Raw genomic sequence first — 138704 nt, forward strand, 5'->3', positions numbered from 1 at the left:
ACACACCAACCATATGTGACAAATAGTGACGAATACCTCCCTGATAGCACTTCCATACTGCTAGTATATATTTTGAAGTGGAAGATGCTTAAATTAATTTCAACAAATCTGATATATTAAAAATTGGCAGTATGTTTCTTTTTATGTATCTGAGGCGCAAGAAAGAGAAGGAGAGGGGACAGCTTCATCGTTCTTTGCTCCCGGCGCACCGGGTGCACTTTGAACATCTGCCCGGGTCCCCCGAGTACCATGTACCGTGACACAAACTTTCGATCGTGTTGTCGACGGGACAGTTTGGGAATAAATTTTCGTTTTTCTATTTTTTCGAATTATCGTGGACACCCTCACATCGAAATCATCCAAAATAGCTCACTTTACAATAGTCCCCTTTATCCCTGTTGGCGGCTCCAACCTTTTGCCTCCGACTATTGATTCTCGTTCCTGGCTAACCTCAAGTTAGGTCATGAAAACCGTTTTGGCTGTTTCGAACTGCTTTTTCGTGCACACCATCTTTCGCAAATCGATCTGTCCTCCCAGTGATCATCAGAAGCAAACGATGGGAAATATTGCAAAATCAAGCCACTGGAGTACAGCCTATTCCAAAAATGGCGAAGAATTCTCATATTTTCGTCCGGGGGCTTTCCTAGCCTCCGAGCCGAGAGCCTCTGTAGATGTCTACGAAAAGATAAGCCGAAACTAGGTATCTATAATCGTGGCACGGACTATTCTAAGCGCCTTACAATGATTATTGTTCGCACAACTTGTTTCTATTTCAAAATTTTATTATTATTTTTTAACAAAAAAATGTTTGTGCCCCCTGCAGCTACAGCGGCATAACGGAAAACCATGTGGCAGGCCTCATGATCACTTCTTCAATAACGGGTATCGGTTTCATGATCATTCTGACCCATGGCTATCGATCACCACGGAATATTTGAGGTATGCGAGGCATATCGGTTTTCCTGGCGCCAGGGGTACGATTACCTATTTTTGCCAAACCAGCCTCAGAAATTTTCCAGAAACCTTATGTTTGCTCTGACAGTCAGGCAGCGTGCCGTCTCGTCGATGTTTGCCACAGCCCACCTTTTATCGAGTGATGGATGGACGGCAAGGTGGGGCTTCCTTTTTTCGTTTGGTTTTGGGAAGATATAACATAACGGGGCCTTAGAGTATAATATAATGCATGCTCACCCATCGCCCAAGCACAAACATACATGTGCATATGTTCACTTTGTGAGATGAGACGAGGAGAAGAAGAAAAAAAGAAGGAATGAGAGAAACTCAAAACGAGGCGTCGAGGCAGCCGGCTCAGGCGCGTTCTGTGTAACGATTATTTCCTCGTCCTCGTCCTCGTCCTCTTGTCTGGGGGACGCTCCTCGTCCTCTTCTACTCTTTTGTCGAAGAATGCTAGCGGGAATGTTCCGGAGGGCATATGGGAATCTAAAATGCATGTGGTGATCCGTGGAACAGGACAAGCCTAATCCACAACATTTTCCAAATGAAGCCTGTAAAAATACAACAAGTATAGCTATTTGCCCAACGAAGGCGATTCAACGAGAAAGGAAAGTAAAACAAGCCACTCGCAAATAGGGTTACTCACAATAATACTGGATTTGGACTGTTGATGGACCGTGTTGGATACATTGACATCGATACAATATTCATATGGTGCATCGGATTTCTTCTATTCTAAGTGCCGCTTTTAAACTGAGTCACCAAGTCGGGGCAGATTTACTGATTTAAAAGAAAGGATAAAGCGAATTTTTTTGGTATTTTATTTGTTTCGAGATGATTAAACAAAGTAGAGATTTCAGAAATGCTAGAGTGAAGATAACCATGCCGGCAAGGCTACCATCCAACAGGTCACCGTGAATTCGAAAAAAAAAAGGCAACGAAGGACATGGGGCTGCAAACAGAAGAAGGAAAGAATCTGAAAGGAAGAAAAAAAACAAAGTGGGTATATTAAACGTTACTACTCTTAATTGTAAAAGAAAAAAACTTTTGAGAAGAAACAAGGTATTAAAGGCAGTAATGACCCGTTAACTTTTATCCTGCCTGCATCATCCCGATGATGGATTCGGCCCTTTTGTCCCCGAAATCCCCTTTTCTTGCAAACTTCTCCCAGTCAAGTGTCGCCACAGGCTAGTTGTAAAAACAGTATAAGAAAGAGATCTAAACGGCAACAAAAGGAACAGAGGGGAGATGCGGAACTAAGGAAACAAAACTAGCGGTCGAAAAAAAGAGGCACCCTTTGGAGAGCCAAACAGAACGCAATGCAGTGCAGAAATACGCTGGAGGCCAGAAAGTTGTGAATCCCGATGCATGTTTAGTAGCCAAGCGATGAGAACATCACTATAGAGCAAATGCGAGAAAAGGACAAAACATCAAGCATTAAAGAGGAGTTTGCTGGCTATGTGGGACCGATGAGCGAAGATGGCAACATGTATGTATAACGAACTTTTGGGTTCGAAAGCAAGTACGGTGAAGAGATTTTTAAACAAATACGAGACGGCCAGTGCGAAATGCGATAAGATGCTCCAATGCGACGGTCAGAAGGGAAAACGAGATGGGAAATCATCCGGCATTAAAGGTATAAAAGATTTGCACGACAGGAAGTGCCAGCCTCGATTCGAAAGAAGAAAGAACAGATAAGACAGAGCATGAAAACATAAAGATGAACAAAATCAGACATTACAAGGGTACAGCCATAAGCCAATCGGTATCCTGAAGTGAAAAGAAGAACAAAAAGCAGAACAGAACCTGCAGAAAAAATCAATGCGAACTGAGCTGACAAGCAAATGGATATCACATCTTTTGTAAATGTCAAATAGAAAGGACGCAAAATGACGAAGGATGAAGGAACAAATCTATAATGGTATGATGGAGAAACGAAATAAAGGGAGAATAATAAAGAGTAAAAAAAAGTAAAAGAACGCCGTCGCTAAAGAACAAGATTCAAAAGCAGCCAATCATGCATAAATAGTAAGAAAGACCACCAAACCCTATTCTCTGAGGCAAATGTAATGAGATGTGAATTGAACGTGGGGGGTTGTAGATGAAACCTCGTTCAGGACCGCAAGGGGTCTCTTTTAGGCATGTGGCCTTCGGAGAATTTCTTCGCAATTTGCGTCGAAACGGGTACTCCACAACTTCATACCCGTCATGAGCTTCTCCGTGCGCTCGAGCTCTCGCTCCTTGCCAAACATGGCATCAACGAACTCCTTTCCGGATTGCTTCCCCATGGTTACTCCAGGAGAGCCCTTTCGGATTGCGCTAGCCTCGCTTCCCTGAACAGGTTGGGCAGCTCTCCACATATACTCCTCGCAATGCTTGAGAAGGCGCTTCATGCGGTCCCACAGCCGGTCGCCGGACTCAAGAAATTCATTGACAAGGACGAGGTTCTCTCTTCTCTTGATGCGATTGTTTTCAACGACTTCCCTAGCGCGCTTGCTCTTGCCGCTCAACTGAATGAGAAGCAACCAAAGCTCGCCGGCTTGCTCAGTGACCTGTGAGTTTGTTCCATGTCGAAAGACAGTCCAGTCGTAAATCCACTTGCCCAAAGAATTAGCGTCGAAGACGGATCCGAGAAGCATTATTGGTCGTTCTTGTTGATCCCAGTTCTTTGTTGAGTATCCTTGAGGGATTCCGTGGGCGGCAGCAGCGTCTCTGGATGGGGGCGTATGATTTCGGATATCTTCGGCACTTGGTGGAGGGGAGTGCGGATGGTCACTTCCAGGCCCAGGAGTACGAGTCTTGGAGTTACGAGACCTCGTGCGTTCACGTGGAGGGGGGTGCATGGAAGGGGATGATGGAACGGTCTGTTGGTACGAAGCATACAAGCGATCATGATTAGTATCCAGCTCTTCATAGTCGTAATACGCTTCGTCAGTAAAATGTTGCTCCACGTTGAGCTTAAACTCTACGTTGGGAGAGTCAGGCTCAAACGCTGGCCGTGGAGAAGGTTTAGAAGATACATGTTTGATATTAGAAGGGGAAGAACGAGAAGGTTTTTGGTTTTCATCGACAAAAGAAATATTAGGATAGAGATATGGAGAAGATGAAGATGATATATCATCTTCATCATCACCACCATAGGCAGAATCGATACGAGAAGAAGATCGCTGCAGGCTCTGTGCCTGGCTTTTAAAAGGAGAAGAACGAACTCGAGGAGATGCACGAGGGCGGGAACTGACATATTCGTAATCCGATGGAAGTGGTGAAGCGTAACCTGTAGGAGCTGTTGGAATAGGACCTTGCGGGCTCATCGTGTAATAGTAGTCTCCTCCAGGAGATGGAGCTGCCGGCCCAAAGGAGGATGGACGTGGAGATGGCGTGCTATAATTGTATGGCGAGAAACTTCCAGCAGGCGTAGCAGACCCTCTGCTTGGCTGGGGGGTGGCTGGGAAGGAGGGGACGCCTTCTCGTCCAGGCAACTGATCACTTCGACGTCTGTGCTGGCTAGATCTTGACCTTCCGCTACTTGCATAAGGGGACTGAGGTTGAGGGGTAGGCGCGGGAGTGTGAGAGTAGTCAGGGCCCCAGAAACCGTGCATGCCAGCTCCAGCACCTAAAGGTGGTGAGTTTAGAGGAGTTGTAGTATAATTATAAGGATAGCCGTGAGACGGCATACCGTATGTAGAACTGCCAAACATGGCTGGAGTAGATGGAGGGGCTTGGGGATGTGGAGTCGCGGAAGCCGACTTGGGATGAGGGGTCTTCGAGGCAGGCGGAGGCCTCAGAGGAAATTGTGATTCCGGAGAAGTTGTCTTAGGCCGGACGGTAGATGGTCTACGACCAGGGATTTGGGAGAAGGCCTGAATTTTGACTGATTTCTACCGTATCACAACCTATAAAATGTTTTCCTTGAGGGCAGAACCCGTCTGCGCTGACGCCGTTGCGTGCGCGAGACCTTGTCAATTGACGGAATGGTGGAGGATGTTATCTTAACCCTTTGATCATATAGATTCACTTTTAAGGGGAAGACCCGGTGGGGAGGGGTATGTGGGATGCTCAACGCTGCCGTCAGATATATATATATATATATATATGTCTATGATATCTGTTATAAATTCTCGGGATTCAATCCTCGCAAACCTATCCGAGAAAGTTCTGGCTACCGTGAGAAGGTCGTGGCAAGATATTACTAAGTATGAGTCCGATGTGTATTAGTATTCGGAGTTATCGTGAGTTATGGCAGTGCCAGGTCGGAATTGTGCTCGTAGACGGTAGCCAACAGCGTCGAGCGGTTATGCCAGAGTTTTTTTTCTGAGGCACAAAAAGTACTGGAAGAGAGGAAAATTTTGGGATTGGGGAGGACCACTGGCCCAAACGGATATATAGTCCTGCAACCAGTCCACACATGCCTGGGCCAAAGATTATTCCCATTTGGTGGTGTGGGAAAAAAATTACAAAATTTCGTCCTTTGCTTCTTCCTTATTCTTGGTAGGCCGCTAAGGTGAGAAGGAAAAAGGAAAAAAAAGAAGAAACTCGTCCTTCCCTCCGGGATATTGGAATAACTTTTCAGGGCCGTGCCCGGTGAAAAAGCAACATTTGGAGCTAGCGATTCGCAGGAAGATGAGTCGTACACACACACATTTTTACTGTTGATGCCTTGTGAGATTGGAGACAAACGGTGGGTGGGAGGGAAAAAGCCCCTGTTGGAGTTTGGGCAAATTGCCTATGGAGCATTCGAAATCGTTTTCTCTAAATATCGAACACCGCAGGATGGGTGTGTGTCCTGTGTATGTATATCCATACACGGTGCCTTTTGGACGGCTGTTATCGAGGAGGCGCGAGTGCTCTATGTTCAGTCTGTATGAAGTTACATGGACAAAAGTTTTCCGAGTCGACTCCTGGGGGGCTATGAATGAGCCGTCCCGATCCCTTGCCTTCAAAGTCTTTCAAGCTAACGGGAACATGCAAGCAAAGAAGAAGTATGTATGAATGTACTTACATATGTTTCCGCCGCGTTGCCGATATCAATCTGGCCAGGTCTCTCTTCCCGTCTTGTTGAGGCCGAATGGCCAGAATTTCAATATCACAATGGCAGGGTTGCATGTGGACGGGGGATGATGATTTGAGACCATGTTGAGACAAGTGGAAACGTTGCCCCGGACTGCCCCGGGGTGCCCCAATCCAGAGCTGTGGCTGAGCTATCGTCTCGTCTACCTCAGCTCATCAATCAATCAATTAAATTTAATCGAAGACGCTACTATCAAAACACCCATCTCGAAACCGTATAATATGTCCCGGCTTTGGCTTGCATGTTTCTTGCTACCCTCACCCTCTTACGTATGCATAAATTCCAGTCGAGTGATCACGACGAATCCCATCTGCACATCGTCCATGGCATAAACGTCGGCATTCCTAGCGGGCTAGGTCAACTACACCTAGTTGCCATATTGCTTCTCTTCTTTCATTGCATCCCCCAGCCCATAAAGGGTGGCATCCGCAGTGCACCTAACCCAAGATCGATCTCTCCTTCTGATAGGGTTATCGGGACGATTGGGCAGTTCCGCGACCTTTCGGTGAACCTTCGAGGGATTGTACCTCAGGCAAGCTTGATCACGCCAGCTAAAGTCTACTCGAAGTCATAGTCAACAAGGTTTGCGTTTGGCCTGTCACGCAAGTTCTGCGAGATATGGATCGTGTGTGCGGTGTGAATTGCTACTGCATACAATCACTGATATACATGGACACAAGGTGAGGTTTGTGTCCATTTTCACAGGATAGGGCAGTGCAACTATGCTTGGCGGTCACAGAGGAAAGAAGTTATGGGCGAAGGTATTTTTGGAACTGGGCAGAAAAGTAAGATAGTTCCCGGTACTAATCGGTTCGGGCGTACTCTTCGGGTAGCTCCCCCGATAAGTCGGGTCCGCCGGTAATTTATCCGTTCCCGCCCAGCCATTAAAAAACATAACAATGCTTTGCAGCAAAATATTTTCCCAAAAAAATTCTAACGAATATTTCCATGACCATTCTTCATTTCGTTTCAAAAAAAAAAAAGAGGTGGTCTCGTGAATACATGACACTCGCGGCTATACGTTATCGAAATTTATTGATATATTATTCATCCTTAGGGGTCCCCAAATGAATGCCCATACCACCTTCTCTCAACCATTCAGTNAAAAAAAAAAAAAAAATTAAAATTTTCGCATTCATTTCACCGATCATGATTAAAGCAGGGTCCGCATATGATAGACAATATCACTCACACCTTCAAGTAGGAGACGTGGCTCTTCCTTTGTTTTTTTTTCCCTATAAAGTCACATACAAATCCTAGAATGTTTCCACGCTGGGCATGATTTAGGCGACGGCAAAAGCACCATGCTCATTCCAGAAACATTCTCGTATTTTACCTCTAGAGCTTCGCCAATTTTTTGCTGGATGGTATACGGCGCCGGAGCGGACCGAAATCTCGGACTGTGTCCTTCCAAAACACTGACTTCAGCATCAGACTAAGGTCAAAAAGTCTGATAATTAAGTATCTGATAATACTATATATAAGTCTGTATCCATAAACGCGAAACCATAAGGCTGTTCCATTCCATCGAGATGTCTTGGCTTTGATGTAATATTCATAGTCATCGAGCTTTTACGCCATATCAGATTAGCTTGATCTCGCTGCGGGCACCCTGTGAAGTCCTTCCAGTAACGTGCAACCGCCCAGCTTTAACCCAAAGTTTTCTCCAAGCACCAACTCCCCCTAAGGGCCCAATAGCATTGCCTTTGATAATAGGATCCTAGGAAAATGTCGAAATGAGGAATCCAAAATATGTAAGTGTTTTTGTAAGGACGATAGACTTTTCGACCGTCTCGGATTTCTGTCGTGGAGTACCGGAACTCTCCGACAACAATGCATTACTAGCCAATAGTGTACCAGACTCAAAAGATTCGACCGATGGATTAAGGAATAACACAACTTGGGTGTGAAATGAATCAATTTATTTTAGCTGATACTGGTGGATACGCTGACCTAACCGTTCATTCTTCCAACTAAGCGAAACCTAAGATTACAACGTGAATACCTTGATTCCCGCGCGAGGTTCTAGTCTGGTGCACTAGCTGGTATCTACTGCAAAGCCTCTTTGAAGCTTTTGAATAAGGCTCTACAAGTGCTAAGCTTGACGATACTGAAAATAAAATATATCCGAGCATATCGTGAACCTCCTCGATTGACGCAACACGATAACTGCAAAATATTGTGGTTTAGTTTTCGACATTCCACAATCTATGCACTGTTCGCCTCCATTGGCCCATATTGGCATGAGGTTTATGCAAGAGACCCCTCAGGATGAAAAATTGGTGCCCCACTTCCCGCCATAACCAAATCGCTCAGTTTTCGGTTTTGGCAAGAAAATTTTTTTTTTCCCTTTCACTCTCCTACCAAAGCGGCGGAATTGTACATCGCGTTCCATTTCTATACAAAATGTTTGACATGAAGATTCCAAGTGGGAAGCTATACGCGTTCGCTCATACCTTAGTCCTGTGTGTGTAGAGCTTCAGGATTACAAGGAAGCTGGTCCTTTTCAAGAAACTGCTCGTGTTTCCTCTGTACTACCTGAGAGCTCACTTCCTAATCTTTCAGCTCGTCAGTACTAGCTAGGAGCTGCATGCGTTGGCTACGTATATACAATATTGAAGCCTCAAAACCGGTATACCTTGTACACCGTACGACATTCGCAAATGTACCGAATCACGATCGTTTATGATTTGGCGTGATATCAGGTATCGGGCTAATCTTATATGTGGGAATGAACCTTAGATATAGGGCCCTGGGAAGTGGACTAGGATCCGGCGAAATCTGCGACTGGTTCCGTTGTCTGCGTTGGCATCCGATAACAAGTCTCCTCAGATTTAGTGGCCTGTAATGCGTAGGTACTTACACCGGTGGCTCAAGAGACTGATCAGAATGGGTACCGTTCAACCGGACCAAAGACCTGTCAAATCGAGGGTGTGCGTTACTCCGAATTTCCAACTATTAAGTCAGAGTTCTATTTGTCACAATTTTACCATTTGGATTTGGAAAATCTGTCGGGATATTTCGATGAAATGTAGGAGTTCGAAATTCTGAAATTTTGAAAACGAAAAGTTGAAATTGTCTCGGTGGGAATACCACCTAGAACTACCCTATCCTAGCCGTTTTCTGACAACCTAATTGACGATTCGCTCTGCCAGTGGATTTCATGCAGGATGACATTCTTTATGCATAAACAGCCAAACAGACACAAGAACCAGATGCGGTTTTGTTTTTTCTTGGTATATGATTCGCTTGAAATTTAGCGTCTATATGCAAAGTCCTTCGAACACTTCAGACGTGTGAATTGTCGACGAACCAAGGAGGAAGAAGTGGGCCGGCCTTTTTGACGAAATTTTCCTTCGCTAGCTCTTTGCAGAACCTTCCAAGTTAATGTGGCAATATTTATACTTGTTGCTATGGCCTCAGGTGATAGCGATACATCTATCATTGGCCAGATTTGGCTATTTTTATATTGAGAAAATCTTGAGCACAGTTTTTCCCTCCCAACTAGTAAGTAAAAGGATTTCGTCTGATCTCTCACTGGGCCATGCTCTGCTGCTCAGCTGTTAATTGACTTAATAAATCTTCTAGTCCGAAATTAATGAAATGATTGGAGTACTAAAGTTTCGGGCTTCCCTATTTTACCTTGTAGGATTACCTCGGAAAACTATTATATCATCGGAGCTTCGCATACGTCCTTTTACGGCTTAATATTTCCCGATCCTCACAGCTGAGATGATTCAATGATTCAATGCTGACCTGTCGTCGAATTTTTATACTAAATTCAGACCCGGTAACCCGGGTTGGGGCACTGGGAGCTAGGCGGGCCCGGAGACGACTGGAAACGAGCTTTGCCTCAGGCGTTAACCCAATAGAGGAAAGGCAACCGTAACTGCGCCACATCATCCTCGGTCTTCTGGAAAACTTCCCTATCGATAAATTCTGGAAAACACTCAGGAAAAAAAAACTGACGATGGTCAAGGCATCCTGGTTGTATGAGGGATTTTTATTGGCCATTGGGTAATAGATATCGCAACCACAAGTCGCCTTTGCTGCTTGTTCTCTATCGCTTCCACACCACCTACATCGCCATGCTTTGCAAAATTTTGACGGGATCTGATGTTTTTTTTTTCATTGACGCAGGAAATAAGGGGGTAATCCTGGGGAGAAAATTTTTTTCTTGGGTGGTGGATACTTGTTTGTTGGGAAGTTCGGTATCTGGATTTTTGTTGTCTTCAAAAATATCCCTGGCCTGGATGCTCAATTCGTCAAATAGTTGCAATTCCGCTGATCGCGGACTTTCACGGTTTGCGGGAGCCGCCATGCCTACTTCCCTACGTTGTGGTGAGGCATTGAGCTACATGTCGGTGGTTATATCAATGACGGTCAAACTTTAACGCAAAGACTCGTGACTGTTGATAACACCCTGTGGGAAGTGGTGCATACCCGGACGCCGCGTCGATGCGATGCCCTGCAACATCCTAACACACTGGCATTCCCAGAAGATCGTCCAGAGGAAAAGTGGAGCAGGACTGGTGGGCCGGAAGGGCTGAAACGCGAGATAAAATCCAACCAAAAAGAGGAGTCAGGGATGTCTCGCTGCAGGGACATGAGAGAAAAGGTCGGTTCTCGAGGCCAAAAACGTGGGCGTCCCTTGGGATGTTGCATATCTCTACGCCCACCACCGGAGGGGCGAACTGCATAGAAACCACAAAACGACATTCCTTTCTTGGGTTCCTTCCATCGCGGATCGACGCTGAGTTTTTTTCTTTTCGGTTTCCTTGCACCTGTCCTTTTTCCCTCTCAACGACATTCCTCTGGATAATGAGATGAGATGAGGCGGGGGAAACAGATACCCCTTCGCAGGCCTTCGCATGCCTTCGCATGCCTTTCCCAGAGGTCCTTTGCCGACACCAACGTATCAAGAAGTTCCAGAGGATGTTGGGGGAAACGTCACATGGAGACGATATTGTACCCCTCCTTCCCGAATGTTGATACCAACTAATAAATATTTTCATCTCCTTGGAGGTAACGCGTTCTTGTGTCTACCTCGACATCCATGCTTGATCATGCAGAACGCGCCAAGGGTATACTTTAATTTTGGCTGGCGAGAAAGATCAGACGAAATTCCTAACAGGATAGTCTTTGTTTCACACTTACAATTCCTGTCCACAGGCTATGACTAACACGTATCGAAGTAAAGGCGGATTTCGAGGCATTTCAATTTGGGACAGCGTCCCCTCGAACGATGTTACGCATTCATTGGGTTCAGTTGTATTCATCCTGCGACGCTGTTGGTTTTCTATTGACAGCCCGAACCCAGATGTAAAATACTGTCGGAAAGCTTTCGCCACTATTCTTGCGACAATTTTTAGCCTTTGCAAATTGCAAGGCGCAGGTAGAATGTATATAAGACGACGTCATCGTGCAACGGATAATCATGTATGATATTGCTCATTGATCTATTTGAGTCGCTATATACGTTATCAAACCTAGCCTTGTGATCAAGAATTCGAAGGCTGAGGTTTCGAGCGCCGGACCTATCGGCTCGGGCCAAGAAGGCTCCTAAAATCCAACGCAACACAACGCAGGCAGCAGCGCACCTATCTGCACATATTACTCATGATGAATCATGTGATACTCCAATCTCGTTTTCATTGTGGCTACAATACCAATATACAGCACCAATCTGCCCCTTATTCCAGCTACTGAGTCCGGTGCTACATTTTGATTTTCTACAACTCGGGTTGACTGGCTAAGTTATGTAAGGCCGAGTGTTCGAAGATTCGAGATCACTATTCTCGCCACCTTCAAAAAAAGAAACGCCATCCTTGATATCGAGGGGCCCCGGAGGCCGGTTTTGGGTTGTGCAAGTATCAGGTTATTTGAAATAACGTTTATTTTAAATATTTGTCTCGAGATCACTGAATATGCTTATAATCCTTGGGTTCGGGCCCATGCGGAATCACAACCTCCGTGGAACCGAGACATAGCTATATGCATGTTGGAATATATCCTATTTCGCCTGATGTCGACGCGTAAGAGTAATGTAAAGTTTTGGCGGTATCTTAAAAATCCCAGGAATTTGCCCCCCCAAACCCCCTTCCTAGCCCGGTGGTCCTAGGTGCGAGGTTCCTTGGGACTAGATATGCTATTTCTACTATATTAGGGATTTAAGCATCCTATAAGCAAAGTGTACCGTGAAAATAAATAGCTTTTTAAGCTTTCCTAGGGGCCAAACTTACATTTATGAGTCACGTACTTTGATATAGCCTTGTCCAAGGCATAATAATCTACATATTTGTGTCTGGTACGAAATTAATCTTTCTATCCTAGGGTCCCGTGTCTACAGATTTGATATTCACATGTCAAAATTAAAAGCGCGATAACTTGAGGATGAATATACATTATTCAAAAAAAACAAAGCATTTTCAGATAAGAGGCTAGGAAAACCATAGAGTACTACTTCTGGATCCTTGCATCTCGTTAAGTTAGGGTTCTCTCTTGAATCCTGTCCAATAAAAGCTTTGAGGCAGTGGATCTGCACTTGGTCAAATATATGCGTCGTCAGATGTATGTTACACAACCCCCAATCATATTTATAAGTATATCTTACTGGCTACGTTGGAAGGATCATGAGGCTTTCTAGGTACCCAGTTAAAAGAAAACGTCACCAGTAGAGATAGTAAACACAAAACAAGGCTTCTCATTGATATTCTTCATTGGTATCTCTATAGATACCTGGTTTTTGACTATATACAAGTTTGGGGTAAACGAGATAACCAATAGGCAGCGGTTCGGAGCCATAAATTTAAATGGCTATATTGATTTTGCTGGAAAAAAGAAGAAAAAAGCCCTTTAAGAGTAGACAGCTGGTCCTGGGAAGTTGTAGCTGTTCAGGATGGGGTAATAAATGTTCAACTTGATGCCAGGTTCCTGACCGGAGTAGACACCGGGGATGGAGACCTTGGCCGGGCTGCCCCCAGAGCCACCGGTGATCTTGAGTTGAGCGCAAGAGATGTAGAACTGAGCACCAGGGTAGTTGGAGGCGCTATGGAGAGCGATATGCTCGATACGGAGAAGGTACTGTATAGTAATCAAATTAGTACTACTGGTAAACAGGATTGTACGTATTTCAGGGGAGTCATTAATGACTTACAAGGCCACTTGGGATTCTAGTCGGGAGCTTGAAGGTGAGGGAGTTAAGCATCTCCCAGTTAGGTCCATTGCTTCCCTGTAGGATTAGACCGAGTTAGTGTCCGGTTAATATATTGTACGATCTTATGGTTTGCTTGTAGTTTATCCTTACGAATGTGATTTGTCTTTGGTGGATCTTGAACCAGTTGGCTCCAGAGCCATCCCAGCTGTTCAAATTGGTGATACTAGATGGGGCCTGGCCGAGGTAGACAATATATGGACCTTTAAGTTGGGTTAGCTTTAGTTAAGATTCCGATGGCTTGATTTAGGATATTGCTCTTACCAGGGTGGAAAACTTGTTGGTCAAGTGCGAATCCAACTGTAGAACCAGCAGCGACTTCGTACGTTCCAGTGTTACTTCCGAGTCTCGCACCCGCATTGCAGGTGAAATCAGTTGATTGCACATTCTCAACTGGAGAGTTCTATTTTAGAAATCTCGTGTTAGCTTCCCGTGGCATTATAATTCCATAAAACCGGTTAACCGTGTATACATGTATCGTACCATGTTGGAGTTTTGGCGGACATATTGGTATTGCCCCGTGGTAGTTCCTCCGACAATAAGAGAAGGGAAACGATCTAGATGGCGCGCGAAAGGTTATATATCATGTTAGTTATTTTGGTCTAGTGCCATATTGTAGACTTGGTTTACTGATCCCGAGGAGGAGAACCCGATATCGAACGTACAATGAGCAAGAACCGAAGGAATGCTGGCACTAATTGCCAGAATTGCCGTAAAGACCTTCATCCTGAAAAGGATAATATGGATATTTTACGACAAATAGAAGCCAAAAAAAAAGAATTTGAAGGTGGTGTATAGGAAATCCAGTCCTATGGTTTTTGCTTATAGGCCAGTGCTATCCACAATACAAGACAGTTGGTAGCAATAATGAGATTTATTTTCAAGAGTGGGCGTACTGAATTTATAGATTTCATGGCAACGGGCCTAGATTCTAAACTTGAGGCAAGTATCTGCGTGTTCCGAAGTATACTAGAGTGCCACGCTTTCTCGTCAAGGAGCTTTCGGCTACAGCTCCGCCATATAATATAAGCATGGATCATAAACTCGGATCTTGGAGCTTATGGTGCGATTTTCATCTAGAGTATCAATAGCTAATTCGCAAGGCAGAATTAATTGTACTGTAACACCAAATATTTTAAACTACAGCCCAGCGTTTTCTTATGGTTAGGCTACCCCATGCTCCCCACACATCCTTACGGATATCGGCTAAAATCTCCCGAAGACAAGGTCCTTGCAAGCTTCGACGGTGCTTATTAACTTCGTTGTCAGTGAGGGCAAGGTACATAACCATATTCCCCTACACAGTATAGCTATCCGTGGGTCTTAAGCCAGTTAGTCAGGGATATTTTTATTTCTGCCAGAATTCAGCATCGTATATCCATCGCCTGTCAATTCTGCTTTTGCATGCATCGATCTAGATGGGACGATTTAACGGTAATTCTAGATAAATATATAATGGAATCAGGTGAGTGTGCTGGTTTATCTTACAGGCTTTTGGAAAACCAAGATTCCAAGAAAGAAAAACACCATTTATCTGAGAATAGCGCTTTGTCAGCCTGGTCTGTGGACATGTCGCAATCCAAACACTCGTGACGTTAGCCCTCCTCCCAAGAACTCTTGTAAGTTTCGAGTTAAGATCGGGAAAAAAAATTCGTTCGGAACACTAGAACGTCGTCCCGCAATCCCGATCTCATTCTGACACATCCCAGACCTAAAGCACGAGATCGCCTAAACCTAGATTTTTTCGTCGACAACCCAATGTTTTCCGGAATTAGCCTGAATAGCTGAAGACCAGGAAATGTATATTCGGTATCCAATTGTGGGGTACTTGTTTCCAACGTTCGCAACGCGAAGCCGGACATGCATAAAAACTGGATTTTCTTAGATTTTATATATTGTCCTAGCTGTACATACAGGTTTGAGTCTTGAGGTACAGATGAACATGACTCGTCGACAGTAAACGCCCAGGTTCCATGGTTAGCTGGTTACGTATGTGCATGGAGCGCACTCGCACATCAAGTTTGGGGATTTTTGCACGCTCGTGGTGGGTCCATCGATATAGCTATCATATGTCTTCAAATTTATACTTTAGTTATATAATTATGTCACGATCGTGATTCGATCGGGGGAAGGCCCTACGACCGAACTCGTTCCGAGAATTCGCTGGGCTTATGGCTAGAAACTCAATGGGGCCTATAGGGCTCCTCGCATTAATACATTGTTATTTTAAATTTCAAAACGATCTCCCTTAATTAATTATTAGAATATTCCTACGACCTTAAGCACATGCTATTGTAGTTGCCGAGAATGTTTTTATTCTGATTTACTCACCCTCACCTGATCTCAAGGTGAATATCTTGATACAGCGAAAGAAATGCAATAAGTATAACAGGAGCGCAGTGTGCATAAAAACAAATAGCAAGCCGAGTTTGTAACGAATGCTGGGGGTGTGACGCAATCAGAAACTGAGAACATGTAACAATTTGTAATTGACATCAATTGATCGCATCTGTATGTTAGATGGAAAGCAGTGCTATTTCAAAAAAATAAAAATAAAGAAAATTTTTAAGAGAGTTTCGGAAACAAAAAGGAAGAAAGAGTAGGGGTGAACAAGCCCCTCTGGGGAGGGTAGATGCTCTCTATACCTCGAAGAGGAGTTAAAAAAAATTTAAAAATCAATGTCGAGAAAGGGAAAAGGAAAACGAAAGATTTAATACACATAATCAACATCACAATCGCGATATCTATCACGATACCCGTACCTCCTTTCCGCACGAACGTTCACCCAGTCACCGCGGACGAAGTCGTCATCCTCTTCCTCTTCGAAAGAGGGTGACCTATTCCACATATCTCTTCCTCCCGTGGCAGATCCTCCCCAGCGACGACCCATCCGCCTATTTCTATTTTCTGGCCCGACGAAAATTGTGTTCGTGGAATTTCCCACATCAGCGCGAAGCCCCAGTTCTGCCTGGAGCCTCTTGAGCCTGAACCACGACTCTCGGGGTCCTAGGATGAAGAATTTTATTGACTCTGCATGTTTATGCAGGTCTTTGAGACATCTTGCTGCACTGTCTTGCGCGCGGTCTCGGTAATGTGGGCTCAGAGAAAAGCGGCGAGCCCCAGACCCATAGGATGATAGGTTGAATGTAACTTCATATGTGTAGTCGTCCTGGCTTGGGTCTTGCCCCATATACCCGTTATCTTAATTTTATGCCAATAGAATGTTAGTCGGCTACAAAATAGCGTGAAACACATCAAACTATTGCATGTATATGAACAAGGGGGTTATTTACTACCTAAACGACCGTAGTCATCGTTTGCAATCCTTCTTACGGCTAAAGACTTGATATCATAAAGCGGGAACTTCGCCTCCGCTACAATGTCTAGGTGTCTGTTATTCCCGTATCTTGCTCGCGAGGAATTATGATTGTATTGCTCTAAGCGAATACCAAGGGATGGGGTATTGACCCCAAGATCCCCGGTATCGTATACGGCACTGAATTTCGCAGTCGAGGGTGTAATTGATGCTATGTCGATTTTCGCAATATTAATATTATCCGCTGTAACTCGGTCATAGGAAAGTCGTTTTAGCCAAGTAAGACCATTTCGGCTTTGGTAGTGTTGGTTGCTGGTAAAACGGTGGTATTCGTTGTAAGGAAAGAAGAGATGTTTGAAGATCTCAGAGTAGACGGAAACATGCGCTTCGTCTGCAAGGATCTCGTTTCGAATGGGGTAACTTTGGTCAGCTGGTATGTAGCGATGGCCGTGTCGCGTTTGCGAATGGTGCATTTTGAAGGTTAATTTGTCTTCCGCGGTAGTATCTAAGTGGTTAGCTTTTGGGGGAGAAAGAAGAGGAGGCTGGCCTGGTTGGTCAGTTCGCAAGGAATTTTTTTTTTAAAAAAAGTATCCTCTATAGCTAGTAGATGGTATAGGGTGATGTAGTGAAGAAAGTGCTAGGCTGACTGGATAGAAGTTCCGAGCCAGTCCCACCTTCTATTTATAAGCAGAATTACTGTCATTGATCCGGGGGGTTTATGCCAGCAAATTGTCATGTCTTGGTAGTACTGACGTATCTCTGATATCCGATCGATCGGCGCGCATGCGCATGCGTATGTTTTTCATTGGGCTTCTCGAAGCCGTTTTGTGATACGTGAAAATAGTCATTTTGATATCAGAGTTGTTTGTTCCAGACACGAGCGTCGAATCACGAGTGACAATGGCTGATTATTTTAGTCTCACACTGGTGGATTTCATGCCTCGCTTATCGACTATCGAATGCAATGTCTGTAGACGTGGTTGTGTAATGTTGAAGTTCGGGATTATGAGTTTTCTGTACAACTTTGGGCTATCATGCATCGAAGTATGACCTCGAGCCCTAGCGGATACAGAATACTCAGCGGTCAAAGGTGCAAGGGAATGATGTTTGTATTGGGACTCTGGGCGAGGCGTTTCCATTAATAGTCAATGATCTTGGTAGGTTAGCCAATGGCTAGTCGTGCCTTTAATTCTAAGGTTCGAAGGATTTACATGCGTATAGATTAGGTTTGGGATGTTGTGAAACATGACACCACAGCGGTCAAATGCCCAATTAATTTCGACATATGGATTGTAACTCATATGCTGATTGGAAACCTGTGTTTTGATTGGTAGGTTTGTCCTGAGGCCATTAGGATGTGTATAGAGCTAGAGTTCTTAGAGGAATATAGGCACTAGAATACAATGCACATTTCCCTATGCCTAGACGGCTACCACTCCGGTAGATCAACTCCTTTTACGTAGGCGTGATCAATTGATCAATTGATTATGCACTAGTACTAGTACTATAGTGTAACTCTCTGCAATTTAGGTAACCGGTAGTCATGTAAGTACCTACATGGCTACCTAGGCAGACGGGCATGCTCCAAATTTTGACGCTTATTCATCGATATTGCGTGCAACAGTAATGCTTTGATACATGAGATCTACCTACCTAATGGTAGTCTGGTCATAGACAGAGCACTCGGAACATCGGTTCCTGCTTAAGTTGGTATTTAGGACTAGGCTGTACACTTCATAAAAATTATAAGAGTCATGTTTGTTAAATAATATTACCCGTGGGATATCAGTTGGCCATGAGACTGTAAATAATCGGCAAATTAATCCATAAATTTCGCAAAATTGCATATATGCATACCTAAAAGAAGGCTCGGACGACGAAAGGTCTGGTCACAAGGCTGCGGTCTGGTGTTGTGGACGTTGTTTTTTTTGCGTTGCGGTTGCAAACTAACCTCGGCTCCAATCTTAAATCCGAAACCTTGGCACTGATAAACCCGGTCGCATATTTTTGTATTGTTTCTCTTGCTTCTCTCGCGTTTGTGATAATATAGCACTTATCCCTGCGACATAACTCGGACAGCAGCGATGCAGTTCGTATAGTCTCCGGCTCCGTTTGTACACATGAGCACCAATTCTCATCTTTCAATTATAGTCACCTTCTAAGGCATTGTGGTAATGCGGAAAATACATTTGACTACAATCTAAGTAGTAGTTTTCATAAAGCGAGCGACAATGCTATCAGCTACAAAACTTGCCCATCTGAAGCTCACCCATCTTCACACAGCATCAAACGCACTTTTCCTTTCGTCTCCTCCTGTTTCCGCCCATATTTCGTCTACATTATCTATCAATGCCTCTAAGTCGAATATCCAACTGTCGGATTCTACATGGAGGAAAACATGCGGTGCATGTGGGTATGCACAAGTCCCTGGGTCGACTTGTTCGGTACGGGTGAGGGGGATTGGAGCGGACGCCCAAGTTGGGTGGACCAAAAACCTGAAGGGAGAGACGAGGAGCGACAAAAAGAACGGTGATACCGAGGTGCTAAGTGGTACTAGTGGTGATGTAGAGAAGAATCTGTCACGAATAGCTAGGAAGCGGGGGAAGAGGACTCGAGGCGCAAAGAGCGGTCGGGGGAAGAAAGTGTCCAAGGAACTACCTGCCTCGCACGTGCCAATTAAATCTATCACTGCTGTATCCATTGGGACGGCGACACAGACGGCGACGTCGGAGACAGCTGGATCACGCAAGAAACCCAGGACCGCATTTCCTGCGAATAAAGAGCCTCGGATGGTTTATTCCTGCAAAATCTGTTCTCGCAAAGCTATTCATTCGCTCCCGAAAAAGCCAGTTGCAGTTAGCCACGATAAGACTACATCAGAAACATCTGCGCATGGACCAACCTTACAAACAAGCATGCTACCGAAACCTCTGGCTGGTTCTGAACTCAAATCCATACCTGTGGCCGCGGGAGACTTGCATCGATCGATGATGACACCAATTCCAACAACAACATTATCGGCGTCAACAAATGCTGCGGCCAAGAAACGAGCAAAGTCGCGAAAAAATACTTTATCCAGTATGCTGGCACAAGAGGCTGCGAATAGGTCTGCAGCAACGGGAAATGGTGCCGGAGGCTTTGGATTTGATTTGATGGATTTTATGAAAACGAGCTGAGATTGCGCTACAAAAGCGTTCTCGCAATTACGCGAGATCTTTTGACAAAATCGTCTTGAGAGAGTACCCAGTCAACTTTTGATCCTGACCAGACCCTGGTGACAGCAAACGGGTCGACAGCTCATCTAGAACACGGTCTTTGTGTACTCCATGCTTGGAGGCTGGAGAGATGTAATGCATATGACTTACACCTGTATTTCCAGAAGCAATATTGAAACCCTCCAGACTGGGAAGACATGCGGGCGACGGTCATGCACCGAGACCTACGAATTGTCTGCGAGGACGGGTCGGGTTTGCGGGTGGGTTCTTCCCTTATCATCTGCTTGTGTAACGAGAAATCCCCCTGCATTGCGGGCGGCTGATTTTTGTGCAAAGCTTTGGAATGGAAATAAAGAAAAAAAAACGACTGGACAGATGGATGCAGCCTGGGGGGAATGATATAATATATCTCAATATCTGGCGATATTAATTTTACATTGAAACGACATAGCAACCCTCTTGCTCTGTTCGATATTTGTGAGAGGGATTTCCTGGTCCTCGTATTCCTTCTCTGGAGTCGATACGAGCCTGGTTCCTCCTGTCTTGGTGTGCTATATTTTGCATTTTCGTGTTGCAGCGGGAGAGGTCGCAAAGTAAGGGACAAGCTCTTCGAGCTCATGAGGGTGAGGTCTCCTATTGGACCCGCTCCGATTCGCTACCATGATAGCTGTACCTAACGATCAGTCCCCTGTTAGACCAGGGGAAATGTACTTGCTCTATTTTCTATTTTCAATAGTCATTAAGTAAAGACCACGAATAACGAACCAAACTGGCCGACCATCGGGAATAAAACGAAATTCATAGAGGTACGCTTCGCCGGAATTGAAGCTCCAAGGTACATTCTGCTAACCTGATAAGGTAGTGTCATGAAGGGTTTGAGGTCTGTTTGGGCTTGGGGCGTGTATGTGCGCCGGAAACTAGGAAGTTTCGTACATACCCCGCATCTTAGCCATCGCGGACCTTTTCCCTTCGCGTTTTCGTCCCCACTTCGAAGATTATGGGGGCGCTTTTCTTGATTCCGGGGTAACATCGATGATTTCAAAGCTCCGAAGCTTGTACTCGGTTGTGCCGCTTTATCTGTGAAGTGATTATAATGATAATCAATAGAACTGTTGAGACTTTGCTTTGCAAGCTTTGGCCGGTCTTGCTGCAGAAGACTATTCGTAACGATTTCCTGTTTGAGACGTGTTTTCCCAACCGCTGCAAGCAAGTACTAAGTACCCGAGGTTGAAAAGGCGGCAAGATCAAGCTAGAAATTTCATTCAGATTCTAGGGCCAAAATACTATAAGAGACACCCACTGGTCTAGATCTAATTAGACCTTGTCCAGGGACTTTGCAAATTTGCAAACACACTGTCTGGGTCGAAGTGTCGTCACGAGAACTAGGATTTCTTCATACAAAAAAACTTCTCCATTGCCCCGCATTTTTCGCAGCGTAAATTACGCCACGCTAGTGAGTCCACTCTTGATAGGTGACTGGTACTCGCATATTTCCGTGTAGTCGTATATGCTCGAGCTAGTGCATTGGTCTAGCTCCATTATCTTTGCTGGTTCTGGTTCTGGTACTCGTTATCTTGGTAGCGGAGGGAGGCCAATGCAATGCAACTGAGATCCCAATCGATACGATGAAACCCCACATTTTGCCCTTGGCGCGAAGGCATCTTCCTCTTGCCCGGTCAGCAGCCTCTGACGGAAGGGGTAACGATATGCCGGGATAATGGCGGCAAGAGAAGGATAACCTTTCTGGTGTATCGAAAGTTACTTTCGTGCATGTTCTGGTTAATTGCTTTGCATGGCTGGGTACTTTGAGGAAGGCGACAACGGACGGCAACCGTCTGCTCTCGAGCTCAAGCCAACTTGTAGAAGACTATATATTCGCACAGGTATCCTTCCTGAGTTTCGGATCTTCATTCTTTCAAGCTTCAACCTTCGTCTCCAGTTAATTAGCAGATAGTCTTCTCTCCCACTCGCATCATTCCCATATTCGCGTTGGTTTTCATCAAATCACCACACATCAAGAATTCATCATGGTCTCGGTAACTCTGGAAGTGCCCGGAATCGGCAAATACGAGCAGCCAACTGGCTTGTAAGTTCATAGTCTTTGGTCCCCTCCACAGTTTCTTCCACTCTCGGTATTCCTTTCATGGCTTCATGCTGGTGGCGATGGGTGGTGGCAGTAGTGTTAGCGGTAGTGTCGCGACGGAGACTTTTTGTGGGGCTCTCCCTTAGCCGATGTGCCCCGCCTTCGCCTTTCGGCTGCCTTGCCACCGATGACCACATTCTTCCAGCCGAAGATGCATGATGTCGAACCGCGGGAGTGAATTTTGCCTATAGACGGTTATATTGACTTTGGTACCTTCCTAGGTTCATCAACAACGAATTCATCAAGGGAAAGAAGGGTCAGGAGTTCGAGGTCATCAACCCCACGACCGAAAAGGTTATCTGCAAGGTCCACGAGGCCACAGAGGAGGATGTCGATATCGTATGTTTCCATCCCGCTTCCAACTAGTTCCTGCATCGATCGTGAATACATGCTGATATGGATGGATGGACGTGACAGGCTGTTGCTGCTGCCCGAAAGGCCTTCAAGAATGGCAGCGAATACCGCACCATGTCTACCGCTGCCCGTGGCAAACTCCTCCTCGATCTTGCTACTCTCTTCGAGAAGAACATTGACTTGCTCGCCTCCGTTGAGTCTCTCGACAACGGCAAGAGCATAACAATGGCCAAGGGTGACATCGGTGCCTGCATTGGTTGTCTAAGATACTATGGCGGCTGGGCCGACAAGATTCACGGAAAGGTCATCACAACAGCCGAGGGCACCTTCTCCTACACCAAGCGTGAACCAATTGGTGTTTGCGGCCAGATCATCCCATGGAACTTCCCACTTCTCATGTGGGCCTGGAAGATCGCCCCAGCAATCGCCTGCGGTTGCACTGTCGTCCTCAAGACCGCTGAGCAGACTCCTCTTGGTGCTCTCGTTGCTGCCGGACTCTGCAAGGAAGCTGGTTTCCCACCTGGTGTAGTCAACATTATTTCCGGTTTCGGAAAGACTGCCGGTGCTGCCATCGCCTCGCACATGGATATCGACAAGGTCGCCTTCACCGGCTCCACCTTCATCGGCCGCACAATCATGAAGGCTGCTGCCTCCTCCAACTTGAAGAAGGTCACTCTCGAACTTGGTGGAAAGTCGCCAAATATTGTCTTCGATGATGCTGACATTGATGATGCTATCTCTTGGGTCAACTTCGGTATCTTCTACAATCACGGCCAGTGCTGCTGCGCCGGTTCCCGTATCTACGTCCAAGAAGGCATCTACGACAAGTTCGTCCAGCGCTTCAAGGAGCGTGCATCCCAGAACGTTGTTGGCGACCCATTCGACCCTAAGACCTTCCAGGGTCCACAAGTCAGCCAGCTTCAATACGACAGAATCATGGACTACATCAAGATCGGTAAGGAAGAAGGTGCCACCGTTGAAATCGGTGGTGAGAGACATGGTGATGTTGGTTACTTCATCAAGCCGACTATCTTCTCGAATGTCAAGCATGACATGAAGATCATGCAAGAGGAAATTTTCGGACCTGTTTGCGCTATCGCCAAATTCAAGGACGCCGATGAGGTTGTCGAGGTTGCCAACGACACAATGTACGGTTTGGCTGCTGCCGTCCACACCAAGAACTTGAACACTGCTATCAAGGTCTCTGACGCATTGAAGGCCGGTACCGTAAGTCGATATTTCACGCTATTTACAAGTTTTTATGGAATGATTGCTAATTACTGCGAAATAGGTCTGGGTCAACTCCTACAACTTGCTCCACTGGTCTTTGCCATTCGGTGGTTTCCGCCAATCTGGTATTGGCCGTGAGTTGGGCAAGGCTGCTCTTGATAACTACACTCAAGTCAAGACCGTCTCCATCAACATGAAGGGCGCCATGTTCTAAACTGTCTAGAACCAGTTTTTTTTTATTTCACGAGCCCTTTCCTTTGTATAATTTATGACCCTCCTGATTACCCCCTCCGCTATTACTACCTCTTACCACTGAATTTGGATTATACGTTAATTTGGGAAGTTGGGTTCTGGGAAAAAAGCCTTCTTTCTTTCTGCTGGAGAACTTCTTTTTTTTTTGGGACTTCCTTAATTTCTGATCTTTGCAGGCGTGTATTGTACTTAAGCCCCACCTTTCATTTAAGTAACCGTCCTGTTTGGCTAGTTGGTGGTTTTGTTGTTTGTATAAGATTCTCGACTAGCCTTTGTCTAACCCGCGGATTTGAATGGTTTCAACCGCGCACAAGATGATCAAATGAAATGGAAGAATTGTTCTGTTTTTCCCACAAATGATATTGAAGAATTGTTTACACGGTGATATATATACAGATGAATTGACACTATGCGACGCCATGATGAGGAATTCGGCTGTGTGCCGCTGTGGAACCTCGATGTTCCGTTTTGATGTCATGATAGTATGATCAGTTATTACAAATTTGACACTAGAGAGCACATCTCGCGGTCAGATCCTTTGCACTAATATAAAGGAACCGATGTCGCACGCTCTATCCGATCCGCCAATTCACCAGCTTAGCATACCTTCCCTCGGACCCCCCTATTTTCTATAGTATAAGTAATTCAATTGCAATCGCATTAGTATCCATTGAGGATAAATCAAATTTAAAATTTACCAGAATGAACGGCACTTCTACCCCTCCAAATATACCCCGCGAAATCTTATCCCTTAAGGACCTTGAGGCAAAATGTTTGGAAACAATGGCGCCGATGGTGAGGGACTACCTCTATGACGGTGCAGAGGAAGGGCATACTATTCGTGAGAACCTTGAAGTCTGGGACCGATGGCTGGTGATCCCACGTATGATGCGCGGTACGTGAATCAGGCATCTTTGGATCGAATCCATCCTGCAGAATTGTGACAGTTGCAACACCTTTTCAACACGAGAAAATGCAACAGTTCTACATATCTGAATAGTATTATTTTATATAAGATGACAGAAAGTTGGAGGTACTAACTCAAGGATTATGGAATTTCTAGACACGTCGAATGTAAACCTTACTCCTCGAACCCACCAATTCAACCAATCATGGTCACTTCCACTGGGTATTGCTCCATCAGCGATGCAGCAACTCGCACACCCTTTTGGCGAGAAGGCTACGGCCGCAGCCGCGCGAAGTATGAATATCCCGTTTGGGTTATCCACCTTTTCAAATTACACGATCGAGGAAGTGAAAGATGCTGGTGGGGATAGTGTGGTAGGGTTGCAAATGTATTTATTGGAAGGCAGGAGGGATTTGAATATCGAGTTGGTGAAACGGGCAGAAGGTATGTCCCTGCGAATAGCTGCTATATGGGCCCATATTCGTAGCAAAACAACTAACAATGGGAATTTCACGAGAATAAGCTGCCGGCTATAAAGCCATAGTTCTAACGGTCGATAGTCCAGTCCCCGGAAACCGCCCAGGACTGATAAAATCCAACTTTGTGATGCCGAAGCATATGAGATTCAGGAATTTCTCCGAGGACTTTGGTGGTCCGCTAGATCAAGCCCAGGATACGCAATTTAATGATGATTCTGTAACGGCAAAAATCGCAAACAGTTCAAATCCAGATAGCGCTGCCGCGTGTAGACAAGAGCAAACTACAACATCTCGGGGCAACCAATTAATCGTTGACCCGTCGATAAACTGGGAGAGAGATATGACGTGGTTACGAGAACACACGTCGTTAGAGATATGGGTGAAAGGGGTACTGCATCCATTGGATGCGGAAGAAGCGATCGCCCATGGTGCGAATGGCATAATGGTGTCTAATCATGGTGGTCGACAACTTGATACCTGTGTCTCGGCGCTCGATGTTTTGCCTGCAATTGTCAAACAAGTGAATGGTAGAGTTCCTGTACATCTTGACGGTGGGATAAGAAGAGGTGGGGATATATTCAAGGCTTTGGCTTTAGGTGCAGATTTTGTGTGGATTGGGAGGCCGGTATGGTGGGGGTTGGAGGTGGCAGGAGAGGAAGGGGTTAGGTGGGTCATCCAAACTTTGAAGAGGGAGTTTGAAGTTGTGATGAAGTTGATGGGCTGTAGGCATGTTGGGGAGATAAAGAGGGAGATGGTGGTGACTAAGAATGGGCTATTGAGTATGGGGGGTACTGGAGTCTTTTAAACCCCCAAAACGATAGGGTGATTAGTACTATTGACTATGTAGGTAGGTACTCATAGATGCGGTCCAATACGAGACTACTCATAGATTATATTCGTTTATCTAGATTTATGTACTATCTCCGGGATTTCTGATGGGCATCATAGTAACATTACATATTAGAGGCACCAAAGCTATTATGCTGTTGTCCTCGACTTGGTCCATTCCTCGTACTCTTCAGCTGTCATTCCAACATCTTCACTCTCATCCCCTGTGTATGTTCCGTGATTCGCCAGATGCGGCTCACGGAAGATAGAATGCTTTTCTTGACCTTCCTGCAGCGTTAGGAGTGGTGGGTGCTGTGCATTCTCGATATCAAACGGCAGAGACGCTTCGTCGAGAGCAGCAGCGACAACCTCATCAGGCACCTTCCACAAGCTATCAGTATAGGCATTAGGCAGACCGTGTAACCAAACACCATCGTAACTGCCAGCATCCTCGGCCGAGACTGGGACGTGACTACGGTCGAAGTAAGCTACTCCACCAAAAAGCTGGGTTTCGGCCCAGAATCCGATGGCTTTGAGATCGTAAATGCCTTTCCATGGTTTAGAGGCATAGTATTGGGTATGTGCAATTACAGGATATGGTGGCGGCGGGAGGAGGTCAGTGGTATTAGACTTTGGTGGTGGGTGGTGGATAGAGTAAAGGTCTATAGCCAAGTGGTGGACAGCAGTGAGGATGATTTCTAATAGGCGGTGCTTTTTGTAAGATGAATCTGCTGGTGCGGACGTATACTCTTCGAGGATCTGACGAATCAGTCGAATTAGTACCAGCAAGGCTTACGGAATTGATAGGGGTTTGCTCTGTACCTTCGAATTAACTGGCAATTCCTTCCAATCATACTTATCCACCTCCTTTGAGTACTTCATGAGAGTAGAACTCGAGATTTCTGGAGGTGGAGCAAGAGAAGTTTCCCAACTTCTCTCGTCGAGACTTCCCTCTCCGTCAATTAAGATCGGAAGGGTCTTTTGGGCCTCAACGGACTTGAGAATTTTCTTGATGACCGCTGTAATGCTCTCGACATCTTCAGCGGGGAGCGAGCCAAGCGGCTTCCTATCTTTGCTCCTATAATAGTGGTATTCTGATCCCTGAGGGATAGAGCTTTCAACAGTTTCAGTAGACATTGCGGAGAGATTCTGTATATGTCAATTGGGTGCGTGTTGGAGAATTGTGGTATTTTAGAAATCCAGAATTTATGGCTGGGAACTTAGGATAGAATTGATGAATTCACGGGAGGGGTTGAGGTTCGGAGAGAAGGACGTGGATAGGACGTGAATCGAGTAGCCCCGCAGTAGAAGGTGCTAACTAGCTATGCTATCAAAGGGCCGGGTCCCCAGCTCGTGTCTGACTTAGCTCGCTGCTAGCTTTGCTTCGGCCTCTGTCCTGACGTGGCTAGCATCAGCCATGCATATGGCGTCAAACAGCACAGCATGCATCTTACCGTGAAGAGTTTAGCGGCAAGGGAAATTACCACACGGCACCGCAAAAGCTTCGAGGTCTATCTCCGTGGTACCATCTCGACGACTGAGTGGAGTTTTGGCTGGGAAGTTGGTTGCGACTACGAACTATAATTCGACCATGACATGTGGCCATTGAAGATACTCGATATGCCATGTCTACCAAAGCTAATATTATAATGGCATGCTGCGCGACATATGATCTTCGGTTTCTGCAGCTAGAGGTCGAGCTATCCTGGGAGAACTACGAGTCCTTCGCTTTCAGCTTCTACAGGGTGTGCACATACATACAATACTTATTATCAATTTGGAAAGTCGGACTAACCGCCTTTTGGTATATCGTATTTATGATAGTCCTACTTTCGCCAATCAACGGTAGCCGTCGGCGCATGTACAGAAATACATGCAGTTCGAACTGGTAAGACAGGATTCAAGGCTTTCAACGTTACAAGCCAAGATAGCTTGATCTCTTCACTAATGTATAATGTCTGCTGATATCATGATAAAAACCCTGAGTCCATTTTGATGTGCAGAAAACAACCCTTTTTAAGAAATCGGCATACATGCATATCCTTTCTCGGATAGGATGGCTAACTTAACATGCATGTGGGTTTTTCAGATTTTGCGGGGAAATCTCTCTGATTGGAAAGAGGGGCTGCTTTGACAGAAATCATACGATGACGCAGAACCACTAGCGCTATCATATTGCTTGTACGGTTTTGCTAGCCTCAAATCAATAATTAATCTAGGCGATGATTTTTCGAAATTTCTAGCTAGGTCGGGTGTCCTAGTTAATAGTATACATTAGGGCGGTCTTGAGTTTCGAAAGTTTCTCCTCACTTCCCTGGTTAAATTCGTCCCCGCCGAGGTTATCAAGTTAATCCTGTCCTTACCCTAGGCCTCCCGGTCGACACGGGGCCCGGTTATGATACTTTCTATGACGAGCGCTGGGCTCGGCGGACTATCACTTCGGGGGCAAAGCCACAATTGCGTTTTTCCGTCCTGAAGGGCTAGTTGAAGTACAATTGTACAAGCTATGAACTCATAGCCCATGACTTAGCATATTAGGTATTGGGTATATTGTTTCGCAACACCCCCCCGAAGCCTATTACTGTCTAAGGGCGAATAAGATTTCCCGTTATCGGTTTCATTGGTATATGTTAGTGTATCTATATTACTTACATTTTTAAGGTATGTTATAGTTTATAAAGCCAACCCTATTTCATTAATGTTAATGGGGACCGCATTATGTTTTAATAGTGTGTATCTATAGTTCCTAAGCTAGAGTCTGGAGACTAGTAAGTCTGATGCGCGAAAGGTGATGATGTACATGGAGACCCTGGTAGAAGAGGAATAGAATAGAGGATGCGTGGTTGAATTTGCCTTCAAATCGTTTATATTTGAAAATCTAATTTACACTTATACTCGTACTGAGCTCGAGAGTACGGTGCTATATGAGATAGTTAGTGATATAATATTTAGAACGGTTAATACGTATATTACAGAACCACCCGACCTCGATCTATTGGGGCTCAAGGAATTAATTAATTGAATATAGGACTTAATCTGAATATATATAATGGAGTTAAACCCCAAAATGGGTCCCCATAGACACATTTTCTGCTTAGGCTACCAAAAATATACCTCGTTTACGCTTATTTAACTGGCCTCCTTGATTAATGAGTTATTATGCTGAGAGTCGAACTCACATAAGCCTATTTGGAGGAAATCAATATATATATATATCAAATGGTTAGGATCCGGTCCACGGATTGATAACTAAGATAGATATCGGCTGTTTAAGCTAGCGAACTTGCCAGAAATAGTAAACCAAACATGTACCCATCTGGGTACCTTGCATGACCTCCAAGAAGCCCTAGTTCCTCAGCTGTAAATTATTTTTCTGCTCTTAGGGTGTAGTGACAAGGTCAGGCGGAGCCGCCATCTGAGCACCCTGTGGTATTTTTTGCGTTGTGCGACACCAGCACGTTTCTGGGCCGTTGGCGGCGGAAGGCTTGCGTAAAGCTCATCCCATCCCATCCTGCTGTGACATTCGCGGGCCATCCGATACCCAAGATTGCATTTAAGGCATCACGAAGGCCAATGACGTCTGGCTTCATCATGACAAGCGCCTCCTGATAGAAAGTGAGTATCAATCCAAGCTTTTCTAGGTATCCAGTTACTTATTTGTCAAGTATTAGGGATATTGGAGTTAACGCCCGTCCGCAAGCTTGCTCAGATGATGCTACAGTCTTCCGCTTATTCCCTCCAAACCGCCCACCGCCTTCCCTCACGAGACCGCAGCCCTGGCACCTCTACCACGTCCACAATCCCTCTTTAACCTCCGCCGATACGTTCGTAAAGGACTTGTCCTTGTTCGTTCAATATTCCCTCCAGGGAACAGTCGAACACTACTACCTCGCTTCCTTCGTCCAACAGGAACGCTTCAACACCTTCTTCCATACCTCCACGAAACTCCACTCCAAAGATTACATAGACAAATTTACCATTATATATCTACACGACAGACCAAGCGACGAGTAAAACGGCATAAACGTACATTAAATAAACGGCACCGGACTGGTTTATTGGGAATTAGAAGAATGGCGCAGGGACTGAGTTCTTGGGTGGACCCGACGGCGTACCTGGGAAGCTATAGAAACCCATCACAGAACCAAGATAATGCACAGCAGCAGCCACCGAGAGAGCCCGGTGCTCGGCGGGCAAAAATTGTTGGCGCATTTCGGGCTGCGAACGAAGCTCGGCAAAATTATATTGCAAGTTACTATAGAGGCCGAGAAGACATAGACCAGCCGATTACAAGCTCCTCGGGGCGAACAGCGAGCGGTTCGCAGTCGGGAGAATGGACAGATAGAGATCTCCGGCCTAGTGGGACGGAGGAAATGATTCTATTCCCAAGCTATGCGAGGAAAACTATGCAGGAAGAAAAGAGGAGAAGGAGGTCTACATCAAGAAATCGGCATGAACGTCAATTTTCCGATGAACCGACACAGTTTCATGATCGGCCTAACCCACCGGAAAGTACAACAGTCGCCGAGATTGATGTTAGAGGTTGGATATTTGAGCCACCGTCAAATGTCCTTACTAGAAAGAATCGATTTCTAATGGGAGTTGCGAGACAGTTGTGTGGTTTACCTGCACAGGGCAGAGGTGTGACAGAGGAGGACAGAAAAGCAGACATGGAAGCCGCTTCAAGACTCCAATCGGGGCATCTCGACACTGATGGTCTGAGCGATGACGAAATGGGCCCTTCCACACTCCCATCGGGAATGACGTCTACAAGATCTCTCTCCCCAGCACGCTCACCAAGACCAAGCTCGGCAAACCTCTCGGAACTAGGTAAATCGGAATCCGAACCCGCGTCAGGACTAGTCAAGAAGCTGTCATGGCGCGCGGCGGCGTATGCTTCGAGTTACATGCAACCCAAGAATCCTACAGGGAGTGCCCCGACAGGTCTTACATCAAAAGAGCTTGATACAGCGCATGAGTTCTTGAAGCATCGGATGTTCCATGTTATGGCGAGAGCTTCCCCCAATGTGCCTGTCACAATATTCTTTTACAATGACAATAAATCGGAATCCCATACGATTACCACGGACGCATACGGCCAGTTTGCTTTACGTGCAGAATTAGGATTCATCCCAACAGAGCTTCGAGTATTAGCATCAGAGAGGCTCAGTGTGACTGAACAGGTTCAGGTTCTCGAGTCACATGGAATCAGCTTGATATCCGATATTGACGATACAATAAAGAATTCCGCAGTCACTGCAGGGGTGCGGGAAATGGCACGGAACGTCTTCGTCAGGGACTATCACTCACTCACAATACCAGGAATCACAGAATTGTACAATACACTGGCGTTTCTGGATGTCCCTATACATTACGTCTCGAACAGCCCGTGGCAATTATACCCACTGGTTAGAGAGTACTTCAAGGCTGCGAACCTTCCGAGTGGTTCCTTTCATTTGAAGCAGTATCAGTCCGTGTTTCAGGGCATATTTGAACCAGTCCAAGATCGTAAAAAAGGTAGTCTCGAGCGTATATTGCGAGACTTTCCTAATAGAAGGTTCATCATGGTGGGAGATTCCGGAGAAGCTGATTTGGAGGTTTATGTTGCTGTGGCGCTTGCAAACCCTGGGCGGATTAGGGCAATTTTTATACGAGATGTCACAACTAAGGAGGATATCGGTTTCTTTGAGAGCAATAATCTTAGCACGACAACTTTACGGCCTCAACATACTGGAGGGTCTCCTAGCCGGCCAGCTGTACCACCCCGGCGTACTGTGACACCTTCCGAGCATAAACCACCGCCGAATAGGAAGCCGCAACAGGATGAGAACTTACTTGACTTCTCAAGTTCGGATGACGACGAGGGACCAACTATTTTGAAGCCAATGGAAGGGCATACGTTGTACCCGACCTCGTCTACTGCGTCATTTGCGACGGCGCCTACGGCACCATCTACGACCACGACAGTCATCCCTAAGAAGGCGCCACCGCCATTACCAAAGAAACCAACGGACCTTAAAGGCAAGAAACTGCCTGCGACAAACCACTATGGCAGGTCGCCCCCTCGTTCAATGCCAATCGACATCTATCGGTCCTCCAGCGACGACCTCATCGACCTTTCGGATCCTACGGAAAATATGACTTTAGAACAGAAGCCGAAGTCAGGTTCTCCTCACTCCCCACCGCATAAGTCGCCCAGTCCGCCAAAGATCTGGAAGGCAGAGTCCTCGGCGATATTTGACACACCAAGAAATCCAAAAATCATACGAGATGGGTTTTCAAATGTTCGTCCGGGCGCTGGGGGCGCCTCTTTCTCTTCTCCCAACCTACCAACTCGTCCAAGGAGCACATCTGGTGCTATGGATCCTCCTAGGTTTACTCTACGCGCGCCTACGGACTCTGATAAATCCACTACGACAATAAGCCGAACGAACTCCATTGCTAGTTCTTCGAATAATCAACATACAATCCAGCCCATTGGTAACAGCGGTAATGTATTGTATGCCAACCCGAGCGGAGCGACGAGCACAGAAACGTGGGACCCGGCTAGCGGCATCGACAAAAAAGAGTGGTTATGGCGGCAAAGATGGGATAAAGCAACTAAAGCTCTGGATGAACAAGGACAGGGAGTTCTGCTGGTAAGCTGGAGGAAGGGAGGGGATATATTGGAAACAGCAGTAAATGTTGTGGAAAACGCAAAAAAGGAGATGGATCATAGGTATCGTTGAGCTTTCAATTGTGTCGGGTTTTCTGCATTCTTTTTACGATCATTTTCTTATTTTTTTCCATTGCATTGATTTCTTTCGGGATTCTAGAGGGTGGCTGTTTAATACTTGTGATAGTGCATCTGGTTTGGCGTTTTCGTGTTTCTTTTGAATTGGATTCATATTTTGGCTTCTCACTGCTTTTTAAATTAGCGGGTATTTTACCCTTCTTGGCTGTGTTAAAGTTTTTTTGTTTTATTCGAGATGTCAGAATACAATGCTGGCAAGGCCAGATGAAGATGTATATCCGATATTATTGCCTAGGATATAGACGAGTTTTGAGCCCTTAAAGGCGTTTCCCTGCGGCTCTCCGAGCTCCAAATTATACATAGTTCACGGCCAGCAAAGTACGCCCTTCAAACATATTGATGGACCGGCTTGGCATACGAAGAGGCGTTGGAATTCCCTGACAAACCGTAAGGCTCCGCCTGCCGAAATCCGGTTACATGATGTTTGAGCCTTGACGGGAAGTGAAAACGCTCCGTGAAAACTATCCTTGGTAGAAAATGATAATCTCCGTTATAGGAATTAATTAGGCGGGTCGTTATGCAACAAGAGGATCGCCTTATCCCGTAAATCGAATGTCCCTACCAGATTCAATCAATTTGGGCTCGTTTCCAAAAAAAAAAAGGCCATTTTACAAGTTCCTATAAGTAAGCAAGCATCTACGGATGGGTTCCATTTGTAATTTTAGCTCCTTCATTGCGACTCACAAACTCTTGTATTAAAATAGCGACGATAGATTGGGTTCGAGGCTCATCACCAAGATTCCCCCAAGATCCCCGCCCGGCTGGTCGACGCTAAGTTGGCATGCATGCTGTGCCATGCCACCTCTCTGAGCTAAAAACCCAGAACGGGACCATCTTATGCACATAGGGAACAAGATCCCTGCAAGCGATGTATTCGCTGACACCACACGGCAACTTCCCCTTCCAGGGCGCGACATGTGTTTTTCTCTCTAGTTTTCGTCCCCTTCTGTGGGGATTCCGCGACCATTTTTCGAGACTGTTGGGACCTGTACGTGTTTCACGGAAGAATGATTCTTTGTTATCCCTTTTTTGTCTTTTAGTCAAGGGAATCGTTGAAGTGAGGTTGTGATATATACATAGTAGTTCGTATGTGATATCATGTCCGAAGATCGTGCATGGGCCTTCAAACCTTAGCAGTTCGGTAGTCGCAGCCATCATGTCCATCATGTCAGCCATGGCACACTTGCAGGTCTTATGGAGCAGTGATTTTCTTTAGTCACTGGCGCTAACCAAGATCGTAGGGATGTTAGTATCAGAAACAAGAGGGTTTAGTTGGAAAGGCCCAATGCATTGTTATATCACCAATGGAAAAGAAGAAAAACCAGGCGACTGGGAAAGAGATTTAAAAGCGCGACAGATGAATGCTCACCGTGACAGGAAGATTTTTCTTTTCTTTAAAACAGCTCGCAATAACTTACAAAAAACTGGAAATTCGTACCTATCCGTCACTGCTTACTGTGGTATACCCACCTCTCGACCAGGGCTTCTTGCACATAACGGCCTGGATATCTATATTCGACCTGCGAAATTCGGAATTTGAAATTAATCGGGACGGTTTAAAATTGATTAGGGCTGACCAACCGTCGATGCGCTTTTGGTAAGAAAGTTTTACTTCCCCGGCATGATGAGTATTTTCCTGGCCTCCACGTACATACATACATTGTCTTCGACAGCTGTATCCTGCATCAAAGCGCCCACACTTTTCAGTTTAATTTTTGCATGTCCCGTGTCTGTAATTAATTGATTAATTGAGCAAAAGAACACTCGAATCTGACATCGAACAGCGAACAGCTGAAAGAGAACTAGTCCAAAAATTACCACAAAACCAACACAGTCTTCGCTCACTCGAGTGGCGCGAATTGGCACAGCCCAGTTCCCGGCGACTTTCCTCAACCTTAAAAAAAGAACGTTTTCGTCCTTCACAGAAGGTTTACTCGGAACTCCTGCCGACCCCTGCATTCGGCCTGTGACATATCGTACTTCAGGTGTTCAGTCTGGCTTTTATCTTCAGCCGTTCTTAAGAGCATTGTAGTATAGCCGTTCTATCTCGAGATTTATATAAACCTCCCACAGAGACCCCCCCCTTTCTCCCAAGATGTCATACCAGCCCGAACCAAAGACTATCTATCCGGACCATCAGGCCCAAGCCCCATACGGACAACCTATCCATTCTCCTCCTCCAAATTACCAGCAGCAGCAGCAGCAGCATTATCCTCAGCCGGACCAGCAGCAGCAATTTCAACAGTCTCCTCCACCCCAACAATTCCAACAGTCCCCTCCTCCTCCACAGCAGTATCCTGCATATCAAGAGCACCAGCATTCTCCCGCTCCACAGCCAATCACTACTCCCGTACAACCTACACCGCAGCCACAAATGGAGCATAAGGGTATCACCAACCATGCCGGCCAGCCAGGTCCTTGGGAGCATGGGATGTGCGGTTGTTTCGGTGATTGTGGAAAATGTAAGTTATACATACTATTATTCCAGAACCTCGTACCATGACCGAATACTGATCGTGTGATGATGGATAAACTAAAGGCTGTGTGACTTTCTGGTGTCCATGTATCACCTACAGCAAGATCCAGCACAGACTCCGACATAATGACATGTCGAACTATAGCAACTGCAATGGTTCCTGCTGGGGCTTCTGCGCTTTGTCTTTCTGCGGTTTCCAGTGGGTCATGAGTATGATTCAGAGAGGCGAGATTAGACAGAGGTACAACCTCCAGGGATCCGGATGTGGTGATTGCTGCAGGCATTTCTGGTGCGAGGTTAGTATTCTCATCCAGCTTTGGCTCATTTTCTTCATTTTCTTCTTTAGGCTGTTTGCTAATTGTTTTTTTATTCGCAGTGCTGCACACTTATCCAAGAAGATCGTGAGACCGAAACTAGGAAGGCTCTGCTAGTTCCAGCCAACCAGGCTGGTTACCAGCAGTCAGCTGGGATGGCATACCCCCAACATTAAAAATATACCATATCGTCGTTACACAAAGTCGTCTTGGAACCCCGATAACACTATCGGGTTGGATGAACTAGTGGTTACGTAAAACAAACAAACCACACGGTCGTCTGCTTTCATTTTTATTCATTTTTTATTATGTCATCCTGTTTTAATACTAGGATTTATATTTTAATTGGCAGAGCGACAAGATCCCCTAATATGGTATGGTAATGAGAATAGGAAGGAGGAGCGGGAGAGGCACAATTTGTTCTTACGAAAGTTTTTCGTGCGGGCGTTTCCTACGATTGGTTTTCTTGGGATGTATCTTCAAGTTATAGTGATGAAGGCTATCAATAATTATTATTACTTTAGTCAAAAGTGCAATGCATGAGCATTTCATACGAGTTCGAAGATGCATGTGTAAGCCCTACTTCGTAGGGTCACAATGGCTCCTATTGTAATTGATTTTCGTAACTTCGTAGCGGGTGTAACCATATGCAAGCTCAACAGGATCTAGGAGCCCCAAGAGCCACAAGGCTGAACTCTTGGCCTCTTCGAAAGGAATATATGGATGTAACATAACAGGAAAGAGCGAGGTACATACAACCCATATCAATTGATTTATGGCCCCTAAACAAGCTTGGAATCCGCAAAGTCAATCATATCCCCCAGACCATGTAACTCAATCCTATCCAATAACGCCGTTTGCGTAGTGTACCCATAAAGATTAACAATGAAACTCGAAAGCACGTCCCGAGGCATGGTGCCGAACCCCTTTGGTGGCCAGCTAGGCCACACGCCTACCGGATCTCCCATTTAATTAATTAAACCCAGTATAATCTGGGATATACCCTCTATATCCAGGTTATTCCACCCTAGTTATGCAATATATCCATTTTTCGCAATGTGCACCCACAACCCCTACCTCGCGGCCATCTTTTTGAGAGATCTGGGTATTATACAGAATGTGGTCGTCTGGTGCCCCCTGAATGATAGTAGCCGGCATATTGACTTTCTCTGGGAAACAGTAACACTCTCTGCAACCTCGCGCTCAGGTAGTCTGGGGATCGCTCCCTATAGCCTAGCGTTCACGCTTCGAGGCAGAACCGCCACATCTTCGTTGGGTATAAAAAACATCACGCCTGTGAATTCTGCAGGGCCAGGGAGAACGAGGTTTTTCTTGAGGAAGTTGGTCATATCTTCCGGGCCCAGTCTAAGCGGAAATGAGAATGCAAGGAGGATCAAGCGAGCTGGGATTCGGGGATGCGGTTCTGAAGATGAGGCAAGTTCGGAATGATCTAGATCTGTGGCCATGACCCATTTTAAAGATGTACAGATGAGCAATTCAATCGTGACTATAGAGATGGTGCATTCTTGTGGTCGACAAGTGAAGCCTGGAGATGAGGCATGGTTTCCCAGGTACCAAATATTCAACATATCCACAGATGGTGATAATATAGACTATATATCTTGTACTGTAACGGTAATAATACAGCCATAATATAAATCTGCATTGTATTTACACCAAGAACGCCCAGACAGCTGTCTGGCGATCCGCAAACTCGAAAGTCAGGAAAACCCATGACATTTGATTAACATTCCGCCTCTGGGTCCAAGCCTTTCAAACCATATACTACCACTTCTCAACATAAGGCCTGATATCCAACTCCCAAGTCCATGTCGTCTTAGGCTGTTGGTGCACCGCCCAGTAAGTATCTGCAATAGCAGCAGGGTCAATCTTACTCCCCTCAGGTGCATCCTTCAACCACTCTTTCGTTTTGGGGGTATCTATAACGCCATCGATGATAAAGTGCGACACATGTACACCTTCCGGCCCAAATTCCTTGGCGAGTGACTGGGTTAAAGAACGCAGTGCGTATTTACCGGGTGAGAAGGATTGAAGATATGGCGAACCTTTTACGGCGGCTGTAGCGCCTGTGAAGAAGAGGGATGGAGGGTGGGGAAGAGTAGATTTGGCCGCGGAAATGAGGTGCGGGAGAGCAGCTTGGGCAAAGATAAATGCACCCAGGCTAGAGATTGTTATATTAGCTATGTACTTCCCTAGAATTTTAGGGCCTAAGCATCCAATTAAGGGACACATACACACTAGTCTCATATCCAAGCTTAAACCCCTCAACCGACTGTTCCAAAAACGGTTTTCGAATGAAAACCCCGCCGACGTTGTAGACCGCCGCCGCAACAGGTTTATCCGGGAACTGCTTAGTTACTTGTTCGAATACTTTCTTGATACTAGCTTCATCTCGGACATCGGCTGGAAAACCGATAGCAGTGCCACCGGACTCGTTGATTTCCTGCACCGTAGTTTCGTAGGAATTTGGAGTACGGGCAAGAAGAACAACATTGTACAACGAAGCGAATTTTTTGGCAATGGCGGCACCCTATGCGAATATTGTAATTAGTATTTTAGCTGGTAATCAGTAAGGTTGAGAGTAGTTGTGTGGAGGCATACTGTGCCTGGCCCGACGCCGGCAACTAACGCAATAGCTTGCTTCGCAGCCATCGCTTCCGAGTACTGGTACTAATTTATTTATCTTCCAAAATACTGAAGCTAGAAAGCAATTGACCGAGTTTATGAAGGTAGGGAGGGTTAGAAGTCGATGCTAGGCGCGCGGGGCACTGTTGCATTTTATGTCGAGCTCAAGTTAAATTGATTAATAATCCGATATTCTTAAGAATTACGAACGGAATATTGGGGCCCTATGGCGTTTCGTATACAGTCCGCGGCCCAGCCGTCTATGCTTTAAGCTAGTATAACGGGAATGGGTTCTGGATTAAAATAGCTACCAGGGTTTGACAAATCTCCCGTTTGCGATTGACTAAAGCGAGAATGAGCTGGCTTTCGGCCGGTAGACACACAAATGAAGATACCTAGGTTGCATTCCGTAAGTGTAAGAACTGCATCTGCCTACAACAGTCTGGAGTGTCATTGACGAACGAGGGCTGGTGCTTTATAGGGAAGTTTTGTGCAGGTGGTTTGTTCAAATTAAACGTTGTCCTATTAAATTCGCCTTGGATTCCCGCGCTAACCATCTATATACATGTTCTAACACAACACAAAAGGTACCGTGCTGATGCAAAAAAGGCTAAAGAACTGTTTCTCGAGCTGGGTAGGCTCTGGTACCTGATATATAGCTCTATCGAATCGTATGCTATCTCGTAAATTTTAGGAGATAACGGTCATCTTCCTGGGACAGCTCCTGGGATCCCATCCGTAGTTGTGAGTTAGCAAGTGTGTTGTATTTTGGGAGCCAAAATGTGTTGTCGTGTCGTGTCGGCCACCTGGATTGCTGGGGCTACGGGGAGATCATCCTATCTCAGCAGTCGCGTCACCTTCTATTTCCTCTTCAACGTCATTTCCAGTTATTGAAACACTTCCAGAGCACATCCCAGAACCACTTTCATCAACTTCAAGCTTTCCGTCCAACTTGATCACGGCCAAGTCACTCTATCTATCCTTTCTGGAGCTGTAGTTGGTAGTAGGGCTCTATGAAGCGAACTTTAATCCAAAACGTCAATCTATTGATTGTAAAACCCTCTCATCCAGGTCATCGGCATTGATAAAGCTACTTCTCTCGTACTCGGGAAGCGGCAATGGCCACCAACCAGGATCCGGTTAGTTTTTCTTTTTCTTTTTCATCGTTATAACTTCTCGAAAACTCTCTTGTTCTTTGCTGAATCGAGGAATTTCATTATCGTAGTCGTTATCATCCAGAAGAGACCTATACCAGCCAAGTGAGGTAGAGAGAAAATGGTATGGTATCTGGGAAAAAGAAGGTTATTTCAAGGCCCGTTGGCGTCGTCCACAGCATCCACTATCATCTCGGCCTTCTGAGGAAAGTTGGTCGAACCTTAGCAATGCTCGAAAGCAGAGTGTTGAAATCATCGAGAGGTCTACGGCAAGCCGAGGTCGTCAGAACTTGCGACCACTCATAATTCCGGCTAGTATCACCGGTACCCTTTCGGCGACTACTTCAGAGGCAAGTCAGTTCGACGAGAGAGGTTTGGAATTTTCTGAGATATCGGCAATGGCGTTCGGAGACGGCAGTGTCCAGAACCAATCCGATACGAACCCGTCCACATCACCAAGTCTCGCCAATGTTGAAGAGGCTTCTCAGAGTGCTTCCTTCGATGACCGTTCCAAGAAGTGCTTTACGATGTTCACTCCACCTCCAAGCATCACCGGTGATCTTCACTGCGGTCATGCCCTCGCAATCTCCCTAGAAGATGCACTTGTAAGGTACCATCGTATGCAGGGCTTCAAAACCCTCTTCCTACCCGGATCAGACCATGCCGGTGTTTCCGTCCAATGCATCATTGAAAAGAAACTCTTCCGTGAGAAGGGAAAAGATCGCCACCAGATCGGCCGGCCGAGGTTCACCAAGCACTTGAACGAGTGGAAGGACGAATATCGTGGCAGAATCTCTTCAACAGTTCGACGTCTCGGGGCATCTGTGGATTGGACACGAGAGGCGTTTACGATGGATGGGACCCGAAAAAAGGCAGCCGCGGAGGCTTTCATTCAGCTGTACGAACAGGGCGTAATCTATCGGGGAAGTCACATCGTGCACTGGTGCCCTACCCTTAGAACGGCTGTTTCCGAGCACGAAATTGGCACGCTGGAGGTTAATGGCCCGACCAGAATCAAGATCCCCGGATATGCCGAGGAAATCGAATTTGGGGTCTTGTATTACTACAAGTACGTCATTGTCAAGGACGATAATACTCCCCGCTGGATCGAGCTAGCAACGACGAGGCCAGAGCTGCTGTTGGCGGATTCGGGCATCGCTGTACACCCTAGCGATGAAAGGTATGTCCGTTTGATTGGGATGAGCGCCCGACATCCGTATTCTGGTAGGTTGCTGCCGATTGTCGGAGATTTCACAGTCAATCCGAAGTTTGGAACTGGCGCCATAAGTGTTGCACCTGGACATAGTGAAAAGGCCTGCGAGATCGGCAGGAGAAGCAAGTTACAATCCGTAGTTGTTTTCAGAGAAGATGGGACAGTAAACGAGGCCGGGGATCTTTGGAAGGGCCAGCAGAGGTTCGAGCTGCGGCAGACTATCATTGAAAACCTGGAGGACCGGGGTCTCCTGCTCAAGAGAGAGCCATGCAAGGAGATATTACAGATTTGCAACCGATCAGGGGACGTGGTTGAGCTGATGTCGAAATCCCAATGGTGGGTGCGAATGGACGATCTGGCAGAAGAAGCAGCTGAGGCTGTCAGAGAGGGGAGGATCAAGATACGGCCAGAGTCGGTCGAAAAGGAGTATCTGAACTGGCTAGAGGAGCCAAAAGATTGGTGCATATCAAGAAATCTATGGTGGGGCCAACAGATCCCGGCATGGTTCTTAAGTCTTAAGGAGGAAGAACGTAATGCCTTAAAGCCTGACGAGTCAAATCCAAACCGTTGGATGGTAGCTCGTAGTGAAGAGGAGGCTCGAAAAAAAGGTGAATTGGCGTTCCCGGATATGCCGTTTCGACTAACAAGAGACGAGGCGGTGCTTGATGCCTGCTTTGGTGCTGCCATCTGGCCGCTTTCAACCCTTGGATGGCCTGAGGGGGGGGATTTCCGCGAGTTTTACCCAACGACAATGTTGGACACAGGATCGGATACCCTGCCATCGTGGGTAACAAGAATGGTTGCAGTGAGCCTCAAGTTGACAGGCGAAGCTCCATTCGGAGAAGTCCTTTTCCACCCCTTGGTCAAGGACCAGGAGGGCAGGAAGATGTCAAAGTCCCTCGGCAACGTCATCGACCCAGTTGATTTCATAACTGGGTGCACGCTGGAAGCTCTGAACCAAAAGCAGCTGAATCTAAGCCTGGCACCAAGCAGCGAAGAGCTTGACAAGACGAAACAATTCCAGGCCACTTGCTTCCCAGACGGGATCCCAGAGTGTGGGGCCGACGCACTGAGATTTGCATTAGTAGACTCAACTTCGGAGTGTAAGTGATAGATCCATGAGATGGATAAGAAAGGTATACTGACAAGATGAGTATATAGCCCAAACCATTTTTCTTGACGCCAGAAGCGTCATTAAATGCCGTGAGTTCTGTGACGGGTTGTATGAGACGGTCCAGGGAGCACTGAGGATGCTCCCAGGCGACTATAAGCCGATGAAGTCGGCTTACGGGCAGCGGATGGCTCAAGGGATTGGGGACCGATACATTCTGCACAGGTTGAACACTGCCAGTCGGGATGTTGAAGGAGCGATGGAAGAGAAAAGATTCTGGGAAGCAACACGGGGTATTAAGAACCTATGGTGTCATCATATCCCGACGTATTTGGTATGTTGAGAGGGCGCCCGGGGGAACGCGTCGTGTTTAAACAGCGTATATACAAAGGAAAGACCGCTGACCAATACCTCCTAAATCCCCATAGAAATGCTACCACAGCTATGAAGAGGATGACATTGACCCAGATAGACTTTCAGCCGCTGAAACATTGTACGCGGTGATCGATGGCGCTCTGCGACTAACCCATCCGTTTATGCCGTTTATCACCGAAGAGCTATGGCAGAAACTTCCTAAATATCCCCATGATGACACTCCATCAATCATGTTGGCGGAATTCCCAAAACGATCGCCTGAGTACGAATATCCATATGCAGAAGAGGAGTTCAATTTGATCATGAATTGCGCCAAGGAGATCCGGTCACTATGCCAGGAAAATGGCTATCCTGAGATGATCAAAGGTAAAAGTCATTCTCCGCTACCTAGGGATATTATTTGCAAAAAAAGGTCCGCTCAGAACTAATTTTGATTGATCGTAGTGTACATCAAGTCAGGATGTTTTATCTCTCAGCAAACTTTAGAGAAGCATATGGCCGAGCTTCAGCAGCAGTCAGGCGTGACCGACATTAAATTTCTTCGATCAGGAGACGAGGCTCCTTCTGGCAGTATTGCAAGCCCGTTGTCGAAGGATATTTCGATCCATCTCAGCGTCGGAAACCAACCAGATAGTAGGGGTGATATATCAGAACTCCAGTTGAAATTGAAAACTGCCCAGCGGACAGTCTTAAGACAGGAGAACAAGCTCAGAGAGTCGGCTCTACGAGACTCAATAGATGAGCGGGATAGGAAGGTCGAAGAATCTCGACTTGAGGTCTATAAAGCCAGGGTCAAAAATTACGAAAGGGTTATTAGTGATCTTTCGAACCGTCAGGCTTGAATGCAGGGAGGTTTCAAAAGAAAAAGAGGACAAGAAAAGAAGGGGGCGAGTTGTTGGGGGAGGGGACATTCTCGGATAGCCGGTGAAGGTATTTTGAGAATCAGTGGTGATAACAGGAACCGTGGTGATCTTTTTTCTTTCTTTCTCCCATTGCGTTGAAACTGTTGGGGGGATTTTCCTAAGTTATTAAGCTTTCTTTCTTTCTTTCTCATTTTGCAGTTGACCTTCCGAATCAGCATTTTACGGTTTTATAGGCGCTGAGGGGTAGTGATAACATGACCATAGCATGAATAAAAGTCTTGAATAGCCCGGCGATTACTAGGGTACCGGCATTTATACTAGCTGGGCAGGATAATATTATAAGACAGTAGTTATGTGAGGGGTATCTGGCTGAGGAAGAGTAAAAAACAGCGCGAAAAGAAAGAGTGTTAAGACGTAATATGAAATATCATGGCATCATCGTCTTGACTTTCCCGCCGCTTTAGCAGCCCTTTCTGCAGCCTCGTCGTCTACAACCTTCTGCAGGAGCCCATGAAGATCTGGGTTCTTCCTCGCGAGGAGCAGGACGTCAGCCGTGGAGACGGTGCTTCGATTTGCATGCCTACCGAACCAAAATTCCTGTTAGCAAAAATGATGCATCGATCTAGAAAAGGGTTGGGAACCCCTGGATGATGAATAGGATATGCAATACTTTGCAAAGTTCTCCAGATCTTTAGCGATGTTATCTACCCGCCACGTGTAAGCAAAGTTAGTATTTCATGCCGTCTACCTGTTAATACAAGGATGAAGGTTCATAATTGACCGACCGGCGGTATCTAAATCTATAATGGGTATGTATACGTACCAAGCTGAACCCAGGCAAGTTCCGTCAAGGACCCTATGAACTGTGGGGTCGCGTTGACGCTTAAGTCCAGACATGCTTCATCGACTAGTTTCCCAACGTGGTACCTGCGGCCAAAAGGACGTTATACGCCTTTTAGTAGGAGGTATCTTTTATTTCCTCAACATGTCCCTGCGCATACAGAATGCTAGGACGGTATGTTTTTTTATAGCGTACCATAGTGCAGACTTGAGCCGCTATTGCCCTTGCAAGATATCATAATTAGTAATTATAGCATATATAGGTTTATAGATTATAGGGACGAACCTCCTGTTCCGTATCGCTGGCAGACATGGCTACGGTTCTGACGATTGTGATATTCTAGAATCGGGGGACGTGGTCCTGAACGTGGAGCGCTAAAGCTAACGTGTGGACGCGTTGGCGGCTTTCATGTTGTTGGACAACGTCCCTTCAACACAACTGCGCAACACACCTGTAAGTGCAACAGTGCGCGCAAATTCTAGAAAACCTTTTAAATTTTTTCTTCCTGTGATTCACGTCGGTTCCGGTCCAGGCCAAACTCGAATCAGCAATCATTTCTAAACCTAAGAGGCGGCACGAAAATGCCCCCGAAAGGAAATGAATCGGATACGATCTTCATTCTGGTCTAGCATATGGTTGCGACTCCATCAAATCCGATATCGCAGATATCTGTTTGTCCAAGAAGCACATGCGGAAACTATTGATATCAAATGTGATAGGTATCGAATCAATTCAAGCTTCGATTCTCGCTCATGATTCATGGTAAGGTTCGCTTTAATCTTCCCCACAAATTGAAGGGATCAGGCAGCAGGATTGATAAAGATAGCTTAGGCGAAATGAACTCTGTTTCCCCATATCGTTGAGAAATGGGACGTCATATGCATAGGAAGCTACTCGATTCCTTCGCAATTTGCGATGCGGGTGTATCGATATCCTTCTACTGGATTGCTTCTTCTGACGGGATGGAAGGATGCCGGTCGGTTCGGTCTCACATGCCCTTGTGGTGTTGATATCTCAGAATGATGGCCGAACTGAATAGTGGAGCCCCTGGTTGATCCTGGGTCTTCTTCCAAGACCCCTGTCAGTGCGGGGAACGACCCACCCTCGATTACAGGCCGGAGACATTTCCTGAAATGGAATGGGTGGACTACAGTCATGTCGACAACAGCACTTAGCTCCATCGAAGTTCCTGAACGATACAAAAATGTTCTCAACCACACCCGCCAAATAAAAACAAAAATTACAGATTAAGAATGAAAAAGAAAAGTGTTTCTTATTACTTTGGGTACGTTCACAACCCAGCTCCCATGTTAACTACGATCTCCTAATCTGATCTACGGCATGACTAGGGTGCTGATGGAGGGTTCCATGTCGAAGATGGGTGGCATGCCATTTACGACCACTATAATTCTCTCGTATAGAAGAAAATGGCATAGCTTCCCGCCTTGGCCTGCACCTGCTAGATAATCCCACCTACGTATCAAGGAATTAAGATGAAAGGTGCGGCGCAGATTTGGACAATGCAGCGTGAAACTTGGTCACGTTGCGATATAATAAATCTGCGCTCCATGCGGGTTCGACAGGCCCATGTGGAGATACCCCGGAGCCTACAAGTGCTAGAGCACCCATCGGGACCGGGCCACAATAGAGAAGGGTTGGGGTTAAAAAAAATAAAAGAAAATCTTAGAATTGGGAATTATGAGGCTATAGGTAGGTAGGGGTCTGATTCATGACCTTTAGCCAGCTGCATCCTATCGCTTGACACTTTGTCAACTGGACTTCAAAAGCGAATAGGTATCCACAATCGAGGAAGGGGAAGGTCTTCTCTTTTACTTTTCTTTGGCTTCAGACTCCTACTCAGTCTCTCGTTGTCTTTCCATCCTCCGTCTCTTTGCTTGAGACTCAACTTCAAGAGAATGAAGATCTCGACTCTATGGGCGGCAGCCTTTTTGCTGTCAAACTCTGCCGTTTCAGCCATTGGTATTAACGACTATCCTGGTTGCGCATTGCAATGTATCGCTAAGAACATTGTTGAGACTGGCTGTGGCCTTATGGACTTCAAATGCAGTTGCAAGAACAAGCAGTTCTTGGTTGCGAGTGGGAAATGTATTTTTAAAAGCTGCAGCATTGGAGAGGCTCTCAAAGCTTCTGGGGTTTCCGTTGGTAAGTTGAACATCCTCTCAATACATATCGTATTCCTGCTTCGACTTCGTTCTAATCTGAGTGAACTCAAGGTATCTGCGCCGCTGCTGGCTTGGGCATCACTATCCCCAATCTGCCACAGCCTCCTTCTCAGACTACAGTTGGCCCAACTACCATTGATAGCACTATCGACTGTGATACCACTACCACAGAACCTCCTGTAACTACCGGACCTGGTGAGACATATCCTGGGGGCGACACAACTACCGCGGAGCCAACATCTGACTGTGAGGAGACCGATGGACCACCTACTACTACAGAGCCCCCGGCAAACACGTCAGAGCCTCCCCCACAGACAACAGACTGTGAGGAGGAAACTTCCACGGAGGCGCCTCCTACGACAGAAGGTCCCACTACTGTCGAACCTACTACAGCGCCTACTACTACGGAAGACTGCACGGAAGAACCCTCGGAGACAGAGAACCCACCAGAGCCTACAACTACTGAGGATTGTGATAGTGAAACTTCAGAGCCTCCTGCACCTACATCGACGGAGCCTCCAACTACCACTGAAGATTGCACTGAAGAACCGACCACTGAACCGACCACTGCACCCCCAGAGCCAACCACCACTGAGGATTGTACTGATGAGCCCACTACTGAGCCCACTACAGCACCCCCAGAGCCAACTACTACTACTGATGAACCTACCACCACTGAGGACTGTACTGAGGAGCCCACGACTGAACCCACCACAGCGCCTCCAGAGCCAACCACCACGGAGGACTGCACTGAGGAACCAACTACAGAGCCAACCACAGCACCCCCAGAGCCAACCACTACAGAAGAGCCCACTACCACTGATGATTGCACTGAGGAGCCTACCAATGAACCAACTACTGCTCCTCCAGAACCCACAACAACTGATGATTGCACTGATGAGCCAACAGTAGAACCCACCACCGCTCCTCTAGAGCCGACTACCACAGATGATTGTACTGAGGAGCCCCAGCCAACTACTACTCCCCCAATCACTACTGATGACTGCACTGAAGAGCCTGAGCCGACTACTGCTCCTTCAGCTACTACCGACGACTGCACCGAAGAGCCTGAGCCAACTACTGCTCCTCCCGAGCCAACCACGGATGATTGCACCGAAGAGCCCTCGACTCAACCTCCAGTCCCTACGACCACAGATGACTGTACGGATGAGCCGGAGCCAACTACCCAGCCACCTGCTCCCACCACGGATGATTGCACAGATGAGCCAGAGCCTACCCAACCGCCAGCTACTACTGAGGACTGTGAGGAGCCAGAGCCAACTGAGCAGCCAACTCCTACTGAAACCGACTGCGAGGAGCCGGAGCCAACCCCTACCGAGACTGGCTGCGAAGAAGAGCCGACCCCAGGCCCTACTGAAGAGCCAACTCCCACTTCTCCACCCGAACAGACTACTGACTGCGAAGAGGAACCCCCAGCAGAAACCGATGACTGCGAGGAAACCACTTTCGTGACCTCGGTTGCCCCTTCCCCAACCGTCCCCGCTCCTCCACCAGTACAAACCGGTGCCGCATCCAGCTGGAGACATGCCAGTGCTTCTCTCTACTCTCTCATCGTATTCGTCCTTGGAATGCTGCTTTTGTAAAGTTGCTTTTTTCTTTCTTAGCGGAACATTGTATCATATCAGCATTTTTATTTAAATCATATAAGTCACGAAAATATCATTTCGGTACATCAAATCGGGCGCCAACTAAAGTCAGCAGAGCTGTCTTAAAGGACCGGGGACGCAGGGGTTAAGGAAGGGTTTATGAGTGCGTGCTCGGGATATCAACCTGTTGGAGCGGGATCGAAACATCTACTTTCTTCATATCTTTAATCTTCATTTGTCATAAAAAACCCTCCCTCTTGTATAATTTACATAGCTTTAGCTTTCACAATCACAAGCCCCATGTAGTTTTAATTTACCCAACAGCTAGGAATTGCATCTATTTACGAGGGACTTTTTACCGTCAGACTTTACCTTGTCCTTTTTAAATTCCTTACGTATACTCTGACTTGAGGCCTTATTTTGATTTTTCACGGATTCGAAGATAACGTAAATACCCACAGCCATGGTAAGCTTAGTACAGGTGCTCCTAAAGGACCACGTCATTGACGGCCATAGTCCGGTTTCGCAAATTTTGGATCAGGGTGACTAAAATCTAAAAAATCCCAAATACTCGCATCGTATAACCACGTCCCTTGTCAATTGTTCCCAGCCCTTCCCATGCGCTCCTTCTGAATCGAATAATGAAACATGGTCTCGGTGCATAGACAAGGAGTCTTGGTAACAGGAGCCTAACATAACAAAAGTTACCCAGTTATCCCCGATTCCAGCATGTGGGATTGCCCTTGTAATTTCTGTTCCTGAGCTTCGACTGAGCTATGATATCGACTCAGACTAGCTATCGGGAAGCTAGCCCGATAGGCAATGAATGAAATGCAATGCTACATGTCAATCTGGGTTCGTCTCAACTATAGCTATAACATAGCCCGGCCGGTTGCCCGTAAAACGCGCCACGAGGTCAGAGAATTGATCAACAGATCAGAACCCCGGGACAGGGTTATAGCAATCTGCAGACTCCTTAGTATCATGTGCAAAATAATATATGTTCAATCAAGTAAATTGAACCTGAATAAATTAATTAAATTTCTTACGTTGGCCAGAGCCAGTCTCGTAACCAAACTGTGCCAGAGCTCGTTGCTTTGGTGACAAATGGCAACGCAAAAAACCCAACATCAGACAACACAAAATGCGGGAATGGGTGTGGTTGAAAATCGCCTGAAGCACCCTGGTCTTGCTGCATGTCCCCACCTGCTCAAATCGGCAGTACCTCCGTTATCAATCCTGGGGAAGCTTGGACCCCGGAAAAGAAGCATATGATTGAGAGGTTCTTCGTACACATAGTTCTTACAATTGTACAGCTGTGCTCATTTCGCTGTGCACTTTGCAGCTGTGTACATATTTGGGCAAGACCATAGTACTAGTGGATTCGAGGCTAAGTACTAGTATACTATCTTGCATCTGGTATAGAGAGGGTGTGGTCCACTTTGACTGGGATTATCATGAACGATGTCACCAACAGTAATAAGTTCAACCTGATTGCTCGTACGCAAGTAGGAATAGGAAGTAACAGATACATCTGCCTCGGCTTCATGAGATTCTAAACCAGGATCAATAACCACACCTAACTTTACAGCCTCATATCATAGTAGCTCCCGAACCCGCTTTTCCCTCACTAATAATTTTTCTTGCTTTTGAAGTGTGGGTCTTCTGAGACCGCCATTAATGTTCCTGCATTAATAGAACAGTGTTGGAAGAATTTGTAGTCATTGGCTCGCTCGGATATGTTTCGATTTCTTGTCCCCCCCCAGGCGCAGACGTCCTGCCGAAGAGCTTAACTCACAGCCAAGTTTCTTGGGGAAAGTGCGGGGAAAGGTAGAGCGTTTAAAGGAATATCCATTACATTGACCGTTCATTTAATTGAGATTATTCTTTCACAAGCAAAATTTTGAACAAAGCCTTTGCACTGGTTAGTCTGTTGTAACGTTCCAGAAATAGGTGTAAATTTCCAGCCTCAATTATACATGTTTCAGCCATTTTATTTATGAGTACAAGCCGACACCTACATCTTACTTGCGCACTGATCGGACGCCTACCGAAAGGCCTTCCCAGATCGCTAAGGCCCACCACTCTACCAAGCTTTTTTGACTGCTAGGCTTGTTTAAAGAGGAAACTGTATATGTCGATTACGCTTTCTTATTTGCGTATGCTATCCTAGGATTCTGCAACGCCACGGGTAGCGGTGCCATCTCTCCGTGACGGCTCAAAATGGGTCAATAATCCTTTTTTTTTTTCCAAATCAGCCCACTTTTGCTGGAGGAAACGGGACGCTAAAGGATACGAGGACTGATTAACCTCCTGCAAATGTCGACCTAGCCCATGTGCAATAGGAACGAAATCGGGCTGCAGACGATGAGGGGTTGAGGCTATCTTTCCCGGTTTCTCTGTATCCGTAGCCGTGAATACGTAGTACTTCGGTCAAGTTATTAATTTATTCAATATTATATTGACTCTCGTTATGATAATCGGAGAACTGCGAGAGACCATGAATCTCGCCTCCCCGTCGTCGACTTTCTGGCTCTGCTGATCATTGCTAGGATTGTCTCTTAATTAATTCCCGCGGAGCATGTTCCACGCAAGTCACCTGTTTCCCAATTACATTCCTCGAGACACCAGTGTTCCGATTAGAATTGATTATCGTTGATAGGAGCTCGATAACGTTCAGCATAGCACTTTTTGGGTAGGCTACATTGCCACTCCTATCAAGACAATTGACTGATATACAAACCCCTCACAGGGAGTGATGTCTTAGATCGGGTTCAGAGGAGATTTCGAAAGCTAGGCCAAAAACGACATCGTCAAAGATTAATTTCTAAAATTTTGGGCTGTGTAAGCTTTCTTAGACCATCTCGCTTGTAGATGAAGTCATGCCACATGCCTTCTTGAAATACATTGGAATGTCTTAAAACACCTGCATGTGAATAGCAGTTACCTAAATAGTAAATAACGTGGGTCTGGGCACCCGCGGGGAAGTGGTTGGGGTGACCCTTGTAATTCTAGCTATAGATCGATTCGGTAGCCACCATGCACTGAGGCGCGGGGAACACCACTTGGAAATCGCTCAACCCCAGTACTGTTCTTTTTTCTTTTTTCTTTTTTTTTCTCGATAGGAACCAGAACTCCGCATTTTGATAGACATATCAAAACATGATCTGCTATATTGGTATTAAGGGTGTTCGAAATCGAGGAACGACGCTTATGGTGGACCAGCTAGTGGATCCCGCTTCTGATGCTCGCTGTGCCTCCTCGTATTCTTCCAAGATTAATAGATTAATCGGTGTACCACCTTCGCAAACCCAACCCAAAAAATACAACATTTACATGTGGATATGCACGAACCTTCTGTCAGACTTCACATGCTACATACACCCTAATAATCCTATATCTAATGTAACATCGAGAATTCAATCGCTCAAACATCCGGGCCGCTATGGGAAGATTGATGATTCGCCCTCTCGACCCTTCAACCGCCGAGACTCGGAAGGCCTCTCGGACTTTCAAATCGAATTAAGGATCTAAGTTTCCATGATTCCATTCGAGCTGATCCTGGTATACACCGGGAAGCTAGGCATGTCAACCTGCAAGGTCCATTCATGATCATACTCGAACTTTCTTTTTGACTCGTGCCATAGGCCTTGCCTTCCCATTGCTCAATTGCGCCGGCCCCCATTACCCCAGATCCCCATCTAATTTCTCGCCTAGGCACTCTAATATAGCATGGGGGGTTGTTTTCAGAATTGGTGAACGGCATCGTAACGAGGAATTGTTTCCGGTTGTACTTCCTCATCAGAAAGGTAAGTGTATGAATCTATGGGGCCTATGTCACAAGCCATGTCGATTGACAAGCCCTCCCCAGACTTTACCTTGATACCACAAGTTGATTCAATCTTGATATCGATAACTAACCACCTTTTCCCCAGCATCTCCAAGATGTATAAGAACCCTCAATCGTCACGCCATTCTCCACAATTCTTTCTTGCATCCTCATCAAGCAACAGCAGCTTCGAATAGCAATTTAAACTCCAAGCCTGACAGCCTAGACAGACTCTCGCTCAACATCTTTTCCAATTTTCTATAAATCTTTAAAAGATCAAACAGTCTAACAGACTTTCCATTTTTCAACTCTAACCTACATTCAAAATGAAGTTCTCAACTGTCATCCTTGCCGTCGCTACTTTCGCCACTGCGGCCTTTGCCCAGATCGACCAGTTCCCATCTTGCGGTGTAAGCGTTCAGGAACCACTCCTCAAATTAATTTACAAGAATGAAAAATTTCTAACAAAGTCCTTAGCAAACCTGCTTGATTAGCAACATCGGATCTGCTGGCTGCACTGGTATTGATATCCCATGTATTTGCAACTCCAAGCCATTCTTCGAGAAGGTCGTCCCTTGCATCGAGTCTAGCTGCACTTCCCAAGCCGACAAGGACAGTACGTTATTCAGACTCCCATGATTTTTCGATCAATAAAGAAAACTAGAGTTTTTCTAACTAATATTTGCTACAGAGTCCACCGCTGCTGCCCTCGGTTTGTGCAAAGCATCCAACCCCAACGTCGGTGACTGGCTTCCAAAGCCTCCAACCACCACTCAGCCACCAGCCACCACCGCTCCACCGGCTACCACTGCTCCACCAGCTACTACCGGCAAGCCATCTCCATGCAAGCCAAAGTTGAGATTCGCTCGCTACTTGTAAATTTCAACATCAACCAAGCCTTTCCCTCCCAACCATATTTGATATCTATGGGGGGAGAGAAATAAATACTTCATGCATAGTCCGAAATAAATTGCGCGCGCGCGGAGGAATTAAGTCCCATCCCCAAATCTACATCCTCTGACAGAATCGAAGCTCAAAACGCGAATATCTGACGAGAGTCTTACCATTTTTTTCGCGAAAACTAAAAAATACATACATATAATTTTTTCTTATCCAATAATGTACCTATACCAAAACACACTTGAAGTGGAGTTTTCCTTGTATAACTGCATTTTGTTTCCCCCATCTTTCTTTTTATCATATTTGTCAGGTTACATTTTGGAGGAAAGAGGGAAAAAGACAAATTCCTAGGAGCATCAGCATGCATCAAATGTATAATAGTTATTACCCCAATGCAATTTGCAGTTGATCATACCATACTCAATGATACGAATCTGGTTATTCACCAAACGGATCTCAATGAGCTCATAGAGAAGTTACTTTTCGTATGTCTAGAATATTGATTCCAAGGTTAGTCGCAGCAGCATTAATTCTGGTTTACGAGATAGGGTCTAGTATAGAGAGCCAGCAGAGTATTTATAGAGACTTCATCCTCGCATCAACTGAATTATAAGTACACCTAATCATGCGCGGTCTCAAGAGCAAATAGATACAATGCACTCTAAGTCTCTAATTACAATATCGGATAGTGGTCTAGAAAACAATTTCGTGTATATGTACTTTGTCAATATCAACATACTACTAAACCGGATTTATGAGAAACAATGGCATTTACGTATCTGACGTCCCGGATTTACAGAAGCACAACGATAGAATTTTCCAGACAAATTATAGTTACAACATCAAGCTATCAAAACTTAAGGAGTTTGATCAAAAACAAACCTCGCCGATTTCAACGAAAGGACACCAGTAAAAACTCCATAATTATAATTGAATCCCATTTTTATCGATTACCCTCTTAATCCTAAGGTAGCCGCAGCCTGCTCAGCATATGACTAGCTCCTTATAGCTTCGGAACGTCCTCCATCGGGAAGAACACCCCTATTCGCCATCTATAACACCCCAAAAGTCTCTATGTTCGCTATCGTGGTGCGGATAGAAATGCATGCCTATACTAAGAAGCTGCATTTTCTGACTGCAAACCAGTATTCCCCTCCGCATTGCTTGTCGGCGCCGGCTTAGTCCCATACTTTGCTATCAGTTCCTTCAAAACATTCATCCCTAGGGGTTTGAAGACGTAATCCGACATGCCTACTTTGAATGCTTTTTCTTTATCCTCTTCTAGAGTCGAGGCGGTAACCGCAATGATAGGTATGTACTGGAAATCCTTAAGTCCAGGTTCTGCTGCACTGCGGATGTTCTTCGTTGTGTCGTATCCATCCTAATGCATTTCGGTTGATTAATAATGGCCTTCACGTATAAAAGAGAGAAGGGGAGCGCTCATACCATCAGCGGCATCTGTAGATCCATCAAGATAAAGTCCGGTTCTGCCAATTTCGTGCTCAGAAGACGCAGTGCATCGATTCCATTCGGTGCAATTATGGCTTCGCAGCCCAATTTCTCTAACCGAAGCTTGGTGATATTTTGCAATGCCCAGTTGTCCTCAACGACCATAACTTTGAGCCCTTTAGTATTACTTGGGGTCTTCGTAGATGACACAGATTCCCTTGAATCTTCCCTACGTGGCTCTTTTCGAGTCGGAGCAGGGGAGTATTGGGGCCGCTTCTTATTACTCGGCGGCTTTTTCTTCTCATCTTCCAGTTCAGTAGGCGGGGAAGGGGCTGTACGAGTGACTTCCGGAAGTGAGGAAGGGTTCAGACCAGTTTCTGGAACAATTCCCGGAGTAGGTGTTGGGGCGGGCCCATCCTTTTTAGATTCCGCTGCGGGCTCTTCTTCTCCGTCTGACTCTGGTAGTCGCAAAGATAACGGATCCGACACACGGCGGCGTTCGACAAAGTCCTTTTGTAGGATGGCGCTAGTGACATGCAATAGGTCTTCCACTTTTTCCTGTGTTCCAGGCAGCTTGGCGTTCGAATCTCTTATGAAAGGGAACGTGATCTTGAATACTGAACCAATACCCAGGGTACTGAAGAAGTCGAGGCTTCCACCAAGTTGTTTGACAATCTGTGATGAGAATCAATACATGCAGTTTAACAATGACTCGGGTGAGTTTAAAATCCACCTACCTTCTGGGTTACATAAAGACCGAGACCTACAATACCAGATCGTCAGACTGATTTTTCACGGATCAAAGGGGAAAGGGAGGTGTTATACCATCAGTGGGTTTCCGTCCGGTTTCATCATCTTCAGCAAACGGTTTAAATATCGACTTCCCGGCCTCTTCCGAGATACCAATACCAGTATCTTTTATTTCAAAGCAGATCCTGCAGATAGAACCCTGTGTTGAAACTACATATACCCTGAGGCTAACATAGCCTTCCGAGGTATACTTAAATGCCTGTATCCCATAATTGTCAGATATTCATCAACCAACAAGAGCTACTTCCGTGACGTACATTTGACAGAATATTAGTCAAAACTCTTCTGGCGTTCGATTCATCTCCAATCATTGCACATTCCATTCGTTCGTCTAGCGGTCGTTCTTCATCGCCTTCGGCACCCTCATATTTATATCTCGTAATACTCTTCAAACCTTCGAAGTCTGTCGTGAATTGAACATCACGCTTGGAGAATGTAAGGAATGCAAGGTTGCTAACATGGTGGATAAGATTGAAGAGATTGAATGCCTTCGCTCTGACAACGCTTTGTCGCATTTCAAAGGACGAGAAGTCAACAATATCGTCGCTAAAATTGTTAGTTCCCACTACGCTGTAACATGACACTCGAATACGTATATCTTACATAGATATAACTAAAAAGTGTTAGTGAATAGCTAGAATAGGTACGGGCGGTAATTTCTTACGAAGGAAGTTCACAGATCGTAGAAGACCCATCAAATGGGTAGTTTGCTCCTGGTTTAATCGTGTCTCATCTAGAAGTTGGAGTAAACCAACAATACCTGCAATCGGCCTAGTTCCTGTGTCAGCGCTGAGTTTCCTAACAAAACTAGAGATGTTGATATCTTACGTTCTCAGCTCTGAGACGACTCCGCTTGTGAAAATGCCTCTTAGTCTTTCGTCTTGTTGCTGTGCAGCATCGATTTCCCGTTGTTTTGTTATATCCCGGAACATAGTCAGATAACCAACGAGTTCACGGTCTAGGTCCTTCACCCATGGGGTATTAACCGCATACAATGGTAGGCCAGAAACCTCCATAAGTTTAGGAATATCTTTCACATAAACTCCGAAGCTATCCTTAGTGGCAATTGTTTTTCGTCGGAGGTTATGGTGAAAGTATTCAGTAAATGGCGAGCTGGTGCTGAACTTGGTGTCGTAGACATTCAATCGAGACACCCAATCGCTTGTCGTCCGACCGATACTACGAGGCTCTATCAGATTATCATCTTATATTTGTAACAAACAGTGGGGAAATTATTACCCAATATCAGGCATTGAACTCTCCAGACCAAAGAATTTTCTCGTCGACGAATTTGTTATGGTAATATCACCTCGAGTGTTCATAGCAATGAAGTGAGAATCTAGGTGTTCGAGAGCAGAATCGCGAACCCTTTCGGCCTGAGATGCAAACTCCGTGGCCATGCTTATATTGCCCGGAACTATCATCTCTCTAGTCTTTTCCCGCTTTTGATTCGCCGCGGCGTTCCTATATTGGATAAGTAGATTGCGATTATATAGAGGAAGACTTGAAAGTAGGGGATAACATACCCAGCCACACTGATGCTATCGTGGGTCAGGATAGACATTACGGTATACACTTCCTTACCACTATCTGTAAATGATAGGAACAAAGTCGCGGGAACAAGTGTTGTATTCTGTTTATCAGGCTCCTCCTGCCGCCGATTGGCAGTCTTCCCGAAGCTTTCCCTCCGGTTGTTCGCTTGATACAGCGGTGTCTGGCCATTTGGAAACCGAATCATAACTTCGAACGACTCGGTATTCCCATCGGATTCGACATCCTTGGAAGATTTGGCCTTGCCTTTGAGAGCATCTGCTGCTCTCCGACCCAAGCCACCTAGATTTAGATCCGAACTATGTGAGAACTTTGATTTCGGGCTTGGGACACTCGCATTACTCGAACCTTCTCCAGATTCTAGCCTTTTGGATGGAGGGTCTATTGGAGAACTGATTTTGGTGCCAGAAGATTCAAGGAATAGGGCTCTTCGCTTCTCAATGACCATTCCTAGAGTTACCCATCTTTGCTCCTGGAATTCTACACCAAGCTCCCCAATATGAATCCCATTTAGGCTCCCATACACTTTTACCAAGTGCGAAAATAATGTTACCGCAATCTTATTGGCATTTCCGATTGTCGAATTAGGCGCAATGACAAGAATTGGAACCGGAGAAAAGTCGAAGCCTAAGGAAGACAGGACCGGGTCAAATTCACGGCCTTGGTCATCGGATCGAGAGCGTCCCATCCAGGCATGCGAGCATTGCGGACATCTTATTTGATATCGGGCGCGATCCTCCTCGCTAGATGTTCGGCGAGTAGATTCCGAGACAGACGGCTGGTGGCCCTTCTTATCTTTCTATGGAGAGTATTAAATATTAGTACGTTACTCGACGTTCCGACGAATCGGTTAAACTAGTAGCTAGTGTCTTTGATTAACTAGGGATGCATATGCACCATATGCATATGTCACGAACCGTCGGAAACCTCAAGCGCAACGGCATGGTCACTCTTGCACCAACACAAACTGATATATCAGCTTATCTGGACGGACCAGTATTCGGGATGAGGGTAAGCTAGAGAGTCTTCTAATATCGGGCTGCCGAGCTAGGACGTTTGTCGAACTTGAAGTTAAGGACAGGATATTGATGTATTGCCGTTGAACGCTACCGTCCCTCGCTTGTCACACTCGAGACGAGCCGAAGTCTATTGTCTTGAACAACGTTCACAAAGTCCGACTGCAAAGAAGGTTTTAAAACTTGCTCAGCCTAGTTTTCTACCGACAGATTCGCGAATTGGTGATTGGGCCGCAGGAATCGAGGGGAAACAAGCTTTCCCCTCCTTATTCCCGTCCGTAATTTCTGAAACGAGCGAATGAGGGCACGGGTAAGGCAGCCGGGTAGTGGACGGCTTCCGCTTAAGATCTGGACCTAGATCTGGGACCGGACGCTTCAGCTGAGCTGTCGTGTAATCAAAAGAATGAAAGGCAAGGTGTTTTAGAGATCTAGTCCAACAAGGAGAACATTTCCGGCATGACTTCCACGGCGGTCAGACTCGTCAGTAATACATTAATAATAGGACTATGTAAGTACCTATGTAACAACCGGCCCGAGAACTGAATTAGCAGTTCACGGCGCATATTCCCAGAGTGATCTGCTGCCAAACCTGCCCAATCGATGGTCGGGTGCAGGTTGCATCATGGCCCTTTCGCAGCCTCGAACGGTTGGGTCTAGTTCAGTAGTTTTTATGGCGTTCATGATTCAGGCCAGGCTATAAATTGTGATATCAACTTCAAATGCAAATTAATTAATGGGTCAAGATACAAGGATGGGATTGTGGCCGATAGCGGGCATCGCTCTCGATGGTATATGGTGTCGTGCAATCATTTCAGGCCAGCACATATGCACAGCACATATGCACATTTATTATACGTAGGCCAGCGTCGACTAGCTCCGGGGGAAAGGTAGAAAGTGTCATGATCGGGTGCATGACGTATGTATGTACTTAAGTACACCCTGGAATCCAAGGTTCCAGACATATGGCGGGGAAGGGATTGGACTCATTGGACTCGCTAGCTTCGCTAAACGGCCGCCTAATTATGAACCCATCAATTGAATTGGATCGGCCGTGAAACGAACGAATCGAAGCTGGGTATATAAGACTTAAGGACTATCCGTAGACATCGACACTTCCAGTTCCGAGAACGACAACTAATTAATATATTGAATTCAATCCCTACCAATTGCGCAAAATGGCCGATTCGATGAAGGCCCTACGATATCACGGCGCGAAAGACCTCCGCGTCGAGTCTGTCCCAATCCCAGAACTCCTACCTGGCCAGGTCAAAGTTAAGCCTGAATGGTGCGGTATCTGTGGTAAGTAGACCACACAACACAACTCGGGGTATTAGGTAGATTGGTTTAAATTTAGATCGAGGCTCACGTATATATTGCATTGATATTCACAGGAACCGACTTGCATGAATATATTACTGGTCCAATTCTTACACCTGCTGTCGGCAAGCCTCATAGGCTGACCGGCTGTACTGTACCATTGATTATGGGTCATGAGTTCGCCGGAGAAATTGTTGAACTCGGGCCAGGCGTTGAACCGGGAAGGCTCAAGGTCGGGATGAAGGTTTGCATTGAGCCTGCTCTCTTCGACGACACTTGTCCCCCGTGCCTTGACAGACGCCGTAACTGCTGTGATAGGGGAGGCTTTTTTGGGCTTTCAGGTAGTATAATAGCTTAAGTTCAATCACCAACTCTTAAGTTCACTCTTATTGTTTGTCCTAAGGTGTCACTTGCACACGGTCTAACATTGCTAATATACACTGTAACGTATATAGGTTGGGGAGGTGGATTCTCGGAGTACGCTTGTTTGCAGGAAAAGCTCGTTCATCCGCTACCAGATAACGTCCCCACCGACATTGGAGGTCGGTTTATCACATGCAGCCATTTTACTGCTTTCTATTTTATTTAGGAGAGACACTGAACGTTTGAAAAACAGCTCTTGTCGAACCACTTGCTGTGGCATGGCACGCCCTCAAAGCAGCCGGTCACACACCAGATCGATCAGCTTTAATTGTTGGAGCTGGTCCTATTGGGCTTGCTGTCTTGTTCTGCTTGCTTGCTAGGGGTTGCCGCCAGATCTTGATATCTGAAGTCTCTCCCCAACGTATCAAACATGCTCTCGAGATTGCCAGTTCTCACCCAGAAGTAGATATCAGAGTGCTCGATCCTACGAAAGAAGATGTTGTTGTGAGAGCAAAGGAACTCTGTTCTCAGGGTAATCAGGGCCCAAATGTCGTCTACGACTGTGCCGGCGTCCAGAAATCTATCGACGCAGCTATTGGGGCTGTTAGAAAAGGAGGCGTAGGTAAGACTTTACAGTACTCCCCAATACCTAAATAGGTGAAGCTGCCAACACCAGTTTTACCTACCGAATGTCCACGAGCTCATGGTCCTATAGTTTGTAACGTCGCCGTTTGGGAAAAGCCCCCTAGTATCGACATGAACGCTTTGGTTTTCGGCGAAAAGAAGCTCATTGGCGTAGCTCTCTATGATGAAGGTGATTTCCAGGAAGTGATCGAAGCAATATCTACAGGTATGTGAAGCTGTGCACGTTTGATCCACACCCCTGCCTGCAGGTTACCTATCAAGGTTGCCTGCAGTATCAGTGATCCCTAGTACCTCAAAATCAAGTATATACCTTTTTCTGAGAACCTGCGGGTAACCGTCTACGAAAATTTAGGCAAGATAAGGAATCCGGAGAAATTGATAACGGCGAAGGTAGCCCTCGACGACGCAGTCACTAATGGTTTCGAAGCGTTGCTGAAGTCTCGTGAACATGTGAAAATTCTTGTCCGCCCTTAACACCGTCATGTAATTCCCCCTTTCTGAAAGGGGGTTCTGGAAGACGAGGTCATGAGCCACAAGGTTTTGGTGGCACCCGGGTTTGGGACATGAGTAGTACGAAAAAATATTCAATTAGGAACATATAAGTTTTCTCAAAATGTTAAAGTGCCGAGTTGAATTTTGTAGCCTCTCGCCATGTCTAGCGGGAATGCAATAGGATTGAAAAGCCTATGGCCTCAAGGACACTGACCATGGTTGCGAAGGACGTGACCCTAGAAATTGGTCACAATTGTCATGGCCGCTTTCCTCAAGAAGTTCATCCCTCAACGGACCAAAGTAATTCGTTCTCGGCCCAAAAGTTACCACAGAACACCCGTATATGGTTGATGTTACCATGTGCCTATTGCGTACTAACTTATCTTCCAAATTCGGGCTCAGGTGGTAACAAAGACAATGACAAAACCAGAGATATCCAAACTAGTCCCACATGCACAAATCAATCCCGACAAAGATCGAAACTTATTGCGGAAACTGGAATTTCGCAGATCCGAGAGCCTCGAGGCCGTCCTCCGAAGTACTTCAAAATCAAATACCTAGCTCCACCCCTTTGGAATCCCGAGCCCCAGCGATCAGTAAAAATTCTTAACTAGTCCTAGGCTCTATGTATCGTACGCCAATGGCTTCCGAAGGAGCGAAACCCTAGATCGGAAATAGCTCGATTGATCACCCACAATTGTACAAGAGATGTGCTGTGTAGGAAACAATGATCGATTTCCCAACGGTCTATCTCGAATCGCGTTAACACCGTTGACACTCCAAGTGACTAAGGGCCTTTCTCCAACCATTTGTAAATTTGGGTTTAGACAATTGTACAAATGATGAAACACTACTACTGAGACTAATATTCCTACGATAAGTAGTACTAGGCTCCATTGACGATCCCGGTCAAGCGGAAGCTTGCACCATTCGATGCTCGTCTCCATTACTTCTGTTCCTCAAGAGCCCCGATTGCTCGCATATCTCTCTTAAGCTGCCTGCGAAATTGGTGATACGTAGCGGGCACTAGCAGGCGTCTTGTAGCCACATACTAGAGGTCACACGGTCTATAGGAGTTACACAACAGAGATTCCTGCCCTTAGTCTGTCTCAATCAACCAGGCCTGCAGTGCAGGGATGCTACTCAGCAATGCAAATGCTGCACTTCATCGAACGCCCGCTCGCAAGCCTGTATCACGGAGGACAAAATGATTGTAAATTCAGAAAAGAAAAAGAAATCTCGCCGTATTAATATATTAAAGACTTTAATTTTACTGGCGTTAATATCAATGACAAATTGGGTTGTAAGAAGAAACGCTTCGAGCACGACTAAGAGCAGAGGTATGATCATGATATAAAGCATTGAAGTCAACAGCCAATCCCTAGGCTTCAACATCACCTCAAATGATATCTCAAATAGAACCGCAAATCGATATCACACAAGAACTCAAAATCTGTGCCCTGCGACATGCCATATACGATTGCATCATGTTGTCACCACAGCTAGCTTTCCAGAAGATAGCCTAAGTTCAGACGGAAGTTACAATTCGCACAAGAAGACACCATTGCCACTCGCTAACTTTTGTCATGGCAATGTCTTGTTCGATTCGGGCGAAATTACTGTCCGTCATCCAGGTTTGCAGCCCAAGATATATGCGAACATGCAAGCCCTGCAGGCAAGACATGGCCACCCTCGATCCCATAAACCTTCCCCCCAATCAAAAATCCAAAACCTTGACTTGCCGAAAAAGCCTTTCTTATCGAGATTTCGGCCCCTCGCTTTGTTGTCTCTCCGTTACCGCTGCAGGTCAGGGCATCCAGGCCGGCTCCCAAGTCGTATCACACAAAACCTCCATTGGATCGACTGTTTCAAGCTTTTGGATTAAAAAAAAAACGGTCGCAATCTGCCCACCAGTTCCAAATACCTCGTGGACACTTGCCGTACTCAAATTCCGCATCTGGTACCGGCTGCTGTTAGGAATTAACGTTAACGTCTTTTTACAATCCTCCTCGTGAGATGTAAGTACCAGACGGTGATCGATCTTGCAGCTGAAAAGGCTTGAACAGCATCGGCGTATACTCTGCTCGTAGTTCCGCCGTCGGATGCAGGAATTGAAATGCAAATGCAACCTGGCATGCAATAGCAATATAATTTTCGAATGTTCTTCGTACGATCGTTTGCATTGTGTCGAAATAGTTGCGTTGGGAACGCGTGTTCTTCCCTAAGCGCTACCACGGCTCGGTGGACCGGAATCAAAAAGGCAGTTTAGTACTAGTGCCGCATGAGCGGAGGTACTATAATCCACTTTGCTCGCTTCTTTCTGCATGTTACTACGGATTCATGGTCGAGACGAATCCAATTCGCCCTTCAGCTGCATATCCCAAGAGGATTCCAACATCATAGCGTTGGGGAAACAGCACCCGCACTTAGAAAGGCTGGGGTAAATTGTGTTATTTTCGTGACTTTTACATGTAAATGATTCAAACTAAAAAGCTTAGTGCTCGTCAACCTTGAACAAAGTATTCTCCCCCCCGCATTCTTGTGTTTTCGTTAAAGTTTTTTTTGGGCGTGTGGATTGTGGAGAATACAAGAAAGGTATTTTGTGGGGAATCGGAATCTCCTTTATGACGGGGTTATGCGCCGATATCACGGGGTTTGGCCAATGTATTTCGGCCCCTTTGCAGCAATATGCATGTATGTTTGCATGTACAGACTAAGTAGTTATCGATATGTGGAGAAGATTTTGTAGAAGAGACTGTTTCAAAAGCTTATGGCCTTTGGGGTACATGATCTTATCAAGATATATATATCCCCCAAGGTGGCCTTCGCCTTTATCCAATCGGTTTCGACACGCTCTTTCACGATACCCACTCTGTCCCATATTGTCATTTCTTGGTACCTGTGGGGATATATATTCCACTTAATCTCGCGTAAAAGGGAGGCTGGTTTGCAAGACCCCTTATACCATACATACGGAATAGCTATAGTTTAACAAAGAAACCCGTATACACCTTCGTGGGATCGAATACCTTACTATCACTATAGTACTAAGGAAAATTTCCGGTAAACGGACATCACTATTATCACCTAATCACGAAATCCTCCTTCAATTCATCAAATACTCTCACAATGGAGAAGGCAAATCTAGACCCAACTTACTCGACAGAGTCTCAAATCATGCCACAGACCCGGAATCAGGGCTACAGTAGTCCACCATCCTCTCAACATAACGATTCCGGCAAGGATCAACTAGACCGCGTCCGCACAACAGCAACTATGCAGATTTCCCCAGAGCTGTTCGAGAAGCTCTATCTCTCTCCTCAGAACAAAGTTCATGGAGATTTGCGTAAAACTTTTGGCAACCCAACCCCGATGTAAGTGGGCTGTATGAAATAATGAATCCGAAGTGTTTCCGGGATCGCGAGACTAATGAACAAAACGTATAGTGCGGTTCTGTAGGTTTCGAGAAAAATCTGAAGATAATCCCAGTGTAGTACTAATAGACGTTATACAGCGGCTTCCTGGTATGCTTAACCCCATTGAGCATGGATCTAATGGGATGGCGAGGTGCTGGTGGTGTCGGTGCCGCTCAAGTGTAAGTGACACATGCCGAACTTATATTCCGAATCGACAACCATAACGAAGAGTTTTAAAAAATGGCACTAACGCAGCTGTATCATTGCGAGCCAATAGGGCCAGCTACTACTTCCTAGGAGGCATGCTTTCACTTGTCGGCGGCATCCTCGAGTTCTTTTTGGGCAACACATTTCCGTTTGTGGTATTTACATCTTTCAGTATGTTGACCAAATAAGTCCTTGAAGACCGAATTGGGACCGGACCGGACCTCGATGTTGGAGATTTCTCGGTACCTCGTACGAGGCATTGGGAGCTGGATTGTAGGGCTAATATTTTATTCTTCAATTTAGGTGGATTCTGGTTTAGTCTGGGAGGAACACTTACGCCATCCTTCAACGCTATGGGAGCGTATTCCTCATCCGGCACCAGTGCCGTCGAAGGCGGCACGACTATGGGGTTCAATGCTAGCTTCGGTAAGATCATTCCCTACCAGACCTTGAATAGTCCCTCGCTCCGGAGTTTGGTTCGGAAATAGGAGGATACTCTTAACAAATTGAATGAATTTGAACTAACGAAACCCGCCGTGTGGCATCCATTAAGGTTTCTATCTCCTTGCATGGGGCTTCATCACATCCATCTATCTTATCTGTTCGCTCCGAACCAACGTGGTCTTCGTAACGCTATTTACGTTTTTGGATGCGACATTTGGCCTTCTTGTCGCAGTATACTTTAACGTTGCAAATGGAAATGCTAAACTAGCCGGTGATTTACAGATTGTAAGTTACTCTTCTCCACACTAATACGATACGTTACCTCTCTATCGCCATTTGATCCCATGGACCGCATACTATTATATGTCGCGTGGCTACTGAGGCTTCTATCTCGGGTTTATGACCGAGCCTCACTACGTGGCTGGTTAATTTTTTAAATTCAACGCTAACCTCTTGATGCATGATACCTAGGCCGCTGGCGCATGTGCTCTGTTGACCTGCGTCCCAGGTTGGTATATTCTACTTGCCCAGATGCTTGAGTCCGTCGATTTCCCGTTTCAAGTAAGACCGCCACCCCGGATCCGAACACATGCATGTCTTACTAACCTTGTTTAACTTTATCCAGCTGCCCGTGGGTGACTTGAGTCAGTTTATTGTCTCGGGTTCTGAGAGTCGGTCGCGAAAGGCTGGCACTAGTGCTAGTGTTGACGACCGAGTTTAACTCTGAGGGAACATGACAATTCAAACGTTGCAAACCTAATGACCTTCGTAATTGTCTCTTTTTTTTTCAACTTCTCCACGCTGGCAAGGATATCAGGTCAAGGTTAAAAAAAATTTTCTTCTGGTTGTTTTGAAAAGCGGTTGTACCGTTCCGCGGAATTGAAAAGTTTTTCCCCATCCCGTCAAAGCATTGATATCCGAGCGTCGAATAAGTCGTGCGCGCGTCCGTTGGTGTCTGCATAATCACAATTTGCCGACAGAGATTATTGTATGTTAGATATTTTGTAATAGTTTCTCGGATGGGCCTCATTCCTTTAATTCACAACTATCTGAGCTCCTTCTAAACTTATACATCAGCACTAGTTTGTGACGGCCGAAACCACGGATGCCGGATCGATAAAAGCCACAAACATTAGTGGTAATAGTTAGCTCGTATAGCTAATTCTAGATATATTAGGCAGAAAATTTTGGAAACAGTAAGTACCAATCCTACCTGTGCGGGGAAGCGTCGATCCGTTTGTGGGGTTATTGAACCATGGGCGCGGCATTGAGGCTTGTGGAGAAGGCTCCGCACAGACCATTCCTTAACCTCCAGAAAAGGGATCAGATATCGTAAGATCTTCGCTGGCGCTTCCATGCAAGGTCAAAGCTCAGGAATAGCATGAAGAAAAATCCGAGATCACAAATTCTTTAATTGACCAGGGGCTGACGGTTCACGAAGCATTTCGTAATCATAATACATATTAATACAGCTTATGTTTGATAATACAGAACCGATATGAATACAGCCCTTTTTCCTGACTAATATTGTGCTAATCAAAGATAAACATATTATTCTGACCCCGTAAATGAGCCGAAGAAATCCCCGGCCCCAGAAGGGGCTTTCACGAAATCTAGACACCATAACGGGCTGGTTGGTCAACACACATTGTGCAACAAGTGGTAACGTTAAGGCAGATCCGGTTTGTGGTACATGCGCTACATGCCAACTGCCACATGTATCTGCATACATGGTATGAGGGATAGTATCCACCTATATTTCACGCTTCTATAGGTGGTGCACATATCAGGGTCTCCAGGTAGAACTGGTAACGCCACTTTACGAGATCCGTCGATGGGGCTCTTACGCCAGCCTTGGTGGTCCGTGATGGTGAGGATCAAAAGGCCCCAAAAGGCCCCAAAGTACAACGTCGACTCCTACGGTGCACCCGGCCATAACATGCAATTTTGGGTTCAACTCCAGGCTTTGGAAAGATGACTGCCTAGAAGTTAAAGGCTTATTGAGAGATCCTCAAAGTCCTAATAAAAGATCCGAGCGCGTGCATGTAACTATATCAGGGCTTCTAGCCCAGAGTTAAGTTTTTTTTTCGAAGGTATCACAGTTGAAGCAAGAGCGACAACCATAATATCGCAATATCACGACGTGCCGCGGATATCCTTGATATCTAGGTGGATGCCCAGGAAAACACAAAGTCGAGCAGCCGAAGTAGGTTGAGGTACCGGTACATGTTCATGATGTATACCAAAGCCCTGGCCCCTCCTTCCAAAACTTTCTAACCCCAAGAAACAAATCGAATCAAAAAGCGGGGAAACAGCTAGCCACGTGTGTATGATCCGCCAAAATTTCCTTGTCATTCAATGGTGACTCCAAACTCTTGTCCACCAGGCTTCGGGGTCGGCCAAAAAAAGACCACAGGCTGGGCTTAGCATAACCACACCGTCGGTGCATCAGGGCCATGTCTGCATGATTTGGGAACTCTTGCTTTTCGGTAAAGGTGCCCTTGAATGCAGCTGACTCGGCACCGTCCGGCTTCATAAGCCGCAAACGTCCTGCGGTCATCATGGTGCTGACCTAGCAATTATATATCGCAACTAGCCGATGAGAGCTCGCCAGTCCAAACTTGATATAAATTAACATCTTGTAAATGCAATCTTTTCCGACGTCAACAAAAACCCAGCTGAGGCAAATATGTCAGCGAAGGCAAGCTTCTGCGCACATACGAATGTATATGCCGCCATTGCATTGAGTTTCTGGTCTTACTCCAACGGTAGTGGCCGACGATTGGTTGAGAGCTTAATATGGCTATCGATGTCTACCGGGGTTACCGATGAAATAATGAGTCCTCGAACCCGTTTTCGCAAGCAATCCTTCAGAAAGTCAAAACCGCGCCCCTCCCAATGGTTCAACGGCATATGTGTCAAAGCTCCTAATCTCGTGACTCCCACAAGTCAGCGCATTATCATGTAAAAGTTGTTGAGGTGTTACGTACGATAACTCTCTAGCTAGTTCTCTGTCAGATTTTTACAGCAAAGCCAACACCTATGTATAGAACCATTAAGATTTGTAAGCGTAATATGATTTTCGTGCAGAAGTTGAAGGTTGATCCTAGTTCGCTATGTGCGATGCTGCAGGTTTGGGCAACCCAATATGTATCGACAAACCGAAAACGAAATCAGATGTTTTGGGGATATGGAAACTGTGGAAGTGTCTCGTGAAGCAATTTTTCCGCTGGAGGGGTATTTTCTCGGGGAGAAATGACGACTACGTCGCGGCCGCGGGTGAGAGTTTCTTCGGGTCTTGTCGTCATGAGGTAACTGGCAGTCTCGCCTCCAGAAACACTGCAGGCCCTTTTGCCGGTAATACCCTTGCAGAACATGATAGGAATATTTGATAATGAAGTCAGGTCAGATTTCCAATCGCCTGCGATCGGTATGCACGAATTCCTGCGGCTGCGGAAATCTGCAATTCGTGACAATTGCCTGGAAATCAATTCAGACGGCCACCTTGCAGAAGGCTGCATGGGTCAGGCCTAGGATACAAACTCCAATCATTAGGGCAAGGTCCTATTATCATTACTCCCCACTGCCCTCCAGCGCAAAAGGTCCTTTCGCTTGCGCAGCTGGTGGGACGAAACGATTCTTTTGCCGGCAAAGCGAGGGTTGCATTGCAATATAATTGAAACGCCCAAGTTCAAAGAGTGACTATGACCCACCAGGATTTTTCCAGATCGCACCACGGGAATTTATATCGTACGAGGATGCGTAGACGTCTAGACACAAGGCGTCTAGACTACATACAGGAATAGAAGAGGAGATATATCCCAGCCACCTCGTATATCTTTCCCCTGATGACAATCATATCAAGGGAATATACGCAACAAGGCAATCACTTGCCGAATTTTGGGTAACAAGCGGCTGGCCTTGAGTTCGTAGACCCGTTCCGTCGAAATGCATACATTACACAAAGCATGTGACCTGACGAAGGCGGTGCATCATCAGTTGAACATTTTGTTGAGAAAACAATGCAGCTAAGTATATTTCCCCGCTATCCAAAGAGCATCTGTAACAGCACCCTGCTTCACAAAAAGATCATGCAGCCAACGCTAGGATTTCTGAGTTTCCGGGATTCTTGTGATACCGAATGCAAGTTTCGCTAGATTTTCTCATTGAGGGGAGCGAGACGAATTTGAGCCACAGTGGACCGCAAAAGACCGAAAGCAAAAAAGACGACACTACAAGCTTGCCCACGATTTCCCCTAGATAGGGAAAGACTTTAGCCGAGGATAAATACTTCAATATCGTGCCAAACAGGAAATGAGCAAAATCAAAAATTCTAGGAAAATATGCTCAATTGTGGGGGCGACTTTCGAAAAAGAGCCAGCTTCCAAAGGAGCTGTTTACCACGTGGGACAACAAATGTTGCTAGGTTTGGGGACAATTAATATGTTGGACACCAGGATCGAGGAACATTAGATACAAGGATCACTGTGGATCAAAAAGAGCAATTTGATGATACATAGATTCTTCAAACCCGAAAGATAGCAGCTCCTTGGCGATTGAACGACCTCGAAGAAAATGGGTTTGGTGAGAGTCTCTGGCGACATCGATAATCCTGTTACAACGGAAAACGCGGCTGATAATGTTGAGGGCTGTTTTTTTAATATCGAAATCAGGTGAAGACGGGTGACGTTGTCTTTGTCGAGCCGAGCCGCATGTCTGGTCCACTCGAATGTTTGTTCTAACGTCTGCCCACTAAATATATCGACTTGTGGTCATCTGATGCTTCATCCCGATTAGTACTGCGTGTTCCTTTAATATATCGTGCTTCAGAATCCCAGAAGTGTTCCGGTCAGCCCGTCCGAGAGGCACGCACAGCTGGTCAATAGATAGCCTGCTGCTATTGTGGACGGAAAACGCCTTGTATTACAAACGAACAGATGTGAGATCGATCGATTTTAGAGATCATATGAGCAGATGGACTAGTTTAAGGCATCTCGCGAAATCGATCTCGCGACTCTTGATACGGCATACACGAAGGGTAAGAAGTACTAGTAGTTGATGTTTGTTTCACCATTTGTTTCTTCCAGGACACTGAGCATGACCGAAGGTAGTGCAATCTACCCCGAAGGGTAAATTTGAAAGGGGAGTTATAAGGATATATTGAGTGGCGTCACTCAGACTATCCGCATTACGGATCCTCATAACCAAACTATCTGTTGTGGACACCGGCCCTAGCCTTTTGAATGCGTATGTATCTTCGATCGGCTGAAACCTGACCCGTCTGCATGTCTGTTATAGACCCACAGACGTTTCGACCAAGGCGAGAATCACTGAAGGGGAGATTTTCCGATATTGCAGAGCTCCGGCAGAAGTATCGAAATTGTTCCTTTGCAACGTGATGCCTGTGATATGATTCTGGTCTCGCTGAAAGGCTGAAAGCCGTTGATACCCCCACGCTCTTTTTTCTCCCTATGTTTTCTTTTTATGCTAGGTTCATTGATTGACCACTTCTGCTCAACCTGGCTTGCTAAATGCAGCTCAGAGCTGAGGTGTGACCCGGTTACAGCTCTGTCCAGGCGGATATAATATATCTTGAAATTATATAGGTTTGGGGAATTTTGTTGGCGGGGAGGGATTTCGTCTTGCTTATGCAGTTTTTTGGTGCAAGTGACTCCGGAAGAAACATCAAAGGCCCATGTCAGGGGTTCCGTCTCCAACCTTGGTCGCATGACTTGCTTCGCGCTAATCTGTGCTAGCTACACAATACGCCTGTGCGGTGGAATATTCCTTGGATATTCCGTGGTTCTCGGCAGCAGAATATCACAAAAACTGTCTGTTAACTGGTTTTTAATTCTATCTTAAGGAATAAGATGAACGAAATTAGTTTGGAGGGTCGTATTGGCCTCGTAAGACGAGAACGGGAGACAGCCAGGTCCGTGCACGGGAACGAAACGGTTTGACGTCCAGCGGACGATTCAATGCCCATTGTCTTAAAGGGATCTTTCCGGTGCATGCATGTAAGGGTAATCAATATTCAACAATGATCGTAATCTGGGAGAGAAATTTTTGAGGGGGCAAAAATCTTAAAAAAAAAAAAAAATAATAATAATTTTTCTTGATGGAAAAAAAAAAAAAAAAAAAAAAAAAAAAAAAGACTCGCGTTCTGGACTTGCCTAAGTGCTTCATTATTAGGCTTCTTTGCTGGTTTCCCGGATAGAATACGTCTACGGGAAAATTTATGTGATGTCGGCTGCATGCATGCAACTGCACCCATCGACTCGAGGCATACATATGCACGCCCGCACGGGCATTCGGGTCCATGGCATTTGGGCTCTTGAATCGCCATCCCGGGAACAGCTCAATCGCTGTAGGTTCCCCGTATCACAATATCAGCAATCGCCAGCGACCTGCAGGCAGGGGTTTTGCAGCACTTCCACGTGTTTTTCTCCAAGCGGAGGTTGCTTCACCCGCAAATCGGCTAGGAGGCCAAATGGATCCGGATGGTTATAAGTATACTAGGGTAGGTCTAGACTAAATTGAACAAATTAACGATGAGCGACATCAGATCCAGGTACCAGAAGTGAGTGTTTTACCAGGCTTAATCGGGGAGCTGTACAGTGGTGGTTCTGCTGTTTCAGGTCTGTTGTGTGCTCGCATCATGGTCAGGAACCCGAACGGTCGTACGGAAGAATAGCGAAATCCAAGCAGAAAAAGGAATTTTGGATTTAGATTCCTGCTGGGACAGCGGGGAAATATTTTCGTAGGAAATCCTTTAGACAATCTACACAGGCGTCACAGTTTTTAACAATAGACTTGATACGAATTTCACTGTTGACGATAGAATCCGAATGGTGGGGAGGTGGACATTAAAACTGTAAGGGTAGGATAAAGTAGGAACGGGTATATTGAACCAATCAACTGTCTCTATGCGACCCAACCAGCCCATCCTCGTCTATAAATCCAACTCCGCAAAATTTGATATGGAAATGACAAAGCACAGTGTAAATGCAAGAAAAGGAACAAACTAAATCGGAAAATGACGATGCACGGATGCCCTGACGAGATGGTTAGCTACTTGACGACGATCCTCGCGAGTGATTAGTGTCGACAAGCTACCCCATGAATAGACCCATGTCCAGCTAGCTGGGAGGGGGAAAAGGCCAAAAAGAAGGAGAAGCAGGAGAAGTATGAATGCACAGGAAAGTAAGGTTCTAAAAAGCAAACGAGACAAAATGGCTCCAGACAGGCTGCGAGTAAAAACACCATCTCCCAATTGAAACTCCGGTCATAAGACTAATTTCATTAAACATTCCAATTATTCCTGCGCCGAATATGTTTCGAAGCAGGGTAGAGGATAATATCGAGGTTCATGTGAGGAACGCCCCAAAAGAAAATAAGGAAATGAAAAACTGCAACCAGTCGGTGTTGGGTCCAACAGAACAAGCCCGAGCTCGAAGGTGAGATCATATAAGGGATTAACGGAAATTGGGTAGCCGCTTTATCGGAGAGAGGAGAAAAAAAAAAAAAAAAAAAAGGATGATTGAGCTTCAAATGTGATCCGAATATGCTTTTCGGGTGTTGATTCAGAAGCGATATCAGTGCGTAGTATGGCGGCGAGCTCGTGTGTGATGGTCTTGTCTGCCTAGGGCCCCGCAAACTCCGAGAAAGACCGCTGTCTTTGCTCAGATGGTTATGTGTTTAGTGGGGCTGTTCCCTTCCGGCTCGAGGCAAATTCATAGGTAACCAGAATGGAAGTGGCTGCAGGGATCTCTGCGCGGCCGTACCGCGGCCTCGTCGCTGAAATCTTCGTCGTCTCGATCGTGCATCCTGTTGTGCGAAGACAATTTCGGGCCGGTAGAACAAGTAGGATCAGCTTCAATACTGCTGGCAAAATCCATTCCCGCCAAATGGTGTCTATGGGAATTTAAGGATAGAGAATCACGCCCGGCTGCCTATTTGGGTAGAGCTTGTATGTTAGCTGGGACTAAGATAATACAATGGTACCGAATACAAGTTAATCCGTAGAGAAGCATGGGTGAACGGAAAACCTACGACGCATTCTGCACAAGCCGTATTATTGACCCAGACCCAATTGCCACAATTATGCGAGTAAAAATTCTTGCATCGATACTTGTAGTAACCCGACGCCATCGTAGCTTCGTGGAGATGTATATCGTTTTGTATAGAATATGTAAGGAGATGCGAAAAAGAAAAGGAGGAGGAGGAGAAAGAAGAAGATAGATGAATATAAAGGTGCAGTCGGCGACGGGGATGAGACAAGAATATATATGTATATATATATGTATATATCTAGGTCGATGGTCGCTAGCTCTTGGTTCCCTGCATTCACGGCAATCGTCTGGAGCTGGTATTGTTTTATAGAGAGCGTAGAAAAGATGAAGTCCGTTTCCTGATGATTGTATTGAGCCAAAGCTTCTATGACAATCTGTGTGGAAGTGCGTTCATATATATATACCTAGGTATATAGTCCTCCCAGAGTACTCCGTGGGGGTAGTTTATATTTGCCTTTGAATTTGGTGAAGAGAAGCCTTTGAATGCAGATTTTGATATCATGCAAGTTGAAGAATGACGGGGTCTTCGGATCCTTTATAGATGCTGAACGAGCTAACAGCAGCGAACAGGCTATGTGAGAGGAAAGTTCCGACTAGTGGTAGAGCACGGTACAGGTACGTACGGCAGAGCACGGCGCAAGTGGAGATATAATTACGCTGAATCCCTTGACAGGACCGTTTTCGAATTGGATCAAGCTAAATAAGACTCGAAAGCCAGACGAAATGCGAAGTGGGGCGAGCCACCTGCACGTTATTATAATAATATATGTATTACATGACGTTTATGAGGCACTTGAACAGGTGAGATTCGAACTAGGCGCATTTGTCAAGGGCGGATTATGAACAGATGACTTCGTCCTACCTTTATTAAGACGGGCTCTGTTCGTCTCATGTCCCTTCCGCTTTACAAGTATCCTTGCTGACTGAGCTACTCTACCCTCATCATTTGTGGCCATGGTCGCATTGCATTAATATTTTGGGGGTTACTCACAGCTATTCCCTCTCTGCACGGGCAAGCTCCAAACATGCACCCCGAACGCCATATTATTAGAGCGTACCTAACTCACATGTACGTATGTATGTAAGTGGGCGGGTCCCGTTCAGGGCCTCACCCTCGCATCACCCAGAAGAACCTTCCTCGACTTCCAGAAGCCCAGATTATATGCCGTGCAGGTATTGCTTTTTCCGTTCTATCCCTCATCATTTGGCGCTTGTAGCGCAGCCATGGCTAGCCAGTGGCTGCTGTCTTTGTTGACCTTTTCTTGCTGAGCCCACACAAGCCAGAATCTGTCAAAGCGCGCAGGAACCAAAAAAGCCCCACCGACTATCTCGACACATAGGTTCCGTACTGGTACCTAAGTCCGTTTCAAGTATGGACATGGTTGTGTGTTTCGTCGTTAGGTTTTTTCCTTCTCTGTTGGCCATGGCCCTGGCAGACTCTTCTCATTTTAACCGAAGGAAATTGGGCTCGACATATGGGACATGGGCAAGCTAGCTCCTGTGCCTGACAAGCGATATCCACATAGGCTCCTTCTCGACTCGAAGCAATTGCCCAAAGTTTGAAGCTAAACGATAAAAGATTATATTTATATTCCTATATTATATATACCTGCTGAACAGAACCGGTTCTGCAGCTAGCAATTAACCCGGTGATTTGCAATTGCGGTACAGTCTTGCAGTTTTTCCAGGCCAGGCCAGGCCAGTAACCCCCATCCGTTTAATTCTTCGATGAGATGGCAAAACTGCGTGGGATGTACCCGTCCGGTTGCTGCATGTGACCCGCAGAGCCCAAGCCGTCTATGGGGAAAAATTTTTCCACCGTCACATTCTCGAAACAAGAGAAGCTACTAGTAGAGATGCATGCAGGGAGTGAGAAGCTTTGTTTTCTTCGTCCCGGACATGGTTCCCTATTTGGAGATGGCTCTGATTGTTAGTCGACAGTGCTCCGCAATTGCGATGCCCTATCGAACTCATTCTGCTCTTTCGATTCGCGAAACTTGGTTACATTGCTGAGCCAATTCAGTTTCCATTGCCAACCAATTGCACTCATCATGCGCATAGAAGTAGGAGTTCCCCGCAATTACGACAGAATTTGGCTGACGTACTGTCTGTAAGTGAGTATTTATGTATGTACATACGTACATGCACATGTACATGGGCATACATCGACAATCGCCTTGATTTTGTAAAAGAAGGATCGATGTCCGAATTGCCTGTCCCTTTGGCAGCCTTCCCGGTTGGTTGGAGACGCTCCATGCTTTGTCGCTAGATTTTAACGGTCAGAAGCTCTTGGTGCCCATACTTCGGATTAACCCCCCAGCTTCCCTCCCATGTGGACCCGGAACAACGACACCGATCTTACTGGGGTGCAGCAGTCAATCAACCTGCTTGCATGGCTTGGGAGATCGGGAGCACGATTACTAACCACAGACCTCCCATGATGCTGCTGATGATAGGATGAGACGTGTCCACCACCTTTTGAATTTAGGATATCAAATGTGGCTCGATAACCTCGATGCACGTATAGCCGGGGGGTTATTCCAAGCCGCAATACGAAGAAAAAAAAAGTCTTAAAAAACATTTCCTTGTCAGAATTTAGTTCTGGGGATGTAGGCCCTAACTATCGGACACACTGTTTTGGGTCGTTTCCAAATGAGCCGTCCCAACAGCATAGAAAGTGGTCCCATGTGGGTCTCGATCAACGACAAGGAATATTCGGCATTTTCACCGCTGGTAATTGTGACCTGTCCATTATATTATCTGTACCTTGCATGCTTCGTGTTTGCTAAATTCTCGTTTTATCCAGTAACTGATAGCAAATACACGGGAAATGAGGTTCCATATTGGGACGAAACGAGCCATCGAATGGACCGCAATTCCATCGACCTCGACGAACCCCCAAAGATGACAAGACCATCGGAGCCACCGCGTGAGATGAGAGTGTCGTTACCCGAGGAATTCCGGGTCTAAACACCCTAAGTTTAGAATTTGGACATCTAACGGCTTCCGTTCCAGAAAATTCGACATCCGCTATGTTTGAAAAAGAGAGTTTACGCTTGATTCTTATCCTTCCTTGGAATCGATCGACTTTGGACTTCGATACGACCACATCCCTAAACCAATTTTACGTCGAAGAGCCGTACCCACGGGATGAAAGTGGCGTGCACCGTGGATCTTGAACTGATGCCATGTGGCTTATAACCATCCATGCTAGCATGTTGCGGTTTGGACCCTTCGCTCGGACATCGGGGACAGTATTAACCACAGTAATTGCTTAGTTGCAACAATAGGAAATAGCGAGCTCTGTCTTATCGGAATTACCTTTTGAAAAGCTATATAACTATGTTGTAGATGAGCCAGAAACTGCTCTTGCTCCACAAGATTGCTGCCTACATCTGCAGCCATAGCAAAACCTATAATTTAAATGCATAGATAATGTCGCACTGACTGTCTGAAGTTAACCCCGTTCCCGATGGCCTGGTGTTTACTCCGCAAATTAGTTTATATTAGAGTTAGTTATGCGTATATGTACGCACGCCCCTGGGCCCCGACCTGGTTAAACCACGATAGAATCTTGTTTTCGAAATTTCGTTTCGCGAGGAATTACTGCTTACCTAGGTAAGTAGTTAGCTGCAGATTTCGCATGTGGTGCATTGCATGGTCCTCCATGTCCACCCCCCTCGGAGTAATAATACGAAAATGTTATTTTAAATTAGGTTGTCGAGGCTAGATATTAACTGTAGCTGTGAGGCTCTAAGTCCCGTCCTAAAATTACTATGGCCTTCGAAAAGTTCCCCAGTTGGAACTGGAGAAAACTTTCCGGCCGGTTCAAAAGTATATACATTCGGCTCGTTACGCTGGCTACCCGCGACATGTTTAAACCCAAATTTCTGCTTTGGCACGAACCTGGAATTCGAATACGTAAGTGAATACTTACCCGAGTCGCACAAAGATGTCATTGGAAGGGGTTTCCCGAAATCAAATTCCGGTCGAAAGGCTTCCAAAGATTCCGTTCGGCTTGACACTTTCTAAAAATATTTCCCTCCTGAACCCCATATCCCCAATATCCTCATCCACAGAACGTTAACCGTGGGCTGCAAGACTGCACATACTGTCTGGGCATGATAGTGCTGGGATTTAATTTCGTCAGGGGTTTTTGGACCGTGCTCAGTGTAAGATGGGGAGCGCACCTGAAGCTTAACCAACAATAACCTTCTCGATCTAGATAGGAAACGCAACCTCGAAGTATCCGAGTCACGATGAAGGATTCGATTCGCGTGTGCGTGTCGTGGTGATTACCCGGTCTGGGACCTTAACTGCATATGCGAAAATCCCAATCAAGATAGGCGATTGTGTGACCAGCCCTAGCTTTCCCGACGACCCGCACTAGCTAGCTAGCTAGCTTGCGTGTTTAGGTTCCCTACCAATCACTCAGAAGCACTTGCTGTATTGGGCTCGTGCGCTGGGGAGCTTTCAGATCTCCTGCAGTTGATTCGATACAATGCATCTACTGCAGCGCGATGACATGTTCAACAGAGGGGCACTCGTGTACAGTCTCCATATATATCGTAGCCATTGGCCCTTACATTTGTGCAAAAAAAATTTTTCCTCTCTGTCAATTTAATAACCCGATCGGCCCGATAATTATCACCAAGTAAAAGTATAAGTGAAGCGGAAACTTACATTTAACGGCCTATAATTAAGAGTTACACCGAGCGCGAACTCTGCATACACCTGCCTATAAAACGAAGCCCGCCCAGCTGATTGGCAACATCGACGAATCTAGACCGCTCTGCGGCAATTGCAAGGAAGGAAACAAACCCCAAAAATATGAGAGGCTGGTTCAAATCAAGGAAAAATGGTGAAAACCCTCCCGGACTTGGAATTATTTCCTATGCCAGTAGTAGTTCCTCTGGTTCAGACGACGAAGATATAGTGTCCCAAAATAACGTGGAGAACGTGTACAACATGACACCCGAACAAAGCAATGCCGATAATGGCTTTCTCAAAACTCCGCTACTCAATAAAAGTCCGAAATCTCCGGAAATATCTGAACAGACACCGCTACTATCGCAAAGCAATTCTTCAATAGAGGCTCCAAATTTACATCACAGTTACAATGATCCAAGATCACCTTTGTTTCCTGACACCGGAGTTTTCGCTCGGGTACCAGCGGCACCTTCCAGCCCTCTTTTCAGCGCGGCCAGACCTCAGAATTCGGCATACTATAAGGATGCCGAAATATCAGTTGCTGGGGAATCGATAGTTCTTCTTAGGAATGCGGTGCCTGTAATAATAGCTTATGTTCTACAGGCTTCAATTCAAGCAATTTCAGTCCTTGTGGTCGGTAGGCTATCGCCAGCTGCGCTATCAGTATCCGCGTTTTGTTATATGTTCGCCACCTGTACCGCATTGATGGTAGCTCTTGGTGGCACAACTGCGCTTGATACTTTAGCTTCTTCCTCATTTACAGGGTCCAAGAATAAGACCGACCTTGGGATACTACTCCAAAGAGCAATTGTAGTACTGGGTGCTTTATATGTACCGTTAGCAACTCTCTGGTGGTTCACGGGGCCCTTCTTTGAATTGCTTGGGCAGGAGGATTATATTGTACGAGATGGGCCGATGTTTTTGAGATGGTTGATACCAGGAGGGTTGGGATATGTTTATTTTGAGTGTTTAAAGAAGTATTTGCAGGCACAAGGTGGGTAGTACTGAATGCTTTGAAGTACAATCGACACATGGATGAAGCCAGCGTAATTAACTAACTAACTTTTATACAGGCATAATGAAGGCTGGTACTTACGTCGTAATGATCACCACCCCTCTCAACATTTTCCTTCAATATCTTTTCATCTACACTTTCGACTTCGGCGTTAATGGCGCTGCTATGGCAACATCAATAACCTACTGGCTAAGCTTTTTTCTCCTTTGTCTGTACTCCAAGTACGTTGAAGGCTACGAAAGTTGGGGGGGTTGGACAACTGCATGCCTCAAAAATACAACCACTTTCCTCCGCCTTGCGATTCTAGGCACTGTAATGGTGGGAACTGAATACTGGGCTTTTGAGATTGTGGCTATAATAGCCGGACGGTTAGGACAAATCCCATTAGCAGCACAAGCCATTGTTATGACTACGGATGGAGTTCTCAGTACTATTCCATTTGGTATCGGAATCGCTACTTCTGTGAGAGTCGGTAATCTTTTGGGAGCGGGGGATGCAAGAGGGGCAAGTCGGGCAGCAAATGTGGCCGCCGGATTGGCCTTGGGAGTGGGGGTCATTGTACTGATCGTATTGCTCGCTGTCAAAGATTTCTACGCCAAACTTTTCAACGACGATGAAGAGGTCGTTAAGTTGACAGCTGAGGTTATGCCGTGGGTTGCCTTGTTTCAGATTGCAGATGGCTTAAATGGGAGCTGCGGTGGGAGTTTGAGGGGAATGGGACGGCAACATGTGGGAGCAAGTGTGAATATCGTCACCTACTACTTTGGTAAGTTATAATTTTTTTTTTTAGGAAAGATTGGCAAATTCGTGCGTTTTATTGACGGATTTCACATTTTAAATGTAGTTGCTTTGCCAGTAGGTATCTGGCTTGCGTATGATGGTTGGGGCCTTGTAGGTCTTTGGATCGGACAGGTAAGCTCAAGATACCCCAGAGCCCCTAAATATATACCTTGAAGGTATAATGTAAAGGTGGACCATGCATATACTCATAAAGATATATTTTAGTGTTTGGCGCTATACGGCATTGGAATTTGCGAGTGGGCATTGGTTTATTTCTCGGACTGGGACGTTCAAGTTACCAATGCCTTAGATCGCCTCGATGATGCAGATAGGACGGAGATCGGGGAGGCGCGGCAGTAAAACTATAACGAATTGTTGCTACCTATGTATGTATAGAATTTCGTTAACTTCTAATTTGGTAGGGTTGAAAAGTTCCTTATTGAAGATTTAGTTGATACTCTTCCTTCTGTTCTATCTGCGTACGGGGCCGCCGTTAATTTTACAAAGTTAATCATACCTGGTATGATAGTAAATCAATCTCAAAGCTTTGGCAAGGGCCGGTTGATTTGTACTCCAGCGACCCATGTCGATACTACGCAGGGTAGAAATACCTTTGTGGCTCTGCAGTGCATGTTCCAAGACTGGCAGTTGTCGATTTACGGGAGCTTACCGCTAGGAGCTTTTTTGAGTAACGGTAGTTTTTCACGAATAACAGCATAAAGCAATAAAATGTTATGTAGTGCGTATACATATCTTATAGTCTCGTGGCTAGAATGTCACCGAGACTGCCTATTTTGTAATTCCGTGGCCCTTTGCGAAGCAATCGAACGAATTAATCGAAGAAATACCCTCGAAAGGGAGTCCTACTGTTGGATTTTGGGGAAGTAAATGTGTTGGAATTTACTGCCTGGTAGTCCCGACAGATGTATCTAAGGATAGGACACTATCGTTTGTAGGCAGTTGCGATGGTGTTATTTAATCCTAAGCTACTGACATGCAATTCTATTATTTGTATGCAATCGCTCCCCGGACTACTCTGTACTCGTGCTGGTAGAGCCTAAACCCGATTCTGCTAACTCTTTCGCCATCGAGTTAAAGCTCGGATCAATGCGATACCAAGTAACTAGGGCCCCTTCAATCGAAAGTTTCCTCCTCTCACTGAGGATCTGGCTGAAACCTTCATTGTCCTTGGGTACATTTTCGCCACAGAATTGGTCCCTAATTTGCTGTTGCATTTTCGGAAGCGGACGGGGCTTGCAGAGACACTCCACGAGGTACTGGTAGTCGGTAGCGATAATCAGCCGAACAGCGATAGATTCATTAGATGTAACGCCACTCGCGGAGGCTATGAACGATGATAGATGACGACTTCGCGTTCTCAGTGACTCTCGCAGAATTTCTTTGCGCCTTGGGAGAATCACAGTACGCATATATCGCATTGCCTCGACTACTGCAGCTATCTCAGCGATTTGAGAGCCGGGTGCTTGTCTTTCGACGAGTATGGAACGGTTGTGGGGTGATCCCGGGCCGAAGTATACACCAATAGCAGCTTTGGCGTCAGGTGTTCCACCTCCTCTGCAGATACCCTTGGTATATACCAAAATTGAGCGGCAAGGATTCACCGGATGTACAACGTGGTTGCTGTGACTCGGATGGATGTTGGTGAGACCAGAGTTTTCGTGACCACCTATCCAGACCAGTCCACATTCCGTACAGGGGTAAAGCTCAAGTTCAGTTGGTGGGGTCGGCTTTGGGGGATTGTTCTGGTCTCGGACGACATTTGACGCAGCATCATACCCGATGATTTGTTCATCCCATTGGGGGATGAAACGTGCATCGCCACCCTTGAGAATGTAGGTTAATCCTTCTAAGTATCGTTGACGGGCTTCTTCGCCTAGCTCATCCGAGTCATCTTGCCGCTCCTGGCCTTCATCACCCAGGTCTGCAGTCTGGTGCTGTTGGGAGGGGCTAGACATCTTTTGGTTGAACAGAAGGAGAATCCGGAGGCGGGATTAAAGCCTTCGGATGTGAATGAATTGATTCCGCAGATGGTCTTGCTTGTGATGTCTCCATTACGTATTCTCTTGTAGAAAAAAGAATAATAAATTCAGAATATGGTAACCATATCGTGATCGCCATCTGTGCTGGGGGTCATCTAAAGTATGGCTCTTCTAGCCCCGGAGGACTGTTGAGTATCATACATCGATAGACCTGATCGTGATCGTTACATGAATAATACATGTGTATGCTAACAGTCGCGGTATTCCGCAGCATCAGAGTAAAGCTGAGCGTAGTCTTGAGGGCAGCATAGATGGTAGCGGTTTAGCTATAGGCCGAACGTAGCTACCTAGTAGCTATCTAGGTATCTATGAAGCCGGACCTCAGTCGTCGGTCTGTTGCTATAGTGTTGAGAATTAATTTTGTTAGCAATTGTGTTGAGGTTGAGGTTGAAAATGCGAGTCGTGTCGATCGGGAGACTGACCTCTAGACTCGAGATTATGTTGCACAGATCGGTGCCAGGTCCGGTTATACAGGTATTTTGTGTTATCCCTTACTTCATACGCATATCTCCGTATATTGAGCAGGCATATGCATATTCCACAATTAAAACTTGTGAATTCATGTGAATTCCGATTTTCCGTCGTCGCCCCGCTCGCGATCGGGTCACAAAGGTCAATTGATACCCTTCCGCTCTGATAACACCTGGTAGATACTAACATCGCATCTAGGCCTAGTTGTCCAAGTCCCCAATATGTTGATACCTAGCTACCTTTACCTAGTAGCTATCGAATCTACCCAAGTATCGGATATCGCACTGTACGTGTGGCAATGCGCCTAAAATTGCGGCATAGTGCAAGCTGTTTGCAACGGTTCCAGGCGCAAAGCTAGTTAACTCTCAGCTCTAAGCTAAGTCGTCTACGAAACGGTGACCAAGCTAGTCCATGAAATTTTGAAGGAAGAAAGGTTGGTGCTGCTTTCAGCAGTCAGCTGTAGATCAAGTTGGCATGACTGTTTTATTCGTCCGCCCGCTCGGTAATTAGCTCATGGCCGTCGGTGGGCCCTCAGAGGAACTGCTGGAGTGGGATTAGTGAACCATTCAAAAGAGCTTAGCTACCCGCTGCATGCTTGGCTCTCGCGTGAGTTCACGGCATCGAGGAGCTGACATGCAGGTTCGAAGAATTAGGTCCAATGGGAACAACGTCCCACCATTAAATCACCATGTTCGAACTACTACAATGGAGGTAGCTAAGTTAGATGCATCATAGCTGTTAAAGTTTGACTGTCCATGGAAAATTGCTATTCACAGTGCCTTGCTTCTCTTCCTCATTTTAAACCCGCAGCTGTGCCGCCTCTTTTATTTTATTTTATAAATTTGCTTATCGTCATCCTACCACCCCCTTTCTCGACCGACCTTGATTCTCGTATATCTACCCATCCTCGGAATCACCTGGATCCAATCTCTAACCAGTTGGTGTATCCTCCCCACTCCATTTCGAAACCGGCAACAAGATCGACGAAACTTGGTGCACCACACTTGCCAGCTCGCTATCAATCCAACCTTTCACAACCCGACTTGGAAACCAAAGCCGATGACACACAACTGAAAAAGGATCTTAGCTTTGAAGTTCAACGATTTATATCCGTTTCATGGCAACTTATAACTCGCCTACATCTACAAGATAGCATTTATTCAAACGCTGGGCTGAATACCAACCTGAGAGGCTTTAAATACCATCCTGCCCGCCTCGAAGCCGCGTAAAATCAAAGACATAAAAAACCTTGAGTCGCGGCGTAAAGAAGGGATTCAACAGCTTATTTTCTTCATTACCTTCTCGAGTCAGCGCTAGTCTCGTGGGGTCCCTGTCCTTTTTTGTTCTGGATATTTCGAGTTCGGCAGGGCCTGTTCAAAAAACCGCTCTTTAGCTCTTTAGCCCGGTATATTACTCTCGCTTTCACCTTCAAAACCAGGTTCCCGAATTTGTATCTACGGTATACCCGCGCCAGCCTTTTCTCTTCCTTTTACCCCGGAAAGATTGCCATTGGGCGGAAGAGCCAGGCTGCATCATTACCCGCTTATCTCGACCTGGGCTGAAGCCCAAATTTATTCCATTGAGGGCCTCAATCACAAAATAATCCGGACCATATCGTCCGATATTCCAACGTCCGTCGAGGGATATTGCATATTGACGCCTGCAGGTGACCAGTCGAGTTCCTAGGGTCTGCCTCAGATTCTTCCTGTCCGTTGAAAGAACCCTTGGCCCTGTGAGAATCAAGCATAGCTTGCAGGTTGGACGACAGGTGGTCCTTGGAATTGATCGTTGCATGTCTGCCCGCCTTGAACGAGGTCAAACGAAAACGACAGCAACACATTTCGACAGGCAATACAGCGGGTCCCTTGTCTTAACGGGTCAGGAGCGAATATACCTATAGCACGCCTTGATATTAAAAGCCAGATCGGACGTCTTCGAGATACTTAATTTGAGAGATAGTTCGCCTTCCAGCTAGAATCTCGTATCATCTTGTCTCCTCAGGGCACTGTGCTGTTCTATCCGCCAAAATGAAGGTTACAATCGACTTGGACAATGCATACACATATGCAGCGACACAGTACTACTCTGTCAACCCTCGAAACAGAAAGTTCGTCTTTCTATTGCCAGCTAGCTTGTTCTTGGTGTGAGTATTCATTAATGCATTTTGGTTATATCGTTAATCTATCTTTACTAAATGGTGGTGGTGTATGATATCTAGATGGTTTATGTGGTTATTCGGCCCTTCCCACGAGACGGTCAAGTCTGCCCTTCCCAAAGTTTCAGTAAACTATCATCCAAACCGCCCTCCTCCTTCGCCCTACAATGAAACAAAACTTGCCCTTCTCATCGAAACCCGACCAATGGGCCATCTTGCTCCTCTACTGCTTCACATGATCACTATCGTGCCACCAGACTGGAGATTCCTCTTTTTGGGAACAAATGAGTCGATATCCCACTTGAACTCCTCTCTACCTGTACAGGGGCATGAAAGGAATGGAAAGCTTGACCTTATGCTTATTCCAGAGAACATCTCTGTCGCCGGTGCAGAAGAAACTTCGCAAACATTCACAAACCTCTGGTTCTACGACGAAGTTCTAGGCGGCAACCGTGGCGTTGAACATTTGCTAGTCTTCCAAACTGATAGCATTCTATGCGCCAACAGCGAGTTATCATTGAATGATTGGCTTCAGTACGATTGGGTTGGGGCTCCATGGTAAGCTCTCTATTACTTCGTTTTCCCTCATTGATCGAATGATACTAATACCGGAAGCAGGAATCTCCAAGACAAATTCGGCGGAAATGGCGGCCTTTCCCTCCGCAAAATCTCAAAAATTAAACAAGTCCTCCAATTCCAAGAGCGCATCCCTAAAACTGACCCCGAGGACCTCTGGCTCATCAAACGTATCGGCCTTCTCCCCGGGGCAAACATGGCGACAGCAAGGCAGGAAGCTGAATTCAGTGTTGAGAATGTCTGGCATTCATCACCAATGGGCTTTCATCTCGGCATGAGTGGGGAGAGATTACCAGAAGGAGTATGGGATCGTGAAGACAACAGGAAGAGGATCTATGAATATTGGTATGTTCTACTCTTCTACGACATTTACTAGAAGTGATTTACTAATGTTTTATCTCAATAGTCCTGAAATCAAAATGATAATGAAAATGCGTCTCGAGCGCGAACGATGCACGCAAGATGAAATCAACAACTATAATAGGAACAACCCGAATGAAAGGCGTGAAATCACTGAGGAAGCCTTTATCCCAGTTCCTTTCGGGTTTTGAACGGCTTCCCGCTATCCAACTAGCTTTCTGTGAAATTTAATCGGTTCACACCGCGCCACCTTCACACATAAAGTTTATGCCTCAAAATACAACCGGCATGAAGCAGCAAAAGTGGGCTGGAAGAATAACATACCTAGCCACTAATAGCCAGCAAGATCGCATTATACTCCTTCTTTCATATACATTTCCCGAAATATCGCTACTTTCACCCTAGTAGTCATAAGTACTAATGTGGCACTCCGCTGGCAAATTCTGCTCGCTTTTGTTTTCTCTCCTTACTTACTATCTTTGTATCATTCCTACGGTTATGGCGTTTATCATACAAAATTTTATGAGCAGGCCCACTTTCTGTTGAATTTCCTTGGTTATTCGCAGGTTTTTTTGTTCCGGCATGGCTAAGTCAGTTCGGTTAGTCAGCTGCAAGGACAGGCTACTTAAACTGCACGGACCATACGTGAGAGGGTGAATCCCGTCTACTTGGTTCTTTTTATCCGGAGTTCGTCTGGTTCCTATCTGGGGGGAGCATATTCCACAGCGAACTCATTTATTTACATATGTATTTTTTAAGTTCGTTTTTGTGATGACAGGCTTCGGCTGGCGTTGGTTTTAATGTAAATAAAGACGACCGGTAAATACGTATAGTGTTACCATGGTCAATGTACAAGAATAGACAATTCTGGTTTATTTCTTATTCTTCAATTTCCATTTATACTTTCATTCGCGATGTCATGACAGTCCTATCCGCATTAAAGGTATTGATAATTAGTCGATATGCCTGGAAGTGTGGAGTTCGAATCTGACATAATCTCGAGCTCGCTATCAGCCGCCACAATGTCTAATCCATGGGCCAACAGAATGACAAGACTCTGGGCACAGAACGATCGTCATTATCTCTCTACCTCCTACACTCTGAGTTCTAGAATTACCTGTGATACTCGCGGATCATAAAAAATAAACCTTGATATGTACATATACTCCATGTGTATGTATACGAAGCTAAACTGTCTGTATCCCGGATAAAATCCACCCTGCATGTACATTTCCACCAAAGAAAACAGCTCGTGATCCCAATTTCGTACCTTAATCTTCGGTTCAGCCACCCGACTGAACCTTAGCTTTTCCTTCTCACAGAGGGGAAGGGCCCGGTCGATATATTACCGTGTCTGTTAATGTGATAACCTGGTTTACGGGATTAAGTTCTTCTTACGTTCTCGCTTTGAAGGCGATTGGGTAGAAAGCGTGCTTTCTAGCTGGTAATTTAACATAATAGGGTATATGGGGCTACTATAACAACAGTGTTCTCATCGGACGAGTCGTACTGAGGTGGGTTTAAACGGTTAAACCCTGGCGTTAATTTCGATCCTGGTCTGTGTTACGCAAGCTGGAAGTCTTGGTATAATCTTTCTTTTTACGGGTTCAGCCACCGAGGATTTAAGCTTTTTTTCTTTCTTTCTCTTCTCTGTTTATCTTCACTGCTATCTGGGGAGTGCACGCCATTGGGTAGTTATGGGCATATATGCAAGTATCAGACATATTTGTCTGTACTAGCTATCATCTGAGGTTTGGCATTGAATCTTTCTTTTCGGGGTTGGTTTCAGAAGGGTGGGGTTTTGATATATTGTTATCACAAGATGGGCTAGGGAGTACGTATACACACAATATATCTCTTCTTTAGCTTCGGAGTGAAGAGACGGCAGTTGCCATTTCGCCATTTGCGGTAGGCCTTAAATATGGGTTTCGAGGTATACATCGGATAATGCTTTTATACTAGTAAACCACGAAGCAAGTAAAGGAATTGTGGATGTGGACATGATTCATGACCCACGAGGGACCCTGTCTTCTTCTTTATCTTGTGCTTATCTCCCGTAGCCGCCAATAGAGGTATCCTTATAGCATACGGTTCGCAATTGCGAAATGGGAGAGAACCAAGAAAACAATGAAAGGCGTGCTTTTATCGCCGGAGCATCACTCCGGGCTTTCACAAAGGGAAGAGTCTTCCTTCCTTTTTTTTCTTTCTTTTTTTAATCGCCTGCAGGGGGTGTTTGTGGTTAGTCAGGATCTAAGAAATGTTGATGAGGGGTATACATTAATTTTGGTCGATGACTTACCAAGGGCATATGGATGAAGAATTTGACCGTCTGGTTAAGGCGTGGTTACGGTTAGTATGCATTTTCTTCTTACACTTCTGTGATATATCTCTCTAGTTCGACTTACGATACAATTCCGACTCATTGCTCGCAAGGAAGACATAGCTACGGCAAAAAAAACCAATTAGTATATGTGCCTTTAATCGATTGCTTGAGGGATGTTGGTGCTGATATATGGCAGTTTCATTACCTTGGAGCGACTTCGCTTGGTTCACCTGGACGTCCGAGTTGGGTACCTTCGCCGAATCCTTCCATTTGTTCGGCAGGTCGACTAGCTGGTTGAAGGGGTGTGTGGACCGGTCCGGGACTGTAGGGCCGGATGGTTAACGATCTGCACCACCCAACCATTCATCAAATTTTTTGAGGGGGGTAGCTTACGCTACAGCATTGACTCTCTATACTTTTCTATCAGCATTTTACAACATGGACCGACAGTGGACATTTACTTACGATTCCCTTCTTGATGAGGTTCTTGGCTAATGAGCGACTATTCGTTGGGTGTCAGTATCTAATTTTACAGCTTTGGAGTGAATTTTAGGACACCGAACCCGCGAGAATATTACTTACGTGAAGCCGACAATGGCTCCTTTCGTCGAAGCATAGTCGATCTATGGCCGTACACACTCAGTACTTCGAACCCGATAACAGTATTTTCAAGCCCTTTGAATTCAATAGACAATCATACCATTGAAGAAGTTCCACGGAAGGTGACAACGGAAGTCGAGTTGATGATGCTACCGCATGCATGTATCAGCATTGGGATCTGCGTTTGGCTATTTGAAGGCCTAGGATGTAGTTATGTTATACTTACCTGGATCCTTTGTGCATATGCGGCAGAGCATACTTGGTGATAGCGAACATCTGCAAGATGTTGGCCTGGAAGGTCGACTCAACAGTATCTGTACTCTCGACATCAGCACAACATTTATATTACGTCCCGTATACGGCCTTAATATACCGGCCAAAGCCACCGTCTATTATATACTCACCCAAATTAATCTTCTCAAAATCATTTTCCATCTCTTGCTTCCCAGCATTATTGACGAGGACATCAATCCTGCCGTACTCTTGGACGTGGGCATCAATGACGGTGTTGCAGATCTTCCACTGGGTTAGATCGAACGGGATGAGCAGACATTTGCGCTTTTCCTTTTCGACAAGAGCTTTGGTTTCTTTGGCATCAGCTTCTTCGTCAGCGAGGTAGACGATGCTGATGTCCGCTCCTTCACGGGCCATGAGGACGGCGATTGAGCGGCCGATTCCGGAACTAGATATCATCCGATGAATTGAGTCCACAGTACTTTAAATGAGAAGGACCGGAAGGATACTGACTCTCCGCCCGTGATTAGAACTTTCTTGCCACCTAGTTTTCCGACGCCCTATGTGCCCATAGTGCTCGAGTTAACTTATGATAAATATCTTTTGACCGGTACAACTTGGGGACAAATGTACCCAGTATTCGTAGAGTTTCCCACCAGGCCCTTCGAGGCGGCTAACTTCTGGTTTGGGGTCTAATGGTTGTTAGTACACGCCCACTCATAATTGGCCTATGTAATTCATTTGGTATGAATGTTAGATGATATGATTACTGACTAGGCATATCTTTTTGGCTCCTAAATGTTTTTTTATCTCCAATGTTACTACGTCTAGGTATAAAACATATCTGTGCATGCATCAGAAAAGGCCGGGCTTTGAGCGTACCCTGGAAGATGCTGAGAGTGTGCAGGAATCCCACCCCCGAATCCCTTCTGTTGGTTAGCAGACATGATGGCTAATGTAGGTTTGAATGCAGAGTATCTCGATATTGGTTTAGATGTGTGGAATAGTTGACAGTGTTTTGTTTTGGGATTAACGTGATGGGTCAATTGGGTACGGATAGTATTGCAATTGATGTTAAAGACAGAACTCAAAGGATAACTAGTTTGAAGTCGACATAGCATATTTAACAGGTTTGAATACATAGAACTAAACCATCTTATACAGAAAATATCCGCTATAAGATGTAAAAAAACCAACGCATTTTTTGGCCGCACCGACGTCATGATGATGGTGATGATAAACTGCGGCAGAAATTATATGTGACGAGCCCGAATTATAACTATTGGATCACATTTATGTAACGGATGTTCCCGAGCGATAAGAAAATCATATCAAACCAACGGGGATTTGATAAGATTAATTAAGTACTTAGTAAGTTTATATTGACTTGCATACGGTTAACGGGGCGAGGCTTAATCTTGATCATCTTTTAAGCTTTTACAGCCCTTAACTTGTTGGATGTTGCATTATTCGCCTGCTGGAATGCACCTAAAGAAGAACCTTGTCAACGGTACAACACGGGACAGGACAGTTCTTAATGTAAGTAGTATGTGCATTTCTGGTGCCTGGCATGCTGTATAAAACATCAATAGTATCCCTCCCCACAATCAGATAATTAAGCCCTTAGGACTAATAGAAGTATCTCAGTACACACATACATACCAGCTACCCCTCAAATAATCTCAATTGGTTTGAGGATTGCATGAGGCCTGGAATGTCTGTATGTCTACGCGAGCTGCGCAGGTACAACAAGCAACATGCAACATGTCATGTCCCTGTACAACTGGCTGTCTTCTCTGTTGTTGTGTTGTCGCCCGCCAGCCTCCCCTTTTCGGCCACAGCGACAGACAGGCACAGCACATTGCCTAGTCAATTGCATGGACATGCCGAGGCTCCAATCATTCAATCGAAATCTGACCGGCCTTCTTTCCTCGCCGTCGAAAAACACTTCTCTTTCCCTTTCCTCTTCTACATCTTACTCAAAACCCAAGCCTCAAACCCCAGGGCGCTGACTTATCAAGGATAGATATCACTGTCGCATCGCCCGTCATTGCATTGTCGCACTTTCGATATCTCGTACTAGTTACTCAAGCGGACTGAATATCTGATCATTTGCCGACCAGCAGAGTAACAAAAAGCTTCCAGGCCGTCCTTGCATACAGGCTAGCCCAGCCCAGTCTCTGTTTTGTGCAGTCGCGTTTTTTCTTCCCCGACCGTCCACCGATCGCAAGGACCCTCCTTTCTCATACGGAACCCACACGCCCCTCCTATCTCACGCTCATTATCCTTCTTATAGTATCCTTACGTCAATCAAAAAAGGGAAAGGGAAAGGGAAAGAACAAAGAAAACCAATCAGAATGGATCAAATCTCGGGTCTTCTGAAAGAGTTCGGTGTTGGTGGAAGCCACAAAGGCAAAGGCAGAGCGGGGAACAATCAGATGGTGGTAAGGTTTCTATTCTAGTCGCATTCGCAATGCAATCGCCTGACAAAAACCTGTCGTAATAACAATACTGGTAATCACGAGTGCTAATTGTTTTTTTATCATTGCTATTAGGGAACGGCTGGGAAATATATATTTACCGCTATAATCGTCCCATGGCTCTTTTCTCGTGTTATGAAACCCCTGCGTGTGTATGCTCGCACCTTCCTGGCTAGACACATGAAGCGCGGCATGCGTGAAAGCGGCAAAAAGTCTATGAGAGTCCTCGTCTGCGGCACACTGCTCAAGCACCTAGATACGCTGACAAGGAAGGAAACATTATTCGCATTTTGGTTTGCCCTACTGGTATTCTTGAAGAGCGTCATGCCGCATTTCAGAGTCGCCATGAAGACTTTGATGAAGAGGATGAGATAGACATCTGTGTGGCTACTCAGATTAGCCGGCCTTTCTTGATTCTGACTTTATCAAGTTAGTCTTTTAACGACCATGAAAGATGAGAGTGTATAATGGGTCCTACGGAGTTCGATAATTGCGACGAGTTTCCTTTTTGGATCCTGGACTGGATTGGATTTTTATATATATTTTCGGGATTTTGCTTTTCTACGTTTCCTTACCCGGGCACGGCCTTTAGTTTTCTTTATTTCGTATCCCATTATTACTATACATGTAAGATAGCTCCTTCTTCTATGCAAGATATTTGCATTTCCACTTTTTCTTTCTTTTCGGATTTGGAAACACGGGCGCGGCGACAGCTGGATTCCTGTTTAGCGAGTTTAATGAAGTCTCTTTTACCATATTCTCTTTCTTTATATCCTGATATCTTTACCTCTCATATCCTTCCTTCATATCCTTTCTTCATGATGTTTTATACACACCTTGCAGGATTATACAATATACAGTATTTTACCCACAGCTAGATCAAGCTGGGATTAGATAGTGCTTTGAAGATGCTCCTCAAGCGTCTTCAACATCGTGGTCATTCCTTTGCCGTTTTCCTTCGTCCGGATTTCAACTTCTGTCTTCTTTTGAATCAACTTCATCGCCTCCATTCCTTCTGCCCGCATCTGGATCTGGTTATCCTTATCGCCATCTTTCTCTGTTATTCACATACCTCTCTTCCCTAACTCTTCCTCCTCCTCCTCCTCCTCCTCCCCTTCCCGACCTTCAGTCAATAACTACTCTCTGCACAGTCAACTGGTCCTATTTCCATTCATCAAAATGTTTCTTCGATTCCTCCACCCGAACGGTGTCGAGATTGAGAAGGAACTTACAAGCTATCCTTTCATTCATGATGTCGGGTTTAAGTATCATCCAGGCCAGACACCCCGTTTTGAAACCAAGGCCGTTCTTGTGAGTACACCTCTTGTCACATAAAAGATTGTAAGAATGCATTCTAACTGATATACAAGGAACACTGTGAACTTCTAAACCGCCTCTCAGAGGCACTCGACAACGTTGCGAGCAAGGCTCCACTAACTTATCAGCGAGCCCACTTTACCAGCCATGAAAATCCACTTATCCTCATGGCTGCAGAACGCAGTGAGCGGAGACTGCTTGGTCATGTGCTCAAATTCGTAGAAGCAAAGTACGGTGCTCATATCAAAATGCACCAGCATCAACTTGATCATCTTCTGAGAAATGGGGCAACGTTGGCTCTTACGAAACGCGCGATGAGTTTGATGCCTTTACCTTACATGTAGGTCATTGATATCTCTGGTTGATATGTATTCTTTGCTAATATGTAGTCGATAGCGATATCGCTATCCTGCAATATTGTCATATGCTCTCCCCACTGTCTTACATTGATGATATCACGAGAAACATCAACCGTATTCATGGCGAGGCTGACGCTCGATACGAAAACCCACTTCCAATATCAGCGATTCCTTTCCCGCTCTCAAAAATCATCGACCCTCAGAGCGGGGATGGACCCAATAACAGAGCTACCACACCCAAAAATTTCGACTTGGAACCGCTTAATGGCCGACATCCTGAACCAGATTACCTCCACTGGCCTAAGGGAGGTCCTATGACCCAGGGGCATACCCGACTTCTTGACGAACTTCCGGAACGTATGGAGTGTACCCTTTGTGCTCGGGATATCTACTTCACACAAGATAAAGGAGAGGCTTGGTTCTCGTTTCTAGAAGACGAATTCGTTCTTTGTAGATTCTGTGGGTGCTCGAACTCTCTTTCTACACTGAGATGGATGTCCCTTCGCGACGATATGGCTTCTCTACACGTTGCGATAGAATACTATCGTAACCCTGAAGGTAAGAAACCACGAGAATTTCCAGAGATGCCTGGACGTTACACCCTCGGTCCATTCCATGGGCAACATGCTATTGATAGGGTTCTCAGACACTCCATTGGCGACCATGGTTGGAGTAAGATCCTAGAGATATTGGAATATAAACTGGGATACGAAGAAGATTGGGACGAATTGATGAAATTGGTTAAAGCTATCGATGCCGACCTCCCTTCCACAAACTTGTACGACCATGTTATGACATCGGAGTCTAGGACATTCTGGCAGGATATGGTTACTAAATACAAATCAACTCTCAATATGGTTACGACGGTCGACTTCACCAAATCAGTTGCCAATTTACGCAATTTCATAGCAAGTGTTAGGCATTTGTACGATATCTCGAAGGATTCCGCTCCCGAAGTCGCGAATACAGGTCTCATTTCACAAACACTCAGTTATCTCAGGCATGGCAAGAAAGAAGACGGTATCAACAATCCTCTCCCTCAAGGAATTGGACTTAAATACGAACAATTCATGAAACTTAAAGCAAAACATCCGGATAAACCTCTCCTCCCAACCATCGCAATCGAGTTAGTCTGGCGGACCCATCTTCTCTACCCAGCCTACTACAACCGCTGGTGCCTTGAAATCCTTAACTGTCAGGTTGACCACTCCTTCGACAAACCAGAAGAATACTCCTTGGAGCTTCTGACTGAACGCTATGAAACCACCACTCACCTCTGGTGGAAGGAGTACTCCGAAGAATACATCTCACCCACGACTGATTGGACCCAGCACTTCACCACTTCAAATCCATACTCAACCAACATCACCCCCCCTTCCACTCGTGCAAACCTCACTACCGTCGAAGAGGAGCGTACTAAACGCCCGTACTGGGCCTGGGACCATTCCCCTGCTGTCCACCTTCTCGACTCAGTCGAACAAGCAGAACTCTACCACACCCTCTTTCCGACTCCCCTCCACCGCCTCTTGGTCACAACAAAGCTCGTCTTCAACGCCTACACCCCATTTTCAAAATACAACCCGGCTACAATATGGGATCCCAAAATCTCACCCCTAGACACCTACCTTGATCTCCACTGGGACGATACATTTGAAGAATACATCAACATAATAACCACCCAACCACACCTCACAGATCTTTTTACTACCCAAGTAAATTTAACGATCCTCTGTACTGACATCCTGTTCTCCCACCTATCCTCCCCGCCAACAGACATAACCCACATCTTCCAGCCCCGCGACGTCGAAAATGATACCGGCGAAATCCTCTACCAAAAGCGCCTCCTAATGTGGCTCTGCATCCGTCACTCACCGCTTCTTCAGCCAGGGTCAGGTGGCGGTAGACGAATAATTCTATCATTGATGAAATCACTCCATTTCAGTGATAAAATGAAGTTCAGGGTTGAAATTTCCCCAGCAGATATGGAAACCGCTAAAGTCATCACTTTCCTTGAAACGCACTATCTAGGTGCTATCCAGCAGATCGTTAGGATTTGTGATCCATTAATTGCGGGTTACATCCCAGGTTTCTTTGATAACTCTATTCGAGAGTCATCGGAGACGACTAGTGGAGATGGAAGTTCTTGGTCACATGGCAGCAAAGGTCAAGCTGCTTCTCCTGGACCTAAGGAAGGGATGGGGATGCGCCCATTTCATGATCCAGTTGAAGAGGAACAGATGAGGATTGCGCTTGGACCGAGTCGCTATGTAAGATTGTTCGAAAATAGCAACGAATATGGGTTTTGGACGATGAGGCAGTGGGGATTTAGCGGACATGGAATTCGTGACTTGTTTAAAAAGAAGGATTCCGAGAAGAAAAGAACCTTTTGAGGCGGTATTTTTCTCACTTTTTTTTTTAATCGAACACATACGCCCCATTCCCCCAATTCTCAAGATTGTTTATTCCTAGCCGGAACTAGGTATATCTTGAGCATTATTACTACGTATAGGAACTGCTATTCCCTTGTTACGAAAATGCCCCAATTATGCACATAAAACACCCACACAGAAAGGGCTTCACTGGTTATCAAAATATCTTATGCCTGTTTCCTCTTCTCCGCCCACAATCCCCTCAATTTTGCAATCCCGAACTGCTTCATCATGAAAGAATCCTACGTGTATACGTAATCATTAATAAAAAGAATCTCCCCATTCGCTCTCCTAAAATAAAATAGCGTTCGAAGTCTTCTCACCCGTAACAGAAAGCAGGGAAGGAGAATTTAAGAGTGTCAACTTACAAAAATCCATCTCGGGAAAAACGTATCCAAAGCCCAAGCCCTCCATGCGAAGTATCCTTCCCAGATCCAAGAGCTGCTATGTCGTCTCGTTAATTGAGCCACAACATTTTTGGCATATACCTCAGGAGGAATCGAATTTTCTAACATTGTGTTAGTCATTCCATATTATCCAAAAGAGGGGAGAGAAAATATATTATAAAAGCTTACTCTGCGAATACTGTACCCTCTTTGCAAAGAAATCCCTAATGGGCAAATAATACGAATCCGCAGGTAACTCTCTCTCAACCCTCGCCAACTGCGTCCTAACCCCTCCAGTAACGACATTAATAACCTCAACCCCAAAGGCCTTCATTTCTACCCTCAGCGTATTACAATAAGCATGTATAGCCGCTTTGCTGGCTCCATAACTAGCTCCGAAAGCATAAGGCATAACGGCCGCCAAACTTCCAATCATGACGATTTTCCCCTGTGCGTTGATTATAAGGGGTGCGAAGGATTGGGTTACGGCCATGACGCCAAAGACGTTGGTTTCGAACATATCCCTAACCTCGTGGATGGAGAGGTCAAGTGCTGGCATTGTGTAGTTTCTTCCTCTGTAGGATATGAAATTTATGTATGTTAGGGTCAGGAATATTTAAGTATTCTGAAGGTAGAGAAGAAGAGGCGGCGGTGGCTACGTACGCATTGTTTATGAGGATATCGAGTTTCCCGTTTGTGAGAGATTCGACTTGGGATTTGCAAGAAGCGATGGACTCGGGTTTCGTGACATCCAGGGAGAGGAGTTCGATGCCGAGTTTTGAGAGGGGTTCGAGGGTTTCGGTACGTCTGGCGGTGGCGAAGACTCTGTAGCCTGCACACACACACGTATTCGGCATGTCAATTAATTTATATCTTTCTCCAAGATACTCATATTGATGTCGCTGGTATATGTATATGTATATAACAGCATCACCTATGTGTAGCGAAAAAATGAAACTCAATGCATGGTTCATCGCGTCGCCATTGCAGAGTTGCATTGACGTTTCGCCATCAGCGAGGAACGTTACACGAGTTCACATGTGTTGAAAACGTTGCACTTTTTTCCTCGATGGACAAGGTAAATTCTAAATTGTAGTCCGCCAGAAACGGATGTTGGATGCGGTGGAACGTGGAGGGATACCGTTGGGCTTAACTTACCTTTACGATTGAACTCTTCAGCTAGAGAGCCGCCGATGCCTCCGACACCGGCACCGGTGATTAGGACTGTCTTTCGAGTATCCTGTTCTGACATTCTTGCTATTGATGAAGTCGAGGGTTTCAGAGAGGGATAGGCAAGTTTTAGCGAACTTAGGTTGCCTGGGAATATATTTGAAGAAAAGTCGACGAATTTGCAGAAAAGAAGAACCAAAAAGGCCAGACTTTGGAACGCCGGGTCTCTTATATACTTGAGATCCTAAAACGACCTTCTCAATAATTCGCGACTCATTATCTGCTACTAACATTCTTAATAAATAATCTCAATTGATAAGCCTGTTCGAGCATATGCGGGACGGCGAGCGGGTATAGAATGAACGGTGACAACACCCAATATACAACATTTCACAAGCACGAACACTTATCTTTCCAACTATTTACCGAGGGTATATGGCAGATCTCTAAATTTGCAATCGGTCTCTATGCACTTGAAGTTGGGGTATATATTATATCAAGATTGTTGTATATTATTATATCTATGTACAAAAGCAGAGTTCTCTCTACTCTATAAAATGCTAAAAACTTCAACAGCACGTAAAGCTACAAGGCGTCACACATCCTCATAAAAAGATACCTAAACAAAAACACAAATTACTGCCTAGGCTAGGTGTAATCCTCATCGACTAGCTGGCAAGTGGCTAAAAACAGACAAATTTAGGAAATAAAATCCATTTGGTAACTAAGCTTAGTTACCAATAGGATCCTGTCCCTTTCCGTGTGCAGTCCTGCTAAGACCCAAGCAGTTGGCCATGTTGAAGAAGATATCGATGTTGTTCTGAACACCTCCGAACAACTCTTGACATGGGCCCATAGCAAAGACCGGAACGTCGGTGAGCGAGTGAACACCCTGGGATTGGTCGAGTGGAAGAGTACCATTGACAACGAAACCGTCTGGCTGGCCGTCCTTGTCATTGGCATAGTAGTCGTTGCTGGCGCGGCCGGGAGTGTTGGTTGTGGGTAGACGGGGACCGCCCTGGTGAACTCTGTAGTTTTCACGACGATCGGTGGAAGCAGCGGTACCGGCGAAAAGAGCATAACGGGGAGTCCAGTTGGTGGGGAAGTGGGAACCTTCGGTGTAAGTCAAGTCACCAGTGTTGATGTACTCGGAAAGACCGGATTGTTCATAGACACCGACAGCGTTACGCTTCTTACGTTGGTCGGTTTGGGCGGCCATGTACTTTGTGTCAACGGAACCCATGACGTCGAAACCGTGGCCGTGGTCAGCGGTGACAACGATGAGAGTCTTGGAGAGTTCACCAAGTTCCTTGAGTTTTTCAATGGAGGCTTTGATAGTATCGTCGAATTCGAGGAGGTCACCAAGGGCACGGTCGTAGTCGAGAAGATGCATCATCTTATCAATCGAGGCGGCTTCGGACATGAGGAACCAACCTTGAGATGAGTGACGCTTGTCGGCCTTGGAGCGGGTGTGGAGGATATCAATGGCCTTGAGGGTCATTTCCTTGAGACCGGGCTGGTCAGTGGCGCTAGCCTTATTACCGGATGGATGATTGCCTTGGTTCTCAAGGTTCTCCTTCCAGACGTTACGGTCAAGCCACTTGGACATGTGGGAAACAGAGAAGATACCAAGGGCACGCTCGGTGTTAGGAGCGGTCTGGAGGGAGGTATTGTTCAAGTAGACTCCGTATCCCTCCTTGGCGAACTCCTTGTAGTAGTCCTTGTTTTGGTAGGTTCTACCACCAGCATAGAATTGCTCAGCACCACCGCCGAAGAGAACATCGGGACCGTGCCAATCAACCCAGCTGTAGTTGGTGGTACCATGGAGGAATGAATCGACACAGTATGGGTATTGGTTACGGTCACGGGTGTGAGCGGTCAAACCGGCTGGGGTAGCATCAGCAACAGCAGCTGTGCTGACGATACCAACGTGTCCGCGGTAGACACGGTAGAAGATCTCGACAATGGACTCGATCTTTGGGTCGTCGAAGACGCTGGGGCTGGAGTCAACGTATGTACCGAGAGCATTGACAGTGGTCTTGTGGCCAGTGTACAAAGCAGTGGCGGAGTTGGCAGAGTCGGTAATGAAAGTATCAACGGAGTGGGTCATGGCGTGGCCGAGGACTGGGAACTTGTCCATAGCCATCTTAGACTGGTACTTGCCGTTCTTGGACTTGTGCCCAATGAGACGAGCAGCAGTGATCATGTTGGTGGTCATTCCGTCTCCAATGAAGAAGAGGATGTTCCTTGTCTTCCTGACCTCCTCCATCTTGCGGACGGTCCAGATGGCAGTGGTAGTCTTGCCATCATACTTGAGGGTGGCTTTGTATTCACCGGCCTCTTCAAGGTAGACCTTTCGGTAGGCCTTGGAGGCGACGTTGACCATGGATGGCTTGCCAGCATCACGGGCAAAGTAATCCTCGAACCATCCGAAGGTCCACTTCTCGAGCTTTGGTTCGGCAATCTTGAACCACTTGGAGCCGGAAAGGATACCACGGTGACCACCAACTCGCTCAATGGTGAACTCGAAGTTCTCGTCTGGGTTTGGGTTTCCGGTAGCCTCGGATCCGTTGACTGGAGCATGGACTTCAAGGCGGATATCGAATCGCTGACCAGCCAGGAAATCGGCCCTACAGATTATACCAATGTTAGTCCAATCTCATACAAATTGTCAATTGGGCGAGGGGAATGAGAAAATTAGCCATACTGATCTGGAGGAAGGATACATCCAAGATCCGGGCAAGCACCCAGACGTTGGAAGGACTGAGCAGAGACGAGGCTGATAAAGACCGCGACAGCGGCAATTGGCTTGGAGAGGACAACCATCTTGTATGATTAGATATATATATAAAAAATACTACGAAACTATAAAAACCCAAAGACCTCAAACTTTTGTTTCAGTGTATAAAAAGAGAGACTAGACCGTCGCTGTCGCGATTGATGATCTATGGAAGAATAATAAGAAGAAGAAGAGGATAGAACAGCGGACACCCATGATCTTATATCTTTTTCAAACCCTCTTTCATTCAACGTGCCGATGAATAGAACCCATTGGCCTTGTCTCTCCTCGGTATGGAGGACCGCGCATTGCAGCTGGAGGGGTGTACAGGCTTTGGTGTAGCGTGCAGCCCTTGCAGAGCAGTGAGACAAGCACAAGCAGACAGGATCACCATATCAAAGCTGGTCGAGCCTGACAAGAAGGACAAGCATCCTCGCCTGCCTTTTCCTACACAACGTCATTAGCAGGAATACACATGCAGTACCGGGAGCGGGAGAGCCCTATAATTCACGCCCCATAGCATTCCATACGCATTTCCAATATACATGGTTGGGTGCATTATTGGTCTGTGGCTCGCTTGTTAACTGAACCGGGAAAGTAAGAACCACGACCCAGTTTAGGCAACTGCTTTTCACTCGAAGGCGACCGTGATAGCAGGCATGAACCGGACGTCGCGGACTGGGGAAAGGAGCGGTATGATTGAGAAGCGTATGTCTTGAATTAAGGTGCGGTCGCTGCGCGTGGTTGTATAAGGGAAGGCGATTGGCTCGTTCCCGGGATGACCCTCCCTCGTTTCGCTTTTCTGATCTGTCGAAAAGCTAAAACGCAGGTCCGAATCATGCATCCCACGCCATAAGAGGATCTCTTTTTGGATTCTCGTTTGTTTGAACCTTTTCCTAGTAGTATTTTTCTGTGTATAAACAGTTACACAAAGTGAGTAGTATGTAGCAATCATAACGGATGGCGTGTTAGCCTTCTGGTGCTTCTTTTTTTCTTCTCGCCCTCCAGCTTTCGAAATTCCCCATGTCCGGCGCCTTGCATGTAGCGTTTGCAACCCACATATCGATAGTAGGTTTTGGGGACTCTCGAAGCTTTCGAGGAATGAGAAGCCCAGAATCGAGCATGCCCCAGATGTCTTGTCATGCTACTTGGCGTTAAATGCGAATTTATAAAGAAGGAGCGTCATAATGAGAGCGATTAACGAGACGGCAGAGTTACCTCTTTTCACCAAGTCCGATATCCAACTTGCTTGCTGCAGGATCCGTCAAATCATGAGTTGGTGAGCCGGGAGGGTCTCGACGCGAGCAAACTGAAAGTCGCCGTTGGTTCCACGTTGATGTCAACAGTAGAAGAACGTGGGGAGCATGCTCGTATCCTCGTCAATTGCATTAGGAAATTTCCATGGGGGTTGACCGATTGTCGATCCTCAAGCCTCACGACTTTTCTTGGCTAGATCATGGCCATGACCTTGAACTTGAGGTGATGATTGGACACGGCCTTCACAAAGCTTAGCTTTCGATCGGTCTTAATCCGGTGCCGGTGGGCTTTGCAATGCAACAAAGCTCAAGCTGAACTAGGTAGATGGGCCGATATATTCTGTTTGATGTTGTAATGCATCATGTCAACTAAAAAAAAGCTGAGTAGGCGCTATAGGCCCGATTCGATTGTCTGCCTGGTAGATTAGCCGTGGACTCCGGTCGATATGCTCCAGCCTTTGCTTTGCTTCGCTTTTAAATTTCGTGCATGGATTCATTTCGATAGTACCCCAGGATGCATTGATTGAATGAACTAGCTGATATGATGGGTCAATCAATCTAAGTATATTAACCTGCTTTCCTTTTCGCAATTGGCCGTGTATTTGCTAGAACGAGCTGTTCAATTGAATTCAATCCATCAATCTAGCCTATAGTTATTAGATTCAAATGCTGGTGAACCCGGATCTAAGGCCGATATGTTCGATGTTGTTCCTGCAGCTAGCTGCCGACGCTCCGAAGAATTCGAAAAGGGTATCTGCGGTATCACCTTCCTCAATCAAGATTCAAACGCCGGTTCCAGGGACTGGATATTAATCGGTCTAGCTAGAGCTAGACACTCTCGGTATAATATCAATCACTTATCGTACAATGCTATTGAGCACATGCATCGAAATAAGGTATAGCGGTGACCAGAAAGTGAAAATTTTTCGAAGACAGGGCATACCATGTTTGAAGTTTGATCGATTAAATGTTAAATTGGGACCAGGAGACACCAGGCCAGATGTACTGCGCATAGTATAGAGTTTGCAGTTGCAAGAAGCAAGTTGCAGTGGAAGTTGCAGATTATGGTGAAGAAGCAGCTGCCAAAAACAGTAGAAGCCTCGAAAGAAGGTCTGAGACAGCTCCACATTGCCCACCTGCCAATGCACACCAAGAAATGCACTACAAGAAATGCTTGATCCCAGACATCCACAAAAAGCGAACTTCCCATTGTTTCGGCTCGGGACGACTTATCAATCAATCGAGAAGGTCTGACAGGCGGCCGGCATCCTATCATGAAGCCGTTCTAGAGCCCGTGCTTGGAGTCTGAAATCTGTCTGGCTCGAGGGTTGAGCCAGGCCGCAACACATGGCACAACACAACCGTGGGTTGGGTATCAAGCACCCCAACTTCGGTCTCGAACTATTCCACGGACGTCTATACAGACCACCCACGACCATGGCTACTCTGATATATCGATCCGATCGTATTACATTGCTTATACCTGTACCTATACTACCATGGTGCAGCCATTAACGATATTAGCAGGCAGTTAGGGAGGTAGTACAACAGTACCGAATACAGTATGGCACGAGCATGTGCCACTGTATAGCTTTTACCAGACTGAGAACTCGAAGATTATAATTAAAGCCAATATATAATCTTGCTTGCATCGCCCGCCAATTTTCCGAACCTTTTAGCCAATTCCTCGGACTTCCACCTATTTATAGGGCCATCTGCTGTTTGTGCGGTTGCGGCTGTTTTACCCCAGATTTGGTGGCCAAAACCGTTGGATCAAGAAAGCCTTCCATTCCGCTCCTTTAGCCAGCTAGCAGCACTAGCCTCCTTCGAATTCGATCTTCGATCTTCTCCCCGGATTGTATTTTATATTACCTCAAGATCCCCAACCAGAAAGATGGTTAGAAAGGCCCAGCAGTTCGGCAGGCGGAACATGCCAGAGCCCTTCGGCAGCCGAATGAAGACGGCGCAATCCGCGGACAGAAATAAGATTGCATACACGCGGAACGGAATGTAAAACTAGAATGATCAGGCCGAAAGAGCGTTCATTATGACGACTGGCTTAGTTATGGCTAAGCTAGGCTCAGCTAGGCCGCGTCAGTGCCATGACGTATTTTCCACTCTGCCAAAATTACCCATATAAAACAACACGGCCTCCTCAACAATTTAATTCCAATTTAAACATCAACTTCTGCATCTTCAATTAGTTATTTTTTTATATTGAAGATAATTGAGGAATCTTATGGGAAAATAAACAATCAGTTGGAAGAGAAAAAGAGACAAAATGGAGAGATATACTGACGAGAAGCATCCGGAGACCGTCTACCTCATCGAGGAAGTCGAACTTCAACAGCCGAAACCGAAGCGTCCCCTTTGGCGAAGATGTATTAGAGTTTTCCTCACCATGGCAGGTCTCTGGATGGTATTCAGTGCATTTGCTCCTGTTTTCAGTGGTGGATTTGGCTGTCACGTAAGTCTTGATTCTTCTGTAATCTATTCTTTTTAATTTCTATGGAAGGATCGATGCTGATATCAGAATATACAGAAACATCGCCGCCCTGGTGACATTGATATCATCCCACAGCCTGCCCCGGAAATGCCACAGCCAAATATGGACATGGACTTCGAAGACCCCACATTCAAAGTCCCAGTCGAACACTACACTTTCGATGCCTCTCTAAGGAACTTTTACATCAAACAAGAATCTTTCCACAAGCCATCCCGTGTCGAGGTCGTCGGAAACCTCATTGTCCATGCTTGTGATAAGGCTTCCAACATCTCTGCTCACTTCAAGTTCGATGTTTCCGACTCCTCACTTCGTAAGGAGCTTGTTGTTCAGCCAGCTAGAGACGGTATCATCTTCAAACTCGATCCCTTCTCGCCAGTTTCTCGAGGAAAAGTTAATGCCACCGTATTCCTTGTTATTCCGAAGAAGAAAGACTACGATCTCGATACCCTTCACGTCAGCACCATTCAACTCCCTATTTGGATCAAAAACTCCTTCACCACACCCATCAACTCTACTTCTTTCTCCACAGTCGCTGGAACAATAACTTCCTTTGGGAAATCATCCGACAAGAACGGTTTGGACATCAACAACCTCCGTCTTCACACTGTATCTGGTAACATCGCTGGTGAATTCCCACTCAATCACGCATTGGCCTTGGAAACTACAAAGGGAGATATCGTTGCCAACATCGTTTCCTCCGACCGTCCTGAAAAGATCGGCTGGTTGAAGACTTCTACCGTAAATGGTAACCATAAAGTCAAGTTTGTTAGCCAGCTTAACCCTCGCCCACTATATTCCAAGCATAAATCCGTCAGCGGTGATATCTCGGTTGTGTACCCTGAGGACTGGCAAGGTGGTTTGAAACTTAAGACCACCAGTGGTCATATTGAAGTTGATGGCAGGGGCACTAAAGTCGTCAAGAAGGATAAAAGCTTGGTTGGAAGATTCTGGAAGGTTATCAAGGGTGAAGGAAAGAGCAAGGGGTCCATCGCTACCGTGAGCGGGAAGATTGACGTCTTCATTGGTGAAAAAAAGGATAAGGAAGAGAGCCTGATGGAGTAATTCCGCTTTGGGGACCACAGCATAGAACTATTAACTTTTTTTTTTTTTTCTTATCAATTCCTCCAGTCCAGCATTCATTATGATATCTTAGGTTTGTCTTGTAGCCTAGAAATCACTCACTGTTAGTAGTAACACAAGGGAATTAAAAGCATTTTGCTTTACTTTTTTTGTCTTGAATTCAGAATTGATTTGAAGAGAATATGTATCTATATATACTTAGTTATGGTAAAAGTTTTTTTAAGTACAAAAGAAAACTGGGTTTTGTATTGCAAACCGGTGTCTGAAAAGCTGAAGTGCGTTTGGTAAAGACAAAGGAAATGAAACGACTAGCTCCAATATTGTAAGTTTGAAAAGAAAGGGAAACAACCACCTGACAAATGAAAAGTAGAAATGGCCATTCGCAAAACGCTCCAGCTGCGGCAAGGAAAGAAGGTAAGGAAGGTAAAAAAGAGAGAGAAAAGAAAGAAAAGAAACTCCTGTATCTATATAGCTTCAACGAATGATGAACCCTTCCCGGGTATCCAAAGAACGGACCGTAAAATAATTCTGTAAATATCAGTTTTGAACTCCTTCCAACACCAAAAAAAAAGAACAAAAGAACAAAAGTTTACAATATAGTAACAAAAGAGATGGTTATATGTAGATAGGATCAAAGCAACCAAGCCTGGTGGCGATCAGACATCCCCTCGATCTCCTCCTTCCTGTGTCTCCAAGGATCGCAAACGGGACTAGCCTCAATAGGTGTCGCTTCAAGGGCTTGCACCCTCGAGAAAATCGGTACCGAAAGCTTCAACTGTGGAACCATCGTGACGGGCTTCACTTCTCCATTTGGAAGACGGGTGGTAAGACACTGTCCTAACCCGTTCCTAGCAGATAGTGGTAACGAAGGAATTGGAGGTGGAGATAGTGGTGTAGTATACACACGTGGTGACGATGGAAGACTACTTTCGTAAGAGACTCCTGGTATATATTGTGGACTATAGCACATCTCTGGTATTGATCGTGGGGTTCCTAGATCTCGAGGCCTTGGAGAAGATGTAATTGAGACGTTGGTGTTGCTGGTGTTAAAATTCATGTTTTTGCTAGTCCAGCGTCTGCTTAGACGCTTTGAGATCCGACTCGCCATGGACTTTTTCGGTTCGACGATCACAGGCTCCGGTCTTACGGCTTCAGTAAAAATGAGCTTAGTTGGTGGCGGTGATAGCATTTTAAAGATCTTGTGAATGCGGGGGGTGGCGTCGAAGTCGAATGTTCCAGGCGTGCGAGGAAATTCAGAAGAAGAAGAATTCTTCTTTTCATCGGTCAAGTAAACTTCTTCTTGTGAAGGTGAAGAGGAGGAAGACTTTGTAAAGAAATTTGGAACTTGAGGCGATGTAAGAGGGAACGAAGTAGCCCCTGGGGTACTGACTGAGATGGTGGGATTGCTATTTGTGACATTCGGACGGCGACTTATGATGCTTCCTCGACTATTATTGTTACTATAGACTAGATTTGGGCTTCGTGGGCCTGGAGCAGTTTGTGCACCAAATGTACTGAGGTTTGGGGTTTTGACGCTCAATGGAGGTTTAGAGGCGTTACGGGCGGGACGAGGTCCCTCCGGGGTGGTTTCCATTGGGGAGGAGATTTTCATGTTCTTACGGCGCTTGAAGATGCGGCCGAAGCAGGAAAAAACGGAAGGCATCTTGGATGATATATTCTATAAGACCACTATATAATCTTTATGATTGTAAGAACTAGATATTAGTTTTGGGGGTAACTGTTCTGGATCGATCGTTCTGCTATGCAATAGGGAGAGATGTATACTAACAAGATGTGACAACAGCTTCTGGGTATTTATAAAATTTATAAAACACCTTAAGAGCTCAAAGTAACTATTTACGGTTATCCCGAGTATGAAGATGAGGTGATCAGCTTGCGAGGTGAGTACTATCGGTATCAGGTGTCTGTTGTATAACTTGTAGGTGTCCTCTGTTGGATGTTGCGGCAGTATAGTAAAGTTGTACAAAGTTCCGTTGTATATGTCGGATCTAACAATTCGAAGCTAGCGTTTGTTGTTCAAGAAATCGAAGAGCAGGACAAATATTTATATAGAAACTGGAAGTGGTAATGAAAGGACAATATAGCTTGTATAACAAGAATAACAGGAAATGACTTTTTGTAGAAGAATAGTCTGGTATAGTATATTATCGTCAATAAAGAGATAGTCTTCGAGGAAATCCCAAAGTGTTGTATATGTTGGAATGTTTTCTATCGAAAGTGGAGGAAATATATAAATTCTCGAATTGAAATGTAAGAGAGGTTTCTGAAAAAAAAAGAAGAAGAAGAAGAAGGACGAAGTCGAAATCCAGCGCTTCAATGCCGCTTGAAAGTTTGGATGAGAAAAAAGAGGCAATCCGACGAGGCGATCCTCGACTGTAAATATACCCATTCCTTTCAACCTTACACACATCTAGGCCTGGCCAGGTCGGATGGGATAAGTCTCAAAAATGTAATGGGCTGTCCCTCGGTCCAGGGTTACCCGGCATCCTTTAGAATACATGTCATAAGTACATGTACCCGCATGATGCAGTACTTCGCCTAACCATTAGACCGGTTACAGGGGCGTGTTCGATGAAAACGGGATTTTTTAACTACGCCTTGTCACTATTATATCAAAGGGTTACTATAGTACTATTAGACTTCGTAGCTCGCTGTCAAAGTTGACATGTACCAGATACATACACTCAGGGTACCCTTGACTCTCCCCGCTCTTGATTGACTCAATCGGGAAATATTTTCGATCTAAAAACAAAGAATGAAGACCCACCATTTCAAAGCTTTGTTATTTCCGTCTATTTTTACAGGCCAAAGAAGCGGTATCGTTATCGGATTTTCCCCAATGCGGAATTCTTGGGAGAAGAGATGAAACCAAAACATAGCGGCTGATATCGATAGGCGTTGAGATGTTTCCCGGCCCTCTCAAGGTTTGAAATGGAGAGGGTCGTCTGACTGGATCATACATGCTAGGTGGGATACCACAATTGAACGTAACGGTTCATATCTTTAAAAAAAAAAAAATAAAATAAAATAAAATAAAGTAAAACAAAAGTAATGATCATCCAAAGTTGTTATTACCCCCATAACCTAACCGATGCGTAGCAGTGAGAATGGGCGAAAATGATTCGACAACGTTGTTTCTGAGGTGTGTCGTTCGAGCTGTTGTTGGTAGTGGGGCTTCCCGTTCAGGGTCTCATCTTCTTTGGGGTTTATCGCTTATGATTGGCTGTATCTGCCTTGGCTTGCAGGGCCGAAAGCTGGAAGCGGTTCGAATGATACCTCATGATTGGTTCACCTCAGCCAGGATAAGCTTCTCTCTGGTCATTCCACGAAATATTGAGCCTAAGCGCCTACACTTGCGCAATTGCAGTCGGGTGTGGTGGTGGTGTGAAGGCTTATTATTAGGAACATCTGAACAACAACATGGTCGAGAAAGTGGATACCATCTCGAGCTTCTCTTGCTTTTCTCCTAGCTCGAGAACCCAATTTTTGACAGCGTGCCAGGCCGTAACTGAAACAAGCGGGCGGACCGGCACTAGACTCATGGCTTAGGTTTAGGCGCAAGCCCAACGTGATAGTGATTCCGACGTTTCAAGATATGCACGGTGGCTCTTGAAATAGACGGCATTTCCGCGTGAATGGGATATATTGCAATTGAAGCCCCAAAGGTGAGTGTAATCCCCCGGTTATATTAAGGCTTAGAATGTCAAACTTCGATACAAGGCGCGGCTCAAGAAAGCCTAAATCAAGTGTTGGATTCAAAGCTTTCATGTTGGATTCAATTGAAGTGCACGTTGGAGATTCTATAAGAACGAAAACTATAATGTGCCGTAATGGGCCATACAGCACTTCAGTTCTAGCGCCGATGGAAGCATTATGCGTCGACCGTCCCTGCCTGAATTGCTCTTGCATTGGATTCCGGGAAAAGTCCACGCAGAACTCCGAGTTCACATATACCTACCCAATCCAGTTAACCCCGTCGGTCGGAGAAATATTACATGGTTGAGATATTGCAAGGGAGTTCATACGACCTATAAGGTAAAAACAAGGAGGGAATTCCCATGCGAATAAGGAATGGAAGATTGAGAAACATGCATATCGACGGCACAGCTATATTGACGCGCATAATATGGATACGTGATACGTATGTACCAGCTTCGCAATTGTAATTGAGCCTCTCGAGCTCTCTTCGCTATTGAATGGGCTGTAGGGTGCCACGCTGTTTTCCATAGGATCTATGTACATGTAGCTTCCCAAGTAAGTATAAGAGGATTCCGGAACCCCGTCATCAATGTGTATTAAACCTTTTAGGATTTTTGTGAAGGTGATTCGGGTCTATCACACCAATTGGCCAATTGATTGAATCTAGTGCCGCCGTGACCGGGTATGAGCGAAAAACACAGAGGTTCCAGCCACTCGACTGCATGAATTTGGCAGAGCGATGCCACAGAGGGGTGGACACGTCGTTCGCGTCTTTGATCCTGCCAGGGCCGTCAACTCGGAATTTGTACCGGGACGCCTGTAACTAAGTATTCGCTAGGTTAATATGCTTAGTCTCGGTTGTACTTACCATTTAATTCGCTATAATCCGTAGCTGGCTAAGCCATTGTTGCATTTTTTATGCAGCGATAAGGCAAAGGGTTGACCAAAGAAAATAACCCATTGTGGGTTATAATGCCGGTATTGGTTGATAACTGAGTGGTTTAACTGCTGTGTAACATTAATATTCCTGTATTGGATGTATCTTGAAAATGTAAATGATTGATATATATCATTGCTTTGCCTTGAGTGCCGTAGATGTACACATATTTTGTTATACTCCGTGCCGTCAGGATCAAACTGCAGATCAATATTCCTTGAAATTACTTATGTAGTTTCCTGAGTTATTTTGCGAGCGGGCCGTCCTGCAGAATTAATTAATGGCAGCTGCCATTCAATGCATTTGGCATGCTGTGCTATTGACTTTTCTTCAGGCGTACCTGCTGCACCGTACTGGCCTATATACAACGAACGGCGCAGCTAACATCAATTGCAGATATCTTTCATGAAGGTGTGTTCCGCGGAACTGCATTTTCACTGTCCAACATGACAGCAACATTTGCAAAGTATCTCAATGGCAGAGTAAAGAAGTATAATACGATATCGGCGCTTCTGCACCTTCCCGTTTGTTCCGGCTTGCCGCAATCATACGCTATCGATATGTCAAGATGCAACAGCCTAGAGCGCAGAAATACAGAATGTAACCCATCGTCGGCCAGTCTCGTAACCAGAATCGTCGGCATGGCACAGCAATGAGTTGGAAGTTATGTGTTGTGTTGAGGAATCGACATAGTAAATGTGTTGACGTCACACCAGGCAACTTGGTGTGTTGCTCTGCCAACGGCCTGGCAACGCCGCCACTAGTAAACAATGTTGCCAACACACCCAAACTTGCATAGCTTCTTCGACTGCAAAAGCAGCTGTGTGCGACTTTGAATGCATTCACCATCTACTGACGGCGGGTTTTTGTTTGAACTTCACAATCTTTTAATCACGGAGGCTTCAAAGGTATGTTATGTCCTTTACCCTGTCCAGCGATTCATCCCGCTTGACTTATTCACAAGCTAATAGAGTTAAGTGAAGAGCTCGAGATATCACCAGGATCAATCAATATCAATATCAAAACTATAACTGGTCGGGTCACCTTCACCACCCTCTCTGGTAGACTGACCTCCAAAATAGGGAACCAACTGGATAGAGCATAAGCTCTCCAAGATTTCTTCTAAAGATGGCACCGACAGCATCAACTCTCAAGGATGCAATCATCAGCATCTACACCCGTTCTGCCGACAGCCTTATAGGCACTCCCATAGACGCTGCAATGGCCCAGTCCCTCGAAAAGAGGAATCCATACGCAAATCCCAAAGATTTCTCCAAGGGAATAATCGCTATCTTCGCTATCCTCGGAGGGACAATGGCTATTTCAGTCTGGTGGTTCTTCTTGAAGAAGGGTGGATTTCAGTGGAGGGAAGATGATTGGGATGATTACAAGTCTTCGGTTATGAGAAAGAAGGGCCCAGATGGGAAGACTATATCCTCGGGTAGTACTCGCGCTCCGGATACTGTTGTCACCGATTTGACCTACCAAACTGAAGGAACGAGCGATTATGCCCAAACCGAGAAACAGTCTCAAGCTGGTCGCAGCGGTCGCAGCGGTCGTCGCGGTAAAGATCGTGGCGGCGATCGTGCAATTAACGACAAAGAAGCCCCCAAGGCGAAATGGGCCAAGAAACCGGAACGCAGCAATAGCAAGCGTAGTATCTTCTCTCGCTGGGGACGGAAACGGGACAATTCGCCGACTTCTACAAACCGCGACCCGGATCTTGAATCGTACGCCGATGAGGAACCAGCTCGCATGAAGTCATACAATCCACACCCTGTCCCAGCCCCATCCACCATCGCTGAATCCGATATCTCTGAAGCAAGGCTTGATCAACGGGGTACTGGTTTTTCAACAAAGAACGTCGGTCGAAACCCTTCCCGTTATGCGTATGCATACGCCCCAACCGAAGGTTCTGATAAATCCAAACCGATGGGTCCACGACAATCTACCAAGAAATCCAGACGTGCCGAATCTTCATCGTCCTCTCGCCCCGCTGCCCCAAAGCGTAAATCAACCCAAAGAGCAGCCGCACACCCTGATCTCTCCACTATTCCAGATGAAACCGAAGGGTCTCGCCGTATGTCTTTCGAGGCCTCGGACGACGCTGCCTTCACAGTCTACTCCGAACCCATCTCTCGTCCATCGCCAGCTGTCACCTCCCCGCCGAAGAAAATGGCAGCAACCTCAGGTTCCAAGGGCACAAAGACATACTCGTACCCGATGGGTAGAGATCCAACCAAGAGAGGCTCAACATCCCGGCGTAACCATCAAAAATCACAATACTCTTCTTCTTCCCGTACCGGCCGCAAGGAGTCTGCTGGTACATACCGAACTGCTAGCACCGACTCTTCAGACAGCGAATGCCCATCCGACTGCTCCTGCTGTACCACCGACTCAGACTCAGACTCAGACAATGAAACCGATCTTTCCCAGCAGTTCAGAGAATCCGCCCGTGGGGATTTGGGAACAAAAGTCTATCACCATCCCTTGGGTCTTGGTATCAACCCTAAGAGAATTAGTTCTCCTGTCCCCACTGGTCAGATTGTTATGGGTAAGCAACGGGGGAAGCAAACGCAGCCTGCTGCAGATAGACGTGCTGTCGCAGCTAGAAGCTATCGACAGGAGAGTCGGGGTAGTTTGAGCAGTGATAGCGAGGGTGACAGTGGGAATGAGACCGTTACCTCGAGAGTCACGAAGGCATTGAACGGTAAGAGATAAGGAAGGCTAAATTTCGGATTTCAAGGTTTTTTTTTTTTTTGGTGGAGGGGGGGTGGATATCGGCGACCTTTCATTGTTGTCCATCATGTTTATGTTAATTTTGTGATATCGTACCGGCGTCAATTCGGTTGGATGTGGTTGTTTTCTGCACATAGCACAGCACAGCACGCATATTCATATGACCTTTCTCTTTTTTGTATTTCCATTTGTTTTGTATTTCAATTTGGCTGTACGTGCTCTAAGGAGGCAGCTAAGTGTTCTTTCACATGGATGCTAGTTCTTTTTACGTTTGCTTCCGGTTCGCCTTAATGTTTGTACGCTTCTTCATGTATCATGTACACCCACACTCACTCAATTCACCTACTACCACTCGAGACACCCAAATGATAATGCAATGAACCCCCTAATTTTTATAGTATTCGTGAATTAAAACCCGCACAGCTCTTTGTAGTCTATAAGGACTAAATGCAGCTCCGTATCATGCTCTTTAAACTAAACCCGGCCGGTTAACCCTTTATTCAAACTTAGGAAACCACGATGAACAAAAGACTCCTGTGCCCAAAACCAATACCCATCGATATCATAACACCACAGAACCCCTTAAGGAAACAAGCCGAAAAAGAAAGGAAGGAAAGACAGGGAGATGAAGGAAACATCAAGCATTCTTTCCCAAATCCTCCTTAGTACTATCTTCAGCCAGCATAATAATCTCCCCACCATCAGTAACCTCTATATCAACTTTGATTCCAACAACTCGGTCGGTTGTATCTTCACTAGGGAGACTCTCAAAGGAATTGGGAGCCTGTAAAGATGACCTGCCTAAAGTATTCTTAGGCGTATTTCTCGCCATCCTCATCTTCTGGGTCCCGGGAACGGAACCCTTATCTCTCAAAGTTTTCCTGCCGCGTAGGGTCCCCATTGGTGGCGTCGAAATCTCGATTTGTGTGGTAGTCGAAGATGAGGTCGTGTTAATGGTAATTGTAGGGACGTTCTCATTAGTAATCGGGGAAGAATCAACGGCAACATCGTCGAAGGTGGGAGAAGAAGTAGAAGAAGAAGAAGAAGTTGCTTCGGGTGATGTCAACGAAGATATAATGGCTTCCTTGTCTTCGGAAAGAATAGTAGACTGTTGGTCTTCTCCTGCATCATCATCATCGTCATCATCAATGTGATGAATCCGAACGGTTCCCGTAGGTGAAAATTCCTCGTAATCATTGCTACTACCGACGATATCCTTCTTGAATGCATGAGCGAAGTCTCTAATCGAGGTCTTTGCCAAATCATCTGGACTCGTCCCGCCTTCCTCAGCGTGGCTGTCACCACCTTCTTGCCCCTCATCGATATCTTCTTCGTCACCCCAATCATCGCCCACTTTCTTTTTCTGAAAACTAAACAATCGATTTCCAGTCTCCAATTTCTTTCTTTCTAAAGCCCGTTTCTTCAATTCAACACCCTTCTTCCAAACTCCACTAATCTGCCTCCCTTTCCCATCTTCCTCATCCTCTTCTCCCCTTTCATATTCACCCCCCTTTTCACTTCTTTCAGGATTACCAACGCCGTCCCTAACTTGATCAAACCCAAACTTCAAAAGCCTTCTTGTCAAACTCCTCGCCATATTGGGATTATACGGCTCTCTTGAATCGACTTTTTCAAACGTTGGCGGTGTCCCCCTGCTCATAGTATAAGCGGAACTCTCAGTATTCAAAGTTCCTGTGCTTCCCACTATTACCCCCCTATAGACACTCCCTCTAGCTGTCATAATATTGACATCGGCATTTGAAGAAGCTCCACTAGTCGTAATAGCCGTAGTTGTAGCAGTAGTTCTCTTATTACCCCCCTTCTGATTATCGCCCCTCGAAAACCGACTACTCCCCACACTCTCCTCGTCAATGGCCTCCAACCTCCCTCCCCGGTCCTTCACCCAAGGAACTTGTTGCATCAACCCACTCCAAAAATTCAACCGATGTCGACCTCTATACGCCCGCTGTGCTGCAGTGTAAGTACTATGCATCACATTCCCCAAGGTTCCATAGTTCCCTGTCCCCCCTCTTCCTCTATTATCAGACCGAGAACCTCTGTGTGCCGTCTGAGGATACGCAACAGAAGTAACCGTCCCCGTTCTCTCCGCAAAATTGGCGTTCAAGACGGCTTCCTGCTCCATCGATACAGCCATGGAGGTTCCATCAAAACTTAGATTCGATTGCCTATGAATTCTTCCCATCACTGGCGAGGCACTCGCTGACCCTTCGGTTGTTCTACCATTCAAAACCAACAGGGGTACCGTGCTCCCCCCGCTACTTTCTTGCCTTGGTGTTTCCCCCCTACTAGTTGATGGTCTCCTCTCAATATCCTTGTGAGGAAAAGGAAGTAGATAGTAGTCCCTTCCATCGATTACAAACTCCGGTCGATGCTTCTGTGCCAAAGCTCGTCGGTTGACATCTTGCAATCTATCTCGCTCTTTGCGACGGTGGTAAACGAAACAAACGAAAGCCGGAGAACCGATCAGGATGCTGAAGATTATTAGGAGTCCGATGAATTGCCAGAGTGGCATGTGATTATGACCGAAGTAGTATTCCGCTGTCATCTTTGTGAAAAATGTTTGTTAGAAAGGAAGAAGGAACGGACGGTATAGGAAGCAAGAGGGAAGAAGGAAATTTTGTTATATCCGTCAGGCTAGAGGTAGGTGTGGTTTATAAATGTATGTACGCCGGATGGAAAAGGTATATGTTGGTCTCCATCCTATTCGAGGAGATGGATGGTGAAGCAAGTAGGAGCTTAGCTTAATAAACCACCTCCTATACTTTTATATTACCCACCCACTGATAAACCAGCGGATCTTATATAAAATATCAATATAAATACAAGATATATAGGTACTTAGCAAGTAAGTAACGATATGAGCTGATCTGAGACCTGACCTTCGATCCATCCTTGTTGGATTTTGTATCCAAATATGCGTTGTTCAACTATCTATTGGTAACCAAAAAATTCACATTGCTCTAGCTGACCCCATCTATGGACACACAGTAATCATTTATAACCTAAAAGACAAACGATTCGTATTTTATATGAGAAAAGAAACCGGGCAAAGAGGCGAAAGAACAGACTGATAAGAAAAGAAAGAAAAGGAACATCATAAGCATTTGAAGGAAAAAGAGCCAGGGGAGAAAACATAACGGGAAATATCCCACCATCAATCAATCATTTACACCCTCCCATGACCCCCCCTCCTTCAAGGCATCGCTGGCAGGACCTCTAATTCGACATCAAACCTTACCCGAATCCTCTCCAGAATCCAATCCACACTGTCCACAAACTGTAAAATGGAACCACCCTCTCCGTAGCCACCCGTCAACTTAGCCCGTCCCGCAACAATCCCACTAGCTGCAAACACATTGTTCTTTTGCGGTGAACAGCAGACGGCTCCCAATACCCCAGGAGTGATCAAATCCCTCCCTTCACCGAAGAGCGCATACATCTGGAACGGCCGTTGAGGGAATCGTGCGGTATCATGTACGTCTACCACAACAGCGTTGTACTTCGCTTCCTTCTGCCCGCCACCTGCAGCCCCCTGAACAACCACAACTTTCATCTTCTCGGGCACGCTCTCCACTCCAAGTATCGTCGAAACAGGTCGCTTAATGCCTCTGGAATGCACAGCGTTTGACCCGACCTTGTTGTTGTTGACTTTTACAAGGGCATAGTTTAACATGGCGCTGTCCGTTGCCTCCTCTTCTAATCCTACTTCGACAATCTCGAACTCACACATCCCAGTGAGAGTTCCAAACGCATCCCCTGCACCTTCTTGCCCTGCAAACTTGTTCACAATACTCCCCTCCGGCAGAAGCGCCGTAAGTAGCCTTGGAGGAATATTTGTCTCTGTCTCTGGCTCCCTCAAGGCAAAAGCGCTCGCCGTAGTAAGTGCATAAACCTCATTGGGTGCCTTCTTATCTCTCACATACAAGCTGACCGCTGAAAAACGCCTAGGTCCATCAGCAGGCCCAATCAACACCCCAACATCATTATTTCCCTTTATCGTCGGTGAAACCGTCATCATAATGGGCACCGGCAACTCATAGTTGAATGTAACCTCTCCATCAATAATCTCCATCTCTAACCCCATCCCCCCACACAGCATTTCCAACTCGGGCCCTAAAGCAAGTTGGTCGGTAATAATCAACACGCACGGCTTTGCTGGCCCCACCATCTTCTTCATGACAAGCGTCATGGCGTACGACCCCTCAGAGAGTGTCGACATCAACTCCGTCCTTACGTCCTCATACCGCTTGACATGTAAACTATTCCTCGAAATAACAGTGTAAGTTGGTGCAAAGGAAAGCGTTCCGGATCCGGGGACATTACTATCAGAGTCGTAGGTGTCGAAATAACCAGGCGACATCATATTAAAGGGCCGAGGCCCGTGGATTAACTCCACGACCTCCTCATCTTCCGAATCCTGGAAATACGTAGGCGAATCTGGCCCTCCCATCCCGAAATCGTCGTCGTCGGCGTCCAAGCCTCCATCATTTCCGTATCCAAATCCCGTCGAAGAACCAAAATCGTATTGTGCTCCAGTAGATCCCCGATACGCACTCGAAGAACCGATACCTGAAGATGGCGATCCGAACAATGTAGTCGAAGTTACCGGCGGTCTGCTTGGGTGGCTAGCGTCATAATATGTGTCATCTGAGGTAATCTGGAATGATTGGTAAACTTTCTCTTCGGGTGGTGGTGTTGACTGCCCGGAAGCGAATGAAGTGACCCCTCTACTCACGCCTCCTAAAGTCTCCTGTCTTATCGACGACGAGGTTCCACCAACCCCGTAGGAGCGCGACCCGTCCCCCGCCGAATAATACTGTGAGGATGAAGCTAGTTGCGAGCCCGAAGAGTAACGCGCTCCAGAAAAAGAGGAAGGGTCCCCGTTTGGGGACCCACGGCCGTTTGGGGAATCATCGCTCTCATCGTCGAGGTTGCGGTTTATCGAGGTCTCAAGCATACCTTCTATGGTCGGCCCACCAAGAATATCTGAAGATCTTCGCCGGTAGAACACGAGATAAGCCGCGCTACCATTGATACTCGAGGCTGGCGTCTGCCTAGCACTCGAATCGTCAAAATAATACCACTTTTTGTCGACCCAGTTTCTGGCGTTGGCTGTATAGTGGCCACCACCAAGTCCTCCGAAATGATTGTCAACAGCAATGAGATCATAAATTAGACTCTTGCCATCGCTTTCTAGTACCCTACCTGTAAGATCCAGCCCTTCAATAGGAAAATCAATCGCCGCATCAATCTTGTCTCGAAAACTTCTAGTACTCGAGAACCGCTTGAATTGTAATGCAATGATATCCGGGACGCGCCAGATTTGCATCGACTTTTTCGCATTGCGATGCTCTTTACACCTTGGACAATACCATTGGTTGTCATCGTTGAGAATTTCCTCACGCCCAAATTCGTCAAAGCAGTCGTCGATATGGATCCCACGGCGCCTTCGAGCCTCGCGGGTTTTCCTCTTCTTCAGCAAATCTTCGTCGACAAACTCTTCTTGAGCATCAAAATGGGAGGCTCCTCGGAAAGAGTCACCGGATCTTCCACCGAAAACGACATCAAAGGCTTCCTGGTTCCAGTCACAAACAATCCCCTCACCCAGTCGGATAAGTGCAGGTTGAACAGGATCCGGAATTACAGGCTGCTTGCCCGCTTTCTTTGAAACTGGTTTCTTGGAAGCTGACTTGTTGCCATTTCCATAGAAGTTGGAAGGTGCAATAGTGCTGAAAGCGCCTTTCTTCTCCAAAACAGCGGGTTCGGTAACATCCTCCTCACTCTCCATATCATCCTTCGACTCCTCATCGTCTTCATCAGAAGCCGGAGGAGAGTTCAGGTATTTACCATTTTTAGCTACTGGCTCAGGGACTTCAACAATCCTCGATTTCATAGTCTCAAGGTTCAACTCAATCCCGTTCCATGCAGTCGGCAGAACCACATATCCCTTCCTGGGCATAATCTTGGTATTAAAAAGGGTACGCCAGAGAGCAAGAAGATCAGAGGGAATCTCGCTTTGCATAGTCGTTGTAGTTGCAGGTGTTCCGCTCATCTCAACATTAACATCAGACTCCGCATCACCCATCTTGACATCCACAAAGTCTTCAGTATTGGTATCAGTGTCGCTCTCCTTCGAAGTTGTGGTAGGCATATCGACAACTTCGCCTTCTCCGTCCAAAGTGTTCGAATCAGAAGAAGCAGTGTCAGTAGACGCAGCCGGTGGACTAGGTTTCTTTGGTGCTAACTCCGGGGAATAAATATCACTGGTAGTGAACTTCTGCAGGTTGGTCACCAATTTCTTCAGGATCGCATCCGGGTCTTTCTGCTCCTCTCGGTTCAGAACGATAAAAGACGGAAGGCCGAAGAGGTCAGCTCCCATTCTTCGGTTATCCCGATATAATCGGTTGAAAATAGGTACTAATAGCTCCTTAGTCTCCGTCTTGTCAAAGTCATCCTCTGACTCGTCGTCATCCCAAGAGGTCATGAACATATTTGACATAGTTAATCTGCCGCCATACGTCCTCTGCTTCTTTCGCTTTGGTGGTGGGAAATTCGTAGGCGTTTCCTCGACTTCGTAGACGTAAATCTGATCGTTAGGCATAATGGCTTCGGAGACGGTCTTATTGTCTTCGTGGTGCTTGTAGAATTTATTCCTAAAGACTTCCGAAACAACGAGTTTCTTGATGCCAACCCCGACTCTTGTACCCACATAGTCCTTAAGCTGCTTGATGGTGGCAAACTTCTCCATCTCAACGTGGACCGTAACTAGCTTTTCATATTTTGAAATGGTTTTTGCAGCGGGTACAAAGGTGATGGATTTGGTCCATAAGTTCTCCACCGGTAAGGGTAGTTGACAGCTGAGCCAAGGATCAAACTTGATCGAAGTTTTTTCGCAGATCGGGCAAGTAACCGTGCTCTTATACATACCAGCAAACAAATCAATGATGACAGAATCGTTCCTCTTGCGATATAACTCCCAGTTCTCTTCCGCGAGTTTAGCAATGGCGGCAGGGTTTCCAATCATCTCGTCGGTACTGTCTGGGAATTCAACAACAGGTTTTTGATGGATTCTGTTGAGGTCCTCGTGGAGAATATCCAATAGGTAGCTCACAAACTCCTGGCTGTCCTGTTGGCCGTAACCGCTAAAGATAGTATTATGCTTCCCGACTGCTCCCTTGAATTCACGGGGGGCGACGGTGCTGCCAGCTGTTTGACCGTACACCTGACCCACTAGCTGGGCGTACATTGTTGCGATCCTTCCGCCGGAACTAATCGGATTTCTGGGGTTTAGTTCCCTTTTGTGGAGGCCCTCTATTGAAAAGCTGTTAGTGTCAAAACAAAAAAAGACTGATCGGGAAATCGCCGTAGTTACGCACCGATGAAATATCTAGATAACTCCTCGACCGATTTGATACACTGTAGAGCCGAATTCATGTAGCAGGTGTTCCCCAAGTTCGAGAAGCCAACGGCGCCAGCTGCCCTTCCATCTCTCCTAGTCATGACATTCCTCTGGATAACCGGAGCTGATAGAGCAGACGCCTTGGCAGTTGTGGCCTTAGCTTTGTTCGCCGTGGTCGTCTTTGCGGACGAAACGCTCTGTGTAACTTGTGTACCCTTAGTAACACGAACAACCGCGCCATTAGCACCATTGAGTTTAAGAGCTTTGGCGACACGCTCCGAGGGCCATTCTCCATCTTCCTCTACTTCGACAATAAGAAATTTTTCTTGAGAGATACCGGCTTCTACAAGCGTCATAGTTGATTTATATGTACCGGCCATTAGCTGTTTGGTATTATCAGGTAAGTCAATTTGTTCTTTGTTTGTGCCATATTCATATTCTATGAATGAATTCATGTCGATTTTAGCGGTGTTTGGAGCCTTGAATGCGTGTGACTCTTTAAATTTCCATAGGCGGATCTTGTCTTTCATTTCTAGACCAAGCTGACCTTTGATATCTAGCAAAAGCTCTTGGAATTTCGCCGCTTTCCCTATGAGGATTTTCAATGGGTTCTTATTTTGTGCACTTTCCCGGAGTTGGGAGTGTGTGATATTGGCCGACGGTGTAAGCATGAAGACGGTATAAATCGGTGGGTTGAGGTCCACCGTAATGTTTTTCGATACAGCCTCTCGATCAGCCGTGTTGATAGCTTCTCTAACGAGTACTGGACAATTTTCCTTGAGTCCGTAGTCACGGACAAGTTCATCCCAAACTGCCTGAGGCACGATATCAAAATCTACAATCATCTGAGCGGTCTCCCTGAGAACTGGGAATGTCTTTCCATTCGGGAGCAACTCAACATGACTAACGAGAGGTGTGGTGTCGATGGGCGGGACAGGTTGTGAAGGATCGAAGTCATCCTCTTTAGTCGGCTCATAGTCTGACGCTTGAGCGAGGAAACGTTTCCACCAAACACCGGGGACAACATAGTATTTCTTGCCTTCCTCGATAGCGGCGTTAGCCGCCCCCACAATTCTTTCAAGTTTTGAATCCAAATCTTCGGCTACTGGTTCGGAGATTGGTTCCTCGATGGTTGGTGGAGGGGAAGTTATCATGTCAATGGAAGGACTTCGTCGGATCACGGCAGTCTTTTCAGGATTCTGCGTATCGATGTCCATCTCGGATTTATCTAGATTTTATCAGCCTATAAAACCTCATACTATCTTTTTTTTTTTTTGTGGTCTAATGATTGGAAAAGAAGAAGAAAAGAAAGGGAGGAGCAAAGAAGGCTGAACATACCAGCCTGAGTTTCCTCGGGTGATGATTTGTCAATTCCATTGACAATATCAGCTACATGTCCTAGATTCTCCGAAGCGTCCAATTGGCTTGGCAGCGGAGTAGCTGCCTGAGATTCGACCATCTGTGAAGGCTGTGGGGAAGATATATATCCGTGAGGGGGAGGCGTACCAAGTCCGTCGTCAGACCTGGCGTAGGCGAAGGATTGGGAAAGTAGTAAGTTGGAAGGGTAATCGAAAGAAGGTGATGGTTGATAGGTATCCTGCTGGGTGGAAGCGGATCTGACCAAGGGAGATGACGAACGATGTCGCTGCTGGCGTGTGTTGAATGCCGGACCACGAAGCTCCCCGGTGGTAAGTGCAAAGTCGTCACCTTCGACTTCAACTTCAAGAGAGGAAGAAGAAGGTTGTACAATTGACGACTGCGAGGGTGGTGCCGTCGAAAGGTCGACGGGCTGGGGGGTTTGTGAGCGAAACTCAGTCGGAGGATTTGGTGTCTGGCTTCTAGGGGATCCTGTTACGTCCTCTTCGGTACCGCCTTCGAACAGCTTTCGTTTCCGGAGTGCGGAAGACGTTTTGAAGGATTATGACACCCGAGCTACCCGGGATCGCAGGCAGCTGCTGGAAAATGGCTTGGGGAGGAGGTAGTTGAGGGAGTTATGCCTGAGAAGATTTGGTTTTGTGGGGTGTGGTTCGATCTTTCCGTTCGTTCGATGAAGAGAAGTACTTAGTTATTTAGCTTGAGCAGCTACTTCCACGGAACTAGGTGGTTTAATGAAAAAGATGTTAGCTAGCTTGGTGGGGGCGGGATTTGAAGCAAACAAGGCAGGCAAGCAGGCAGGCAAGCAAGTCAGCCAGCCAGGGGAGAAGCAGGCAGGAAGGATCCAGCAGACCTAGCAGGGCCGCTTTTTTTTTTTTTTTTTTTTTTTTTTCTTTCCCTTGGGGGATTTCTAGGGAAATGAGGCTGGTTTAAGGGCGATGATGCTGGTAGAGAGAAGGAAACAAGGGACGGGGTGAGATCTTAACAGACAGGCAATCAAAAGAAGGGACAGGACAGAGGTTGATATCTGATACCAGAGCGACAATGGTTTTATTGATGGCGCTGATGATGAAGATGGAGACGAAGATGAAGATGAAGAAGATATGGTGATGGCTGATGGTGATGAAAGCTGGTGATGGTAAGAAGGAGAGTTGAAGTTTATTCAATTCTTCACTGATTCCTTTCAACACAGAGAATCAATCAACCAACCAATTACATACACCTGCTTCAGTACTGACTTGGTACAGACTTGACTAAGTCGGCTGTCAGTACTTAGCTTAGGCAAACCGCCAATCTGAGCAGCCTGAAGAATGTAATGTCCTCTCCTCTCCTTTCCTCTTCTCTCCTCTCTTTGGTATCCTTTCTTCAAAAACAGACTGAAGGCGCTCTTACCTAACAATCGATGTCTAATGGCAGAACAATAGCAAAAAAAAAAGAGTTTGTGGAGAGAGGTGCTTCCAACCAACCAGGATCAGCTTTTATCGATAACCCTTCCTATCCAAATCTCTTCCGGGCCTGGTTAAATTTGATCTAGGCTAGCAGGCCGGGAATTGCCAATATCGATAGTGTCGAGATATCGGTATTGGTATACCCAGATCGATCTAACCACTTTTTCGGATCGTGGGGTCTGGATCTCTACCAACTACTCCATATCGTCGAATCTTATCGTCAGCCACGTAGATAAAAGATAGATGCTTTTGTGAAGCGAAAGGAGAGGAAGAGAAAGCGAGAAGGAGAAGAGAGAGAGAGAGAGAGAGAGAGAGAGAGAGCAAGAAGGGGAGTCAGAGTGAGAGAAAAAAAGGACAGAAGGATCCGAATTATATTTAACGACCGCAGCTCTCAAGTCAAGCTTACCTCTCACTTGTATTTAAATGAATGAATCCTCTCACCTTTTAAAGGAAGAAACTAAAATCAAATGAAATGAAATAAATAAAAAAAAGGGCAGCTGGTCAGCTTTCAGGATCTGGATTTATATAGTCATCAACTTGCTGATATACCTGGTATACCGAGGGCTACGGTTATAATAAGGCTTGCACTTTCACTATAATCCTTCATAACAGCATGCTCTTCAGCTCCTAATAATAAATAAGCTTAAGCAAGCTTGCTTCCCGTCGGGGGGAATCACGGGAGTTCCTCATACACACAAGCCAGGCTTGCAGCATGGCTCTGTAAGCTAGCCAGTGACTGCAGTCTCAAGGCTCCTAAAAGGCACGAGCTTAGGAGTCATGACTCCCATCTTTCTCTTCCCTTCCCTCGCTTCCCGCTTACTGACAGCCCAGCGCTGCAGCTCCCACCCATTGATGCATTCGCTTTTGGCCCGGCCTTGATATTGATTCCCATTCCGTTCCAGCGCTAGAGCTAGCTATCTCATCATATCTGCTTAGGTTACTTACCAAGCTTCAAATTGTTAATATCTGTAGCATCGATTCCCCGTGGTGTGGTGTGGAAAACTCGCCTACAAACCACCCCGGCACAACCAACCTTAAAACAGAAATTGCTCAACCGGCAAAAATAAAATAAAAAACCCCAGATCCATCGACGATTTACTCGGGATGGATGAGAAAGATACAAAAAAAGAAGCATCCGGTCCTAGTAAGGCTCGAACTTACAACCTCCCGATTAACAGTCGGACGCGCTAACCAGTTGCGCCATAAGACCCAGATTGCTTGAGGTTCTTGTTTCATCTCTGTCATTTGAATCTTCTCACTTTGATTCATTGTGCGAATCGCATGCTTTTCTAACATTTAACATGTTGACAAAAAAAAATACCTTGGTCAACAAGATCCGGATACTACCTATAGCCCTACTCAAAAAAAAAAAAAAAAGTACCACCATTAAAACATTATAAATTTGGAGGGCGGGACTCGCAAAAATAACTAAGTAGGTATATGCACATTTATAAAAAATGATACTTCAGTCGTGAAATGAGGGAAATTTTTACCTCACAGTAATCTTATCAACCTCAGCTTTCGCTTCCTCCCAAGAATCTAGGTTCTTCTTCGCCCATTCGATTTGGCACTTTGCAAAGTTGACCTTTCAAGATAATTAGCGTCTTGTCCTCTTTTTTTTTTTGGGGGGGGGAAAGTTGTATGAAAACTCACCATCAGTTTCTTCATATCCTCCTCTTTCTCCGCCTGGAATCGGTGTAGATCCGCGAGGACACTCTTTCCTGCCTCCTCCACATCTCTTCCAGACACCTGGAGCGCTGCTTCTAACTGCACCAAGGTCTCCCTTGTCTTTCCAATATTATTCCGCCTTGTAGTCTCTGGATCTGCATCCACAATTCCAGATACCGCATGCGTCAACTTCCCAAAGATCTTGGACACAGGGTAAGACAACGGATTCGAAAATGAACTAGCCTTCCTATGCTGCGGTGACACCCCGCCAGCCCCTCCTTGCTGTGGTCCTTGAGGATACGGTACCGGTGTCGTCGAAATCGGCGGCGGCATGGGGCTCGAATGTGTTGGTGGGAAATCACTATCCACGCTCCCAGCATCCGAATCCCCACTACTCCTACTACCCCCACCACCACCGCCCTGTTGTTGCTGATTCAAACTACTCTCCGAATTCCTTCTCTGTGCCTCTACACTCGGCGGCGCAGCAACCCCACTCCCCGCAAGGTAATGCTCAATTCTTCTAGCCTCCAACTCACTCTTCTCCAACTGTTCAAGCTTCATCTTTGCTTTCGCCAATTCATCCCTCGTAATCTCCTCTTGAACCCTCTTCATCATCCTATACTTCAGCACATTCCTCACCACTCCCGCAAACTGCGCCGATTCCCGAATAGGCTCCGTAAACCCAGATGCGAGACCAGCCGCCAGTTCCTCAGTCGCCAAGTAAGTAGAATCAACTGCCTGCCCAACTTTCTCTATTGCGGGCCCCAGCGTGGGAGCAGGTTCGGATAATGAAAATGCATTGTACCGTGCGCCCAGCTCCGCTAGATCGGTTGAAAGGTTAGAAAGCCTATTAAGCATTCTACGATTCACCTTTTCCACGCCGGATGTGAGTAAAGTTTCGTAGGCACGAGTGTTTCCTTCATATGTGATGAAATAAGGGTCCAGTTCAGCTTCTGATAAATTTGCACTTGGCGACGGGAGACTGCGAACATGTGTGAACCCCGAAGGCCGAGAATCTTGTGGCGATGTGGGAGGTGAGGGGATATGCTTTAGCTTCGCATTTGCTGGTGGAATCGGGAGATACTGATGAGCTGGCGAGGGTCGTGCCGGATCTATTGGGGGTGCCCGTAATGGATGCTTCGGTAGGCCAGATATCGGAGCTGAATGGAGAACCTCGCTCTGCAAACTATCAGTAAACCGTTTGTAATATTGTAAAAAGGCAAAAGACCCACCCAGCTAGCATTAGGGTCCAAGAACCGTAGAAAAACCGAATCCTTTCGTATCTGCTTCATCCTCGCACAGCGATTGAGAAAGACACCCAGCATACGTCTTCTGTGTTCGATTATCCCCTGATCCTCTTTTGCCCTTGTCGGTGCAGCTACATAATCTGACATTGAGTGTTTCTCTGGTATTGGTGGGATGATCAACGTAGGATGCAAAAGCACTAGATTCGCTCTCAAAGATGCGAACTCTGAGTACCGTCTTCGAACTTCCAGATCCTAATGACACCACGCACGGAAATCCATTAGCCAAACATAATTTCCCGCCCAAAGTAACTTCCGTTCCAAAAAAGGAAGAAAAGATCCAATTCATACTCCAGTCCGTATCGTATAAACAATAAAATTCCCTCCACTCCCATCAACATTCTTACCAGCATCAACAATATAAATCTCCAAATCCTTGTTTTCCCACATTATCTGCTCGGCTCTGCTGGTATACCCCCCTTTCTTCCTTCTCCCACCATAGTAATCCTCTTCCTCTTCATCAATATCATCATCATTTTCGTCGTGTACTGTTCTTCCAGGAGCAGTATCCGGTGCCTCCGCGTTATCCTCCGAAAGATCTCTCGGTTTGCTCGTGAAATCCGGAACCTCGTCATTTTCAGATGATTCAGCGCTCGGAGACGACGGTCGGTGATGGCTAAATGGTGACTGGATATGACCATACGGTGACCCCGGCGGCGAAGCGCCGTAGGAAAGGGGGTTGTTGTCTTCCCACATTATTGCGAAGAAGGGAAGCTTGACCGCAGTTTCTTCTTTCTCCCTTTCTCTATTTCTCGCGACGTTGGAACCGAAGCGGGATGGAGGGGCAAGCTAGCCTGTTTGTTCGGTTAAGTTGGCTCGAGCTCGTATCTTAATACGATATTAACTTCCAGCTTGCCGTCCGGAATAAAATAGTTCTGAAGTCTGGAAGACTATGTGGGTGATATGAGAGGCCCGACGAGTGTCGTCTTGTGGAGAGAGATTAGGAAGAAGGATGTCTGTGGAGAGAAAGATGAAGGACAGCCGTAAAGAGAAGTTCAAGGCTGTGTGATACGAGCTGTCGTCGCCGGTTACGTTGACGTATGTGCGCCAAGACTTGGACGCCTCAGCGCCACCACCTGCGGACAAACGCAAAAAGTGCAACAATGGAAACGTGCCGCATTTGTATATATATCCAGTCTTGTATTAAAACGCTTCGGGGTATATCTAAGTATTTAAATTGATACAAGACGAGGTACTTAGGCATATAATAATGTACGGATGGGATTGATCCTTGTCAATTTGAGACTGATTGAGCCTAGAATAAAGTAGGGTCCATAAGGAAATTCGAATAGGAGAGTCGATGTAAATTTACGTAAATACGTATACCCATGGCACATATATACCAAACTCACAGGCTAGTAGTTCATGATCATATGCATACGATATCGATCGATCATTGAAGAATAAATTTCAAATATATAATTGCCATACTATGATCACAGTTCTTCGAACTGCGCATGGCTCCATTATAAACAATTCAAATTAAGCTAGCTATCTGCTAGTACGAACAAACGCCCTAGTATCGTTCATACCGGAACCTCCCATCCCGATCCACACCGCTCCCCCCACTACCTTCCCTATCCCTCTCCGATCCCATATTCGTATCACTACTTGTATCCTGCGACTGAATAGCCTCCATCCCTCCCATTCTTTGCATATTCCTCAAATACCTTTCCCTTTCCCCATCCACCCAAGGTTCGGTAACCGTACCTGGCGTCCTCTTCGCTGCTCCTCTAACTCTATCAGTATCGTAACTATCCACAGACGCTGCGTCGACGGGAAAACTAGGCCGTGTATGATTCCCAAATCGTTCAGGTGGATCGTGGACGTGGAAGCTATTCCTTCTCTGTGTATCCGGCCTTTGAGGCTGGAATTCAGTTGATAAACCGCGCCCAGTCCCAACCCTAGTCATGCTATCATCCATACTACTATCATCAAAACCCTGAGATGCCGCAGAATACCGCTCAAATTGGTCTGATGGCACGAAAGATACATGGTTGCTGGTAATAGATGCATTTCGTCCACGTGGGTCGCCAAACCCAGTTAATGGGTCTCTTGGACCAAGACCCCCTAGACCGTCACTACTTCTTCTTCTTCCTCCTCCCCCTCCTCTTTGATTTTGACCCTGGTCTCGACTATATCCCCTATTCCCGTTGCCCTCAGAAAAAAGTGAATAACGAGAAGAATTTTGACCTCTCATATTTTCTCTCGAGCGCCTAATACTAGGAATATGCCCTGGGGCAACGGGGTGCCGCCCGATCGGTGGCATGCCCCGAAACTTTGGTGAAGAAAGGTCCTCCATTTCTGGTTCAAGCGGAGAATCGGAAGGGGCATATATCTCCCCTGGCTGGAGAAACACCGGCCTTGGTGGAGGTCGTCTGGACCCCTGGTTAAAGGCACTTTGTGGCGGTTGTTTCGAGTGTGGTGGGATCGATGCTTCCTGTTGTGGCCGTACTTGTGGCGGCATAGGGTACTCTATCGACACCCGCCGAATTGGATGAGGTCGTGGTGTAGTTCTCGGCGATGCAGGTTGGGAATCTGGCGTCCGGAAACCGCTGCTTCCTTCATCGAGTGATCCTTCTGGGAACATCATACCGAGACCAGTTGACGGCCCACCCGATGGGTCATGAGGCATTCTTAATGACCGCAGGTTTGGGGGAGTACCAGGTGAGGATCTGAAACGAGTTTGGCCGAGATGTGTCGGTAGGTAATCATCGCCCGAGCTTACAGATGAAGGGGGTGGTCCAGGAGGTCCAGGCCCGATAGGTCGGATTGCCCCGCCAAAACCAGAACCGCTGGAGTCATCATCATTAAGCCCTCTCCTAGAGCTGGAACGATGAGCACATTTATTATTTATAATAACCGGAGGTGGTGGGGTTTTGGGATGAGTAGCAATCGAAATTAGAGTATCCTTCGTCCGTCGACTTTCATACTCCAGATTCGTGGTCCTCTCCCTTAATTCCGCGATATCTTCCCTCATTACTTGTTGCCGTAAGTTTGATCCAAGTGCCTCTAAATGGCGCTTCTGTCTTTCTTCGTCAAGTTCGTTTATTATTTCGTTTTGTAGAGCATTCGATTCGAATGTCTCCAGCTGTCTTTGTCGCCGCTCTTCGTCTACCTCCCTTTCTATCTTCGTTCTCATCCCTTCTAATTGCCTCCCCATCAAATTCTCAAAATCGTCGATCGCATCCTCAAATTCAGGCCTGGTAACTACATTCCTTGGATGTACTGCCACCGGTTGGATGATCGTTCTCGGTGGGCGTGCCGTCGATGGTACCATAGAAGGCTCAATAGGTGCCCCAAGCGCCGGTGATCGGCCTTGCATTGCGGGCACTATAGTCGGACCCGCCCCGATACTTTCACTATCAGAGCTACTCCCTTCGCTAATAGGAAACCTCAAATCAGGCACAACGTTCGTCGCCAGACTTGGTACAACAGGAGCTCCAACTCGAGGGACAGCTGGTGACGCAGTCCTCAGAGACGGTCGCCTCGGCCCACCCCTAACCTCACGAGGTTGTAAAGGATCGAAATGTCGACGAGGAGGTAAGGCTTGAAGGTTAGGAGGGGCGGAGTGAAACATCATAGGACGAGGTCCCCCCAGATATGCCATCGCAGGCCTGTTAATTCCATTTACCCCTCTACCCCCTACAACCCTCTCCCTCACTTCCTCCCTCCTAGTCTCAACCTTTCTCCAAGCCTGTCCCTTCGATTTAGGACTTCTGCATACCCTACTTTCTCTCACCAAGGCTTCTCCGTTACAGTATCCATCACTGCTCTTTTCAATATCCTCGACAGGAATCGAACGTACTCGGCATGCGCCACAGCAACAAGTAAATATGCAAAGGAATATGATGAATCCGATCACACCGAATATGACGCCCAGGACAGTAGCAACGGTCTGGTCGGCTTGGTCGGCTGAGCGATGAAATATTGTTCGAGAGTTAAGAGGACGTGTGTAACCAAATATCTCAGGAAACATTTTGGTCATGAGGCATAAATATTGTCGTGAATGTCCTCCAAAACCACCATCTTGATTCTCCTTTATTCACTCCTTTATCCGAGCAGGTAGATGCAATGCCCTATACTGGTTTCCTAAATCTATAAAGGTAGGATAGTATTGAAAAAGAGAAACGATTGAGGGCAATATAAATATCTCTTTTGTAAACAGTATGAGAGGCGACCTAACACTGTCCCATAGCAGTGTTAACGTTTCCGAGGGCAAAATTATCATCGAGCACTAAAATTTAGGTTGTTTCGGAGGGAAATAATAATAGATATGCGACAGTCCTAAATGGATAGAGATAGCGAAGTAAAAATATACAAGGAAGTGCAAGGAAAGACGGAAAGACAGAAGGTTAAACTTGGGGAAATCCTAAAAGGTCCTCCACATCACCAGTCCGCCTGTTGCATTTTATATCACCACATCACTCCTCTCAGCATGTGCATATGTGCACGTAACACTAAACAAGCAAAGAACCATAGTCCCCCAGATCTATCTCTTGGACTGCTTCGACTAAATTCCAGACTAACTGTTTCCTAAGAAAATGAATGTACACTTTTATTCCTAGAAAGTTTGTTCAAAACCCGCCATCCTAGATCTATTAGAAAGCGAGGTATGTTGTGAATGATCTGTATTGATTTATTGCGTAGAAATTCCCGATAACAAGGTTTTCTGAGAACTCGGTGTTTCACTGCATATGCAGCGCTGCACACGCCAGGCGGGATGGTACAGGGTCTAGGAAAGTAGCAGATGGGAAATATATACTAAGGCAATAGCCCCTACAGCTCTGGCCGTGGGCTATCAGGTTCAAGTCTGATACCTAGAGCTAGCTCACTATGGCTGTATCCTAGATCGATAGAATTAACTGTAGTTAACTACTTGAAGCCGGATACCAAAGTATCAATATATACCGTGAATCCCCTTGGGCTATTTCCACGCTGTTCGGGGGGCGTACTGGTCTTTATTGGACTTCCCAGCTTATTAATTAACTTATTGACGTCCATCAATCAGTTCAATCCGTGCAAAATTCCCATAGTCACTTATATATGTGTACTCTATGACACCTGTAGGAGTTTACTCACTTAATTTTATGCTCCAAATCAGAGTAAAATAGAATGAGTTCTAGTGAGCAGTATTCTTTTCTTTCGCTCTTCTCTTCTTCTTCTTCTTCTTCTTCTTCTTCTTCTTCTTCTTCTTCTTCTTCTTCTTTTCGATTCTCTTTCCCCCAATTGTGAGCTAGGTATCAGGTTTAGGAAATAGACAATCCAAAGCCCCCAGGTTACACAGGTACTAAGTGCTCATCGAACAACACATCGGCCAAGATTACTTTTTCCCTCGTCGTGTAACTCAGAAATGCAATGTGTACTTCGAAATCTTCGGTATATACAAACTTTCTTTGTCCATTTCCCTCGTTTGTGCATTGTGATGGTTTGTGTTCATAGCTGTTTGGTTTAAGGAACTGATCGCACGACATATCTCCCGTACTTGACAGCTGGTTGACGATTTTGCTTGCTTGCTGTGGTTTAGGCGAGATTGAGACGTCCAGATCGAAAGTACCCAGCTCCGTGGCCGGCACGCAGTACGGAGGAGTGTTGTAATCCGTCTTAATGTCTTTCTTCCAGTTTTGCGCCGCTATGATAATAGAATACGAGACCATGCTCAGGCAGCTCTGCCATTGCATCCAACCTTGAAATTTCGATAGATCTATAGATAAGAATAGTTTCTAGGTCAAAAATAAAAGACATACCAGAGACCCGGACCCCTCCGATACCACCTCGCGAGGCCAAAGGTATGAGGATCATGACCATTGACATGTCGACAACTGATATCATAACTAACTAGTGAAACCCCTTCATGGATTCAAAAGATATCTTACTCAACCAGAGTCGACAGAGTGTGATCAAATATGTATAAGATAGGTTCGTACGAAAACTGCCAAAACGAACTACAGGCCGACCACGAAGATCACTAAAGAGGCCTGACCAGGCATCGGCTTTCCCAGGCTGCAGACATATGGATCATCATCTCTACGAGGAATTGAGCAAAAGAAAAAAGAAAGGAAGAAAGGGAGGAACAAACGCAAATTCGCAAGTTCCGACAACTTGCATACATCTCGCGGTGGCAAAAGCTCCAAGAAACGCACGAACCCTGGGCTTGGGAGAAGGTCATACGGCACCCCCATCCTCACTAGTTAATGCATAACGTCGACGATCTATAACCCTTAGACAACCAGTCCTCACGCCCCCAATCGATTCGAGTATAATCTTCCAAAACCCTTCTAGAAGAACTCTAAACCCTAACTGCCTGGAGATATTTTCCTAAAGAAGAGACCGTACATCTCGTAAGGCTAACTCTGCTAGGTGTTCCTCCTTCTATCTTTGTCGGGTTTCTATCTTTAATCCAAGTATGTCTCTTGCGCTTTTGGACTCCTCTCTTTCCTTCTTTTCTGTTCGCTTCGACGCTAGACGGGGAGCCAAGAAATCCACATGAAAAAGGGCTGCAGGTTGGATTACGTAGATTGGTGAGGATTAGGGCTTACATACGCTAAGAGCTCAGGAAACACAAACCAACATTCTTGGAATGGGCAGCATGGGCCGGCGACCGGATGATATCAATGGCAACATTAACAGATTAAACCCCAAGACACAATTACCAAAGACTTTTTGACAAGACAGTCTCGCCGACTATAGATAGCAGCTTATCCGGCGTGAAGATGTGGTTCATTTAAAATTCATAGCGTGCGCACATACGTGTGTACGTAGCAGGACGGAGATCTGAGACCTTCATTGCCCGATGATTCCGCAATCAACAAGTCTACTATTTCTATTGTGGGGAACAGAAGGGGAGAAAAAGGAAAGCGAACTGTGTATGAAAAGATAGAGGACCGGCGCAGAGGTTGGGACAAGGTGGCTCGGCCGATGCCGAATGCCCTTTCTGTCAAGCCAAGGTCTCCACTGCGCACAATTGCTACGATACTTCCAACCCCCTGTCTGCGTCTATGTAATGGAACCCATATGTTATAAACGGGCCCGAACAAAAATATCGTACATGGTTGAGAGCCAGGCGGGTAGAAATTCCCAAGTTCTCGAAATTTTAATTCACTCGTTTGGCTCGCACCGTGCACCATTTTGAAGAATGAGGTGAGGATGCATGTCAGCCTTGTGATTGCTTGGTGTATACGAGAGTGATATATTGACCGAGTGAATTACAAGCTATAGTATAACACATCGATCGATGGGGGGGAAATACATGTAGCCAGATGACTTGAAATAAAGTGTATGCTGGTAGTTCATGTTAAACCGTTTTAGTTCAAACGGTGTCCTCTGAAGGATGTCGGCCTAGGTAGCTACAAAAGTTTCATGCGAACGAGGCGGCAAAGAAAAAAAAGACGCTCAAGGCCTGGTGTACTTACATGACCAAGTCTGTTTCCCTAAACAAAAATGGGTGAGTTCCGTCCGGGCTAAACGGTACGATATTGTATGGCACATGGAACACCAACGTTAACAGTATCACTATTCGACTCAAAATATCAGTAGACGTTGTCAAAGAATCTGAAAATGAAAAAGGAAAGTCATGTTGCCGGAAATACTTTCACATAGATTCGAACTCTGCCCTTGCGAAAGGGGAAAAAAGAGGGTTTGAACCGACCCGGCCGAATTTTATGGACCCTCCAACGTCATGGACGTAACCCCAGAAGGGGTATTTGGTATCATTTTCGGTACTTCGGCAAGTGGGACACTAGTATCATCTGGGTAGGTTGCAAAAATAGCATCGCACGAGGAAAAATTACGAATCTGAGGAGACTGGAAAGTATTCTAAGAAACATCGAGGATAAAACTATGCCGACAGACAAGGCTGACAATTAGCGTTGTCTGTGAACCCGAACTGACCAAGCCAAAGTGTCGAGGGAGGTCACATTATCCATAGATTCCAGGTAGACGATACGAAAAACTACTTGCCTAGGTTCATTTTCGGTATTCTTTGTTCGTCAATCCCCCCTCTAGGGCGAGTTCCCATTGTGGAGGTTGGTTTTCAGTTTCGCTTTTGCTTCTGCCTACACCGATGAGTAAGTAGCAGACATGGGGAAGAGGGGTGTGTAACAAAGACCATTGCAGACGGGAATGTTCCGACTCAAATCCAAGTGCAGGCATCTTCGTGGTTAGTCTCTTTCTCTCAGGCTTTGGTGCATAGTCATGCAGCATGCATGGGGAGGGGACACCAGGCTACCCCGAACAGCCGCCCCATAGTGTCCTCCTCAGTTAGTTCGATTCTTGCGGTGATTTTCGTGTGTTAGTCAGAAGTAATATGTCGGTGTGTGATCCTTGCAGGGCCTTGAAGCTGTGCCGTCTTGGGAGCAGATATTTGGGATCGAAGGAAGTGTATAAAGAACCGGCTATCCCCCCCGAGCTTGAGGCTGAATTGTTAAAAAAATATATCTTGATCATATTCCTTCACTCTCCAGAGAATCGTATCATCATCTGTTCACTGTGAACTCAATCGATTTCATATAACCTTATTCATTGAAGCTTGTCTAGTCTATATATATATATCAGAACAAAACAATCAAAGCTCAAGCTTAATTACTAGCTAATCAACCCTTCAAACACTAAATTACAACTACCAAGTACCTCTCTCCAATTGGAAAAAAAGCTATCGATGGAACATACCGGGTCCCAAGCTCCTCCTGAGATCACTTTCTCTACTTCTCCTCGTTCTGCCTCTTTCATCGACCGAGTTCTTCGTCGAGCCTCTGGCAGCCATAGCAGAATTCCAACCCTCAACCTGCCCGCCGAGGTTCCCTCCAACAACACATTAGACAACACATCCTCGCGGCCTCAGTCCCGCTCTTCCTCCCGCTCGTCCCACAAGCGTGCCCCGCTTACTATCGACACTTCTGTAGCCTCAGCCAGTATGGTCTCGAACAAGAAGTCCAAGTCCACTCATCTCACTGTCGTCGAGACCACAAACACTCGCTCTAGCTCCCGTTCACGGTCTCGATCTCGAACTAGGAGATCTCCATCTCCATCTCCAAATATCGACATCATGAGCCAGTCTTCCCGAGTAGCCAGTATCAACCATGTGGGTAGACACACGAATGACTGGCTATTTGGTGGATTCCACCTCACATCAAAGATCGGTGCACAGAGGGGAAGGGCAAAGTAGATGCCGAAAATCAAATATTTCCTTCGTTGATTTCCTTTGTCAATTCTACCATTAGCTGTTTTCCCTTTTTATATATCCCCCCATTTCGATTCTGGATATCGATCACAACCTGTTGGGAAATAGTTCTGGCAACCCCCCCAGCAATTGCCAAATATTATTTCACCATTTAATTGATCCTTTGAAGTTATTCCTAGCGCCTCTTTTTCGAAGTCTATTTATGAACTTACGATACGATTTTACTTGTTCTGTCCTGTCTTTCCCCCTAGCTGACGTCTTTCATTCGTTGATGTCAGTCCAAGTTTTCTTTGTGATATGATACGATATACCCCAACTACCTATCCTGTCTCCCGTCTTTCCTCGTATCTACAGTCAGAGAGGCAAAACTTGGGCAAGGAGGTAAACGTTCATTCGTTCAATTCTATGTACCATAGGTTTTTTCTTTTAAGGTTTTCTTTCTTTCTTTTTTCAAAAGGGATTTGGTTAGAAGTGTCCTAATATTAAATAATTATACATCACCATATTTCCTCCTACGAACTAATTACATGATCGCATCCATTTAATGTTTAACACCTTCGAGGATAACCTAAAAAAATACAGATATAAATAGTAGTTGTAATAAGAATGGATCCTTCTGATATGCTAATCTGTCCACAGATGGTGGCATCATATGTGCGTAACATGTTCCCGGATCGCAAGATAGTATCGCGCTTTGCAACATATTCGAACACGCTCGCGCTCATGCTCGCTCCATAATCACACAATCATCATATATCGCTCCTTGCAAGCTGTAGCAATAATGAAAAGAAAAGGAGAAAGGGAGAAAAGCTCGCTCGCACCCCCCATGATCAAAGTGAAAAATAAAGCAGCATCGTAACTCAATACTTAGCTCGCAAGATCAACCTTGAACTTAAGTGTAACTCGCGATCACAGATAGACTAGCGCACACATGTACACATCGTTCCACAAAGTTGCCCAGATACCTTAATTAAGCTACAGAAATCACTAAAAATAAGGAAAATAAAAATAAAAAATAAAAAGGGATTAAAAGTATAGTATATAGAAACTTAATAAAGGAGAATTCGAGAAGATAATAAGATAAAATGCAAAAGAAAGATAGAAAATGCAACTGAGAGTAAAAGTGCTAGTCTTCCTGATAATAATGCCCATGAAGGAAAGAATAAGAATGATATCCAGTTCGCAACCACCAAAACGCCGTTAATATGCAGATGCAATGCGAAAAGCAAGGTACGTATGTACGCAGAATTTCAAAAAAAAAAAAAAAAAGTAGGGGGTATAACCCAAAGACGTAAGAAGAAAGAAACGATATATGGAGGGAAGGTAAGGGGCACCCAACTGTACAGACGGAAAAGACAGAAGCTTTCCTAACGACGACATTGAAGACGACGACGAGAACGAATCTGAAAATGCAACAACAATCGTGAGTGATGGCATGGCTTTGAAACCTAGAAGTAGCCATAGCTAGATCGTAGACGTAAACCCATGTTTAACTGCTCCACCAACTAACGAATCACGAAGTGGCGGAGCATAAATTCATAAACATCCCAACATTGCATTCAAAACACGAAAAAAATATTGAAACCCGAAAACTTCAAAACCAATAACAACTTTGTTTCGGAGACACATGTTTCGACAGTTCTTTGTTGTGTCCCTACGTTTTATACCATTCACTCTTCACTAACCGGCCAGAGCTCAAACATAAACGAGTTCTGTCGCCCGATAGGAACCAACCGTCGACCCCACTGATCCTCATACCTCACCTCGCCGTTCTTCCACATAGCTCGTGCCATAACTGAGGATTCGTGGTACTTAATATCTACCGGCCCTAATGGAAAGCTCGGCAGGGGCGAAGCCTCGCGCACATGGGGCATACCGCGTCGGATGTTTTTCGGTGGCATCCTCCAGGAAGGAGGTCCGGACCTTGACCGACGACGTGGAGTATGTTCTCTTTCTTCGTCTTCCTCCCTAATAGTACGGGTGCGGCCTCGTAGGTTCTCTGTGTGTGATTGATTTGTAGGTGATGAAGGTGGTGATAAACTTCCAGCTTCTTTCTTCAGCTTTGATAAATCTGGTTCGGATTTGCTCAGTCGACGCTCTTTTCCATCTGCACCTTGGCTGGTCATCGTATTGTCGTGTAGATAGTGTAGCTTACTTGCCAGCCGCTGGAGCTGTTTCCTCGATGTCTCCGTAACTTTTTCGATATGTGAAGGCGAACTAGCACGGCTTGTTGTTATCGCTGGCGGCGTCATAGACGGCGACTCGAAGTCTCGGGATCCAATACCAGCATCAAGGTCCCACTCTGGTGGGTCCTCTAACAGTGCCATCTGATAGTTAAACGCAATCTCTTCTTCCTCAGCCACGGACGAGAGTTTCTTTTGTGATGGCCGTGAAGAAGATTTTGTATTCTGTGAAAATGTCATGGAGCGTAGTGACGGTGATTTTATGAAGTCTGACATACGCTTAGGCCGCTGTGCCGTAAGCACTGGCGTTCTAGGTATATGTTCTCCTCCATCTTGACGGATGAGAATAGCTTTGTCCTTCTTGCTTTTGTGTTGACGTTGGATTTCTGGGAAAATGTTTTTGATACGCATCGAGAATGGGGATGAATTCGAACTCAAATGGGAAGAAAGGAAATAAAGAAAATTCGAAAAGGGATAGGAAAAGGAAGAAGAAGAAGGGTATGTGAATATAAATACGATGGATATTAGGAAGTTAAACCGGTATGAAATATTTAGGCAAATGTTAGAAAATGTAAACGAGTGTACCGACAATCAGGAACCATTCCGTCAGGCGGGGTGATAAGAGGGAAAATATATAAAATTATCGACGGTGGAAATATCGAGGATGGGGGGGATATCAGGATTTTATAGGAAATAAAATCCGATCCTTCGGGACAGATATTAATGAAATGCAAGTCTTCTGATGTACGAAGCCGTGGATGTGTCCAGAACGTGAGTAATAGGGCTGTTCAAAAAGGAATTATTATATGCGTCAGTCTATATGCAATATGCTACTTTGTTTTTGTTTTTTTAAGCAAGAGCTTTTCGAACGGTAGAACTATCCTTCAAAGGCTATTTTATACATACATCCTTTATAATATGATATGATGGGCCACCGGGGGACGGAAAATGCGACGGAGGAAAAGGATAGGTGATTGGATTCGAGTAAGGGAACCAAACAGAGCTGAGGTCCTTATGCAAGTATGTCCCGCCGCTCTAAAAGGTGAATGCATGTCCCGAAAAAAGGCTCACTTGGTGCCTTATATAATCTACGACTTGTATTTCAAAGTACCCAGCTGAGGAATATATTTGCGGTCACGCCGTGGACGACCAGTCTAGGGGCGGGGTATATGAGGAGAACTGAAGAGCTCAGATAAGACAACTGGTCACTCCAACATGATCGCTGCCCGCTGCTGCCTCTTCTTGATAGCGTAAGGACGGATCGCGGCGGTGTGTGATGAGATATTTCTGGCAGTTACATCGAAACAATATAATATTATCTGATACATGGGGCATCGCCATGATGGAAGTCTTCTTTAGAAAGTGGATCGAGATATCCTTTGCTCATCGTAACCATTCAGAATTCTCGACAGCGGCCCCCCTAGATCACTACTAAACGGCTGACGGCCTCACATTAGAAGCTAACGTCATAGAATAAGAAGTGATTATCGAGAGATCACTATTAGCGTGTTGAAGCCTGTCGTAAATTTTGCGATGGTAACCCCATCTGATAACTTGGTTCGTGTAGCTCTTCCCTGGTGTTTGTCTAGTTTTGATCAGCAGGTACACCACCTGCCATGGGTAGCAGCAACCACCACGAGAAATATCAGGTCCGGTTGTGCATATGACAGGGTCATCGCCCCCAAATAGGACGGAACATCCGGCAGGTTGGGTAAGAAATCCACGCCATTTCCATCGAGATCTTATCCCTAGGCGAAGGAGGGGACATATTTGAAGCAGTCGAGTTCCGACCGCTTTGCAATCAATCCTTGATTTTGGAGATGAAATCTTCAATTCCGTCTTTGCATTAGTGAGGTGGGGCGAGTACACGGGATTGTCAAACCCCGCATAAATGGTATAGTGCACCCACATTCAAGGCGACGCAAAATCAATAAGCATGGGCTTCTAGCTTGGATTGCTCAGGTAATCGATAAGGAAATAGGTTTCGAAATTTCCGGTACTTGTTCCCAAGATGAACTATTTGGAACTCGTTTGCATGCTTAGCCATCGAGTTTTTCAGCAGAGCGCGTTGATTCAAGGCCGTCGTCCCACTCTCAGCCGCCGCGGAAGCACGATATCCTTCACAGGGGCTTTCAACATCCGCATAAGACCCTCCTCCGTATCCCAGCTTCCTTTTGGAAATAGCTCCTTGCCCCATGCCTTTTCTGCAATAGACGCCATCACACCCAGGTTTATCGGCTCATGTTTACTCATATTTGTATCGAAACTTTCCCAGTGATATTTACTCCCTTCGAGAGCTCTCAATCTTACTCTGACTGCCCTCGAAACACTCCTCTCATCGACCCATACTCCTCTTTCTTGCAGCTGCTTTACGAGCCTGATACCCCACGCGCAACGAGATAACCGTGCCTTCAATTCAATCCTGCTCCTGCGGCGCAGAAGGCCTAGATACCAGGACCGTTGCATGGATAAAAATCCATATTCAACGATAGACCGGATCGTTGTGGCGGGAAAGAGGATCCGCAAGGGGTTTTTAGGACTTCTGTTAGATTCTGCAAGTGGTGGATCGGTCCATTCAACGTGCTGGGTCTGGTCATACCCCAGCGAAGCAATCTGTCCCACGTCCGTGAATTTTATCGGAATACTGGCTTGTCGCAATGCTGGTCTCCGAGGGTTGTACCAGTCCGCTAACCACAAACATAATTTCTCTAGATCCTTCAGCTTCCTAAACATCCCATATCTTTTGATTATTTCTCTCCACAACCTGGGATCCACCCGATCCCCGTTCATAAGAAGCGCGCGCAGGTAGTTTGTCGCAATCCGTAGATCCTTGGTCTTGCGGGCTCTGGGGTCTTGAGTAATCGGACGATGAGATGACCGACGCGGCAGAAGTATCGCATGAAGGAGCTCCGACTGGGCGGATGACCCGATGGGTATAGATAACGCGCGCATTTCTTCCATGAGCTCCAAACCAGTTTTAAGCTGGCGGGTCATGAACAATCTCTTCAGAAACAAATTCCATGTGACAGCATTCCGTCGCCGTAGATTTTTGTAAACGTGGTTGAAGAATTTCCAGCGGTAGGTGCTCAGGTACCCTTGAAGGAGTGCATTGCCTCTAGTTATTTCCAGGTCTTCGATAGGAAGTGATTCCTCCAGAGCCTCTTCCGGATTCCACCGTGCCTTCACCTCGAGAAATTTAGAATAGACATCGTTATCTATTGGAATCTTCCGCCTGTTTAACAATGCGATCCCTCGGATGAAGTCTGCTGTCGTCTTTCCCCGCTTCACAAACTCCTTGGTAGTTTCGCGGGATATCCTCTCGATACCAAGTTTCTTCATATATGTTGTAACATCAGCCTGAGAGAACCGCTGGTAGGTGAGCAAGAACGCCCAGAACCTGTCGCCAAAGCAATTTTTGCAGATGACCTTTGCAGTGTACAGTTCGCAGAGTAAATCCATGATTGCACGAGTCCTATATCGAGCCTTGATCAAAGTGATCACCGTACTCTCCATTACCTCGATCCCGTGCTCCTTGAACTCGCGGAGCATCATCTCTAGATCCTTCAGTGGTTTGTGGAACGCATAATACTCCATCAGCCTGTCGGCGTGGTGGGAATCTGCAGGCTTGTCTCCCTTGCTCA

At 45.9% G+C, this 138704-nt stretch overlaps 35 protein-coding genes across 35 annotated transcripts in view; 17 read left to right on the forward strand and 18 right to left on the reverse strand.

The window, feature by feature from the left end:
- Positions 1-3089: 3089 nt before the first annotated feature.
- On the reverse strand, positions 3090-4652 carry AOL_s00215g814 (uncharacterized protein; the record flags this gene model as incomplete). The annotated part of the gene is made up of 1 exon (XM_011130016.1): positions 3090-4652. One exon carries the CDS (start codon positions 4650-4652, stop codon positions 3090-3092), a length of 1563 nt encoding a protein of 520 aa, XP_011128318.1.
- Positions 4653-12877: 8225 nt separating this feature from the next.
- AOL_s00215g815 (uncharacterized protein) lies at positions 12878-13961 on the reverse strand (the record flags this gene model as incomplete). Its single annotated transcript, XM_011130017.1, has 6 exons — positions 12878-13105; positions 13179-13253; positions 13329-13438; positions 13500-13638; positions 13719-13792; positions 13901-13961. The coding sequence occupies 6 exons, from the start codon at positions 13959-13961 to the stop codon at positions 12878-12880; spliced, it is 687 nt and encodes a 228-aa protein (XP_011128319.1).
- A 1984-nt stretch (positions 13962-15945) lies between these two features.
- Positions 15946-17024, reverse strand: AOL_s00215g816 (uncharacterized protein; the record flags this gene model as incomplete). Its single annotated transcript, XM_011130018.1, has 2 exons — positions 15946-16436; positions 16532-17024. 2 exons carry the CDS (start codon positions 17022-17024, stop codon positions 15946-15948), a joined length of 984 nt encoding a protein of 327 aa, XP_011128320.1.
- A 1758-nt stretch (positions 17025-18782) lies between these two features.
- Positions 18783-19727, forward strand: AOL_s00215g817 (uncharacterized protein; the record flags this gene model as incomplete). The annotated part of the gene is made up of 1 exon (XM_011130019.1): positions 18783-19727. One exon carries the CDS (start codon positions 18783-18785, stop codon positions 19725-19727), a length of 945 nt encoding a protein of 314 aa, XP_011128321.1.
- A 2066-nt stretch (positions 19728-21793) lies between these two features.
- AOL_s00215g818 (uncharacterized protein) lies at positions 21794-23707 on the forward strand (the record flags this gene model as incomplete). The annotated part of the gene is made up of 4 exons (XM_011130020.1): positions 21794-21852; positions 22131-22248; positions 22327-23490; positions 23555-23707. 4 exons carry the CDS (start codon positions 21794-21796, stop codon positions 23705-23707), a joined length of 1494 nt encoding a protein of 497 aa, XP_011128322.1.
- Positions 23708-24447: 740 nt separating this feature from the next.
- Positions 24448-25936, forward strand: AOL_s00215g819 (uncharacterized protein; the record flags this gene model as incomplete). The annotated part of the gene is made up of 3 exons (XM_011130021.1): positions 24448-24640; positions 24809-25096; positions 25176-25936. The coding sequence occupies 3 exons, from the start codon at positions 24448-24450 to the stop codon at positions 25934-25936; spliced, it is 1242 nt and encodes a 413-aa protein (XP_011128323.1).
- A 173-nt stretch (positions 25937-26109) lies between these two features.
- On the reverse strand, positions 26110-27096 carry AOL_s00215g820 (uncharacterized protein; the record flags this gene model as incomplete). Its single annotated transcript, XM_011130022.1, has 2 exons — positions 26110-26718; positions 26782-27096. The coding sequence occupies 2 exons, from the start codon at positions 27094-27096 to the stop codon at positions 26110-26112; spliced, it is 924 nt and encodes a 307-aa protein (XP_011128324.1).
- Positions 27097-30032: 2936 nt separating this feature from the next.
- AOL_s00215g821 (uncharacterized protein) lies at positions 30033-32687 on the forward strand (the record flags this gene model as incomplete). Its single annotated transcript, XM_011130023.1, has 1 exon — positions 30033-32687. The coding sequence occupies one exon, from the start codon at positions 30033-30035 to the stop codon at positions 32685-32687; it is 2655 nt and encodes an 884-aa protein (XP_011128325.1).
- A 2160-nt stretch (positions 32688-34847) lies between these two features.
- AOL_s00215g822 (uncharacterized protein) lies at positions 34848-35718 on the forward strand (the record flags this gene model as incomplete). The annotated part of the gene is made up of 3 exons (XM_011130024.1): positions 34848-35214; positions 35292-35524; positions 35605-35718. The coding sequence occupies 3 exons, from the start codon at positions 34848-34850 to the stop codon at positions 35716-35718; spliced, it is 714 nt and encodes a 237-aa protein (XP_011128326.1).
- A 1609-nt stretch (positions 35719-37327) lies between these two features.
- On the reverse strand, positions 37328-38215 carry AOL_s00215g823 (uncharacterized protein; the record flags this gene model as incomplete). The annotated part of the gene is made up of 3 exons (XM_011130025.1): positions 37328-37724; positions 37798-38093; positions 38165-38215. 3 exons carry the CDS (start codon positions 38213-38215, stop codon positions 37328-37330), a joined length of 744 nt encoding a protein of 247 aa, XP_011128327.1.
- Positions 38216-39306: 1091 nt separating this feature from the next.
- Positions 39307-42883, forward strand: AOL_s00215g824 (uncharacterized protein; the record flags this gene model as incomplete). The annotated part of the gene is made up of 5 exons (XM_011130026.1): positions 39307-39327; positions 39414-41658; positions 41717-42000; positions 42095-42407; positions 42486-42883. 5 exons carry the CDS (start codon positions 39307-39309, stop codon positions 42881-42883), a joined length of 3261 nt encoding a protein of 1086 aa, XP_011128328.1.
- A 456-nt stretch (positions 42884-43339) lies between these two features.
- On the reverse strand, positions 43340-44057 carry AOL_s00215g825 (uncharacterized protein; the record flags this gene model as incomplete). The annotated part of the gene is made up of 5 exons (XM_011130027.1): positions 43340-43484; positions 43575-43608; positions 43728-43811; positions 43941-43968; positions 44031-44057. 5 exons carry the CDS (start codon positions 44055-44057, stop codon positions 43340-43342), a joined length of 318 nt encoding a protein of 105 aa, XP_011128329.1.
- A 1604-nt stretch (positions 44058-45661) lies between these two features.
- AOL_s00215g826 (uncharacterized protein) lies at positions 45662-47532 on the forward strand (the record flags this gene model as incomplete). The annotated part of the gene is made up of 2 exons (XM_011130028.1): positions 45662-45908; positions 45980-47532. 2 exons carry the CDS (start codon positions 45662-45664, stop codon positions 47530-47532), a joined length of 1800 nt encoding a protein of 599 aa, XP_011128330.1.
- Positions 47533-51690: 4158 nt separating this feature from the next.
- AOL_s00215g827 (uncharacterized protein) lies at positions 51691-52243 on the forward strand (the record flags this gene model as incomplete). The annotated part of the gene is made up of 3 exons (XM_011130029.1): positions 51691-51774; positions 51842-51980; positions 52056-52243. The coding sequence occupies 3 exons, from the start codon at positions 51691-51693 to the stop codon at positions 52241-52243; spliced, it is 411 nt and encodes a 136-aa protein (XP_011128331.1).
- A 1135-nt stretch (positions 52244-53378) lies between these two features.
- On the reverse strand, positions 53379-57018 carry AOL_s00215g828 (uncharacterized protein; the record flags this gene model as incomplete). Its single annotated transcript, XM_011130030.1, has 11 exons — positions 53379-53645; positions 53711-54388; positions 54451-54476; positions 54539-54722; positions 54781-55069; positions 55127-55136; positions 55188-55294; positions 55352-55702; positions 55763-55987; positions 56050-56873; positions 56992-57018. The coding sequence occupies 11 exons, from the start codon at positions 57016-57018 to the stop codon at positions 53379-53381; spliced, it is 2988 nt and encodes a 995-aa protein (XP_011128332.1).
- Positions 57019-58265: 1247 nt separating this feature from the next.
- Positions 58266-59889, forward strand: AOL_s00215g829 (uncharacterized protein; the record flags this gene model as incomplete). Its single annotated transcript, XM_011130031.1, has 6 exons — positions 58266-58389; positions 58482-58748; positions 58863-58949; positions 59024-59392; positions 59486-59620; positions 59768-59889. 6 exons carry the CDS (start codon positions 58266-58268, stop codon positions 59887-59889), a joined length of 1104 nt encoding a protein of 367 aa, XP_011128333.1.
- Positions 59890-63036: 3147 nt separating this feature from the next.
- Positions 63037-64695, forward strand: AOL_s00215g830 (uncharacterized protein; the record flags this gene model as incomplete). Its single annotated transcript, XM_011130032.1, has 8 exons — positions 63037-63281; positions 63354-63362; positions 63422-63502; positions 63601-63701; positions 63834-63956; positions 64084-64259; positions 64446-64535; positions 64600-64695. 8 exons carry the CDS (start codon positions 63037-63039, stop codon positions 64693-64695), a joined length of 921 nt encoding a protein of 306 aa, XP_011128334.1.
- Positions 64696-76876: 12181 nt separating this feature from the next.
- On the forward strand, positions 76877-78911 carry AOL_s00215g831 (uncharacterized protein; the record flags this gene model as incomplete). The annotated part of the gene is made up of 4 exons (XM_011130033.1): positions 76877-77750; positions 77830-78537; positions 78616-78683; positions 78777-78911. The coding sequence occupies 4 exons, from the start codon at positions 76877-76879 to the stop codon at positions 78909-78911; spliced, it is 1785 nt and encodes a 594-aa protein (XP_011128335.1).
- Positions 78912-79582: 671 nt separating this feature from the next.
- On the reverse strand, positions 79583-80527 carry AOL_s00215g832 (uncharacterized protein; the record flags this gene model as incomplete). Its single annotated transcript, XM_011130034.1, has 1 exon — positions 79583-80527. One exon carries the CDS (start codon positions 80525-80527, stop codon positions 79583-79585), a length of 945 nt encoding a protein of 314 aa, XP_011128336.1.
- Positions 80528-83109: 2582 nt separating this feature from the next.
- On the forward strand, positions 83110-84364 carry AOL_s00215g833 (uncharacterized protein; the record flags this gene model as incomplete). Its single annotated transcript, XM_011130035.1, has 4 exons — positions 83110-83225; positions 83301-83795; positions 83856-84158; positions 84220-84364. 4 exons carry the CDS (start codon positions 83110-83112, stop codon positions 84362-84364), a joined length of 1059 nt encoding a protein of 352 aa, XP_011128337.1.
- A 2021-nt stretch (positions 84365-86385) lies between these two features.
- AOL_s00215g834 (uncharacterized protein) lies at positions 86386-88277 on the reverse strand (the record flags this gene model as incomplete). Its single annotated transcript, XM_011130036.1, has 14 exons — positions 86386-86393; positions 86473-86502; positions 86579-86616; positions 86702-86818; positions 86890-86906; positions 86962-86998; positions 87079-87119; positions 87197-87245; positions 87323-87410; positions 87501-87778; positions 87844-87890; positions 87964-88022; positions 88105-88124; positions 88213-88277. 14 exons carry the CDS (start codon positions 88275-88277, stop codon positions 86386-86388), a joined length of 894 nt encoding a protein of 297 aa, XP_011128338.1.
- A 1410-nt stretch (positions 88278-89687) lies between these two features.
- On the forward strand, positions 89688-90185 carry AOL_s00215g835 (uncharacterized protein; the record flags this gene model as incomplete). Its single annotated transcript, XM_011130037.1, has 2 exons — positions 89688-89774; positions 89886-90185. The coding sequence occupies 2 exons, from the start codon at positions 89688-89690 to the stop codon at positions 90183-90185; spliced, it is 387 nt and encodes a 128-aa protein (XP_011128339.1).
- Positions 90186-90989: 804 nt separating this feature from the next.
- Positions 90990-93876, forward strand: AOL_s00215g836 (uncharacterized protein; the record flags this gene model as incomplete). The annotated part of the gene is made up of 3 exons (XM_011130038.1): positions 90990-91121; positions 91181-91467; positions 91524-93876. 3 exons carry the CDS (start codon positions 90990-90992, stop codon positions 93874-93876), a joined length of 2772 nt encoding a protein of 923 aa, XP_011128340.1.
- A 206-nt stretch (positions 93877-94082) lies between these two features.
- On the reverse strand, positions 94083-95553 carry AOL_s00215g837 (uncharacterized protein; the record flags this gene model as incomplete). Its single annotated transcript, XM_011130039.1, has 5 exons — positions 94083-94157; positions 94284-94423; positions 94491-94876; positions 94965-95133; positions 95460-95553. The coding sequence occupies 5 exons, from the start codon at positions 95551-95553 to the stop codon at positions 94083-94085; spliced, it is 864 nt and encodes a 287-aa protein (XP_011128341.1).
- Positions 95554-96201: 648 nt separating this feature from the next.
- Positions 96202-98297, reverse strand: AOL_s00215g838 (uncharacterized protein; the record flags this gene model as incomplete). The annotated part of the gene is made up of 2 exons (XM_011130040.1): positions 96202-98101; positions 98179-98297. The coding sequence occupies 2 exons, from the start codon at positions 98295-98297 to the stop codon at positions 96202-96204; spliced, it is 2019 nt and encodes a 672-aa protein (XP_011128342.1).
- Positions 98298-101787: 3490 nt separating this feature from the next.
- AOL_s00215g839 (uncharacterized protein) lies at positions 101788-103074 on the forward strand (the record flags this gene model as incomplete). Its single annotated transcript, XM_011130041.1, has 2 exons — positions 101788-101973; positions 102049-103074. The coding sequence occupies 2 exons, from the start codon at positions 101788-101790 to the stop codon at positions 103072-103074; spliced, it is 1212 nt and encodes a 403-aa protein (XP_011128343.1).
- A 649-nt stretch (positions 103075-103723) lies between these two features.
- AOL_s00215g840 (uncharacterized protein) lies at positions 103724-104755 on the reverse strand (the record flags this gene model as incomplete). Its single annotated transcript, XM_011130042.1, has 1 exon — positions 103724-104755. The coding sequence occupies one exon, from the start codon at positions 104753-104755 to the stop codon at positions 103724-103726; it is 1032 nt and encodes a 343-aa protein (XP_011128344.1).
- A 4122-nt stretch (positions 104756-108877) lies between these two features.
- On the forward strand, positions 108878-110470 carry AOL_s00215g841 (uncharacterized protein; the record flags this gene model as incomplete). The annotated part of the gene is made up of 1 exon (XM_011130043.1): positions 108878-110470. One exon carries the CDS (start codon positions 108878-108880, stop codon positions 110468-110470), a length of 1593 nt encoding a protein of 530 aa, XP_011128345.1.
- A 655-nt stretch (positions 110471-111125) lies between these two features.
- On the reverse strand, positions 111126-113054 carry AOL_s00215g842 (uncharacterized protein; the record flags this gene model as incomplete). Its single annotated transcript, XM_011130044.1, has 1 exon — positions 111126-113054. One exon carries the CDS (start codon positions 113052-113054, stop codon positions 111126-111128), a length of 1929 nt encoding a protein of 642 aa, XP_011128346.1.
- A 648-nt stretch (positions 113055-113702) lies between these two features.
- On the reverse strand, positions 113703-119367 carry AOL_s00215g843 (uncharacterized protein; the record flags this gene model as incomplete). Its single annotated transcript, XM_011130045.1, has 3 exons — positions 113703-117820; positions 117886-119136; positions 119247-119367. 3 exons carry the CDS (start codon positions 119365-119367, stop codon positions 113703-113705), a joined length of 5490 nt encoding a protein of 1829 aa, XP_011128347.1.
- Positions 119368-122219: 2852 nt separating this feature from the next.
- On the reverse strand, positions 122220-124398 carry AOL_s00215g844 (uncharacterized protein; the record flags this gene model as incomplete). Its single annotated transcript, XM_011130046.1, has 4 exons — positions 122220-122315; positions 122384-123577; positions 123631-123897; positions 123994-124398. The coding sequence occupies 4 exons, from the start codon at positions 124396-124398 to the stop codon at positions 122220-122222; spliced, it is 1962 nt and encodes a 653-aa protein (XP_011128348.1).
- An 820-nt stretch (positions 124399-125218) lies between these two features.
- AOL_s00215g845 (uncharacterized protein) lies at positions 125219-127681 on the reverse strand (the record flags this gene model as incomplete). The annotated part of the gene is made up of 1 exon (XM_011130047.1): positions 125219-127681. One exon carries the CDS (start codon positions 127679-127681, stop codon positions 125219-125221), a length of 2463 nt encoding a protein of 820 aa, XP_011128349.1.
- A 4677-nt stretch (positions 127682-132358) lies between these two features.
- On the forward strand, positions 132359-132865 carry AOL_s00215g846 (uncharacterized protein; the record flags this gene model as incomplete). The annotated part of the gene is made up of 1 exon (XM_011130048.1): positions 132359-132865. The coding sequence occupies one exon, from the start codon at positions 132359-132361 to the stop codon at positions 132863-132865; it is 507 nt and encodes a 168-aa protein (XP_011128350.1).
- A 1685-nt stretch (positions 132866-134550) lies between these two features.
- AOL_s00215g847 (uncharacterized protein) lies at positions 134551-135474 on the reverse strand (the record flags this gene model as incomplete). The annotated part of the gene is made up of 1 exon (XM_011130049.1): positions 134551-135474. One exon carries the CDS (start codon positions 135472-135474, stop codon positions 134551-134553), a length of 924 nt encoding a protein of 307 aa, XP_011128351.1.
- Positions 135475-137136: 1662 nt separating this feature from the next.
- AOL_s00215g848 (uncharacterized protein) overlaps positions 137137-138704 on the reverse strand; it is a gene marked incomplete at both ends in the record, with an annotated part of 2733 nt that continues 1165 nt past the window's right edge. Inside the window, one exon of the mRNA XM_011130050.1 lies at positions 137137-138704. This exon is cut by the window's right edge and continues 1165 nt beyond it. Coding sequence (XP_011128352.1) covers positions 137137-138704 — 1568 coding nt within the window.

The sequence above is a fragment of the Orbilia oligospora genome (genome assembly GCF_000225545.1).
Source record: "Orbilia oligospora ATCC 24927 unplaced genomic scaffold scaffold00215, whole genome shotgun sequence".
NCBI lineage: Eukaryota > Fungi > Ascomycota > Orbiliomycetes > Orbiliales > Orbiliaceae > Orbilia > Orbilia oligospora.